The 144,179-nt window shown below is 45.2% G+C and overlaps 1 protein-coding gene across 6 annotated transcripts; it reads left to right on the forward strand.

Annotated features, from left to right (window-relative positions):
* Positions 1–17,926: 17,926 nt before the first annotated feature.
* Positions 17,927–79,729, forward strand: CDRT4 (CMT1A duplicated region transcript 4). 6 transcript variants are annotated; one of them, XM_047709265.1, is made up of 5 exons: positions 47,375–47,540; positions 53,100–53,167; positions 62,574–62,655; positions 75,376–75,450; positions 77,366–79,729. In XM_047709265.1, exons 3-5 carry the CDS (start codon positions 62,586–62,588, stop codon positions 77,821–77,823), a joined length of 603 nt encoding a protein of 200 aa, XP_047565221.1. In that variant the 5' UTR covers positions 47,375–47,540; positions 53,100–53,167; positions 62,574–62,585; the 3' UTR covers positions 77,824–79,729. The 6 variants fall into 6 exon arrangements, with proteins under 6 accessions (XP_047565222.1, XP_047565221.1, XP_047565220.1 ...); XM_047709264.1 differs by lacking the exon at positions 53,100–53,167 and adding an exon at positions 62,405–62,462; XM_047709266.1 differs by lacking the exons at positions 47,375–47,540; positions 53,100–53,167 and adding an exon at positions 17,927–18,238.
* The last annotated feature ends 64,450 nt before the right edge of the window (positions 79,730–144,179 follow it).

A 144,179-nucleotide genomic window follows, 5' to 3' on the forward strand; every position in this document is an offset into this window, starting at 1 on the left:
GACCAAGGGACTGAGCTAAATGACATCTGGGGCCCATTCTCAAGACTTTTTATGGCTTTTTTTTTTTTTTTTTTTTTTTTTTTTAGCTTGGACTCTATAAATAGAGGCAGGTGACACCAGCTGACTGTTTTGAAGAATGTTGAGAAAAGTTAAGAATCTCTGAAGACCCCCACCCCATAGAAAAAAACAACAAACTCAAAACAGACTATCAAGGGTTTAAAAAAAATTTTTTATTATCAAAAATTTTTTTATTTTTAATTTTTTAAAAAGATTTTATTTATTTATTTGACAGAGAGAGACACAGCGAGAGAGGGAACACAAACAGTGGGAGTGGGAGAGGGAGAAGCAGGCTTCCTGCTGAGCTGGGAGCCCGATGCAGGGCTTGATCCCAGGACCCTGAGATCATGACCTGAGCTGAAGAAGGCAGACTCTTAAGGCAGAACCACCCAGGTACCCCAAGACTGATTAGGGTTTTAAAACAGGCATTTCGGCACCTGGGTGGCTCAGTGGGTTAAGCCTCTGCCTTCGGCTCAGGTCATGATCCCGGGGTCCTGGGATCGAGCCCCACATTGGGCTCTCTGCTCAGCGGGGAGCCTGCTTCACCCTCTCTCTGTCTGCCTCTCTGCCTACTTGTGATCTCTTTCTCTCTGTCAAATAAATGAGTAAAATCTTAAAAAAAAAAAACCCAGGAATTTCCCCCACATATCAGTAGTATGTATATTTTTATTGGACTTCTCACCTTTTGTGTGCCTTTCCACACACGTGTCATGTCCATGTTATAATAAACTATATGGATCCTGGGTACCTCCTTCATACTTGCATGGACGTGGATGCTTTGGCTGAAGAGGGGTTTGCAAACGAGTGGCTGGTGTGTTCCGTCCCCTGCCGTGCACCCTGCAGACATCACTAGTCAACCACAGAGCTCTTGTCCACCAAGCTCAGCCTTGGCCATGGAAATTCTCCCAAAACACCAATTCTCGATGATGACTTCTCATTATTCAGAATTAGTACTGATAGTGTCTTGCTATTTGCTGTCCTGGGGCTGAAGGGGTGCTCATGATTCTCTGAGGCACAGTAACAACCTGTCCGGTCACCATCTGTGTTTTCCACCAGTTGCCAGGGAGCCCAGCTGTCATCTGTTTTCCCGATGTCAGAGCTAGGGGGGTATGGTGAGCATGCTGGAGGTTTGGCTGGGTGCCAAGGGGGACGTTTTAGGGGCCCTGAATACCAGGGATGCCTTCTGGATGTGGATGTGATGTTGATACAGTGTATAAGGTCGTAGCCATAGAGAATGGGAGTCGGGACACACACGCATCACTTCACTGATGTTCGTGACGGCTATATGAGGCAGCTGTGGTGAGTACCGCCTTCATCTGAGACGATGAGGGAACCGAGGCATGGAGCAGCTCATTCTCCTCAGGCTGACACAGCTTGCACTCGGCAGAAACAGAACTCACACTTAGGAAGTCTGACCCACAGGCCGAGCTCCTAAGGGCTATGGCAATCCAACCTCTGAGCATCCAGAATTGTCCCGGCTGTGTGACTGTCAACACGTGTTTACTGGCCCACTGCTGCCTGAAAGAAACTGTATTAGGTGCTGAGAAGGATATAAATATTAATAAGATACATTTACGGGGGCGCCTGGGTGGTTCAGTCAGTTGGGTGTCTGCCTTCAGCTCAGGTCATGATCTTGGGGTCCTGGGATCGAGTCCCGCATTGGGCTCCCTGCTCAGTGGGGACCCTGCTTCTCTCTCCCTCTGCAAGTTCCCCCATCCCCCATCCCCGCTTGTGCTCTCTCTGATAAATAAATAAAATCCTAAAAAAAAAAAAAAGGTACATTTAGGGATGAAGGGAAGGGGATGTGAAATTGAGTGGGGCCCAGTACTGGGGCCACAGAATGCTTCTCATCGGCGCAGGGTGATGGGGGCAGGGGCAAGAAATCCAAGGAGTCAGCGGGAAGGAGTGTCCCAGGGAGGTGACTGGACTCATTAGGCCTTCCAGGGATTTCTGCGGGTTAATTATTAAACAGGCCCTCTCACTTATGAAGCGGTCTCTTTCCAGTTTGCTGAGCTGGAACTGACTCACTTGGGTTTGGTCAGGGCTCGGTGGAACAGAGACGTGGCATTTCTGGACTCGCACTCTGGGTGAGAAGCCGTGCCTGTGTGCTGAGCTGGGTGGGCAAGCAACAACTTCTGGGTGTATATGCGACCTCAGCTTTATGCCCAGATCTGCAGTACAGCCTGCTGGATACTGGGGAGGTCTCAAACCTGGTCTTCCCGGAACCGAACCCGTTGTTCTAGTGCTAGCTTTTCTGGACCAAGTCGCATCCCTCCTAAATTCATATGTTGAAGTCCTAACCCCAGCCCCTCAGAACATGAGGGAGAAGGGCCCTTTATGGAGGTGATTAAGTAAGAGCGATGAGGGGCTTCATCCAGTAGGCCTGGTGTCCTCATAAGGACATTAGGGCACAGACTCACACGGGGGAAGGCGGCCGTCTATAAGCCATGAAGAGAGGCCTCCAGAGACGGGAGGGCTGCTTATCAGCCTTACCTTGATCTTGGACTTCTAGCCCCCAGAACTGAGACAATAATTTTCTGTTTTTTGAGCCCCCGGTCTGGGCTGCTTTGTTACTGGGGCATGCACACTCACGTCTGCAGTCACCCTGGACACACGGACAGATAGACCCCAGAGCAAGGGAGGTGCGTGACAAAAACTGGATTTTAGGATAGTTACCATCCCAACGCTTTGGCTGGGCGTTCGGAGACTTGCCCTCTATCATCTGGCTTTTCTAGATTCTGGTTCTCCACAAATAAAACCAAACAATACTCCGTTCCCACCCTTCTCCACATCTAAATTACTTTGACAGCCTTTCAGCATAAAATTCACGTCTGATGTAGCACAGGCATCCTTGCACATGTCTCTGCCTCTCAAGGAGTCCCATGAGCTTGCTGAGAGGAGGGAGGGCCTGCTCCGCAGGGCAGTGACCCTGCCTGTCATACTGGCATAGCAAGGACTGGTATGAGGTGGGCTAGCGAGCCGGCCAAGAATGGGCAGCCTGGGTTCAAGTCCACCACCTTCTTGCTACGTGGTCTCTTGCCAAGCTAGGGGAACACTGCCGGGGGAATGCGGGGGTCCAAGACCCAACAACAGTGAGGGGAGCCCGGTATCCCCAGCCCAGCCAAAGCAGAAGACTTTATCCAGGCATGCAATGACCTCCAGGAGAAATAAAATGTCAGGTGTACCCCCAGCTGGCTCAGACAGACTGATGGCTTGGGACAGAGCATCACGGACAACGGCAGCCTCCACATTTGGACTGTCTTATCACACAGGCTGCTCTGGGCAGAGCTCACACCCCAGCTGCCCCACGCCTTCCACTCCAGGTTAGCCATACCAGACCCACGGCGCTCGGTCACACCCGGACCAGACAGGTGCACCTGCCCAGTGCCTCCCTCGGCCACCCGCATGGGGAAGGGACTGGCTGGGCTGGCTTGCCGCCTCTGGATGGCAGTCTGCCACCTCATCCTATCCATACCAGATTGATGCATTTCCCGAGATTCCAGCTGGGCTGCATAAAACCGCCTCGTTAATTTGTAGGGCTGGCAGTGAAAGGCGCGAATTAAAAATTGTGTGCACTTCTGAGCCTGTCCGGCCGTCTGCTCTTGTGTCCCTAGATCTGTTGAGTTGAGGGCGGCCGTATGCTGCCCTGTCCAGCTTCTGACCCCCACACTCACCTGAGAGGAGTGAGCTTTCTAACTGAAATACACGTGAGTGAAAAATACAAGTAAGTAAAGAAAATGCATGGAGGCCTGAACTGCAAAGACCGGCTAGAAAGGCTCGCAGCTGCTCCAGGTGCAGCTGGTGAAAGGATGGTCTGGCCCACGTGTTTCCCTCTCGAGGAACCACTGAGATAGGGCTACCTGGGAAGACCAAGGAGCCGAGTGACGTGCACAGCACCAAACTGCATTTTTATTGCAGAATTTAAAGAACGTGTAAGACTCTTCCTTTATGTGCATGTTGATTTGTGGGAGCACAGCAAAAGGTGCACAAAGGCCTGTACCAGATTACCAAATTGTTAACCTTAATTAGATTAGAAGTGGGGACTGTGGGCAGCGTGAAAAAATACATTTTTCCCCCATAAATCTGTATATTATTCTACTTGTTGTATCTTGAGTCCGGTTATAACTTTTTTTTTTAAAACTTTATTTATTTGATACACAGTGAGAGAGGGAACACAAGCAGGGAGAGTGGGAGAGGGAGAAGCAGGGTCCCCGCTGAGCAGGGAGCCTGATGCGGGGCTTGATCCCAGGACCCTGAGATCGTGACCTGAGTGGAAGGCAGATGCTTAATGACTGAGCCACCCAGGCGCCCCGGTTACAACTGCTTTTAAAAACAGTTTTTTTTTTTATTTTAGAGGGAGAGCGTATGCATGAGTCGGGGGAGGGGCAGAGAGGGAGGGGGAGGGAGAGACTCTCAAGCAGACTCTGGGCTGAGCTTGGAGCCCGACGCGGGGCTGGATCTCACGACCCCGAGATCGTGCCCTAAGCTGAAATCAAGAATCGGATGCTGAGCAGACGGAGCCACCCAGGCACCCCCAGTTATAACTTTTATAATAAAAAGCCCAATAAAATAATGAATAAGGACTGTGCTTAGATGCCACATCCTCCAGGAAGCCTACTGTGATGCTCTTGGGCTCTTTCTTTGCTCCCATAGCACTCCTGTGTGCCTCTATGATTATAGCTCCTGCCTTGAATTGCAGTAGTGTGTCTACCCTTGTGCCACTACTGAGTGGGTGCTCCTTAAGGTCGGTATCCATGTCTTCTTATTCCATATCCCTGGCACGCAACACATGGTTGGCACATAGTAGGTGCTCAGTAAGTGGATGTTGAATGCACAGGCTCTGGACTGAATTACGTCTTCACTGAGTTCATACTCAAGTTCATTAGTCCACGATAAGGCACTGCACCCCATGAAAGGCAGAAGGAAATTTCTCTTGGCTGCATGTCGAGGCCCCTTCCCAGCGCTGGGGTTTTCCCATTAATGACAGACCTGGGGTCTCTGCACCCCCCTCCCCGTCTGTCCCTGCATTCAGAGCACACTTGGGAAAATCAGGGAAGGTCCTTTTTCCTTCCAGGTCCTTCTGCTTCATGCTGAGATTCAGACAGTGGTTTACCTGGCTCAGATTTTCAGGACCATGAACTTTTTCCTTTCATGAGACCAAGGGTATTTTAGTGTGAATTGGGGAAAGGGGATGTGGGTGGGGGGAAGGCGGCGAGGGTGGTGATATGCAGGTACTTGTTTCCCCTGCTTCAGACTGTGTACAAATCTCTCGTGCGTATCTTGCTTGGGGAAGGCACGTGATACCCAGATCCAAGCCAGGGACAGCTGCTAACAGCTGCTTAAAGATAACCCTTTGTCCTCCAAGCTGATGCTTGAAAGAGAATCCTCAAAATGTCTTGCTCTGAAAATGTAAATTGTTTGAGAGGTCAAAGGTCCCCTGGATACAGTCTTGGGACCAGATGACCCTCTGGGCCATAATGTTCCACGCCCCACCTGAGGCTTGAACCTCACCCCACCCCCCAAAATCCTTCTCATTTGCAGTCGCGAAAATCTCAATAAAGAAAAACACAGAGCTGTTTTAAAGAAGAGATGCCCAATTGTTTTCACATAGAAAGTTTTTTAAAGCATAGTTTAGAATCCAGTCCACTCTTGGGGATATTTTTAGTCTCTTGAGAATGTACCAGATTGCTGACTCAGTAAGCCCAGGCTCTTAAAAATGCGTGTTTTTAAACTCCACAATGTGACATTGTCTGAGCTCCTTGCCATTTGAGTCTGACCCTACAGTCTGAGTCTGCCTTGGTTTCCTAGGGGGGCTGTTCTCAGGCTTTCTGAGAACCCGAAACCTCCCCCCCCCTCAGATCTGATGATCGGGCAAGTTCCTCACATAGCACAGAGGAAAGGGGACCAGGAGTGGCATGTGAAGAACAGAAAGTCACTGTGTTCATGACAGTGAGCCCGAAAACACTCCTTCTCCAGTGGAGGTTTGCATCATCCTCGTTTTGCAGAAAGAGAAATGAGAGCCCAGGAGGGGAGGGCACGTGCCCAGGGTCTACCCCACCCTCCTTCAGCAACCCCAAGCAGGTCAGTCGGCTCAGCTGTCCTTGATGCAGGGTGGCTTCTAACCTGGGCACCTTCCTGTGGTCCAGTTTACTTTGGTCATGGTAGTAGGTTGGTTTGCTTGATACTCAGCGGATGTTTTAGGAGTTGGTAAGCAGGAGTGTCATGCAGGAGTTCCTAAGCTGAGGTATGCTGCTTTAATGAAAACATCTCTGTGATCTTCGATGGGCCATTTAGTAAATATATGTATTATACGTATGTTATATGCACACACATGTATAGACACGCACATGTATGCACACACATACACACACGACACACACGTACACACACGTGTGACTGTGCACACATGCACACAGCACACACATACACACATGAACATATATACACATGCATACGCAGGCACACATGTACACACATGCACACACCTACACATGACACACATATACAGACATGCACACACAATATACACATGTATCATAAACACAATGCACACACATGTACACACACACGCACACACACATACACATATATACACAGTCGACCCTTGACCAATGTGGGTTTGAACTGCATGGGTCCACTTCTAGGCAGATTTTTAAAAATCAGTACAGCACTGTAAATATATTTTCATTTTCCAATATGTTATGATTTTCAATATTTTATGATTTTCTTAATAACGTTTCTTTTCTTAAGTTTCCTTTTTTGTAAGAATACAGTATCCAGTACACAGAACATACCCAATATGTGTTAGTTGATCATTTACATTACTGCTAAGGCTTCTGGTCAGCAGTAGGTTATGAGTCGTTAAGTTTTGGGGAAGTCAGAAGTTATGCACGGATTGTCAGCTGCGTGGGGGTCCGTGCCTCTGGCCCCTGTGTTGTTCAAGGTTCAACTGTATTTTTAGGGGTATAGAATGTTTATCCAGTAATCGGTATGCAGAGCAGAGGGAATGCTCCCCAGTAGTTCCAGGTTAGAGGAACGCAGATCACTTCCCACTCCGGCTGGGAACCCCCAGATGCAAGGACATCATCTCCTCTTTTATGAACCCCTAAAGCATTGCAGGGGTGTGTGGGCACTATCGTAGTTATTGGTGTCAGCAGATTCTCCCCAGGGAGCCTAGGTCTCTTTGGGTCCTGAGAGGGAAAGTCCCTTTGGAACCCCAGGGAGACAGATTCTAGGCTTATTATTATTATTATTATTATTAAAGATTTATTTATTTGAGAGACAGAGAGAGAGAGAGACAGCAAGACAGTGTGAGCAGGGGAGGGGCAGAGGGAGAGGGAGAGAGAATCCTCAAACAGACTTCCTGTTGAGTGCAGAGCCCTCTGTGGGGCTCAATCCCAGGACCCTGAGATTATGACCTGAGCCCAAATCCAGAGTCGGATGCTTTACCCCCAGGAGCCCCCAGAGTCTGGCTTTAAAAGAAGACCACGATTCTCAAGGGAGAATGCCAGGGCAAGTAAACAGCCTGACTTAGAGAAACGTTGGCAAAGACTTTACAAAGGAGACCCATCACCTTGTCTTTCCATTCTCTAACCCTGGCGCCTTCACATCGTGACAGCCCACATCCCAAGAAAAACAGAAGAGAAGGCTTCAGTTCAGTGGTCTGTCTGTCCTGGCTCTTCCAGGAGCTACGAAGCCCATTGTCCTCAAAGAGGGGTCCCAAGAGCACCAGCATCACTGGGAAATTGCCAGAAAGGCAGATTCTGGTATCCTGCCCAAGTCTGGGTGAAGGAACAGCTCAGGGATGGAGGCCCGACAGTCCGTGTTTTAACAAGTGGTCCAGTACTTTGAGACCCAGTGGTCTGAATTACCACACATGAAACCATAATCCCGGATTCCTGGAGTCTTCCTCTTGCTTCTGTAATTTAAGTCTGATTTTACGCTTTAAAGATAGCAGATTGCCTACCTTTCACGTGCTAGACATTGCAAGTCAGTTACATTTTCCAGAGTCACAAAATACTGTCGAGTGGGAAAATGAAGAGTATAACGGTGTTCTCGAGCCACCCAGTGGGGTCAAGGGTTACTCTGATTTGGAGAAGCTTAGGGACTGGGCCAGTTTTCTGACCAGAACCAAGAGAAATGGGAAAATGGGACCCATTAGATAAAAACCTCTGTCTTCCAGTTTATTTTTTTTTTATTTTTTTTTTAAAGATTATTTATTTATTTGTCAGAGAGAGAGGGAGAGAGAGCAAGCACAGGCAGACAGAATGGCAGGCAGAGGCAGAGGGAGAAGCAGGCTCCCTGATGAGCAAGGAGCCCGATGTGGGACTCGATCCCAGGACGCTGGGATCATGACCTGAGCCGAAGGCAGCTGCTTAACCAACTGAGCCACCCAGGCGTCCCACTGTCTTCCAGTTTATTAACGGTGCCGAGAGCCAGAACTGTTGGATCACTGCAAACTCGATTGGGATTTTATGTATCTTAATGATTCCAACTCTTAAAGATTGAAAACCAGTTCCATTGGGCTCCTGAAAGCTGGGGAAAGTTTTACGACGCCTTGCTGTTAACGTTTTATGACTTTGACATTTTCTGAAGGCTTTGTACGCGGCAGATGTATGCTGAGAGCAGGGACTCTGTGTCTATTATGGGGATACGTTGGAGTGGAATAGGATCCTTGTTCTTGAGGGCAGTGAACACTTTCAAATCTGTAATGTCATTGTTTGCCCGTAACAATCTCTCACATTCGTCTGGCTCTGTGGTTTCCAAAGCTCTTTGACATCGAGTCCTGCAGTTTGTCTCCATAAAATACCTCTAGTAGACAGAGTACCTGTGATCAACTTTGTGATCCTGTTTCTTTAGCTATGAAAGGCAGAAAGTGACCCGTCTAAGGTCACGTGACCCACGCGGGTGTGTGGGGTGGGGTGGGGGTTGGGAGGTGGGATGGAGGTGGGAGGTGGGTTGGGAGCTGCCCCTCCTACTATCCTTAAAATCAAAAGGGCTAGGGACGCTGGTTTTCCATTTAAGAAATACATTTGTATTTTTTAATAAAACAGAGAAATACAAAACTGCTGGTGTGGTCATGAGCAGTCTGTACATATGAAATGTTACCAGCTTGTCATCCTTCAGTCCAGGGAATGTCAAAGGGATTAAGCAGCTCTCTGGGGATATCCAGGCTACCATAGAGCTGGAACTCTGCCTGGGATCTCGGGTCCCTTCGCCCTGAACTGCTTCCCCAAACCACACCTGACATGTGAGGAGGGCTCCATGAATTTCTTTCTTTCTTTCTTTTTTTTTTTTTTTTTAAGATTTTATTTATTTATTTGACAGACAGAGACCACAAGTAGGCAGAGAGGCAGGCAGAGAGGGGGAAGCAGGCTCCCTGCTGAGCAGAGAGCCTGATTCGGGGCTCGATCCCAGGACCCTGGGATCATGACCTGAGCTGAAGTCAGACACTTAACTGACTGAGCCACCCAGGTGTCCCCTGTTTTTTCTTTCCTTTCCTTTCTTTTCCTTTTCTCTTTTTTTTTAAGTAGACTCCACGCCCAGTGGAGCCCAATGCGGGGCTTGAACTCACAACCCTGAGATGAAGACTTGAACTAAGACCAAGAGTCAGATGCTTAACCAACCAACTGAGACACCCAGACACTCCTCCCATTTGTTTAAAAATTTTTTTTTAAAAAAGATTTTATTTATATATTTGATGCACATAGAGAGAGAGGGAGTGCAAGAGAGCACTAGCGGTGGTGGGGGGAAGCCCCAAAGGGAGAAGGATAAGCAGGCTCCCCACTGAGCAAGGAGCCTGATGCGGGATTCGATCCCAGGACCCCAGGATCACGCTCTGAACTGAAGGCAGACATTCAACCAACTGAGCCACCCAGGCGTCCCTCACATTTCATTCATTCATTCTAAGTCACACTTAAAAACAACGTCAGCATCTTGGAAATCAGGGTATGTCGTCTATTGGCAGGTTCTTTTCTTTCTTAGAGGGGTATAAAATAATGATGCATCTTAGGCTTGTGGAGACACGGTAGCTGCTCCTCTCCAGGAGCTTATAGGGTTTCCTCTGGGTACGAGCTGGGAAGAGAGGGCTGGGGAGAGAGAGCGCACGTGTGCAAGAGCCAGTGCCTACCAATCGCACACATTACCATAAGAGTTAAGTGCTAAATGTGAGGGTGTGCTGTGAGCAGGGGAAGGAGGGCTTGGTCCTAACTGGGTGCCCTGCAGGGTTTTCTCTGGGACAGGAGAATCCAAACTAGATCTTGAAGGGTAAGTGGCATTTTAACAGGCAGAGAGAAGGTGGAAAGGCTCTTGATTCTCAGGGAATGATGCAAAAGCAGGCAAGATTTGCAGAGTTTGAAGGGCTCCCTGGAAGGAAGGGTGTGGCTGCAGTGGGACTGGCCACTGAGCAGGGGTCGGGGGTGCACAGGGCTGCTGTTAACATTCTGAAATACTTCCAAGTCACCAAGGGCATGCCTGACCTTGGGTTGCCCCTCCATCCACCAGGAGCCTGACCATCTCTCCAGCCCAGCTACTGAAGGGTTAATGCAGGCTCAGCCCTGAGCCTCTGGTGTCCTTTCAAAGGCTGGTTGGTGCCTGGTCCTGCTTGACCTTAGGGACTGCAAATACCACCCTAGCCAGGAGGGGAACCGCTCTGGGGGCTCATGAAGCAGGAAAAAATCATCTAGAGCCAGATCAGAGAATGATGGACAGGAGATGTGGGCCAGGACAGAGGTCACCATACCGTTGACACTGTGTACCTCCACATTTGATACATGCAAACAGTCATCACCACTCTCCCATGTAAAATCTAAAACAGATGCAAAAATGGAAGATTAAAAAATAAGATAAAAACAATTAGAAAGCAAAGCTAGAACATCTTCCGACCACACCATGGTGCCTCATCTCGGACCCTTCCTTGGTTGAGCGCACCCCACTTGCCAGGGCGCTCGCTGTCTAGACAGTGGAGGAGTGGGGACTGGACGGTGAAAGTGCCCTTTTATTATAAGGAGGCAGGAGGAACTCAAGAGAGCAAACGGCCATAAAAGACATGATCAAGAAGTAGGTCTGGAAACACTGAAAGTATTTTGAAAGGTTGCGACAATGCCGTGTCCCGTATCCATTTGTAAGCTACTATGGGGTCTTTTTCCTGGTTGGGTATAGGTACTCTTCTCCCTAAGGTGGTGGAGTTTTGGATGCGGTGAGAAGCAGCAGGGAAGCCAGAGGGAGGGGACCTGGGTTTTGGGAGCCCCACGGAAGAGCAGACAGGAGGTGGGAGCCCCTCTCGAGAAATGATAGGGGACCTCGGCCAGGCTGGAGCAGAGCATGTGGGCAACTCTAGGGCCTGAGCAGAATCTGGCCTGCTGGGGCACCTACATGGGCTCTGAGTGGACATCAGTGGCTTGTGATGTCTTTCTGTTCTTTCCAAAAGCTTTGGGAAGGGGGCAAAGACCACAGTTGCCCAGAATAATTTGCCAATATTGTCTCTTCCCCAGGGGAAATGGGCGCCTGCTATAGGAGGTGGAAAAGAGTCAGAGTTACCGGGTTCAGGATGAGGACACAGAGCCAGACCCCTCATCACCCCCCAACTCAGACATTCCTTGGACCTAAGAGAAGAGCTCCCCTGTGGAGGGATGCAGTCAGCCAGCAAGATAAGCACAGATGGCCTCTGGGTTGATCTAAGTGAATAATCAGACCACAGACGTTCATGGAGGTCTGGAGCGTGCCCACTTCAGCTCGTGTGCCCACGAGCTGCTGACATTGAATGAACATTTATAAGATGGCAGCCACTGTGCTAACCACTTCACCATGTCACTCATTTACTCCTTAGGCTGACTCTTGACTTCAAGGGACTGGTTCTGTTTTTATCCCCACCTTACCAACAAAGAAGTCAAGGCACCAAGAGGAGACATGACTAGCTTGGGTCACATGGGGAAGAAGTCACCTTGCTGAGCTTTGGACCGGGGAAGAATTGATGGCCCTGTGCTTTGAACCACAACGTTCAACTGGCCCAGATTGGTAGAGCATTGCCACACATCCCATAGCCTCAAACCCCATTAATAAACTCCACCCCACACAGAGTCTCATCAACACTCATGCAACTCGGACCAAAGGTCTCCCTCCAGGCGTCTGGGGAAGACATCTTAGATCGAGAAACTGACTTGGCTATGGTTTTTTCTTCCTTTGGACATGTTTGCTTTAACTATGAAAGAAAGAAAAAAAGGTCTGAGATTACAGCTCTATTATTACCACTCTTTTTCAGGGCTGAGAACATATATACATTGGATATGTCATCACATTGGATATGAGAACATATATACATTGGATATGCAGGTGGGAGCCCCTGGGGCCCCATCTTCCATGATGCTGATTCAAAGAAACAGGGAACACTTGCTTCTCTCCCCCGTGAATAAAGGCAGCTCACAAGTAATTCTGATGTTTAGTCCTTTAAGAAACCACCTAAGGTGGGAATGGGGGAGGGAAATACATTCTAAATGTACAACAAATCACTTAAAAAAATAAATCTAGGGGCGCCTGGGTGGCTCAGTGGGTTGAAGCCTCTGCCTTCAGCTCGGGTTATGATCCTAAGGTCCTTAGATCGAGCCCCGAATCAGGCTCTCTGCTCAGCAGGGAGCCTGCTTCCTCCTCTCTCTCTGCCTGCTTCTCTGCCTAGTTGTGAGCTCTGTCTGTCAAATAAATAAATAAAATCTTTAGAAAAAAAAGTCTCTTCTCTCATTGAAACGTTCTCAGTATTTCCCACATTACTGGTCTCCAGACCTGCTGCAGACCTCCAGCCTTCCCATTCTCAACTATTCCACGCACACCCTGTTTAAAGGCTCCGCCCATCCGCTGCTTGTCTCCAAGCAACCCCTCCACTTCACATCATCACCCAAGTACAGGGTGGCTTGGCCAGAAACAGAAAGCCCGTGACCGCCGCTCCAGTTCTGCTTCTCTCGTTGCCCGTTCTGTCCACGTTCTCTGTTACCAAGGCGCAGGGACAAGCTGGCAAAGACAAAAGTCTCTCGACGGGAAGACAAGGCAGAAAGAGTACAAAAAACCCTCCCCGGTGGAAATTTTGTCCCTGATGCATGAATAAAGATGCATGAATAAAAGGGACGCTTCACTGTTTGGAAGGCTGGGCCTCCTGCTTCCCGGGCTGGTCTGGTGGTTTCAGGGTCCTGGGTCAGGCCTTATCTGATGGGGACAGGAACGACCATGTTCAGGAGAAACGCACGCATGGCCAAGGTTGCACTCTCGGAAGACTGAACTCTTTCTTCATCCTTTTCTCTGAGAAATTATGGTCTAGGCTTCTGCGCTACTCCACCCAGCTCCCGGAGGAACCTGACTCCTTGGCTGCGGGGGCTTTATTCTCGTGCTTTGGGGAATCCTAACCCCCCCAGTCGTTTCCACTCCTGGTAGGACAGGGCCATAATTCGCCATCTCGGAAATGTCTCCTCCCATTTCACTGGATCAGCAGTGGCCTAGAAGCTAGCTAGCCTGGGAAATCCTCACGGGGGCTTTGTCCCAACAATCCCAGGGCCATTTATTTCCACTTGCTTCGTTTATGTTAAATCTCCCTCCTCCTCTACCTACTGGATTTCACCGGGCCACAGACTTTCTGGTTCATTCGCGGAGTCTTCTTGTGGCTTATTTTGTTGAACACAAGATTGGATGCAAAAAATCTCCACCCTTCGAAGGATCTGACATTAGAAGTAACCCAGCTGGAATTCCAGAATGGAAAAAAGAAAAAAAAAAAGGAAAGAAAGAAATAGAACATAACAAAGTGGCAAAGTGAGACAAAGAGGGTTGTCCAGGCGCTCCACAAATCTTCAGTTCCGTTCATTGTTCATTTCTAAGGACCGAAGTGTCTAATTTATATAATCCTTTCCCTCAAGGACTTTTCATCAGATAAACCGGATTTTTCCACCCAGAACTTGTGAATTGAGCCGGTTACCGGAAACCTCCAGCCCCACCCTAAAATCCTCTTCCTCTTCTCTGCGCTTCGGGCTGCTGCCAGCAGGTGACGCCAGCCTGCCTGTTTTCTCCTCCATGCCCTTTAGGGTGCTGGAGTGGGGTGGGGGTGGGGTCGGGGTTGGGGGGAGGAGAGGCCCAATGGCAGAACTGCTGAGCTGGGGCCAGGATTGCTTCTGGCATCTGGAATGCATTAACAACAGCCCACAAATCTGAATCTCATCTCCTTGGAAGAGAGTGAAGGGGAGAGAGAGAGAGAGAGAGGAGGGAGCCTGGAATACTAGGGAGGGGAGGAGGGCAGAAAAGATGCCCCCCCAGCTCAGGCATCATTACTGGGAAAGGTGTGCCTCTGCCCCTCGCTAGGCCAGTGCAGCCCCCAGCAGCCCCCCGCATGCCCGCGGTGGTGGGGGAGGGGACCCCCCTCTCCCTGACCCCCAGGCCTGGAGGAAGGAAGCGGTGAACCAGAAAGCTGCAAACAAAGGATGACATGACAGGGTCCCCAGAACTCTGCCTGCCCGTCCTTCTTTTCCTGGCATCCCTGTCCCTTCCAGGCAGGGACAAAGAGGGAAGGGGTGGAGGCCTGCCTGCCACCTTCCTCCTCTGCATGTGATTTTGTCAGTTCACGGAATGGCATACCCTTGCTTCTGTGGGTGACTCATGGGTAAGGGTAACCGGGTCCAATTCCAGAAAAGATCTGTGTTTTATGATTCCTGCCCTGGATTTCATCCTTTATCTTTTTTTTTTGGGGGGGGGGGGCTTCATGATGATGGATTTGACTACTCAGTGCCTTGTAGGCTGCAACCAGCAAATGAGGTCTGACACCCCTCTGGGTGAGGAAGGAGGTCAGAGAGAGATGGGGGTTGGGGATGGGCCACTTGCACACCTTCTGGGGGGCCATGCCCTAAGCGGTGAGGGCTCCTGGGTTTGGGGAGGGAGGTCTGGTTCTCCTTCCTCCTGCAGCAGGAAACACCTTCATAGTTATAAGATGGAGAGGAGGGGGACCAGTCTGTGTGTAGCTCTGCCCAGCGAAGGGTTACACCTGTTCTCAGGTGAGTGGCCCCCCCAAATCCCGTCAGTTTCCCACCTCTCCACCTAAATCCCATTGTTTTCACCTCAGGCTTGCTACTGGCCGCCTCACTGTGGATAACTTCATCTTTCTGTTACTGTTCCTGGAGGCTATGTTTGGTAGGATTGTGTGGGAAGGAAGGGTGCAGGGCTGTGAGGCCGATCCACCAGGCCAGGCTAAGCTGACTTTTTGTAAGGCCCTCTTTTCTGTCCTACTTTCCCCGGGAGACTCCCTGAGCAAGGATTATTAGTAGCAGTCATGAGGCTTCCAGTTGGAGGCATGCTGCAGCCGGTTCCACATGTATGATGTTCCTGAACTCTCTCCCCAGGGACACATTGGATGAAATAGAAATTGTCAATAGTTTGCCAGGTCAGCTCAAGACTGAGAGGTGGGCATCGTGGATGTGGAACTAAATAATCTCCAAGTGGTCGGAATGAACCCCAAGAGGAATAAAGGGCAGAAGAAGAGGATCTAGTGATCATAGTGAATCCCAAGTTGAATGGGTCAATGGGGTGGGGCACTGACGGTTGAGTAGGGACAGACTCTGGGAAAACCCTGACAGAAATTCATCAGCTCTATCCTGCACTTTCCTACTGTTTCAGTTATAGGAAGAAAGTCTTGGTTAAGAAATTTAGGGGAATTACATACTATAGATTAAACAAGTTAAAAGCTCCAAAAGGGCACAAGTTGGGTCTTTTACATCTTCTCTCATGAGGCTTAACAATGAATAATTGCACGTATCCTCGAGAGCTTGCAAGATATTTTCACACACGATAATTTCCAACAGCTTCTCATTGATGCAATGAATGAATTGTAGAATGAAAAACAATTCTGCAAGTTCAAAGAGGTCAAATAATGAAGGGTCTACCTTAATAGCAGTTACACATTATCCGGCATGGACCATCAGACCTTCCATGGCTGTGTGCCCCTCACTTACCCTTTACCATGGCTTATGGGACCTTTCTTTCTTGCTGATGAGGCCAAATGAGGTATAACGTGGAGTCAAGTGATGATAAGGTTTGAACCCTGGCTCAGCCTGATGCTGCTGCCTCTGCGATCTTGACCACGTCACTCTCATTCTTTGTGCTATAGTTTTGTGATCCATGCAGTGGAGATGGGGACAGAGTTCCCCCAGGACTGCTGGGGCGTTAAGTGGGATTATGTGGGTGACAGAGTCTGGCAAAGTGTACTAGGGTGGGCTGATGGCATTCCAATGCACCGCAGGACTTAACACTTCCTACCCACTTGGGTCGTAGCCAACACAAATTGTTTAAAGCAAATGGTACCTGCTGGGTTGGTAGGTGGGACAATTAAAAAAATCAAAATAGAGGCCAAAAAGGCTTCTTTCTTAAAACTGAGGCCATAGTCCAGGTGGGATCCCTGAACAAGATGGCAGCTCCAACCAGCAGAGATTTTCCTTAGGGGGAGAGTTTATAGCCGTCAGAGCAAGGAAGCTCTGAGATGGCATTAGTGTGGCTTCTGTGATGTCTTCAGGCACACTGGCTTTGGCAGAGATGGATCTCTCTTCATTGGAGGCGGACCCCACGCATGTCTGTGTCTCAGTGGAAATTATGACCCGACATATCCTCAGAGGGAGATCCATTCATCTACTTGGAAAGGACTCAGTGATTTTGAGGTGAAGAGACACAGAGTTATTCAGGAATCTCCTTGGGGTATGAGTTATCACATTTCTAAGCTCATTTTGCCAAGGGTAACTGAGGCACAGATCCTCAAAGTGATTTGTCTGAGGTCGGATAGTCAGTTCCAGCAGAAGCAACACTCAAACGCTCACTAGTTTGGAGTCCAAAGCAAGGAGAGTCTGGTGGCAATGCTCTGTAGCCACCAACCCAGGGCTTCTCCACCTGGGAAGAGCAGGTCCCAGGGCGGGGTGGGCTCTTTAGAAGGCAGCTGAAGTACCACACCGTTGGGAGAGCCAGAGACCACTTCCTGCTGGCTGAGACTGAAGGATCCTGCCTCACACCCTGGGTTTCAAGACAGAGGAAAGACTGAGTTTGCCCTGGGGACTCAGTAAGTGTAGATTCTGGGAGCAGCTGGGCAGTCTGGGAAGCCCATGACCATCCCTGGGCAGCCACCTTACTCCCCGTGGTCGTCCTGAGCTTAATCAAGGAGAGGCACCAACATGAAAGGGGATCCAGCAGATAATGGGCATTACCCGGACGGCCAGAATCCTGGACTTAGAGGGCATGCTTCCTCTGTGAGCTGCAACAGCCTGACTTTGCAGGCTCATCCCTGCTCTCTTCATTCCCTATCTCGCTGGTGCCCACCATCTGGCCGCAGTCCCATCCTGGCTGCCTCCTCTCTCTGCATCACCCACCTCGTGGCAGCCCCAGCCTGCACCTCCCCACCCTCTCCCCACCTGGAGGGCTTGCAGAGCGTTGGGAATTAATGTCCCTTTTTCCCTCCGGCTCTGGAACCAGTGTGTGAGGTCAAGTCCCTTCCCTGCCACTGTGTGATTTGGGGGCAGGTTATTTAATCTCTCTGAGTTTTTTTTTTTTTTTTTTAATAGGAAAAATGGGGGTAATAATAGCACCAACCTCTTTGGGTCATCTGTTGGTGCTCAGTAATGCTAGCTATTATTTACGTTTTCTTATGTTACCCTAATCTGGCTCTCTTCTGGGAGTCCTGCTCTGTGGGAGAGGGAAGGGAGGTGACCGGGTCAGTCTTCACCCACACCTCTAGACTGATGAGGAAGTGGGGATGCATGTACCTCTCAGGGTGACCAGCCACTCTTTGGGCATAATGGGGGGTGGGGAGACTTGAACTTCTATGTCAGAGTTTGCTATGTGTTCACCAAACCCTATTGCCTTCTCCTCCCTGGCATGAGCTAGACTACATTTCCCAGCTCCCCTTGCGGTTAGCTGGAACCACGTGACTGCATTTGGACCCATGGAATGAGGACAGCTTTGCCGCTATAATGCTCCTCCTTCCGGATCTTATTCTTACCCCCAGCCTTCACCCCACCAAGTAGTCTTCAAGACTCCCTTTCTCTCCCCCCGTCTGCTGGTAGAAGAATGAAGAGAATCCCAGGGCCCTAGAGGAGGGAATATAGTAGCTCCAGCTGGTCTTAAGGGTTAACTTGCTTCAAGGTAACACAATTCTTGCTTGCTGACTTAAAGCCCTTGAAAGGTAAGAACTAATTAACTTTCTTTGAGGTTTGCAGACCACTGGCCTTGGGGAATGAAGGACCAGAACGTCCTCAAGCCACCGAGGTCAGCAAGTCTGTTTGAAGCCCTCTTAGCTTTCCGATTAGCCTAGCAATCTTTTACCTAAATGTTTTTCTTTTTTAAGGTCACGCAAATGACTTTACTGACCTCCCTTTATGTATCTGGAGAACTTGCCCTGCTTTGCAGGAAGAACAGAGTACTCTTGCACAAACTCCTGGGTGCCAAGGAACCAGACCTTCTTGAAACCCCCTCTCTGGGCACCGAGAAACTAGAACTTCTTGCACACCCTTGAGCACCAAGATAATTCTGTAGCTCACATCATCGACTCTGCATGGACTCAAGAAATGTCATCACTGCCCTCCCTTTTAAAGGACGAAAGCCCTTTAAAAAATCTCTGGGCCAGGCAGAAGCCTTGGAGTTGGCCTTTGGACGAGAGTCTGCCTTCTCCCCAGGTGGTCAGCTACCTGAATCACACTCACATTCCTTTCCAATAGAAACTTGTCTCTAGAGTATTGGCCCTTTGAGCCACGGGGCAGATGAACTTGGGTTTCGGTGACAAGAAGAGGCCCGAGATGAAAGGATCCTGAATTCTCAGGTGAACCCAAGGAGCAGAGCTCCCTTGACCACGTAACGAGGGACCATGACATGAGCAAGGACCAAACTTTGTGCCAAGCCAGTGAAATTGTGGGATATTTGTTATAATGTCAGACTTCACTAAGTCAACCTACATTCAAATTTGTTGTTTAGAAATATCAACTTAAAAAATTTTCTATCTTTTGGTGCACCTGCTTCAATATATATAATATATTGGTACCGTATATCTCTCTATAATTTGATGCTCAACCTTTTTTTTTAAAGAATTATTTATTTATTTGACACAGAGAGAGAGAGAGATATCACAAGTAGGCAGAGAGGCAGGCAGAGAGAGGGGGGAAGCAGGCTCCCCGCTGAGCAGAGAGCCCGATGCGGGGCTCCATCCCAGGACCCTGAGATCATGACCTGAGCTGAAGGCAGAGGCTTAACCCACTGATCCATACAGTAAAGTCATTTGCTCAAACTTTTAAATGATAGCTGATTGAAAACATTTAAAAACCAGTGCTTTAGCCTATCGGGACTAGGTCTCTTTCTCACTTGGGGCCAGTGCCCACCAGACTGGATCCCTTCGCCCCTTCCCCCACCTTCCAGATCACAGTGTTGTGTTTTCTTTCCTTGTCCTGCTGTCTGTCATCCTGGAGGAGGTCAGTACTGAAAACAAAAACAAAAACAAAAACAAAAAACCCTGTAAAAAACCAAAACAACAAAAAACAAATTTGACATTGGCTTTGTTTTGAAAAAGAGTTAGCAAAGAAGAAAAAGCAGTTCTGCACTAGGAATTAGAGGATGGGCGTTTTATTCCCAGTGTTATTCCCAATACCTCACTTGGTCACAAAGATTAGGGCATGTCGTCTCTGGGTCTCTGAGCTCTTATTTGCAGAATGAGGTCGCCAGACTGGATAATTTTGGAAGCACTTCTCGGCTCTCACATTTGATGAGCATTGTACTCTGTTGTTTTATGTGGGCGTGTGCTTAATTTTGGAGTAAGCTTTAAAGGATGGCTTTGGAAATATTGTGATTGTATCTTTACGCCTGTCCCTTCCTGCTCACCCAGAGGGAAGGAGCTGTGCTGCTTTCTGGGGATTTACGTGTGGATGGCACTTCCAGGATGGGATTTGGAGACTGCTTGTTTTTGACTGTTGAGAGGAACCCACAGGCTCCTTGGAATGACTCTTTTCCAGTTCCTGGTTCCTGTAAAGGAAATCCTAGCGTTTCTGAAGACCCCAACGCCCAAATAATTTGTTCCAAGGAAATGTTCTAAATTACAGATGTTTTTTTCTCAGTGCTTTCCAATTGTCTCCGGGGCCAGAGCACTCCTAGCCCAGGGTGTGGAGCATGTGGTCATGCGGTGGTTGAGAGGAGAGCCAAGGCAAGTAACAGCTGTCCCCAGGTTTAGATTTTTAACTGTTGGGCATGGCCAGTGCCTCAAGGGCAAGTATTCCTTCTCTTGAGCCTTCTTCTCCACACCCCACAGGAAAGAAATCCACACCTTCCTTCTACATTTCCACCAAGCTCGGGGGCTTAGGGGAACTCCCATTTTCAATCTTTGTCCTTAGCTTTGCAAGCAAGAGAGCTCTGTGTGTTGTAACCATTATACTAGTGTTCCTAGCATCGTTAAGTTCTGGAAACTGAGGTTCCATTGTACCTGAACATAGACAACACAACCTTTCTGAGTCAGTGTGCACTCAATCACGTCAGGAATTTTCTGGGCTTCTTTCTTTCTTTCTGAAGTTCAAATCTAGGGTTTGCCCACCTCCTTTGTCTTTCCGGAAAGGAGTCTGAGTGCCGTCATCCATTATCTAACATGGGCAGGGGGGCGGTGGGGAAAGGCGTCAGTCCTCGGGATGTTGAAATCTGCAGTGGTACCCACTGACGTCCTGTCTTTATCCCTAACCAGTTGCAAGTCATGCAGTACCTTGACCTGTGCTTTGGTGTCCTGGCCCTCACACCTCTGGCTGCTGGTCCTCAGTCCCCTGTCTGCTCCCGTGGAGGCATATGGCTGCTTCCCTGCCCCTGGGGTTTATAGGACTCTGAAGAGCTCAGCTGCCTGGGCACCCCATGCAGGAGTGATAATTCAACCCTCCTGGCGGCCACTCTCCCATTGGGGAATGGAAGTACTCTTACAGAAGGGGAGACTAGAAACTCTCTTTGGTATGGAGGAGAGAGGTGAGAGAGAAGATGGCCCCTGCCCTCTTCCACAAGATTAACTCCACAGCATGGGGTAGTGGGGAGTAAGAGAGCCCCCAGATGGGTTTGGAAATCCCACAGGAGAGAGCCCCCTTCCTGTGCTGGCCATCTGGGACCATGGCAGACAGCAAGCCCACTTCTAAACCCTATTTGCTCTGAGGGGGATGTAGCTTTTGCCCTGAAAATCCATCCTCGATCAAGTTTTAACTTAAACACTCCTTTCCAACCCTCAAGAAAGGAGTTCTTTCCGAGTGCCTGCGATTTTCAGGGTGGACAAGAATAATCTCGAACTCGGGCTCATCTCCTCACGAGAAAAGCTTAAAAGATGAACTTTCAGTGACCACAAGTTGACCATATTCACGGTTTTTGTGATTTTATTTCATCACTGAGTCACGATGGGAGGAGACCTGTTGACCTAGTCTGCCAATCAAGTAGGATGGTGTGCGGATGTCCAATTCTTCATCATATGGATGCCAAGACGCTTCAAGAACACTATGAATCAAAAATAATCCTTAACTACATATCTCCTTCCAAAGCATGGATTTTCAAGAAAAGACAGAACAAAAAGTCTTTACAGTCTTTATGGCCCTCCCTCCCCCTCCCTTTTTCTCTCTTTCTGTCCATATAGCTGACTCATATTCTGCACATTAGTGGTTTACAACAGAGTTTCTCAACTTCAGCCCTACTGACATTCAGGGCCAGATAATTCTTTGTTGTGGGGGACTGTCTTTGCTTTGTGAGGTGTCGGACAGCATCTTTGGCGTCTACACACAGACACTTGTAGCCCCCCCCCCTTTCCAGCCATAACAACCAAAAATATTTGTAGATATTTCCAAATGTTCCCTTGATGTGTGTGTGTGTGTGTGTGTGTGTGTGTGAGGGAGGGGGGCAAAACTGGCCCCAGTTGAGAACCACTGGTTTAGACAAATTACAAGTGAAAATGTCAGTTGCTCCTATGCACTGATATTATGGTGTCCAGCAGTATCATCCGATAAAGGAATTTACTAATACATTAAAATAAGAGTGTGCAATTTCATTCTAAGCCCAACATCTGTCATTATCCATAAGTCCTTCTCCACCCGCACCGGGATCCTGGAAATAGTGTGAACTGTTTTTGCTGCTCAAGTATAATTTAGAACAATGCCTCGACGTTCTTGGTTTCTTCTTTATCTTTAGTGACAAAATCTTTTTTTTTTTCCCCTTTGGAAAATATGATTTTGCACTTGCTTTACAAAATTCAGTTGATTGATCTGTGAGTGATTTGATAGTTTCTTAACTGACACTTCCCCTAGAGATTTGGGTAGATCCGTCAGTGTTCTAGTGAAATTCGATTTTAAGACACAAATTGCCATAATTCCTGTTCATGGGTTTCTTTTTCTGGCAAGATGAATGAATGAATTTGCAGATTTCCTAGTCACAGTCCTTCTCCATTCTCAGTCCGTATTCCCATGGAGGCTGTGCTTGCCGTTAGTGATTATGATGTTCTTTCGTGATGTCGTCTGTGTTTCCATCACGCCATTCTGACTATGCTCTATGTCACTCCTTCCATCATCGTTATTATTCCTTTATTCCACAGTGAATTTCTTTTAAACACTTGATCCGTTTTTGTGACTTGGGGCTATGTTGTGAGACAGTAGCGACAACAACAATGAACAAAACACACACACCTTATAAGAAGTAACCTGCAAATAGGGGCGCCCAAGTGGCTCGGTGGGTTAAGCCTCTGCCTTCCATTCAGCATGATCTCAGGGTCCTGGGATTGAGCCCCACATCAGGCTCCCTGCTCGGCGGGGATCTGCTTCCCCCCTCTCTCTCTGCCTGCCTCTCTGCCTACTTGTGATCTCTCTCTGGATCAAATAAATAATTTATTTAGTCTTTAAAAGTCTTTAAAAAAAAAGAAAAAGAAAAAACCTGCAAATAACGAGAAAACGTTAGCCGAGCTGAACCACACCTTATCGAATAAAAATTAGCCAAGATGAAGAACCTAAGGCAGTCTGTGTAACTTATACACAGACTTTGGGTTTAGCCATTTCGGTTGTAACAATGACTAGGAATATACCCTTCATTCTACCTTTTAAATGTGTGGGAGGTAGCGGATGATCAGTTCCATTACATTTTTCCCGGATAGCACCAGTAGCTTGACAGTCTTCTGGTTCCTGGAGGCTGGCCTGCAGGGGGATCTCTGGTTTTCAATGCCCATTTTAGGAAATGCTGAGCGAGTGTAATGTTACCAGCTACGAGAATGGTAGAGCTCAGGAGAGACAGTGACTTATCCTTGTTACTTTAGATGCTGTGAGTTCCTTCTCCAGGCTAGACAGCAAGCTGTCTGCGGGCAGGGGCTGGTCTTCTGATTCCTATGGATCTCTCCACTGTCTCCAGTGCAGGGCTCTGGCCTGACCCATACAAAACTCTTGGCATGAAAGGGCGAGGCTGCATATTGCTCAGCTTCCGCTATGGATGCCTGTGTGACCAGAGGATCCCTTTCAGCAGAGGGTGAAGCCCGGCGTTGAAATGCAGACAGACAGGTCCACAATGCCCAAGCCCTGTGGGGTCTGAGCTGCACAAATCCATTCCTTTGACAAAGACTAGTGCTCTCAGTCGGACAGCTCAGCAGTGGAAGCTGGCCCCCAGCATTGTCTGTGGCAGCCACCCAGCGGCAGTCCCCGGACCCCATGCCCTGCTCTCTGGTGCCTGGGAGGGCACAGGCTGTCCACCCCAGTCAGCTGCTGTCTTTCTTTTATTTATTTATTTATTTATTTATTTATTAATATTTTATTTATTTGATAGAGAGAAACTAGGCAGAGAGGCAGGAAGAGAGAGGTTAGGAAGCAGGCTCCCTGAAGAGCAGAGAGCCCGATATGGGGCTCGATCCCAGGACTCCAGGATCATGTCCTGAGCCAAAGGCAGAGGCTTTAACCCACTGAGCCACCCAGGCGCCCCATCAGCTGCTGTCTTTCTTCCAGCTGATTCACTTCTAAGCCAGAACCAGGCTTGGGTAGGGGTGGTCTGCTCCCTCCTGGAGAGGTCTTCAAGAACCCTTGTGTCCATTCCCTTTATCCCCTTTCCTGTCTGATCACACTGCCTCGCCCATTTCTCTCTTGGAAGTTGAGAGTCCATTTGTCGGGGGCTCCAACATTGCTGTTCCTCTGAATGACCCCCACGATAACCCCCACAGAGGGGGCAGGATCCTGCCTGATGGTTTCCCATCTTTACCACAGGTGAATCTGAGGAAACAGGTGTGTGAAAAGTTGAGGTTAGGTTCATTTAAGAATGGTTTTGTATTCTTCCGGAATGGAATGTTTGAAACATTTTCCAAAAGGGTATATGGAGTGTTGGTTAGGAGGATGGTTTAGTAGTGGTTCTGGGAGGAGGAGCTGTTGGGACATCTGGGTGGCGTTATTATTACTGTTATTGTTCTTATTTTGATGCTACCATTTATTGCAGGCTTACAGTTGTCAGACATGGTGGGGTGCCTGGATGGCTCTGTTGGTTAAGTGTCTGACATGTGATTTTGGCTCAGGTCATGATCTCAGGGTTGTGACACTGAGCCCCGCTTTGGGCTCCACACTCAGTGCAGAGCCTGCTTGGGATTCTCTCCCCCTCTCCCTCTGCCCCTTCCCCAGTTTCTCTCTAAATTAAATAAATAAATAAAATCTTATGAAAACCCAATGAAACAATTGCCAGACATGGCATGTATGGTCTCCTTTATTCCCCATCAACCTTCTGTCATCCCCATTTGACAGCTGAGGAAACTGAGACTCAGGGGGTTGGCTTGCCCAGTGTCGTGAGCTGTTAACTGGAGATGCCAGACAACACTCCTGGCTTTTGAAATTTTGGTAAGACTCTGAAGTCATGGTCTTGCAAGATCAAGGGTGGAAAACCAAGGGTGCCTTCACTGGCTTCCAACGACTGTTCTGCTCTAACACGTGTTTCTGGATGTCAAAATCTCCAAAAGTCCCTTCAGTGAGGCCATATCCTAAGAAACATGTGAACTGAGATCTTCTCTCTGTGCCTCTTCCCTTCCCTAGTCTTCCTGGGGCTTCCTCCGTCCCCCAGAGGGAACCAGTGTCTTTGTGTACTTTACTGTTGGGTCTGCTTTCATCAGAAATCTCCTTGGATCCTACGCTTACACTAAAGAGTATGGGAATGATAACAGCTTAAAGTATTTCTTTTCCAAATGATGATGGAACGGCAGGCATCAGCCAGCAAATCCTCGCAGGAATTATAAAGGTCCTAATATCATTCCAGTCCTAAAAGTCTGTTTCCCCCAAACTATTCCATCTTACTCCTCATCCCCAATTAGGCATATGAGGAAATCAAGGTTCAGAGAGTGGCCTTGACCCTGACGATCAGTAGTTTGTAGGCCTGGACCAGAATTCAGGACTCTGTATCCTCCATTGGGAAATCACATGAAGGAATGAGTAACTTGAAGCCTCACCCACCCTGGAATGTTCAGATTCCGGGCACAGGGTGATACGAGGGGCTCGGAACATTCCAGAGGAAACGAATGCAAGATGAGCAGAGAGACAAAGACCCGTTAACACCAGGCTCACACAGTCCATGATGAGGGTGGCCGGAAACGTCCCAGGGGTGGTGGCCGCCCAGGTCAAAGGACACCAACAGGAAATGCTGACTCCCAGGGCCCCCGGGCTGGGAGGAAGCATTGGCTCTGCCTCCAGGCTGCGGGGCTGTGAGGTCTCCAGGCTTTGAGAGTCAGCCCAAGGTGACTCAGACTTCCTGAGAAGCCTCTTATCTCAGCCAGCACAGACATATGTGCTTTCCCTTCCTGGAGATGTCACCCATCCAGAGCCACTCCCTCCCCCCAACCAGATCAATGGCCCTTCACTGCTCTATAGGGAGGGTCTTATGAAAGGCCCCATGACAAATGCTCTGTGATTGTCTCTCTAGGATTTCTGTTTGTTGCCATTCCCTGTCCTCCTCCTTCTGCCCAGAGGCTCCTGAAAGTCCAGGAAGAATCGACTCATTGTTCCCATGAGCTTATTGACTACAGGAGGAGCAGAGACATCATTCTAGCAACAAATTTTTTTCCAAACTCAATCGGGACAAGATACCTGGATGGAGAGAGTGTCCTGGTTGGTGGCACATGAAGACCACATGCTTTAAGTTGGCCTTATGAATGGGTTCTCTGGGTAGGGTTTGAACACAGGGATGCCATGTAGGGTGGGTGTGAGTCACAGTCAAGCTCTCTCCAACCTGATCACCAATGTGATACCAGCTAGAAGATGCACATGTCCTCAAAGACCATCTTGAAGGGGCTAGAAAGGGGGGATGACAATCTTGTCACTCTTCTTGCTGATGGTGGTGGAGACCATGGAGCTTTACTACATGAGACACTACTATATGGTCATTAGACAGTTTTAAAGTTCTCAGCAAATACATACCCTGATGGCCATTCCTTTTAATTTGATCTTTAGTCTTAGAGCTGGTAAGGATCTCAGAGACCCTTTCATTTTGGAACTGAAGAAATAGAGTCTCAGAAGAGTTAAAAGATTGACACAAACCCTTACAATATTAGAGATGTTCAGACATAAACAGAAGCTTCCCGACTCCCAGTTCAGTGCTTTTCCCAGCAGATTAAGCCTCCTCCCACAGAGCAGGCAGTTTTAAATTTTCTAAACAGCTCCTTTGTTCACTAATACCTTGGTAGAAGATGTCAGGCTCGATGTGACATGATCCTAGCCAGACCAGGTTAATTCCAGAATCCAGATCCTCTGATTTAAAAATAACCCTTTTATACGAATGGACAACAGGCACAGGAAAAAGTGCATCCCTCATCATCAGGGAAATTCAAATCAAAACCACAATGAGAGATCACCTCATACCTCTAAGGATGGCTATTATCAAAAAGAACAAGAGACAAGTGTTGGCGAGGATGTGGGGAAAAGAGATTCCTTGTGCACTGTATGTTGGAATGTAAACTGGTGCAGCCACTATGGAAACTAGTGTGGAGGTTCCTCAAAAAGTAAAAAATGAAACTACCATACGATCCAGCAATCCCACAGGTATATCCCAGAGGGTATATACCTGAAGGAAATAAACACTAACTCAGAAAGAGATCTGCATGCCCATGTTCATTGTAGCATTATTTACAATAACCAAGATATGGAAACAACCTAAGTGTCCATCAATGGATGAATGGATAAAGAAGTTGTGAGATATATATATGTATATATACATATATATATCTCCATACACACACACACATATTTCTGTTATATGGAATATTATTCAGCCAGGAAAAAGAAGGGAGTCCTGCCATTTGTGACAACACGAATGGACATTTAGGATATGACACTAAGTGAAATAAGGCAGACATAGATAAATACTGTATGATTGCCTATGTGGAATCTGAAAAAAAAAATGAACTCATGAATACAGAGAACAGATTGGCATTTGCCAGAGGCTGGGGGTGGGGAGTGGGAGAAGGAGGTGAAGGGGTCAAAGTTACAAAGTTCCATTTATACGATAATTAAGTCCTGGGGCTGTCATGACAGTGTGGTGACTATAGCTACCAATAATGTATTGTATATTCAAAAGTCGCTAAGAGAGTAGATCTTAAAAGTCCTCATCAAAAGAAAAAAAATTGTAATTATGTGAGGTGATGGGTGTTACCTAGGCTTGTAGTGATCATTCCACAACATGATTGAATCAACAATCATTATGTTGTACACCTAAAATGAATACAATGTTATGCATCAATTATATCTCAATAAAACTGGGCCCAACCCCCAGCCTTTTTAAGAAATTCCAAAGACAAAGACAATAGCTAAAAAAAAGATTTCTGGGACATTCAGGAGGGACAACCCAGGAGGGAGGGTTGAAAGGAGAGACATGCAGTGTTCTACAGCTTGCTTCCTGCGGCTCTGCTCACCCCACGGGAGGTCCACCTGACTCTAGAAACCCAGTTCCAGGAGTGCAGACACTCCCAGAGCCCAGTGTCATCCTGGGCCCTTGGGAATCCCAGGCGGGGGAGGTGTCACTGCTGCCTTCCAGGGGCTCACGGTCTTGGTGTTGGAGATGGACACTTGAACAGTTGCTTGGAGCTCAAGCAAGGACTATGACATGAGCTTTCATTGTCTAAACAAAATTCTATAGAAACACAGGGCAGTGAGACTTTAACTTAGAGCAGGAGATGGGGGAAGACTTCATAGGTAGGGCGTTGTGCCACTGGGTTCTGAAGCAGCAGTAGGGTCTCTGCTGCTAGAGATGGGTTGAGGATTCCAACAGTGTCATCTGGAGAGAGCATGGGATGCTTTCAGGGTTGCCACGAGTCCTGTTTGACTAGGGCGGTGTTCCTAAGACTTGTTCCAGAGAACTGAGTCCTTAGAGATGAGCCACCGGAAAAGGGGCCGGTAGGTCATCTGTGTCACGGAGTCTTGCTACTCTATGGTCTTGTTAGAGTTCTATGTTCAGAAGGATATTGAAGGCCCTTAGCTAAACAACACAAAATCAAACAAGCCACAACCTGCTTAACCATTTTTAAGCAAAGGAAACCTTCTCTTTTTTTCAGAAAACATTTGTTTTCATTTTGGGGAACCAGAGCCACAAAGGACTCATTCTGGCTTAGGGCAAAGGGGATGGGGAGTTTGACATTTAGAAGAGACGGGATCTGCTAAGGACTTTAGGATTTCATCCCGTGAGCAGTAGAAAGCAGTGGCAGGATTTTTTTTTCATTATTAAGGAAAAAAAAGGCTTTTTATTTCCTTATTCCGCCCCCCACCCCCTGCTCACCCTCCTGCCCTGACTATGTAAGTAATGCTTATCCATTATAGAAAACTTGCAGGGAGAAAAACACCCCAGAAAAGAAATCTGAAGGCAGCACACAGAGATCATCATTTCTTCATGGCAGATATATTGGCTTATTGACTGCCTTCTGGATACCAGGCTCTGTTCTAAGTCCGGTGCGTTCAGCAGTGAACAAAACCAATGCTAATCCTCACCCTCATGGAAACTCACTTTCCAGCTGGGACATAGGCAGTAGAAAAATGGGTAAGGACATAGGGGGCTCGATGATAAGGACAGTGAACAAAAAGGAAGCAAGCAAGATCAATGGTAAAGGCAGCGGAGTTCCCTGCCACCACAGGAAGGTGTCAGGTGCCAAGGAGGGCTCTGGTGGCAAGCTGACAAGGTGATGTCTGAATGGGGACTTGTGTGGGGTGGGGCAGTAAAATATGCAGATGAGCAGAGGAAGAAGAGATAGCAGGTGCAAAGAACTGATGTGTGTATATACGAGGGACAGCAAGAAGGCTGGGGCAGGAGGTTCAAGGGCAGGGTGAGAGGTGCAGCGATCAGAAAGTAGACCGTTGGGCTGGATTGGGGGGCCTTGAACAACTAGGCTTCTGTCTGCATGAGATAGGCAGTCGTAGCAGGGTTTCTAAATGGTCATGGAAGCTATAATTTATGTACCATACAATCACCCATTTAAAATTTACCATTCAATGGTTTTTAGTGCATTCAGAATTATGCAACCATCACCACTATGTGATTTCTGAAACCCCTTCCCTGTTAGCAATCACTGCCCATTCCTCCCTCCATCCAAACCTCGGCAACCAGCAGTCCACTTTCTGTCCTTGTGGATTTGTCTATTCTGGCCACATTATACCCAAGGGACATAGGATATGGGATCTGTGGTGATGGGCTTTCTTTCACTCGCACTGTGTTTTCAAGGTTCATCCATGTGATAGCACGTATTCACACTTGGGTCTTTTTTATTTCTGAAAAATCTTCCATTGCATCGATATGCCACATTTTGTTTATCCATTTGTCCAGTGATGGTCATCTTGGTTGTTCTCCATGGCAGTATTTTTGAGCAGAGGAACAAGGACCTGACTTCACTGGGACCACCTTCGTCACCGTGTGGAGAACCAGCTGAAGGTGGGCAGGAGTGGGACCTGGGAGGCTGGCTGGGGGCAGCTGAAATGCCGATGATGGTTTTGGACCCGGATATAACAGAGGAGATAGTAAAGGGTGGTGGTTGGAGAACCCCTGGGCTACATCCAGGTTCTCTTCTCCATCTACACTTGCTAGGCGATCTTGCTTAGCCTCATGACTTTGAGTATCTTCTGTTTACTAAGACACCCAACGATATCTCCAGCCCAGACCCTTCCAGCTGCTTACTTGACATTTCTGTTCATTTGCTCTCTAGTGGGCATTTCCAACTCAACATCTCTCACACTGAACTCCGGATCTACGTCACACTGGACCATACCCTTTGCATCCTTCTATGCAACATGGAGTTTAAACTCAAGACCCTGAGATCAAGACTTGAGCTGAGATCAAGAGTCGGATGCTTAACCAACTGAGCTATCCAGGCGTCCCACATCCTTCTGTATTTCAGCTGATTATAAGTCCATACTTCTAAGTGCTTAGGTAAAAAACCTTGAAGTCATCTTTTATTCTTCCTCTCTTTCGCTCACCATGGCCAATCTGTCAACAGGAAAAACTGCTGATTCCATCTCCAGAATGTATCTAGAATGATGCTGCTGTCACAGTTTGCTTGAATCACTACAGTCATTAGATAAATCTCTCTCTTTCCAGCTTTCTCAACAGATTAGGGGGATTCTTTCAAAATGCAAGGTAGATCATGTCACTCCTTCACTCAAAACTTGCAACAGTTCCCTATTCCATTCAAGAAAAGTCTAAGTCCACACCTGAGTTGAAAGGGCCTTATGGGATCTGCCCTTCTGTCACCTAGGACCTCATATCTTCCTCCTTTCTCCCTTGCTCTCTCTCTGTTCCACCTGCGTGGCCTCTTTGTTGTTTTTCAAACTTTCCAGGAACTTTCCTACCTCAGGGCCTTTGCATTGGCTGTTCCCTCTCTCTGGGTTGCTCTTCCCCCTGCTATCCACATGGCTATTCCCTCCTGCACTTCAATCTTTGTTTAAATATCACTGACCAAAGAAGCATGCCGCAGCCTTCAATTTAACATCACAAATTGGACACTTCGCTCACCTTGCTTCACATTTTCTTTTCTCCCACACCTTGGCAATCCTTTTAGTATACAATGTAATTTACTTGTTATGTTTAAATTTTATTCATTATTTCCTCTTCCCAGGATATAAGATCCAAGGAGCAGTAATCTTAGTTTGTTTTGTTTATAGCAACAACTACAGTCCCTGGCACATAATTGTAAATCATGAAATATATTTTGAATCAAACAATGAATTTTTCATGTGGCTTTTTATATAAATGCCACCACATAGCTTATTAGTCATTTAATTCATTTACTCAACAAATATTGATTAAACACATATCTAACCCCAGGAGCTGGATTAAACCCTGAGATCCGACTTGCTCGAGACAAAGGAATGTTCCTCAGTGATAAGAAAAAATTGAACAGAAAGACATGTAGGAAACTTCCACACACACTGCTAAGTGAAGGAAGTTAGTTTGAGAAGACTAGCTTGATTGGCATGATTCCAGTTATATTATATTCCAGAAAAGGCAAAACTATGGAGACATTAAAGAGATCAGGGTTTGGCAGGGGTTCAGAAGGAGAGAAGGAGGATGAGTAGTTGAAACCCAGGATACCTTTAGGGCAGTAGAACTATTCTGTATGGCACTGCAAGTGGTGAATACATGACATTACACATTTGTCAAAGCCCCTAGAAATACATACAACTCCAAGAGTGAGCCCTAATGCAGACTCAGGTAATAATAATGATAGATCTCAGTTAATAATAATGTTTCAGTATTGGTCCATCAATTGCGACAAATATCACTCGTGCATGGTGTTAATACTGGGAAACTGTGGGAAAGGGATTCTTTTGGAGCTTGCTGTACTTCCTTGTTGGCTTTTCTATAAAACTAACATTGCTGCAAAAAAAAAATGTCCATTAATTAAAACAACAGCATCAACACTCACCAGCTAACTTCTCCTTAAAACCTGCTGTTTTCCCAGTATGCCCTGTCTTACTAGTTTCATTGAGCATCTAGTTATGCCAGGGACCCAGGAGTTGACCTTGATACCTTCTCACACTTGATTCTGTCTGTCATGAACCAGCAAGATGCGCTGCTTTGACCTCCTGAGCAGTTCTGAATTCCCTGACTTCATCTCCACCAGCATTCCAGGTCATCAGCCGTCACAGGGACTACTCTAGCAGCCTCTTCCATGATCTACCTGCTACCATCTTGACCCTTTCAACCTTCTTTGTGTTGTATCTACCATGACTTCAAAACACAAATCTGAGAGTGTCAGCCCTTGCTTCAAACCTTGATACCTTCCTATTCCTCTTAGGATGAAGACAAAGCTTCTTCATGTGGCTTCTTTCCAGTGTCAGTCCCTGGCAACTCTTTCATGCTCATTTCCCACTGCACACCCCCCCCCTTGTTGAGGGTCATTCCATTTCATGACTAATCATTCTATCCCTTCCCCTGGAATGATTCCTTCTCTTTTCTCTTCACTGTATGGCTTCTACTCAACACTGTCAATTTTAGTTGGATTATCACTTGTTCTGAGAAGTCTTCTCTAACCTTGGATTAACTCTCCACCTTGGTGCTCCAAGCAACGTGAGATTGTATGTTTATTTGTGATTGATTAATGCCAGTTTGTAGGCTGTACGAACCATACCTACACTCCCTGAGGGTCGAGCAGAGCCTGTTTTTGCTGATCATTGTTTCTCATGCTGGACCACAGTGCTCAAATGGTATTTGTTGATGAATGAATAAATAAGTGAACAAGACGTCAAAACATCACTGGTGATTTTGAAGATGGTGAATATCCACTCAAGCTTTCATCCTGGGTCACCATCTTTGCCTTTGGCTTAAGGCAAACAGAGAGCCTGTGTCCTTCACTCAGGGAACAGGGACCTGTGTGGATGATTCAGAATTTCAGAGGGAGCTACATGTGTTGAATCTGTTATTTTCGAATCCTGCTTTTTCGGAAGGCTTACCGACTCAGCTGCAAGTACTCACTCCGTCCGTGATCTCATTCAGGGAGGGAGCGTTTTGGATTTAAACACATTTGGCTGTTGAAGAATACTGATTGCAAAATAGGGTGACTTCATGCTCATTCCACCCCCCTTAGAAGAAGCACCGTTTTCTTTACACTGGGCCAGCCTGGTGAGAAGTTCTCTGAAGGAACAGAAAAACAGCATTTAAGAGACATCCAGTTTTAGCTTCATAAAAGGACCATTGTAATAGGGGGTTTTACATGTCCATTTGTAATGAAATTTCCATGTGTCTGTGAGAGAATGTCACAGCCTCAGGCATTAGGTTTTTCAGTGTGGATGAGGTTGTTTATTTTCCCCTTCCTGGGATTCGGAGATCCACCTGCCTCTTTCCCTACTGAAGTCCTGTATTGCATAGCATTTGGGAACCCCACGATCCCCTCTATGTACTTTCAGAGGTAGCTGGAGTTCAGTTGGCAAATCCATTTGTTCCTATTTCCATTCATTTATCATTCAACAAATGTTCAGCGCCCACACAATGGCATAGGCGCTGTATTTGCCACAGAGATTTCCTTGGCTTTCAATGGCTTACTCTTCCTCCTACTAGGGTATAAGCTCCAGGAGGGCAGGGATCTGTATTTTGCTCGCTGTTTCTCTCTCAAGTACCTTAAATAATGCCTGGTGCTCAGTGAACATTTGTTGATTGAACGGGTGCATGACCCTCTTATGTCAAAATGTATTCCAGATTCTTTCCTATGTTTTGCCTGCCTAGCATTCAGCATCCAGTTCTTCCTCCTGGAGAGACTGAAACCCTTGTTTTCCATGGGGAAAAATCCTCATCCTACTCTCAGACCCTGGGGTGGGGGTAGAGGCCAACCCGATGCCCAAGATTCAAGTCACTGAGACTGGCTTCTAGGTCTTCTGTTGGGATTCCCGAGAAGAGAACCTCTTTCAGAGGACTTGAAACAGGAAAGTTGTATGTCTGTCGTGTCTGAGGGCCACCGTAGAGCAATAGCTTGCCTGGGAGTGGAGCCCAGACTGAGGAAAGCAGAGCTTAGAGATACCGAGAAAAAGTGAGTTCTGATGACACTGCTTTTTCTGCTTTAGCTAGTGTCTATCTGTATTAGTTCCTAGAGCTGTTGTGACAAAGTGGGTGGCTTAAAAATTCAGTCATTGGGGATTGAGGCCCACCCTAATGACCTAATTTTAACTTGATTATCTCTGTAAAGACTCTGTTTGCGAATAAGGTCACATACACAGGTACCGGGGAGTTAGGGTTTCCAACATTTCTTCTTTATCTGGAGGACAGTTCAGCCCATACCACATCTCTTGTAGCTGAGACAGTTCCATAAAGCGAATCCTGTATTTTGCGGGAAGCCATACAAATAAAGAACAGATATTTCCATTTATTTTCATGTAATTATTCTGTGTAGTTGGGGGGAAGGAGGCTGGAGACAAAATAACCAAACAACAGACTAGATTTGGGGGGGAAGAAGGCAGCGTTGTATATTTCTTGATAAATATATATATATACACACACAGACATAGAAACATACATATATGTATATTTATATGAATTCTATGTAATTCTATCATCTATCTACCTTTGTATCTATGTATCTATGTGTCTATCATCAATCATACTTATGGCACAGAATGTTTCAGAGTGCCTATGTTCTCTTTCTCATGTGTTAATCCCAGGGAAAAAACAACAGAACGACATCTAACCCAACCTGATTACACGCCCCCCCCCCCCCAAAAAAAGGGATTCTCCTTAATTCCCTGAATGCTACTAAAGTCTCCCTCTGAGCCTGCTGGTCACCAGGGCCAGCAGCTTGATATCTGGGAAGAAGGGCAGAAGCTGGAGCTGGGGGCTACCCCAGCATGGGGGAGTTGATGTCACAGATTGGATCTCCTTTGTAGCAGATGCACCAGGGGCTGAACCAATGCACGGTGGGTGCATTTCTCTCTTAGGCTTGTTTCTTAGGCAAGCCCACAGCAGAATAGCAAAACTCTCATGCCAGGCACTGTTCTAGGTGCCAAGGATGCAAAAGTAAACAAGAGAAACACGGACTTGGATGTTAAGGAGCTTACATTCTGGTGGGGTTAGGGGAGTCTCCATTCTGGGAAGCTGGCCCCATACCATAAGCCCCTGGTCCACATTTTAGTGAGCCCACAAGGCGGAGAAAGGTCTTATTTTCATGTTACACTTGCAGACTGTGCCCACGTGCCTGGCATCTCTCCCCAACTTTCCTCAGGACTTTAGGTCACTTATTCCCTCTTCCAAAAGGACACCACGTTCAGCAATGAGTCTGATTTTTAGTTGTAGTTTTTGGCTGCCATTGTTCTTATAATAATCTATCTACAGCACTTTCTACACCTTGAACTGGTATATACCACAAAAGCCTCTATCCTTCTAAGTTTAGCAGCTTTAAGCTCCATTGTGAAGGAAAAAATTTCAATCATTAAATGTACTACATCAGACATGTCACACATGGGGTGCTTTGAATTTTTTTTTTTTTTGGAAAAGTCTTTCAAGCTTTCAGGCTGGGCTGTCAGGAAAATGGAATGACCTCTGCTCTGTCCCAAGAAATGAGAGTTCAGAGTGTCTTCTCACGGAGGGTTGAACAAGTGCATGGATGGCCCCGGGAATCTCAAAGGTTCTCTCCGGGATGTGGGCAAAGTAAGGCAGGAAAGACGGTGGGACAGCTGGGTATGGGTCTCAGTCTGGCTGCTTCACAGCTGTATTGTTCAGGATCAAGCCCATTGGACTCAGTTTCCCATCTAAGAAGACTGAAAAAAACAAAAACAAAAACAAAAACCAAACCCACACAGTTTTATGGGATTGTTTAGATGTGACACAGAAGGACTCTATGGGGTTTGGAGTGGGTACCAGCAGGGGGCGTCTGAGAATCAATGCCCCCAGAGTGGGTATTCTATGGGGACTTGCTGCCTTATCCAGTGCCTGGGGTGGGCTTTGTATTTCAGAACTTTGATCTACAGATGCTCTGAAAGATTAATCCATTGTTGAATGAAAACCACACTGAACTTGATCAATGATCAGTGCTGTGTTAAGGGGTTGGTTAAACCTGTCAGAATTTAGCGACTCAGAGTGTGGCCCTGCCAGTCTCTAGTTGCGTGTCTGGAAGCAAACTGTCTACCCTTTCTGTGCCTCAGTCTCCTCCTCTATAAAATGGAGCACATACCTTATAAAGTTGTTGTTAGTTGCTGAGTTAGCCCTTGTAAAATGTTTATATCAGGGCCTGGCACACAATAAGTTTTTAATAAATTTTAGCTATTATTATAAATCCCCAATTTGGAAAGAGCTCATAACCCCAAGAGTGGCTTTCAGCTGGAGAGGGTGGGTAGGGGGTCATACTGGAATCGTGATATTTAATTTCTGGTATTTATTTATTTGAAACTTCAAATAACATGAAGGATTTCTCTTTTCATTTTTCAAAAGAAACATTAGATTAACAAAAGGTTGCCCTGCTACACAATAAGATTAGGCTTGCCTATCACTGTGTGCAATATTCAGCTCTTGCTCCATATGATAGAGAATAAATTCTATGTCAGACGTTTTCTGCATGTAAATGGAACTATTCTCCATACCAAACCTGGCTAATCCACTCGCGAAGAAGAAGCTGAGAGCAAAACTTTTACATTTGCATGGTCCTTGAACAGTTTATGGACATTTCCAAATCAATTCTTTAATTTAAGATCAGAGCATCCTTGCAAAATGAAGAGCGCAGGTATTACTGCAATCTTTCTTTTGTAATGAAAAGATTGTGCCCTCTGAGAAGGAGAGGAACATTCCTAAGGCTCCTAGGTTCGTAGGAAGTACCTGGAACAGAAATACTTTCTCCCTGGGGCTTCCAGGGGACCAGTGGCCAGGGAAGAAATATGCTAGGAAGAGACCACTGTTGGACTGGGTCAGTAGGCAGAGACATGCCTTAGAGAATTATTATAGGTACACACCATCCTATAATCTAGGGTGGGAAAGGAAATGGAAAGATATCAAGTTTTGTCTCCTACAGAAAAGGCACCATCTTTTGGCATTTATCCATCTTAAAGGAATTTGGCAACAAAGCGGGAATTTATCAGCAGTCATTTCCCGAATGCTTTTTGTGTAGGACTTTGATGTATGCATGGGAGCTGTTGGAGGTCAAGAGAGCCACAGACCACTGCAGGGTTCCTAGAGCAGTAAAATGTAGAAATGACAGGTTTCCAAACTCTCTGTGATGTCTTTGATGTTCACAATGAAAGTGCAACGCTTTTGATCTCCACATTATGGGTCATCAGGGGAACTGCAAATTCAAGCAATGAGATACCTATCACTGCAGACCTATTGGAAGGCCAAACCCTGGAAGACTGATGACACCAAATGTTGGTGAGAATATAGAACAAGAGGAAAGCTCATGCATTGCTGGTGGGAGTGCAAAATGGTACAGCCACTTTGGAAGACAGTCTGGCGGTTTCTTACAAAATGGAACACACTCTTACTATTTGACCCAGCAATTGTGTTCCTTGGTATTGATCCAGATGAACTGAAACCTGTGTCCACACAAAGAGCTGTACACAGATGTTTCTAGCAGCTTTATTTATTATTACCAAAACTTGGAAGCAACCAAGATGTCCTTCAGTAGATGAACAGATAAATTGTGGTGCATCCAGACAATGGAATATTATTAGCATTAAAAAGGAATGAGCTATCAAGCCAGGAAAAGACATGTAGGGACCATCAATGCGTATTGATTATGAGTGAAATAATCTGAAAAAGCTGCATGCTGTGTGATTCCAACTTTATGATATTATGGAAAAAGTAAAACTATGGAGACAATAAAAAAATCAGTGGTTGACAGGGGATGGGGAAAGGAGATAACTGTGGAGCATAATGGATTTGTAAGGCAATGAAAACATTCTGGATAATATTATACTTGATCTTAGCCAAGAGGCTGAGAAGTGATCTGGATAATATTATAATGACAGAAATATGTCATACACTTGTCCAAACCCATAGAATATACAATACCAGGAGTGAACCCTAAGATAAATGATGGACTTTTGCTGCTGCTGATGTGTCAGTGCAGGCTCATCAATGCTAGCAAATGTACCACCCTGCTGGGGGGATGCAGATGTGGGGGCAGGCACTATATGGGAAATCTCTTTACCACCCTCTCAATTTTGTTTAAACTGGAAACTGCTCTTAAAAAAAGCCTTAATTAAAAGTAATGCTTTTCAATATTCTAAGAGTGTCGTGCAATATAACTGCACTATTTTAATTAACTATGGGGTTTCTAAAAAATAATTGCTCAATAATGCAGAGCAGGAAGTGGGGCATGCACATTGTCAACACTTTATGTCTTGGATAGAGCAGTAACTAAAACACAGTTGCTATCCTCAAGAAGCCATTGAACCACTAGAGTATACAGAAGTGAAGAGCCAACAATATTACAATGAGATAAGTATGAATGGTATGTTAGTGGAGGTCCAAAGACAGAGTGGTAAGCTTTGCCTGGTGGAATCAGAGAAGGCCTCCCAGAGGTGAGACGCTAGCATGAGTTTGGAAACTTGGGTAGGACTTTGCAAAGTGGAGGAGGAGACAGCATTCTAGATGGAGGGAGCAGCATGCATGTCCCTGATGTAGCTGTAAATGGTGAGCATTATGGATCGTCACACTGATACCACCTACTTGGGTCATAGGGAAATTCTGTGATGCAGTTTTAGTTCCCATGGGGCAAGATTTTACTTTTACTTTCATGCCTCCAACCCCTTGTGAGGCACTTGAATCCTTCCTCCTCCTGCTTGGTTCTGGGGAGTGATGCATGAAATAGTAGATGTTCCGAGTTGATGGGTCAGTGAGGGTTCCCAGCGGACGCCATCTCGATGCAGGTTCTCTTCCTCTTGGTGCTCTAGGACTCTTGATTCAAAGAATCTGTTCTTTCTCCTGCCTAGCCTCCCATTCTCTCTGCCAGCACCCTGGGTAACTCCCGAGTTTCTTCTGAGAATGAGAACTTATATTAACACTTGCCAGTGAAAAATGGAATTAAGTATATGGATCTCTTGCAAAATAAATTACGTAAAGCATTCCAAAGATAAAAGAAATCCGGATGGGCTTGCCTGCTATTCTGGATAACTATATTATAAGATTCTTTCTTGAGTTGAAAGCTGAAGGTTGACTAGGTGATATATGTCTTGGGCTCCAATTTGATAACACGATCCAGAGCTGGGGGTTTTGATGCATATCTAAGGGAAGAAACCAGGCAGCCTGGACAACTGGGAATACCAGAACTGGTAAGAAAGTGCTGGAGGAACTGGTGGAAGAAGATTTGAGTCTATGTGGCTTGGTGTGTATTACTGCCTTTGCTGTTTGGCAAACAGCCATGATTTGTTGAGAGATCTGCTCTCTTGAGTTGCTGGCCTCAGAAGGGAGAACATGGAGGAAAAAAAAGAGGAAGCATATCTCAATCTATCTACGTATTTGTCTTCTGTCTATCTAGATCTCTCTCTAGTTGGCCAGCTGTCCGATCTATCATTATTGGTTATTTATTACGTGTATGGTTCATCTCTTCCTCTTCTCATCTAATCTTTGGGATATATTTGGAAAGATAATTCAGCAGGTTTCCTTTTAAGAAAAAACAGTTTTTACCCTACGACCCAGCAATTGCACTAAAAGCTGGGTATTTACTGTCCTGCCTAAATACTGGATATTTACCCTAAAGATACAAATGTAGTGATCAGAAGGGGCACGTGCACCCGAATGTTTATAGCAGCAATGTCCACAATAGCCAAACAATGGAAAGAACCTAGATGTCCATCAACAGATGAATGGATAAAGAAGATGTGGTATATATACATAATGGAATACTATGCAGCCATCAAAAGAAATGAATTCTCTGATTTGTGACAACATGGATGAAACTAGAGGGTATTATGCTGAGCCAAATAAGTCAGTCAGAGAAAGACAATTATCATATGATCTCCCTGATATGAGGAATTTGAGAGGCAGGGTGGGGGGTGTGGGGGGTAGGGAAGGAAGGAATGAAACAAGATAGGATCAGGAGGGAGACAAACCATAAGAGACTCTTAATCTCACAAAGCAAACTGAGGGTTGCTGGGGGGAGGGGGGTAGGGAGAGGGTGGTTGGGTTATGGACAACGGGGAGGGTATGTGCTATGGTAAGTGACGTGAAGTGTGTAAGCCTGATGATTCACAGACCTGTACCCCTGGGGCTAATAATACATTATATGTTAATAAAAATAATTAATAAAAAATAAAAAGAAAAAACAGCTTTATTGAGCTGTAACTCACATTCTATACAATTCACCAACCTAAATTGTACAATTCAACGGTTGTTTTGTGTATTAACAGAACTGTGAACACATCCCCACAGCTTTAGGGAATTGTCATCACCCCAACAAGAAGCTCAATACCCTTTAGCTGTCACCTCCTCGGTTGTCCCATTCTCCCCCACCCCCCTGCTCCGTCCTTGGCAACTACTACTCCATCTTCTGTCTCTGTGGATTTGCCTATTCTGGACATTCATATGAGATGGTGTCTTTTGTGATGGGCTTCTTTCACTTAGCCTAATATTGTCAAGGTTTATCCATAATAGTAGCTATTTTTCTTAAGAAGCCCTTATGAGTCAGGTGAGACATAATAAAATGTTCTCCCTGTTGTTGTGTTTATGGATGTAGGGAAGCAAACTCTGCATGCCCTATTGCCCAATGAAGTATTATTGAATTAATTTTGTCTTATTTAAGCTAAGGTGTTAGCACTGAATCTCCCACTAGGATTGGGACATGAGTCCCGTCTTCCAAAATGAAGTACCAGTAAAGAAGGTACGTTCTGGAGCCAAATTGCCTGGATTCAAATTCTAGCTCTGCCCACCCACCTCATTGCTACTTGTGTGACCTTGAGCAGGTCACAACCTTCCTGAGACTCAGTTTCCTCCTCTGAAAAATGGGGATTAAAAATTGTACCTAATTTCTAGGGTGGCTATGAGGACCAAGTGAGATAATCAATGTGAAGCTCTTGGCATATTTTGGCTGGCTTCTGATATGCCCTCAAGAAAGGCTGACAACCATTGTCATTAATTTTTCAATGAGCGACAGCCCGTTAGGCACATGACAACTATACTGCAATATAAGTTCATCGAAAGACCTATGATCAAAGAGCTCTGGGGCACAGTGAAGGGCCAATTTTGTGCAAGGTGGGGACCAGAGGGAGGGGAGGATTTTTTTTTTCAGGACTGCAGCCAAGGTCCAGACTTACTGTTGTATTTTAAAGATTTTCAAATTCAATGGCTTTTGAGCAGGCATTCACCCCTACCACTCCTTAATGAAGTAGGCTCATTTGTTTGGTATATTTATGTTCCTAGCCTGCTCTTCGAGGCCATAGAGTTCTGTGTCCCAGCGTGGAAGATGACCTTTGACCCGAAACTTAAAGGCTGGCTCTGAATTAGTTAGAGAGGAAGCAGAAGCAGGCAGGATGAGGGTGTGGGTATTTCTTACGGACCTACTTGAAAGTATGCAATCCTACCATATGATTAGTGACACTCTTTTCCATACATCCTTTTAGTTTTAGTTTAGTTTTTCTATAATGAACAACTCATGCATGCACGTGATACAACAAACTACAGAATGAAAAGCACATCTCCCGTCTTTGGCCTGTGGTCTTCCTTTCCTTCCTTGGTTGCTGTTGGAATTTTAGAATTTTGCAGCTCTCCAGAGGCCAATCACCGATACATGTCCAAACGTCTAAACATGCATCTATCCCCTCTCATCCCTTTGGTTTTTTTCTTCCCCACAAGAGCAGCACTTTGAAAATATTTTTAAAATAAAAAGTGAAGAAAACCCACAAAAAATGAAAACAGAGCCCAGAACCCTGTGGTTTTGTTTTTTTGTTTTCACTTTTATTACAGAATTTTCCCCAGGGTACACATGAACAGAGACACAAGTACAATGAACCCTCTCATACCCATTGACCAGCTTCTGCAGTTACCTACTTTTGCCCATATTTTCCATGTATAACATGCTTCCTTTGATTTTGCTTGCTTTCCCTTGGGGTTATAGTATATTAAAGACCTTGCATTTTTACCCAAGTATTTATTGTGATCATTGTATATAGAGATTTGCCTCGTTCACTTAAATAGAGCCATAAAATTTCCATTACACAGATATTCCATATTTTAATCAGCCCACCTCCCCCTCTTTGAGCAACATTGAGTTCTTTTGCAGGCTCTTGACATCATAAACAATGTCACCAGATGCATTTAGTTTAGGCCATTGTGTTATTATTTGACCTTTGACCATTCTCCTGCCTAGGAAATAGAATTATATTGTAGAATTAGTATTCCCCATCAAGAGCTGCAAGTTCTGTACATAGTTCAGTAGAAAAGACATTGCATTTTATTTTGCCACCCCACTCTCTTGATGTGAGTTTTATCAGCTAGGATTAAGTTCAACTGGGAGTGGCAGGAAATCCTAAACAGTGGCTTAAGCCACATAGAAGTTCATTATAGAAGTTCATTTCTGTGTCATGTGAAAACCTTGATGTACTGGGTCCAGAGTGGGAGGGGCCCTCCACAGTGTCAAGAACTTGAGCTCTTTAACTCGTTGTTCTGCCGTAAGTGGCTTTCATTCCCAAAGTCATCGTATGATACAAAATGGCTGCTCTAGCTCCAGCTATCATGTCTGTATTCCTGGCAGCAAGAAAGACGAAAGGAAAGGACAAAGGTACACTCCTTCTTTAGGGACCTTTCCTGAAAGTTGCACATACCACTTTCACTTACATTTCATGGGCCAGAACTTAGTCTCATGGCCATCTAGTCGGTAAATACAGTCTTTATTTGGGGGTGGATGATAATTCAACTACAAATCAGATATAAGCATTGCACAGCTAGTGTGTGAACAAGGTGCTGTGGGAGCTATCAATATGCCCAAAGGGAGATCAGGAAAGGCTTCCTAGAGATGATACTGGAGCTTGCCTAAGACAGGCAAAGTTTGCTTTTTATGAGATTAAATAAAAATAAGATGGGAATTAATGAGAAATTCAACTTAAAAAAATTGAAGTTGTTTCCAAACCTTTCTCATTTTCTAAGAAATTCCGCCTTCAGTCCTCAGCAAGAGTTACTAGCCCAATTCATGAATTGTTTGTTGAGTGGATGAATGAACGAATCAAGGGAAAGTGCTGTTGGGAATGGACTCCCGAGGCTGAGACTAGGCGTAGTTACTGTGGGAGACTTTATTTTCTGAAGATAGCCATGACAATCACATGCTCTTCTGCAGTTTGTCCTTGTCATTGCTCCAGAAGGTGTGATCTATTGCACCACCCTTGTGAATCTGGGCAAATGATGTGATTCCTTTGTCCAATAGAACAGGGCAGAGGTGATGCTGTGCTAGTTCTAGGGAAGTCCTTAACTGGCCTTGTGGTTTCTATCTCCTGCCTCTTGTGACTACCATGCTGGAGAGGAGCCCAAGCCACGTGGACAAGTCTGGAGAATGAGACACCATGGGGAGAGAGAAAGGAAGGGAGAGATTAGGGAGCATCAAGATGCCAGACAAATTATAAAGAAGTCATCTTGGAAATAGACCTTCTAGTTCTGCTGCCCTGGCTGATGCCATGTGGACTGGAGAACTGTTCAGCTGAGCCCTTCTTGAATTCTGGACCCACAAGTGTTTAAGTGAAATAAATGTAGCTTGTAGTGCAACCATGGATCTCTGGAAATCTGCCTTGAGACACAATGTTATGGTGTATGTTGGGTTGTTCCTGGCAGGGTCCTGCAGGAAGGGCCTATGGAGAACATCTGGGGAGGGCTTCAGATGTGGCCAAACATAGCTATGAGAGTGAGTTTCATGTGGCATCCAACAACCTTCTGCACCAAAAGGAAGAGGACTCCTTACAGAAATTGTCTTACATTTTAGATACACCCAGAACAGCCTGTCATAAAAACAGGAAGGGAGCTATCAAGCACATCTAGGCTCATGTCAAAAGGACTCAGGAACCAGCTTGAAAAGGTTCTGGCTGGCTAGAAAAGGGACAGTTTGAGGATTTGTAAGAATAAGGACTGCAATGGATTGAAACACTTCAAGTGTAAGTTCATCAAAAAACCCAAAAACTTCAGTCACTTTTGGAGCATGCAAATATCCAGTTTATTATTTTGAAGACTGATAAATAAGAGAAAAGAAATCCATGACTTATTTGTTCCACTTTTCCCATGTACTGAGCCTCAGTGTAAGCAGTGTTGATGAGAAATGTCTTCTTATAGATTTAGTCTGCATAAAAAACAGAGAAGGAATGGTAAAATTAAGATAACATCAATTTGAAACTCCTGATGAAATAACTTTTCTTATCAGCAATCATTAGCAGCTGCTAACATCACAAAAACAGAGGCAACTTGGCATTATGTCACTCCTATTTGCCATACTGTCTATGGAAAAGTGAAACTGGACCCACTCCAGGCTTTAGATCTTATGGCCAACTCATAGGGGACAGAGGAACCAGTTAAAGGACACCATGGAGATGTCATCTGCATACTCTAGACTGTAGGAAACTCATTCTTTAGCAAATAAGGACACAATAGGAGAGAGGGAAGGGGAACCTGTGCAATAAAAGGGTTATCAGCTGATTGAAATGCAATTGTGATTCCACAACCCCTCATGGCCATTAGGCCATTCAGGACATGCTTTAAGCTTTAGCACTGTTGCCAAGTACCAATTCTTTCTTAACATGCTATCTCTGTTCTTGTGAGAACTAGATTGTTCCAGGCCATGTCACAGGCCAGAGGCTAGGCAGTGGATTGCCTGGTTTGATTTGTCCACTTTTGGCTTATTCAACTTGAGAAACAGGTCTGTAGGGGACCTTACTAGGAGAGGTTGATGTGTGCTGCTGTTTAACACTGGATGCAAGCTGGGGACCCACAGGGAGAACTGATAAACTTCTGACCCAAAGTACTGTTTTCTCCGAGATTTTCTTTTCAGTTTTCACAGAAAATCCAAGTGTGTGGGTTAAAGAGATACATCTGAGTCCACTTAGTTAGTGATTTGGGGAGTAGTGAGGAGAAAGAGTAAGAGAATGTAAGAGCATGTAGGAGAGGTGGGAGCTGGGGGTCTGAGCAAGCCCACTTTGGTTCTGAGTGGGTTCTTACATTGAGCTGATGCAGAGAGCTAGTTGGTTTCCCCTTCTGTATTTTTTTTTTTTTTTTAAGAGAGAGCGAGAGAGCATGAGTGAGGGCAGGGGGAGGGGCAGAGGGAGAGGGAGAGAATCCCAAGTTGAGGATAGGCATGTTCTCGCTGCACTGAGTATGCAGTCCAATGTGGGACTCAATCTCAAAACCCTGAGATCATGACCTGAGACAAAACCGAGAGTCAGATGCTGAACTGACTGAGCCATCTGGGCGCCTCTATTTTCCTCTTCTTAATGGCATATACTGTGGAGTTGGCACATCTGATTCTTCTATTGAGGAACTGTGTATCTATGGGCTGCTCACTTGACTTCTCTGTGCCTCAGTTTCTTCATTTGTGAAATGGGGATTAAAAGAGTAGAACCTATGTGTTAGGTCCATGTTGAAGATTTTGAACCCTGGATCAGTTAATTCATGAAAAATTGAGAACAGTACTTGGCACAGGGTGCATGCACAGGTGACTGAGAGCTAGCTCTTAGGCCCCCTGTGTACCTTAACTCATTCTGCACTGAATGAAGGGAAGGAACCATACTCAGCATCTGCCTGTTGGGAGGTGACAAGGAGGGCCAGTGACCAGGCTGGCGAGGTACACTGAGGGACTTTGGCAGCCTATGAGTATCTCCAGACTGGTGAGCACCAGGGCTTACATTGCACACTTGCTTGGCTTGTCCCTCTCACAGCCAATAGAAGCCAGTGGGTGAGCCCAGATGCACATCGTGCTGACTCGTGGGGAATTTGCTGCCCACAGAGGAGGGGAAAAATGCACCTCCCTAAAGCCAACAAAGGCCAGGCCAGCCCTGTGGGAGGAAAATAACTCAGGCTATAGATTTTCTTTCCAAGACTTGGAGTTTCGCCATGAACAACATAGACACGGATGTGATTAGCATCATGGCCTCTTGAAGCACCATCTGTGTGCTGTCAGGTGGCAGGACTGATGTCACTTCTCAATGCCACTCTGGTTCTTTAACTGATTTGTTCAGGGACTGGCTCCCAGCTGGGTCCCAGCTCCTGTTACCTGCAGTACTAGACCTATAAGTACCTCAAACAACTCCTTCAAGCTGCCTAAGACTTTAAAAGTTTCATCTTTGGAGGTTCTTGTGAAACCATGGGATATGGTAGGTCACCTGCCATCCCTACCCCCCAACTCTAAACTAGCCCTGCCCTTGATCTTTGGATGCAATGATGTCCAAGTCTTCCCTAGATTTGCCAGGAGAGAGAATGAAACGTTCTTAAGACCTCGTTTCCTTTCTTGCTCATGCATGCCCTAGAGCATCTCCAAACAGCCAGGCCAGGGATTCTGCATCCTTATTTGGAGTATCCTCCATGATGTCTGAGGAGAGGTTGGAGCCGTTGTCCCACTGGCGTGGGAGTTACGGGGTGGGAATGGGCGCAAAGACCTGATGTCAGGACAGAGCAAGGTGACAAGGGTCTGAGTGGGGGTTTGGGTCATGGGCAGTCAGGAAAGGTAGGCTTATGTAATGGGCAGGGAGAAAACATGTTGGAGGTATTACCAGAAGGGCCAGATAGCTCTGTACCAGACAAGTCCAGTCTGGCTCTGGAGCTCCATCCCAAGTTGATATGTGCAATGACACCTCCATGTTTCCCAGCCGGCTCTGTGCCTGTCCTCCTTGAATCTCGGAGGATATCTCAGAGTTGGGGTCACAGGTGGGGTTAGAAACTGCACACCCCATTGCAAATATGGACAGGTCACTGGAGTGGAGGGGAGGGGGCTGTTTCCGAACAGCTTCCTGGTGACAGCAATTCTATCTCCTGGTCATCCAAAGAGCATTTTGTTTCAGAGGAATGTAAGGAGCTTGCTGGAAAGGTAAATTCTTGGGCTCCACCCTTCAGGTACTGAATCAGAAACTCCAGGCTGGGACCGATAATCCGTGTCTTCATAAGCTCTCTAGATGATGCTGGCACCAAGGAACTTGACCACCAGTCTCATCCATCTCTGTACCTGGCCAGGTATTGTGCAGAATATGTGTGTGTTAACATGAAGAAAATCCATGTCTCATTGGCTCTCCGGCCATCAGAGACCCCAAATGAGAGATCATGCCCGGCACATAGTAGGCATTTCACTAAGGGGGACAGGAAAGATTGTTCAGGCACCAGGGTTTGAGGTCTGTGTGGCTCACCGAGGAGGAAGAGAACAAGACAGAAGATTCATGGGTGGGGAACATGGTGACTGCTGATGTCACAATGCCCCTGTTTACCCTGACGTCAGGACCACCTGAGAGGGTGGCAGAGAGAGGATGGCTGGCTGCAGTGAGAAGACCAACAGGGAGGTGGGATCGAGGACTAGACTATTTGCAGACAAAATATAAGCACCAGGCAGGAGAACCACCAGGGAACTGGAGGAAGCATGGGGAATCACCGAGACCTCTCAGGTAGGCGTCTGGGTAGAGCAGCAGGTGTCTCTGATGGGGACAGTCCAGGGTGACAGTGAAAAGGCACACACCCAGCTACCAACGGGAAGGCAGGTCTTTCACGGGAGCCTTTGGTTTGTTTGAGGATTCCGAGGATGTCAGGCAGTCTTTTCCCTGAGTGGCTGCCACTTCTGGTCGCACACCCCCCGGGACTCTGTCACACATACTGATGTCCAAACTCCACCACCCAGATCCTGATTAACTTTGTTTGCTGAGGGCTCCTGCGTGGGTACGTTTAAAAGAGCCTGTCAGGTGATTCTACTCCGTCGTCAGGGTGACAATTCTGCTTAAACAGGAAAACAACACTCACACACACACACCACACAATACACCCATGTTTTCTCCTGGGCAGTGGGCGGCAAGGGATCGCGTGTCCAGAGATGCCTCGCCTCTGGACAGAGCTCAGCACCAAGAGAATACTAAGCTAGGACTGGTAAATGCCTTCACTGTTAAGAACCTATAGGAACCTATACGGAAAAAGATCAACAGCCTTCTTAAAAAAAATAATAAATATTCAAGTGGCTTATTTAAAAAAAAAAGAACAGGGTATAAAAGGTGACATTAAATAAAAATAACACTCGGGGGTACCTGGGTGGCTCAGTCATTGAGCATCTACCTTCTGCTCAGGTCATGATCCCGGGGTCCTGGGATCGAGCCCTGCATCAGGCTCCCTGCTTCTCCCTCTTTCTCTGCCCCTCTCATGTGCTCTCTCACTCTCTCACTCAAATAAATCTTAAAAAACAAATAACACTCAGTAAACCTTAGGATCAATGCAGGTACTGCGGTGTAGACGGGGTAGCAAGAACAGGTACCTCTTCGGGGGCCCTGTGGTGGTGTTTCTGGTGGCCACAGCCACAGAGACCACTCTATGTTGGCTGCTGGGGTTTTGAACCTGCTTGAACTACACTGAGTCAGTATGAGAGCTGCAGAGAGGCAAGACTACAGGAAACCAGAGTTCTTGGGTTCAAATTCAGACTTTGGAGCACTTCTTCCCTCCACTTTAGTGGACATTATTTCAGGGATGTCTTCCAAGGGCTTGCAGCTGGGACTCGTGCAGGGCACACGGAGGCTTCCTCCCCAGGCTGTGCAGTGTTCCAGCCCTGCAAAGCCCTGGTCTGCTCTGGATGTAGGATTCTAGCAGCTTTTATTTCTTTTTTAGAAACTAGATTTTCTTTTTTTTTAATATATATTTTTAAATTTTATTTATTTATTTGACAGAGAGATCACAAGTAGGCAGAGAGGCAGGCAGAGAGAGAGGAGGAAGCAGGCTCCCTGCTGAGCAGAGAGCCCGATGTGGGGCTCAATCCCAGGACTCTGGGATCATGACCTGAGCTGAAGGCAGAGGCTTTAACCCACTGAGCCACCCAGGTGCCCCGGATTCTAGCAGCTTTGCTTTGTTCTCTTGAGTCCGCAGGCTGAGCCACGACTGGCCCTGGGCTTCCCTCCTCATTCCCTCTAGTCAGACTGAGAGCCACTTGGGTGCCATATTGGAACCGGTTTGTCAGTGTGTGTGTGCATCTGTGTGTGTGTCTCTGTGTGCCTATATGACTGTATGTTGGTGTGTGTGTGTAAGTGCATGTGTGTGTCTGTATATGTGTGCCTCTGTGTGCATGTGTGTATTTGTGTGTATATATGTGTGTGCCTGTGTGTATGTCTCTGTGTGTGTATGTGTATGCTTGCATGTGTACACGTGTGTGTGTCTTTGTGAATGCCTGCCCAACCCTCACTTTTTGGAGTCCCCGATCGCTGTGACTCATGAGTCACCCCACTAGCTCCTTCCTGACCAGTGGCTGTCATGGAGCTGTGAGGATGGACCTTGGGGAGTGAGGAAAGAGCAGCAGCTGGTATGGGCCATTCCCTGGGGAATTTTGACTGAGAAAAGGAGAAAAATAGAAGTCAGGGAAACTTGGGGTCAAGAGAAGAATTTTCTAGAGGCGGGGACTTGTGGCGTTGTTTGAATGCAGAAGGGGAGGAGCAGAGGAGAGGGACACTTGGAAAAAGCTGGTGGGGAGGCAGGGCAGGGAGCAAGGCTGGATGGGAGAGGCTGAGGAGGATGGGACCAGAGGCAGGAGGAGAGACGGATGTCCGCACCCACTGCTCTGCTCCCAGGACTTGTTACCATGCTCGGAGATGGCAGGGTGCTGTCACTGCCAGGAATGAGTTCCAACCCGCAAAGGAGTGGACAAAGCAAGCTTTGAAAAGGCAGCAAATGCCCAATGAGGTTGACATTTTGCTCATGTACACGTGCAAGCTCTTTTCCTCATCTCATTCCTGCCAGGGCCAACCATCTCCAACTCTGTGCCCCTTCCCATTCCTTTACCCTTCCCAATCTCACCCCCATGCTCATCCTTATCTCTGTCTCCAACTCTATGCCCATCCCTATCCCTTCATGCTTCCCAAGCCCATCTCCATGCTCACTCCCATCTCCATCCCTAACCCCAAACCCATGTCCATCCCTACCCCATCCTTATGTCAATGCAATTCCCACTTTGCCAGAGAAATAGGGCGAAAGAGGTCAGTAACCAGCCCAAATTTATACTGCTGGCTAGCCAGGTCCAGCACTAGAACCTAACACCACCTGACACCGATGGTTCAAGCTCTGAACTCCCATGCCATACTCCCACATGACTTTGGGTCCCTGGTCCCTGGACCCTATATGATGTCCAATCCTATTGCCTGCTCGACCTCCTACCATCACTTTTCTGGCTCCTGAAGTGGTCCTTTGCTGTTCAAACTTCAGACAGTCTGTGCATCTCAGCTCAGACTTCTCTACCAGCTACTGACCCCTGGCTGGCCCCTAGCCCTGTTTCTTCCCCAGGACCTCATGGGACTTCCCCAGTCCTAGTTTCCCCCAGGCCACCATATTGCTGATGACAGGACAGACAGGCAGGTAGGACAGGCTCTGAGGAGGGTGTCTAGGAGGAGGTATTTTTTTTTTTTAAAGATTTTATTTATTTGTCAGAGAGAGAGGAGAGCGAGCGAGCACAGGCAGACAGAATGGCAGGCAGAGGCAGAAGCAGGCTCCCCGCCAAGCAAGGAGCCCGATGCGGGACTCGATCCCAGGACACTGGGATCATGACCTGAGCCGAAGGCAGCTGCTGAACCAACTGAGCCACCCAGGCGTCCCTAGGAGGAGGTATTTTAAGTTGGGATGGACCACCTTCATGTCCATGGTCTACAGCAAATGGTGGGGACTCCACTGCAGAGAGAGAAGACGGGGCTCCACAGGGGGCAGGGCTTGAGGAATCCACCATCCAAGTGACAGTGAGTGCCCAGTTGGGGCCAGATGCCAGGAAAGTGCAGCAGGTCAGGCCTGCTCCCTGCGAAATACTCGGCCTACTTTGATTTTCAATTTTCATTGTTTATCTCTAAAATAAATATTTATTTTACCTTTATATTTTTTAAGGTTTTTAGGAACACGGGAAAGAATGATTTTGTTTTTAGTTTTAGATGCTTACTTTTGGTCTTAAGGAGACAAGGGCCAATTTGCTAATTATAGCCTTGAAGTCACTGGCTGATGGCCAGGCCTTCTTTGATCGGTGCAAGCCACCTGCGCTGCTTTTCCAGGCCCTGTGCTCTTTTGCTAATGGGTTCTCTGGCCAAATGATCCATTATTTTACTCATAGTCAGGAAGACCCAATCCTCCCCCACCCTCTGCCCCCTTGTTTCTGCATTACACCAGATCTTCTGTATCCTCTCCTATCCCCATCTTCCAGTATAAGTCTCCCCACTGATGCCGAAGAGAATCATTCACAGGTGTGTACACACAGCCCCCCATACCCACCCCCACCTCACCCCTCCTTTTAGCAACTTTTGCCCCATTTCTACCTGTCCCTTCCACTCCCTTCCCCTGCTATCCTTATATCTTAATTATGAAGAAAATTTGAAATATACATCAAGTGCCCAAAGACATCCAGCCTACCTCTTTGTGACTTTCCGGAAGTGGACACCTGGTATCAACACCCTTGTCAGGAGGTAGGATGCTGCCAGGCCCCAGGACCTCCCCATCCCCTTCCCCTAGCCCATCCACTCCTGTTACTTATCTCTTCTCTAATCCTCAGAGGTAACTATTATCCTGAATTTGTGCTCATCACACCCGTCCTTTACACTGAGTAAATGTATTTCTAGACACTGCATTTTGCTAGACTTCTTTCGTTCAGTATTATGTTTGTGAGATTCATTCAGGATGAATGCACTCAGGAGTCCCCTGTTTCTTTCTGGTGCTACCTGCCATTGCAGTCAATGGATATACCACTTTTTAAAATCCTTTTTTTTTTTTTTTTTAATTTTTTTTATTTTTTTTTCAGCATAACAGTATTCATTATTTTTGCACCACACCCAGTGCTCCATGCAATCCGTGCCCTCTACAATACCCACCACCTGGTGCCCCCAACCTCCCACCCCCCACCCCTTCAAAATTCTCAGATCGTTTTTCAGAGTCCATAGTCTCTCATGGTTCACCTCCCCTTCCAATTTCCCTCATCTCCCTTCTCCTCTCCATCTCCCCTTGTCCTCCATGCTATTTGTTATGTAAAATCCTTTTTATTCTAGGTGGCTATTTGGGTTCTTTTCAATTTTTGGATATCACAAGCATCACAGTTAGAAACATTTTCGAGGGGCGCCTGGGTGGCTCAGTGGATTAAAGCCTCTGCCTTCGGCTCAGGTCGTGATCCCCGGGGTCCTGGGATCAAGCCCTGCTTCAGGCTCTCTGCTCAGTGGGGAGTCTGCTTCCTCTGCTCTCTCTCTGCCTGCCTCTCTGCCTACTTGTGATTTCTGTCTGTCAAATAAATAAATAAAATCTTAAAAAAAAAAAAAAAGGAAACATTTTCGACCATGCATTTTCCTGTTATGCATTTCTGATCCTGGGCGTGCAATTGTTAAGTCTAAGAGTGATCCTATGTCTGTCTTTAGCAGATGATGTCAAATTGTGCTCAGTTTACATTCCACCTGGCAGCGTTACGGGTGGTCTCATTACTCTCCTCTTTTTCCACTTGGCATTGTCCGTTTAAAAAATTGTAGACATTCTTGGGCATATAGTGGTATCTCTCTGAGGTTTTAATACACATTCCCCGTGGGATGAGTACCTTCTCATTTGTTTATAGTGCCAATTTCATATTGTCTTTTGTGATGAAACTATTCAAGTTTCTCTGCTAATTTTCTCACTTTGCCCCCCGTCTTTTTCTTATTGATTAGTAGGGTTTAAAATTTATTTTTATATTTATCTTTTTAAGATTTTATTTTTAAGTAATCTCTCCACCCGCTGTGGTGCTCAAACTCACAACCCCGAGACCAAGAGTCGCATGCCCCACCTGAGCCAGCCAGGTGCCCCTAAACATTTAAAAAAATATATATTCTAAATACAAGCCCGTTTTGGTTATATGGAAGACCACAATCTTCTCAGACAGAAGCTTGTCTTTTCATTCTCTTCATGGCGTCTTCCAGTTGAACAGAAATTCTTAACTCTAAGAACTCTTTTTCTACCTTGAGGGCATGAAGATATTTTCCTCTGTTATCTTCTAGAAGCTTCACTGTTCTAGTTCTAACAAGTACAACCCACCTGGACTTGAGTTTTTGGGTATTACGAGAAGGTAATTATTTTTCCAGATGGACATCAAGTGATCTAGCACCATTTAATGAAAATACTGTCCTTCACTCGCTGCTGCAGAGAGCCATTGGGTAGGTCTTATCTGAGCTTTCTTTCTTTTTTTTTTTAAAGATTTTATTTATTTATTTGACAGACAGAGATCACAAGTAGGCAGAGAGGCAGGCAGAGAGAGAGGAAGGGAAGCAGGCTCCCCGCTGAGCAGAGAGCCTGATGCGGGGCTCAATCCCAGGATCCTGGGATCATGACCTGAGCCAAAGGCAGAGGCTTTAACCCACTGAGCCACCCAGGCGCCCCTTGTCTGAGCTTTCTATTCCAAGCAATTGTCTATTGATCCCACGCTGCACCTTGTAGACAATGCCCTTCTATAGTGTCTTAATTATTCGGGCTTTTGAAATCCAGCATAACACGTTCCTCAAGTTTATTAGTCTTCAAGATTACCATCTCTATTCTTAGCTCCTTTTATATTTAAATAAACTTTAGAAATCAGCTTGTCAGTTTCTATAAACACTCCTGTTGGGATTCTCTTTGAGATCACATTAGATCTATGGCCCAATTTTAGGAGAATTGGCATTCTTGACAATGAACAAATCCTTTGATTTATAGGGATGTTTAAACATGTCTTTTCAGTTTTCCATAAAGAGGACTTACACATCTTTTGTTAGGTTTAGTCCTAATTTTGAGGCCTTCAAAACAATTGTACACAGTATCTTTCTAGACATTTTATTTTATGTTTATGGCAGATGTTTAGAAATGCAAATGATTTTGATACACTCTCTTTGTATCCAAAAACCTCGCTAAACTCACTCATGCTAACCATTTATTTGTAGATTTGTTTGGGTTTCTAGATAGGCAATCATGGCATACTAGTTGGGAACACTAGTTTTAGAATCCGACTGAGTTGGTTTTGAATTCTTTTTTTAAAAAATTAACTAATTTATTTAAAGTAGGCTCTATATCCAATGCTGGGCTTGAACCCACAACCCTGAGTTCAAGAGTCTAATGTTTTACCAACTCAGCCAGCCAGGCGCTCCATTGGTTTTAAATTCTAACTTCATTATGCCCTCGATGTAGGACTTTGAGAAAATGGCTTGATTTTTCTGAGGCTGTTTCTCTGTACAAAGTGGTGATACTTTCTCGTAGGTTTACCACAAGGAATAAGTGAAATGAAGGATAATATGTCACCCTGAGGCAATGCTAGCCTACATGAGTCTCCATTTTTGATTTGTCATTACTTTCCTTATCCTCAATTTCCTCTTTCCCATTTAATTCCATAGCTCTCCAAATTCTGGCTTTTACCCTGTCATTTTACAGAGTTGCTCTCATAGGTGTGTTCCTAGTGCCGACTTTAATGGACGGTCCCATTGCCGATGCCAGTTTCAAGTCCCAGAGATCACCTGTACGTCGGGCTAACTGGCCATACATTTGGGATTTCCTACAACTCCTTCATCGGGTTGGATAATTTGCCAGGATGATTCATGAAACTCAAGAAAATGCTTTACTTATGTTTCCCTTATTAAATAGGATGTAGTCAGGAACAGCCACATGGAAGAGATGGAGTGGGAGTGGCACAGAGCTTCCACACTTTTTCCAGGTCCCCCACCTTCCCAGAAAGTTGATGTATTCACAATCCTGGAGGCTCCCTGAACCCCATCACTTAGGGATTTTCATAGAGATTTCATTTCATAGCCACGATTGGTTAAGTCAATTGCCATTGGTGATTGAACTCAATGGCCAGCCCTTCTTCCATTCATGGAGGTTGGGGTGGAGCTGAAAGTTCTAACCATCTAATTACCTGCTTGGTCTTTCTGGCCATCAGCCACCATCCTGAAGCTATGTAAAGCTCCCCCCTGAGCCATCTCATGAGCACACAAGAGACAATAATTTCCAAAGGTTTTAGGAGTTTTGAGCCAGGAGTAAGGGACAAAGACCAATTAAAAAAAATTATACCATAGACTCCTTGTAGATACCTTCTCTTGGCTTTTTGAGTCTACTGCCTTGGTTCTTCTTCCTCCTCTCTGGGTCTCTTCCCAGTGTTCTCATGGGCTCTTCTTTCTTCCCATTCCTTAAATATTGATTTTTTCCCCCCATGGTTCAGTTCTCATTCCTGTTCTCCATTCAATCTTTGACCTCATCTTTTTACCAAATCTGTATGTGCAGGGGGGACCATTGCAGGTGGAGAGAATGGCTGCAATTTGGTGAGTTCAAGGACAGAGAGAAGGGCAATGTGATTGGAGTGGGAAGGGAGAGAGAGAGAGAGAGAGAGGCAACTTTGATAGGAGTTTGGATTTCATTCCAGGGTTATGTGGAAACCTTCCAGGAAGGATGTGAATGTGGGTGCATGTTTAGAAAGACCACTCTGGATGTTGTGTGTATAAAATAAACAGTATGGCATTAGGAAAAGAAGCAGGGAGTCCAGTTTGGAGGCTGTGTGAGTGTATTGGTGGTTATGGAGGCAGCACTGCAAATATTTAATCACGTGGATCCTGGTACCCACCTCCAAATCCTGGATCCTCCACAAGAGGTACGGCTTTGAGCAAGTCACTGAGTCTCTCTGTGCTGCCATTTTATCCTCTGTAAGAGGCCATAATAGTAACACTTAACTCCTAGTTTTGAAGGCTCAATGAGTTAATATATGTAAAACATGGAACCATGCTATGAGTTATTATTATTATTATTATTAGTCATCATGATAACATGGAGACAAAACAATGGATTCAGGATATTTCTACAGGTTGAATTGACATGACTTGATGATACATTGGATCTTAAGGATGAAGGGGAGAGGAAAAAGACTCCCTAGTTTTTTTGGCAAAAGGTTTGTTTGGAGTGCTGTTTAGTAAAATGGGGAAGACCAGGGGAGGAGCAGGTCTTGGTGTGTGTGTGTGTATGTGTGTATGTTCAACCTCAGTGTTGAACAGGGTAGTTCTGACCCATCCATTAAACATCCAAGAATTGATGTCTGGCAGGGTGTTTGATATATGAACCTGGAGTTGAGTGTTCATAGAGGCTCTGAGAAGAGCTCAGGGAAGCCTGGAGACACACGTGTGGGAGTTGTGGCACAGCGATGGTGTTAGACTAGGAGGGTGTGCAGACAGATGGAGAGAAGGGCACCTAGGACAGAGCATGGGGCTCTCTCGCATTAAAGCTAGAGCAGAGAAGCAGGATCTGGCAAGGATCCTTGGAATAGTGGGCTGTGAGGCGGCAAAACTAGGAGAGAGAAGAAATCTGAGAGCGGCCATTGGGATCCATTGCTGCCAACAAGTCAGACAAGCTTGTACTAAATGCCAAGTAGATAATTGAGTCTGGCAACATGGAAGCGATTTGCTGAATGGACAAACAAAATTTAACTTCATCAGTTGGCCAGTTTATTTAAAAATCAATTCAGTTAGGAAGTCTGGTTGTATCCCCTCCTTGATGGCCAACAAGGATTAACGGAGGGGGGAATTCCAAAGACAAAAGAGCAGACAGCCTTCCACAAAGCAGGGTCGTTGTTGCCTCGTAAAAGATCCCACCTGCTTCATCGCTCATGAGTAGAGAAGCAGCTCTCACCTCTCCTTCAAAATAAAATTTTAGGAACCCACCAGGGACCCAACTGACGTGAAAAAGTGTTTCTGAAACTGGAATCAAAAATTTCCAGGGACACCACAGTTTGGCACAACTGTTCTGAATCTAGGAGCATGTTAAGACACTATGTCTAAGCCTTTCCCAAAGCAGACCATTAACCTTTTAAATTAATCTTTTCCCTATTATCCAGTAAAATGTTGGCTGTCAGATCAGTGATTCTCATACCTTGGTGCCCGTCAGCATTGGCTGAGGTCTCATTAGGGCGCAGGTGGCGGGACATCATGCCACAGTTTCTGATGCAGTTGACTGGGGTAGGGCCAGAGAAATTGCATTGCTGACAAGCTCCCAGGTGATACCACCACCACCACAGCTGCTCTGGTCCCAGGAGCACCCTTCCCAACCCCTGGTCTGGTTTATATGCTCCCTGGCTTATATGGGGTCCCTCTTTTCACCCGGTTCAGTAGGAGGAGCTCAATCCGTATTAAGTGAGGGGATTAAATACCCTTTCTGTGGATCCCTTGGAGTTGAGGAGCAGGGTGAGTGTCGTGGTCAGGGTCAAGGACACAAGCTGTTATGTGATTTGCTGTTCCCCTAAATTCCCCAGCAGTCCCGCCATGATGTCTCTTCTCAGACCTTCCGGGGGCAAAGTTGCCATCTAGGGCTTTCTGCTTTGTTCTCCTTGAACCGTTCCTAACTTGCAGTTTCTGTCCTACACATTGTCAGAAAAGTTTTGGCAACTTGTTTCAAAACTGGATCTACGTGGGTGGAGTTTAGACAGAATTTGAGACAGAGGGACACAGTGACACAAGTGATTTAACGTGTAACGTCTTTCTTGGATCCATTATGCAGCCCCTGGGTGAAGCCAGTCCTTCCTCTCCACTCTCCGGAGCCAGAGGAGATGGGGTGGGGACTTGGCACAAGGCTTTGGGGAGATGGAATTAGTTAAGTCTCAGTCCAAGTGGGGTGAACACTGGTGGCCACATCCCATGGAGCACACACGTCTTCTGGTTAGTGGCGCTGCACCCACACCGGGCAACAGAGCCTTCTTTCTTCCTCGAGGAAAAGTGCCCCTTTCACAGCCCGCCACAGGCAAAGGAAATGGAAAATCCCGGAGCATCCCAAGCCCCTCTTGTTTCCAAGGGCTCTTTGCCTCCTGAGCCTCTCCCAAGTTCAGGGACAGGACAGAGCCTTTGCAAGCAGCCTGGGTCCGACAGGGAAGCAGTGAGTTCTGTAGCTGGAGGTGGTGGGCGGCACTGCCCCTGTTTGCCCCAGAGGGGAGAGGCCCCGCGTGCTGGCCTCCCAGCCTTGACCATGTCTCAATCAGAACAGAGCTCCGGAGCCCCTCCAGGCCCTCCTGGGCCGTAGCCCCAAACAGAGAAGCATAGCGATGGCTTTTCTGAGAAGCTGCTGATCTCAACCCAGTCTCTACATTCCTGGATGATGAGGGAGGGATTCCAGTGTTTGCTTTGAACAATGTTTTCCTGTGTCTGAACCGACTGGGTGCTAAATTCTTCCAGATTTCTGGCTCCATGTTGCAACTCCAACGGGACAGAAACAGGTTTACGGCGGTTGGCAGGGGAGCAAAAGCAGGGTCCGTCTGGGCACCTTCTGCGTCTAGAATTTCCACTCGGTGGATGGAAAGACTGTCAGCGCCAGGTCTGTGGGCTTTGTGCCTGGAGGGGTTTGTTGTGGTCCCAACTCAGAGCCCCGGGGTTGTGCCTTTCACATTTCTCACCCTAGAGGGCAAAAGTTAGCTTTTCTTTCTCAAAACACAGCAGGGAGTGAGAACAAGCTGAGTTTTGAAGGTCAGGCCTTGCAGTGTTTTCTCTGTTAGTATAAACCCAGAAGTTGTGCGTATAAGGAATTCATTTGGTGGGATATTGGGAAACCAGAGTGCATTCCAGTTCCTGGGGCCTGCAGTATGAGGCTTCAGAGATACGCAGGAGGACATAGCTGGACGGGAGACAGGAGACCCAAATCCTTAATTTTACACAAGGAAACTGAGTCAGAAAGACGCCTAGAGACATGAGGGCTAGAAAGTTGGACTGGAAGGAACTGTCCCCAACAGAGCTGAATGGATCTCTCAGAACCGCAGGGGTTGGGGATTGTGGCAACTTGTAACTACTGGTATTATTTATTGCTTAGGAAGATGACCACAGGACCGCATGGGAACATGGGAGACATTCTTCATTAAGTGTTGATAAGTCAATAGTTTTAAAGATAGAGCACTTCAGGAAACTAACTGGATCCATTTCAGGATAAAGGTGTTCTTCATTTCCACCAGCCACAATAAACAATGTTTTCATTCTTGTGTTCTGAGCTGATGAGCAATGCAGGGGGAACCCTCATGGGATCCCACAAGGACTTGATCTCTGTAGAGTTCTTGGTGAAGCTTCAGCCTCTGGGCAGGTGCCTTTCAGCCTGTTGAACCGGAACAGCTCAAATCCAAGTAGGGTGTGAGGCAGACGGTGACCTTGAAATTCACATTATTTTAGACCTTGTGCTTTTGGACCCAGGAAATATGGGTCCTGGATATTTTGTGTGTGTGTGCGTGTGCATACGCGTGTGTGTACATGTGTGTGCCTGTGCATGCACAAGCAGGAAAGAAAGATTGGTAGCAATCCTCCTGTCTTTAGGACAGAGGAGAAGCCCAAAGAGTATGTGTTGGGGTTGGATAAAATCGTTCCATGATAGAACCTGACATTTTGATCTGGCTGCTCTCACAAAGCCATTTTTATGCCAAAGACCCTTTTACCTGGTCTTAAAAAGAACGCTCTACAATTTCAACTTCCTATATCTCTCAAGTACTATGCAAGGCAAGTGCCCCACTACCATCTCTGAGCCCCCCTTCACACCTTGCTCCATGCCTTACTCCATCCCTGACCCTCTGGCCACATCAGTATGTCTGCTGTGTCATAAATGGCCTGGACAAAATTGGCTTTTACAGGATGGCTTTATTTCTATGGTACTTTATAACTATATATTCTACTTAGATAAATTGCCTCCTTCCAGTAGAAATTGCCTAGTTCCCTAGAGAAGGGAGTGGGATGATGTAGTCATATCACTCCCACTGCTGGCAGGGTAGGAAGCTCTCTTCCCTCTTAGTTTCAGGGGCTCTGTCTGGTAGGGGCCTTGTATCTCTTGCTGTGCAACAAATTACCCCAAATCACCCCAAGGCTCAGTTGTAACAAACATCTATTAGCTCACAATTTCTGCTGGTCAAGAATCTGAGTGTAATGTAACTGTGTCACGGTCTCTCCATGAGGGTGCAGTCATGGCTTTGGTGGGGCTGTGGTCCCATCTGAAAGCTTAACTGGGGGAGGATCTGCTTCCAATCTCACTCACATGGTTATTGGCTGTTGGCCACTAGGCTTCTCCATAGGGCAGCTCATAATGTGGCAGCTGGCTTCTCTCAGAATGAACGAGAGCGAGCACAAGAGAGAGAGAGCATGTTCGAGATAGAAGCCACGGTTTTTTGTAAGTTAACCTCTGAAGTGACATTCCGCCATTTTTCCATATTCTATTTGTTGGAAGGGAGTCTCTAGATGTAGCCCATACTCAAGGAGAGGGGATTTCATTAGGATGTGAATACCAGGAGGGGCTCATTGGGGGCCATCTTGGAGGCTGCCTACCACAGGCCTTTGGGTCCAGTTGCTGCTGAGTCTGTTCAGCCTGTGGGCCTTGTCACCCCACTAGTTCTGATAAGTCAGTGGCTGTGAGGGGTGAGGGGCAAGGAGCTTTGTGTTCATTCTTACTGCTCCTGAGAGGTCAGTACCCTCTCGTAATAGCCTTATTGAAGACTTCTCAGGGGCAAATGATTCTAAACTCCTAAACCAGATACACTTAGACTCCACTCTTCCATTTGATCCCACCTTCTCTCCAAGGAAAGCAGACAAGTCCAAGACAGCCCTCTCTCTGTGGTCTTGGTCGCTTATGAATAGAGCTCCACAACCCAGCAGCTTTCTCTGGAGTACATCTAGTGCTCACCTTGGATGCCAGTGTTACTCGGTATTCTTGTTACCAAAATGAGCCCTGGTCATAAACCAGAGAATGAAATTTATACCATTAGTTCAGGGTTCATTGTCTTCAACAGGAAAGCAGACTCAGAAAGATCCTTTTGGGTCATGAAATGCTTTTGCCTGAATTAATTGCATCACCCTAAACATGAACGTGACAGGACGTTTCTCATCCTGGATGCAGGAAAACCGAGGTTCAGAAAGATTAAGTAACTTGCTCAAGACTGGACATACAGAAATGAAGCTGGGTTTTTCAAACCAGTTCTCCCGACTCCAATTCTGTGCTCCACCCTGTGTCCCTTTTAAAGTTGTTTGCATACCTGAGTCTCCAGGTTATTCCTACTGGGAATCTGGCGAGACAACTTGGCCCAGTTTGCTCATTAAGTCATTCTAGACCAGGGCTGCAGTGACCTGAGAAGAGAAATAGAACCCATCTGGGACAGGGGATGTCAAAGCTGAAGTTTGCACGGTAGATATGGCTGGTGATATTGGAGAGTTAACACAGTGTTTGTGTAGGCATGTGTGTACGTGTGTGTATGTGTGTGTGTACTCTACGGGTGTTCTACTCGGGGTTATGTGTGTATGAGTGCATGTGAACACAGATGTCTCAGACCTGCCTGGGCTCAGAGATGATCTCTAGAGGGTGTCATTTTGGGGAGCAGAAGGTGTAAGAAGGGCTGTTGGGACCTGAAAGTTGGGATGGGATGGGTGACATGCGGGGACAGCAGGATGGCAACAGTTGTATTGGTGGGTGTCCTGAGCCCATCCTCTGACCTCTCACTGCTCCAGTCTCTTCCCTGATCTTCAGCTTGGTTGTCCATTTTGAAGGAGACACATTTGGTTAATTTCTCCAGCCTGAAAATTGAACCACATTGCTTTGGCACTACAGAAAATATCTCAGTCCTGCCATCATTATGATGACCACAACCCAACCCAACCAGTGGGATCTTACCAATTGGACTAGGTCCTGTGCCAAGGGATTTATCTGAATTATCTTATGACAAAAAGCCTCATGGCCATCCAAGCGTAGTTCTTGTTACTGCCCCTCTTGTAGAGATGAGCACGCAGAGATCAGGAGGTTGAAGTATCTTATTTCTGGTCACACAGCTAAGCAGCTGTGTGGACTGCCCTAAGCTCATGTTCTTCATTCTATGTCATACTTCGCTGGGAACAGTTGTTTAATACAGAGCTTTGCCTTTTTAGGAACTGTGGCTAATTCTCTTATCAGTTGCCCTCTTGAGATGTTGACATACACTATGATATCACAGAAACACAACAAGAACAACAATGAGAGAGCATGTCCTGTGGTGCTGCACGTGGGTGGACCTCAAAGGCCAGGCCTTCATTGGGCAGAGGATGTCCACACAACACACTCCATGAGGGGTCTGTTCCCGGATCTTAAAAGCATTCGACGCATCCCTCCTCCATGCCAAGGAGACACATTACAGCCCCCATTGTTTAATTGAGTTTCTGACTCAACAGAAACTCCTTTTGTCAGAACTTCAAAATTTCCTGGCATGTTACCCACACATATTTTCGGTGTGGACAGCAATGATGTGTCATTGTATACTACTTGTGTATATTTGTGCCTAGAAAGATTCATTTGAGACTAGTAACTAAATATTTCTCCCCAATTTCAGGAGACCCCTCCCTCCTTGACCTCTGGGGGATTGGCAGTTGCTATTTTCTCTTTCAACTGTAGGTAACGGTTTTCTATACATTCAACTGCCCACTTCCCCCAAAACTGTGCATATTAGTTATAATATATTATGTTTTACAAGTTTACCTTTCTCATTCTATTTTTCTTAGAAACCTAGTTAAATGAATTGCACCAGAGACTTGCAAGAACTTCCAGGTGGGAGAAGGAAGGACAAGAAGAGATTAGAAAAAGGTAGGCAAGCCTGGCCTTAGAACCTGACCATAGTTAGTCTTCAAAGCAGGCGACGTGTGGTCTGGCAGTTGACTAGAAATTAAAGATCTTACTTCTGTGCTTTAAGAAACACAATGTAGGAAGGGAGAAAGATCCAGCTAAGTAACAGACAGTGAAACAAATGGCCCTGGTAGTTGAGATACAAGAGAGTGCAGGGCTGACCAGCCTCCCAAGGGAAATGTCGCTGGACCAGTCCCTGGAAGGGAGACCAGTGGGGTGGGGGAGGTATTGGGAGGAGCATGCATCTAATTTATAATCATTCTGAGGAAAGAAAACATGTCCGTGAAAAGGCAGTTACATCCGGCATCACAGATGGAAGATACCCCAGGTATGGCATCGGGTACAGGTGAGACCTGACCATGTCTGGTGGGAGCAGAGGAGACGGAACACGTGCTGGACCGGATAGGAATGCACAGGCACGTTGAGAGGGAAAGCAGAGTAGGGCTTGAGTTGGAATTGGGTACATTTAGGTCCTGTGAACTTTTTATATTAGTAAGGTTTCACTTAGCTTCTTCAGGAGACCGGAATCCTGGATGGTTGTGGCTCCAAGCGTTGCTCCTTCTGGGCGCTTCCCATACAGTTTCTCATTTAATCTTTATCAAAATCCTGCAAGGGAAGTGTATCATTCCCATTTTATAGATGGGGAAACCCTAAGGCTCAGAGAGAGGGGACATGATTGCCCACTTGGAAGCAGTAAATGACGGTGCTAGGACTTGAACCCAGCTCTTCCCATGAACCATTTTCTGTTTGTCATATTTATCAGGGTGATGTCCCACCTTGGCCAATCAACCTTCTTTAGTAGTAGCTCTTGTCAGGTTATTTAGTCCGTGGTTCCCTTCGTGCCCCCCTGCATGGGTGGGTAGCTGCCTGATGTTTGGATTTCCAAAAATTCTTAGAAATTCCAGGGGCAATTTTTGTGGCAATTGCAGGAACATTCATTTATCTAACGACTTTGATCCAAGTGCCTGGGGACAGAGAAATGTGATGAATGAGATCCCTGCTCTTATGGAACCAATCTGCTAGCTGGTTAAGAGAAAGTAAACAGATGAATAAATCATAGGATATATATCAGGGATGGTGTCATTCACAGAATTAAAATAGGAGATTTGGTAGTGATTGGTGGCTACTCTAGGTTGTCAAGGAAGGCCTTGAAGAATTCACACTTAGTCTGGATCCTGACTCGTAAGAAGGAAAGACCCACGAGGAACTCAGAAAAAAGTGTATCCCAGGCAGAGGCTGGAGAAGGACGCTAATATTGGAACAAGCTTGGTGGGCTTGAGAAGAGGAGGAAGGGCCAGTGTGGCTCTGCAGGGAGTGGTAGGGGAGTGTAACTGGCTAAGGCCAGAAGGGTAGGTGGGGGCTAGATCAAGGAGAGCTTTGTAGACCAAGGTAAGGTATTTGCATTATATCTCAGATGGCAGGGGGAGCCATTGGGGTATTGGAAGTGGAATGATTTAATCTGACTTACATTTAAAAATGATCACTCTGGGTCTTTGAAGAGGGAATTTTAAGAGCATAAGAGTGGAAGCAGGGAGACCAGTGAGCAGGTGTCCAGTGGTCCAGTGAATAGATGTTGATGTCTTGGACTAGGGTGGAGATGTAAAGAAGTTACATAATGGCAGAGTGAACGGGGAGAAGATAATGAATTGGATGTACTAAGTGAAGAAGCAAAAGGAATCAAAGACAACCTTGACATTTTTGAATTGAATGATTTGGCAAAAGATAAGACTAGAGAGGGACATTTTAGGGAATAAGGTGGAGAGTTGGGCTTGAACCACGACGAGTTTGAGGTCCTATTAGACATACAAATGACGATGTAGAGTTGGCAGTTAGATATATATGTTTGGTCTTTGGGGAAGCGGTCAGGTTAGTGGTAAGATTTGGCAAATTGATGAGCTTTGAGGCCACAGAACTCATTGATGTCATCCTGGGGACAAGTGGAGATACAAAAAGAGAAGTGAGCCCAGAAAACATCAGTGGAATCCGAAAATGAGGGTGACAAGTGAAATGGGAGGAAATCAGGTTTGTATGATGTCACCGAAGCCAAGTAGGAAGATGTTTCAAGGACACAAGGACACAAGAGAGTGGTCAACTATTACCCATAACCATTGTGTTTTGGAAGATAAGAGGGGGAGGAGTCTGGAGTGCAGTGGAGAGATGTTTTTTGATAAGAATGTGGACACTTTATCCATAGAAGTTGGAGGGAAGACAGTGTGCATGCATCATTCGTGAGATGATGAAGAGGCCACTATTGATAATGGGGTGATGATGATACAAAGAAGCCAGTGTGCCAGAAATTGAAGTTGCCAGCAGCTGAAGGACAGAGGCTGGCAACAACCAGGTGGTATGGGGTGGTATGATCTGATAGGATGAGCTTCAAAGGAGAAGGGAGGAAAATGGTTTGAGAATGGCAGTGGGGAGTAAGGAAGATGAATACCATCCTCCAGGTCCAGAAACTTGTGGGTCCACAGGGGAAAAACAGCTCTCCCTCGAGAGAAGAGAGGATATGTCCTTTGGTGATGATCCAACAAAGCATTTGATGCAGAAAAGTCCCAGGGATGTATAGGGGTGGGGGTATCTCCACATTTCAGCTTCTTATCCTCAGCTTTTCAGATTTTGAGCACAGTTTTATCAGTTTACTTAAGGCTCAAAATGAATCCAACACCTTTTGATTCCTGACAATTTTCTTCATGTAATGTTGTAAATGCTATTTATAACAGGGTCATGTTTGCCTTCTGCCAAGAACACAGGGTTTAAGGACAGATGTTTTACCTGGGATGGTTAGAAAAGATTTCTCTGAGTGGTTGCGTTATGCTCTGGTTTTTGGGGGACATGCAGCTCCCCAAAGTGGGGAGTGAGAAGAAGGCTCAGGACAAAGGCAGTGGTACATGTCTAGGGCTTGGCCAGTGTGGGGGAATAGGGAGGAGTTGAGTGCACATGTGTCTCTATGTTTGTGTGCAGGGGAGAATCATAGTGATAGGAACCTGGATTGGAGGTTTTTCTGGGACTGAATTTTAAGGAAGGGGCATTCTTGGAAATAGGTAGTGAATATTTTTTGAACAGAAGTGTGACACCATCGGAACCTCCTCAGTTGTTTTTCTCTCATTAGAATGTCATGCCTGGAGTAGTGCTTGAATAATCCCTCAGTAAATATTTGTGGAATGGATGAATGAATATATTTATAAATGATAATTCTTGTGGCCACCATATGGAGGATAAGCAAGAGGGAAAAAGAATAGGGGTGGGAAGACATTTAGAGAACAGAGCCTGAATTCAGGGTGCGAGAGGGTAGAAGGAATTGCGTTTCTACGTTGAGTCTCAGGAAGGATGGTGATGTCATTGGCAGATACCAGACATGGAGATGGAGGAGATGTTTGTGGAAGTATGGATGTAATAGCAGATACTGACTTAGTTTCAAACAGATGAAAGACAAAACACTTAGAGAAACTTGTTTAATATGCTGTTAGAAATAAGAATCTATTCTCAGAAGAGAGATGGGTTCTTGGAACATGTTTTGGTTAACTATCAAGGTCCTAGTGGTACCAAAGTGGTAGAGTGATACGGTTTTGGGGAAGTGATTTTGACCACACTCAATGGAAAATGATTAATAATTCAGGATGCCAATATAATAATTTATAATGGGACATATACCTGAGTAATTTGATATGTCAATTTTCAGAAGATTGCTGAGTCAACAAGAGCAAAAGGGACCACTTTCATCAACCTATATAACCAGTGAAACCCCCCCTTTCTATTCAGTCACTTTTGGAGAACAAATATGGATGTTTCCAAGTTCCTGGCACCCTCCCCTTTTGTACATTGCTGGAAGAAACTTGTAAACTTTGGAAAGATCTTTTTCATACTTCCTTGCTTTCTCACTAGAAAATATGGCACACAATTTGACAATTTCTTGATGACTCAGGGACCTTATCAAGAATATATATGATCTCAGTTGGGAACGATATTGCTGGGATGGTCTCATTACCGCTGGAGGGTGGAATGGGGATTTGGAAATGGTGGCCCTTCACTAAAAGGTTCATGCTCTTTGTCCTTTTATGGGGAATTGGTATGCTTTTTGAGGTTTTTTGGTTCCTTCCACAGTCACCCAGGGTCTTGACAGTTGGCTGGGATATTTTGTACCTTCTTTGTTTGGAGACAGTTGTTGACTGGCTTTCAGTTGGCTCCTACACTTTGAGCTCTAGGCACAATACCTGGAAAATTTAGAGTATTTTTCATTGATCTCATTGCTAGCTCCTAGATAACACATACAGTCTGAAAGCATTGCAGCTTGTGGGCGGCTTTTGGGGAACAACTTCCTGTGCACAGCTGGTCTTGTCCCCAAGGGAGCTGATTCTTTTTAACTTCTCTCCTGACCCTTCCAGATGGGGTGGCGGGATGGAGGGAGGAGTTTAGCTACAGTTCTTCTGCCTGAAGTCTGCCTCATTTTGGCACTGGGAGCCGTCGCTCACAGATTTTGTATTACTTTCTGACCTCATCATGATGGGTTGTGCTCCAGTGAACGACAGACCTAGGAGATGGTAGGACCCCTAGGGACTATGGCCACAAATAGCCCAATTGCTCTTTGTCCATGAAGACAGGGGAGCAGGGAGGACACAAATCACCTCTCAGCATTGAGAGGAGAGTGGTTTTGGCAGTACTGAGATCTTTGGGAGACTAAAAACTAGCAGCCAACATTTCCTGAGCACCTTGCTATATACAGGTTTATAAACAACAGAAGGGCACCAATGAATTCTCCATTTTAAAAGACACTGCCATCACTTACAGCAGCTAAAATTGGAATACCTTAAAATCCCCAAATGCAGGCATGATTCATAATAGGTCATTCACTTGATGGATCACCAAGCAGCCTCTAAAATAACCATGAGGACTTTAAGAACATGAGAAAATACAATCTTTTAAAATTTTTTTTTAATTTTTTATTAACATATAATGTATTATTAGCCCCAGGGGTACAGGTCTGTGAATCGCCAGGTTTACACACTTCACAGCACTCACCATAGCACAAACCCTCCCCAATATCCATAATCCAACAGCCCTCTCCATACCCCCCTCCCCCCAGCAACCCTGTTTGTTTTGTGAGATTAAGAGTGTCTTATGGTCAATCAGAGAAAGACAACTATTGTATGCTCTCCCTGATATGAGGAAGTTGAGAGGCAACGTGGGGAGTTTGGGGGATAAGAAAAGAATAACTGAAACAAGATGGGATCAGGAGGGAGACAAACCATAAGAGACTCTTAATCTCACAAAACAAACTGAGGGCTGGGGGGGGTGGGGGTGGGGGGTGGGGGGGTGGGTAGGGAGAGGGGGGTGGTGCTACGGACATTGGGGAAGGTATGTGCTATGGTGAGTGCTGTGAAGTGTGTAAACCTGGTGATTCACAGACCTGTACCCCTGGGGCTAATAATACATTATACGTTAATTAAAAAAAGTAAAATAAATAAAAAAGATTAAAAAATTAAAAAAAAAGTATTATGGTTTGTCTCCCTCCCAATCCCATCTTGTTTCATTTGAAAAAATACAAACTTCATGTTAGGACAAAAATGATGGATTTAGAAGGATGTGTACATCCTGTGGCCATCACTATGTAAGCCAAGAATGAGAGCACTCAGAAAAATGTTGTGTATTGGCAAACAGGATCGTGAAATTAAAAAAAGAATATTTTCCAAACTTTCTACAGTGCTGGTGTATGATTTCTGTTACGAGGCCACATGTAAATAAAATCAGCAAGATCAACTGGCCATCACTGACAGGACACATGCCTTGAATTGCTCTTCTAAGAAAGGTGATGATTTGTTCTGATTCCTCCCCACAATCTGCCAGTGCACGAGGGGGCTGGCCGCATTCAGGAAGGAGTATGGGACTATGCTAATCAGATAGAACTATTTTAGCACAGTATTGAAATTAACCTCCTTAACCCCAGGGTCCACCAGTAATAGCGCTGAGTACCCATCTTCAAAGCTCTCCTTCCTTGGCCTCGGTCCCAAACATCACCTCTTCCTTTTGCTTCATTTCCATTTTGTGTGTTGTGTTAGGACCGAGTTTGTCGCTGAGTATGAACGAGGGGATCTGGTACGAAGCACAGTCAGTCTCTCAGTTTTCAGGAGGACGATTTGTTGGGATTGTGGTTCAGGTAGGGACAACTCAACCCCCAGGCGTTCGAGAATTTTGATTTAATTATAATTCAGAGTTGTCTGTGACCCAAGGGCTGGGTGCAAGCCACGGGCGATGAGTGGATTTTCTCACATGTTGGCACGAACTGGGGTAATTATGTGATGCTACGGACATACTGTCAATAGGCTGATGGAACAAGTGAATCCTATAGAAGGCAGCTACTTTAGTGTTTTGCTTCAAGGCCACGTCTCAAATGCAACTCACCTTCTTCAAAACAAACGCTGGCCTGGGTTCCTGGTGCTCTGAGCATTTCAAAAGGGGGTGGCCTGGCCCATTGAGGAGGCCAGTCCTGGGAAATGCCTGCCTATTTCCCCCATGTGTTAAGTAGGTTCACAATGCTCCATTGTTCCCGTGAAGCAGGACTTCCTTTCTCTGATTGATTAAACATCACGGGGCCCACATTTTCATAGTCCCATGGCTCATGAGGCAGCTGCCAGGCAGAGGGAGGGTCTCTACGCACAAACTGCTGACGGCCTTTCATATTTGGTTTCCTAAATAGGAAATTATAAGACTATTTCTTGCTGCCTGTTTTTCCACATCTGTCCTACCTGTCTAGCTTATCCAGAACAGGTGTCCCCAGAATGTTCATGAAAGGAAAGGTTGAAAAGCTCTCCTCAGATAATGCCTGTTTGGCTTGTTCTGGAAATTTGATGTTAAGATTAGGAACTTGAGGGACACCTGGGTGGCTCAGTGGGTTAAAGCCTCTGCCTTCAGCTCAGGTCATGATCTCAGGGTCCTGGGATCGAGCCCCACATCGGCCTCTCTGCTCAGCAGGGAGCCTGCTTCCCCCTCTCTCTCTGCCTGCTTCTCTACTTGTGATCTCTGTCTCTGTTAAATAAATAAATAAAATCTTAAAAAAAAAAAGATTAGGAACTTGAGCTACAGATAACATGCCTGCATGTGCTTTGTGCCTAATGGGTCTTCATATTACATCTTAAGATGGATATTTTAATATTTATGACTGAGTAGACCTTGGGTTAAATATAAAATTCAGATTCGTAGCTCTGCTGGATAGGTATACAATGGCCTGTGATTCTTCCTGTAGTGAATTTGTAAAGTGTTCCTTCAGCCAGCTCAGCACTGTGGTTCATATGCAGAAAGGATACCATTTGGAAATACCCTCTATGATCTGCAAACTGGAAGAAGAATGTGGACCCTGAACACACCACTCAACATTTGACAACACTGAGGCTGGCATTTAAACCATGCCCTTTGGCCATCATTTCCCTTGTCTTCCAAGACTCAGCACAAACACATCTTCTCTTCTCCAATCTGTTGTTTGACATCTCTCCCCACCCAGGCTGAGCTAGGAAGCTTGTGGTCTGTCGTCCTCAAGAGGCTGCGAGTTCCTTGAACCAAGGCTATGCCCGATTCTGCTTTGTGTCTCCAGCCCTGACTGCGGTACCTGGTATGTGGGGATGCTCAGTAACCCTCTGCAGAGTGCCTCTTGGGGCTTGCCTTGACCTCTGCACAGAGACTTCTCTGTTTTTGTTTTTGTTTTTTTTCTTGAGGATGAAGAAGACTGATGAGGATTATTCTTGTTTGATTTGTTATTGGCAGAGAAAACAGATCTGCCTTGTAAGCCTTTGACATTGAGGAGAAATGACCCCAAAGCAAGGGGTGAACGTGAAGAATTCATAAGGTGTTTTGGGTAAGCACAACCTGCACATATTAAAGGTGTAGTGCTTGGAACTCGGTGTTGAATGAATGCCTGTGTGAATGAACTGATATCGCTTGGCCATAGGTACTTGGACTTTATTTCCACTCTGTCTCTCTCAAGGCACATGCATAATCATTAGAGAAAATGTGTAGAGGACAGATGCATTTTCCAGAAGCAGTGTATCCCCCTCCCACCCACCATAAATGGTGATTCAGTAATGCCAGGTCTGTGTTTTAGATGTTGGGCAATTCTGATTAGGCTCCCACCTCCCCATCCTAGATGTAGTTAGAGACAATTGCTTCACCCAGAGAGAGGCATGGTCTATATCAGAACACGCTGACAACTACCAATTAGGCTGTCCATCAGGTATAACTTAACAGAGTGCAGTAATGGGCTTGTTTCTTTGGAGTTTGGAGTGTATGTGTTCAGGGAGGGGTAGAGATGAGGATAGCAAGCGGGCCAGCATATTGTTATATATAGAGAGGGGGAGACTAGCTTGCCTTTCCCCACTCTCACTCTCCTCTCTTAACAGTTCTAGGTTTCCATATGTACCCCATCATCAGTGTCCTTAAAGACACATCGAACCATTACAATGTGTGTATCCCCCTAGAACTGAACAGGTAGAGGTAAGACTATGACAAGGGTTTCCATAACATCCATGGGATGGAGCAGGGTAGTGAGACGGAGAGAGTCATGATGAGGCAGGGTTAATGGGAAGCTTGTTGGATGTGCACTGTATTTCCCTGGAATGCAGGAGGTCAGAGCATGCATTTGGCCTATAAGAGGGGGGCTGTCTGTGTCTCCTGGGCAGGCCACTTGGGATGGACACAACACATCAACCGCACATTGTACCAAGTTGATTTCTGCCCAGGAACATTTCTGCTGATCTTAGAGATAAACCTTCCAAGATGCTAATAACCTAAGTGGCAGCTTCCTCTTCAGCCAAAATAAATGAAGAGTACCCAGAGGGCAGAAAAGGAAACAGAGGGCAGGGGAGGATGTGTGAGGTGTGGGGGTAGGTAGCAGGCAGAGGTGAAACAACACCTCACATCAGTTTCCTGTTTGGGAATTTGTTCTCCTTCTGGGGCCAGACACGACTGTTAGGTGTGGCTCAAGGGAAGAGTGGAAGATGAGAGGTAAGCAAGATGAGATGCCTGCAGTGTGGAGCAGGGGAGAGAGGAGATAGTCTGAAAAGAGGAAAATAGGTCTAGTTTCCAATGGAGCACAAGGCCCTCATGTTGGCTTGTTTTTGGTGTGGACTCCTTTGCAGGACTGAGTTTCTGAGGCTGATTTCAGAGGAAGTGAGTCATTGAAGATCTGGCTATACCTTGAGCAAGTTCATCCTTTCATCCTCTTATGTTATCACTGTGTCTGATGCTCAGAGTTCCAAAACAAGGATGCAGAAGGACATTGCTTTAGAATCCACACAAATGTTTACTGGTTACTAGTTCCATGATATGCTCTATCCAGTGTTTGGATGGATGGGTGGATGGATGAGGTTCTGGTCAAATGAGATGAGGGAATACTGCATAGCGATGTCCCTTTTGGAAGGTAAAAGAGCAAGGTAGCATATTACAGGCTCTTGAGAAGTCCTGCACTAAAGGAATTTATTGAACAGATCATTCTTCAAACTTCCCTGACTGAGGCATGCCTGCTCTGTCCCCTGGATTAAACAATCTACGTAGCCTTACAGGGTGGCTCTATTTCCCCATTCTTTAAGTAACACCAATTAATGTCTTGAGAGATCCTTGCATTCTATGGGACATGGTTTAGGAAACACTGGATTAAGATAATGTTTTGCCCATCATGAGCATGCAAATAGCATTACTTCCACAGCATTAGTGGGCTAGAAAGTGAGTGGGGTTGACTTGTGTCAACGCACTCATCCATCAGTCCTGCCTGGAATCCACAAAATCCCTTTGCAAGATGGTTTCCTGAGATAAGGATGCAGCTTGTGGCCACAGACAGAGGGTGAGATTAGCTTTGGATGAGAATGCTATCCACAGCCAGTTTTCTTAGCTCAGTACTTAAAGGCTCTGGCTGTCCTTTGATCCAAGTAAATTCTGGTATTGGCAGGTAGTAGTGGAAATGCACTTTTAAATGTTTAAAGGCCGCTGATATTTAGTACCATGTATATTTATACATATATATCCAAGGATCCTTCAATGAAAGTATGTCTTAAAATTGCAAAAGGACTAAATGATCCCCAAAACCTGTTTCTTATTTCTAAGTAATGAATACCCTACAAATCGTCAGTGTTTCTTGATTTGGTTCCTAGAACAGTGGTTCCCGACTTTGCTGCACACTAGAACCAAGCTTTTAAATTCTGATGGCTGTATTCCATTCCATTCCATTCTATTCCATTCCATTCCATTCCATTCCAACTAAATCACAGTGCTGCAGGTGGGAACCAGACATATGAATTTTTAAAAGATCCCCGGTAATTCCAATATGCATTAAAGTTGGAGGACTGCTGGTTTAGAAGCACTTTAGTTTCTGGACAGTTTATTATAACAACCATAACCTCTGTGAAAGGAACAGAGCAGAGAGATAACAGAGGTCCTAAGACATTAAGGAACATGATCAGGGTCACAAATCTGTGACAGATTCTAGGTGTCACTCCTTTGAATTTATTTAAGCCAAGTGCAGCATATCAGATGAGGTTCTGGAAATGGTGGGACAAGAGATGGGTTGGGGTGGGAAGGGCTGGGCTTGAAAACCCAATGGATTGAACATAAGCCTTTGTGCCTGTAGGAGAAACAAGAAACCCACTTCAATGTTATGCCTCCTGCCCCTCCCATCAATGCTGTTTCTGTCTGTAGACTGCTGGTTTGCATTTCATTTATAGGGAGACAAAAATGGAACCTTTGTGCCAGAGTTGAAGGAAATTATAAAAGCCCACAGCTTGTCTTCAGACTTAATGTCAACTATTTTCCTCCTTTATTTTCAAACAAACAAGTCCTCCCCATGAGTTCTGAGGCCATCTTAAACATTCCCTGTCTTGGGTTTGTAGTTTCCTGGTTCCTGCATCAGCAGGTATAGCAAAAACCTACTATTCTGTAGGATTGTTTATGAGCCATAGAAGACTATTGTAGGGGGTCCCGTGAGATATGGTGAGAGGCTTTGGGCAAGATGTTGGGTTATATGAATGCACGTGGGCATTGAAACAAATGGTTTGCTAAGAACTGAGCCTCTTTGAGGTTTTGGGGTTTATTAGCTAGAAACTTAGATGCAAGGATAAAAGTCCTTATCCAAACCCCCCAAATATCATGAATTCAAAACATTTCCCCATCATCTGGTACGATGGATGAATCCTATCATACATTTCCAAAAGTTCTGCTGCATGGCAGATAAGTCAAGAAATCTCTTCCTTTGGAGGTGAACAGGCGTGCTGGGTGAGCCCTGGGGTGACAATCTCTTCATTACTGGGGACTTGGGATGAGTGGTCTGCAATCCTGAGATCCATGGTGGGTCTTCGAAGGAGATATAGAACTTTCTTTTTTTGTTGTTCATTATTACCTGAAGTTGTAGGCTAGAGGTCCATGTGAATATTATTCTTCTCTAACCTCAGAAAAATGATACTGTGCATTCTCCTAAAAATGTATTGTCATGAAAGATTGCCACTAAGACAGAACAGTAGGGACTTCATAAGGCCTGGATCTGAGCAGGTTTGACAAAAAGTAACTTTTTTTAAAAAAAGAGTATGAATAAATGTTTAGGATGTGCTATCCTTTGTTAAGTGTGTTATAATAAAATGTTGACATTGGGAATAACTTACTTTAGAAATATAGTGGGATTTAAGGTTGGCCATGTAAGTAACATAATTCCTTGGTTAGGAGGAAAAAATAGGTGGAAAACCTGGGAATTTGCTTATCTCAGGGGAATGTTTCACACACCAGCAGGTCAACCCCTGCAGATGCTGCAGTGGAAAGAAACGCGTGGGATCATTATTCAGTTAAAGCAGCGTTACTCAGTGTGTGGTTCTCAGACCAGCAGCCTCCCCTGGGAGCTTCTTGGAAATGCACATTCCCAGGTCTCCCAAGCAGATCTGCTGAGTCAGAGTTGCAGGGTGGGCGGGCCCAGGTATCTGCTTGAACAAGGTCTCCAGGCAATGTTAGTGTTCACTAAAGTTTGAGAAGCACTGCTCTAGACTGGAGGTTCTCCAAGTGTGATCTCCTGACCCATAGCACCAGCATCACCTGGGAACTTAGGAAAAACCATCTGAGACTTTCTTCAGTGGACATTCACAGATGTTGATAGAAATGTTCCATGGCATTTCAAATGTTCAAGGTCCACAGAGATGGCCAGACAGAACTTACAAAATAACGAATTCTTGGCTAAAAATTCCCAGATGCACACTTTCCAGTCTTAGAACTGGAAAGGACCTACAGAGACCTTCTGGACCTGTTTCCTGTCACTAGGGGTTAATAATAAAACCTCAAAGATGGTCAGCATTTCCCTCCCCACTAATGATTTAGAACGTTGATGGTCGAATCAGGAACTCTGGAGGTGGGGCTCTGCACCCTGGGTTTTAACAAGCCCTCTAGACAGGTGCATCCTACAGTTTGAGAACCACTAGACCACACTTCCCATCAAACTGCCCACAGGTGTGATCACCTTCCCTGAAATGCTGGCTGAGAAGTGCAGCCAGGAGACAGAAACTTGGCCCAGTAACATGACCATGCGTGGATGCTGGTAGAGAAAATGATGTTTACTTTGACCTCTTGTGTTGAGCCCACGTAGCCCCTCCCCAGCTCCGTGGAAAGTGCGTCCTCTTCTCTCAGTTCACTCTGTGCTAGCACTGGCTAACAAGTGTTATTTTTCCCAAGGTCTTTGGGCCTTCGATGTGAAGAACTCTTTAGTGATGGAGGTGATCGATGCACGAAAGATAAAGACAGAAGAAGGTAGGGCTTCGGACCTTAGCAATGGGAGCTCCTGCTGCGAGCTGTGAGCTAAAGCTGAGAGATCTGGGGTGGGGAGACATAGAGGTGGGGCTCAGGGCGGCACTCTTGTTATGCAGGTAGAAAGTATACAGCATGCCGGGGGCATGAAGGAGGACTTGTTGCTCATTTTGTTCCAGACAAATATAGTTTCACCTCTGCCAGATACAAGAAAATGCCTCAACCTGCAAGATACTTTGTATTTTTTAAAAAACTTTATTTATTTATTTTTTAAAGATTTTATTTATTTATTTGACAGACAGAAATCACAAGTAGGCAGAGAGGCAGGCAGAGAGAGAGGGGGAAGCAGGCTCCCTGCTGACCAGAGAGCCTGATGCGGGGCTTGATCCCAGGACCCTGAGATCATGACCTGAGCTGAAGGCAGAGGCTTTAACCCACTGAGCCACCCAGGCGCCCTTAAACTTTATTTTTAAGTAATCTCCATGGACCCAACGTGGGGCTTGAACTCACAACCCCTAGACCAAGAGTCACGTGCATACTCTACTGACTGAGCTATCCAGGCACCCTGAGATCTTGGCATTTTGGGTTTGCTTGGAGGAGACGAAGAAGAACCATCGAGTCTGCATTTGGAAGCTTCAATGTGCTTTTTTTTTTTTTTTTTTTTTTAGTGAGAGGTGATGTCACACATCTTGCCTTAGGCAGAATAATATACAACTTTTGCAGGGAAATGAAGCCTTTCACAACACATTCTTTACTGACAGATCTGTCCCTAGATGAGCTCCAGCTCCCGAACATCCACAAGGCAGCCTGGGAATAACTGTATGATCTGTATTTTCTCTGATTATGCCCAATGATAGTGTTTTTCATGGAATTTACATTGAAGATGGCAAGATCAACCTTTTAACTTCCTTGCCTCCCAAACCCCTACTGAAATGACCAAAGTATGCACCATTTAAGAAAACAAGGAATGTAGCACCATCAGGAGAGAAATCATGAGGCATTTCTGCTAGACAGAGTGAAGTTGTGGAGGGAAGAGGGAGGGAATGATCTTCCCATGATTTGGTATCTACAAAGGAAGAAGCTTGTTAAACTCATAAATAGAATTTTCTAAGAAAGCCTCCCTACCCCGAATACTCAAAACTTCTGGCCAGCACTATAGTGAAAAGCTTATAGATTTCTGAGCACATTAGATTTGAGTTCAAACCCACCGTTCACTAGTTATGCAAGCTAGTTGGCCTCGAGCTCATCCTCAGTTAACTGGGGGATTAAACAAAATAGTACAGGAGAGGAGACATAGCCAAATGTTCATAGTTATCATTTACTGATTATTATGTGCCAGGTACTGTGCGAAAAGCTTTACATTTCCTTTAATCCACAAAAGGCTCTATGAAATTGATTATATTCTAACCATGATTTTGCACCGAAAGCAACTAAGGTTTAAAAAGGCTAAGGGGTTCCTCAGGTTCACAGGGATTACATGGGTATAGAAGGAATTTGGGCTCAACCAGTCTAATCGCAGAGCCCATGTTTTCAGGCCCTAAGCTGAACCATTCCAAGCCCTTAAAATATATTGCTTTATTTAATCCTTACAGTGGTCTCTTGGTAACAACTTTTGTTGGTGGAAAAGAAATAGAAGGTCTGAAGCCTTATACAAAGGTCTGAAGCCCAGCCTGCTGGACTCCCAAGTTCCCCACCCTTTACCACCATGCTGTTTTTTAATTGATATACTCCATGGAATGTCATTCAATCTCCCATCTTTGGCTTTGATTTTATTCTCACTGAATACAAGGGTTGTAAGACCAATTATGCATGACGGGGAAAAGTTCAAAACGTGGTCCCAATACCCTCCAGTTCTTCAAAGAACTGGATTATTGTAGACAAGCTCCTGTAAATCACCTGTCTTTCTCTTTGCTGGTAGAACTCACAGAGAACATCGGGCTTCCCCTGTGTGTGCTTGAGAAACACAATCCTTGGCCAGCCTATGTGACATATATGTCCCCGATGGTGAAGAGACTCATTGAGAAAAGCAAAGCTAGAGATCTGGAATGTATGCAGGCACTCGAGGAAAGCCAACGGACATTGAGGCAGAACAAGCTGGCCAGCATCACTCAGCTGAAAAGGAAAAAGTCATCTAAGGGTCCTGGAAACTTGATGTTGAAGGACATGAGGTCAGAGACCATGTTATCAGTGTGGAGCTCCTACTCCGTACCGGCCACAGGTCCCACCGCTATGCCAGAGCCAAGGCACTTCCATACGGATTCCAGAGAAAATCCCACTGCAAACTATAACAAGATCATCTTCTCTCGAAAACCCATGATGAGGCTGCTTCCGTACAGCTCTCTTCTAGTCAGCAAAGAGAAACATTCAAGTGTTTAGCAGGGAGCCCCTGCAGTCATCTCCACCCCTCCACCAAGATCGTACAGTAATTAAGCTCCATGTGCTGCAAATTTCCCTATGTCCTTTAAATGTGAACTTGTCCCTGCTTGTGCAGAGGTTGGCTGAGATAAACCAGATCTGAATGTAGGCCGTGGGTGGGCAGGTATACCCCCTCCAGCATGACAGTCAGATGGGGTTGGGAAACCCCACGCCCCAGTTCCTGCCATATATGCTTAGAACCTAACTGAGGATGAATGAGTTCCAGTCCAGGCAGGACACAGAAACCACACCGGTTACTATACCAGAGGTAATCCAATAGAAAGAATTACTAACCAGGTAACTGGAAAGGTGGGACAAGAACCCAATGGTATTAGTGGAGGCAGCCACCTGCAAGGAAGCTGTTTTCCCAAGGCTGGGGGAGCAAAGGCAAGATATTGGACTTATTAAAAGTTAGGCATTTGGAGAGTGGGCATGTGGGCTCAATTTCAGATTTTTGAGACTGGGCAGGGTGGGGGATACTCCTCAGTGGGTTCTGGTGTCCTTGAGCTTGGAGGAAATTTCCAGCGGGGAGGGTATCTCAGTCTCTGTGGAGGGGAAGCTCGTTGGCTGAGGTTGATTCTGGGATGGTTGAGAAAACCAAAAACTGGACTCAAATGCTTCTGGAAGGAATTGACCCTGCCTGAGAGAACAAGAAGCGTTGCCAGTGGAAACAGACAGGGACAGGAAGCCAGCAGAGGGGTAAACAGGAAGCAAACCAGGAGAGAATTCCTTCCTCCCCTTCCAGCCTCGCTGCCCCATACCCCCTATGGGCAGAAGGTATCAGGGAGGAAAGCAGGAATGTGGTTTGCAGAATCCTGAATGCCAACATCTCAGCATTGGATGAAAGGATAGACTTGAAGCCAGGAATACATTAGCTTCAAAACTAGCACGCTGGTGTTCTGAGTGAGCCCACCTTGCTCCACCAGGCACCTGAACTTGGAATTGAGATGTTTACTCCTTGGTGGGTTTACAAAGCGGCAGTGGGGGCGTGAGTGTCCCCTGCTGAGAAATGGAGGATTTCCTCCCCTGTACTACTTTAAGGTTTGCCTTGTGGAGTCAAGTTGGCAGGGGAGAAGTTCCTGGCTGGACACCAGCTGTAATTTGTCAGACCACACTTAGCACTGGTCCATCCGTGCTCTGGGCAGTTCCCAATTGGCCCCAAAGCAAGTGATGTTAAACTTAGTCTCAAAGCAGACAGACTTTGTCTTTAGATGCAAGGGGAATCTGGTTATGATAGGGAGACCTAGCTGATGTCACGACTGGGGTTTATCTATTGACTATAGCATGCCTCCATTGGTAGCTTCACCTGAATTTCTGTATTTATATTCGTGAAGCAGTTGATACGCATCTTGCTTCCCTAACAGACATGTAGAGGCAAGTTGCTATAAATGCCATTTGAAGAAGTCAAGTTTGCCCTACACATGCATACTCTCCATACAGGAATCTTGCAGAAATTTTGGCACTCACCTCTGGCTGCTGTGAGTAGCGTTGGGACAGCTTCACACATTAGGAGCCCTGGACCCATTCCTGGGTTGCCAGGTTTTGGCCAGAATGAATTCTTGCAAAAATATAGGTGGTTTCCAGTGAATGTGAATGACTGTATTTCGTGTCCGTGGATCATTTATAGACATGGAAGCAGGTGGTAAATTCCTCCCAATGAGAATTTTTCTCTCTTCTCTCCTTTCATGGGAGTTTAAAGCCAGAGTATATTTTGGGTAGATTTGGGAGTAGATTTGCCTTTCTGGGAGCACAGGGATGTCTCTCAGGTTCTCATGAGCAAAGCTAGTTTCAGCAAATGTCTAACATTGAGTGTTAGAGTTTATCGAGATTTGGGATTATTTCTTCCAATCCCTCTTTGAGGGCAAAGCAGTTACTTTTTTTTTTTAAGTTTTTTTTTTAGGTGTTTAATAGTTTTTACAAAAGTATCTGTATATTCTCTAAATTAAAATGATGGTTTTACAGGTAACAGTGTTTAGATTGAGTTAATTCTCAACCTATTATAACAACAGAAGCACGAGTGGAAGGACATTATTAACACCTTACGTTGTGATGAAAATTGCTTGTATCTGGGACTCTAGTCCAGCCACAGTGCCTCCTAAGACAGTTTTAAGAAAGAAAAAGCCTAATTCCTTTTGAAATGGGGGACTCTGTTCGAGCCCAAGCTGGGGTTCACAGGCCCAGCCACCACACAGGGATTTGACCAGCTGTGACTACATTTGCATGAGCACTGCAGGAAAGACCCAGTTCAACAAGACCAGCTGGACCCAGTCATGAAGCCTCCACATTGGGGGAGGGAGGGTTATCCTCAGTAATCCCTGTTGCTTAGATTGTCTTCTGCTCCAGACCTCCCTGAGCATGATGGAGGTGGGGAGCAGTGAGTCAAAATCCTCCTAAAAGGCTCTTTTGCTAAAACCCTAGAAAGCCCTGAGTATGCACAGAAAGGGAGGGGGGAGAGTTTCTTGATTTCACAACACCCCAGCACCCTGGGCCTGCCAGAGGCCAGTGGATGCTTGGCGGCACCAGCTTTGTTCATGAGAACCTGAGAGAGATTCCCAGTTCTCCCAGAACAGGTGTGCAGCCCTGTTGAAATCTGAAATCTGACCCGAGCAGGTGGGGCATGGAACAGAATGGGGATTCTCCTCACGGAAGCTCATGGGCCTGTCCAAGCTGGAGGGGCCTGGGCTATCTCCAGTTCCTCTGAACATATTAAACTTCCATCTCTAAGAGGGGACAAGAGAGCTAGAGACTAGAGACTAGCTCTCTCTGATGTTCCATAGACGGCAGCCTCTAATTTATCCCCGTGGCATCTGGAATTATTCTATTTGGCAGGAGAGCCGTTTCCCTTAGTCTCCCTGCCATGGTCGGTTTACAAAACACCAGAATCCGTATTTTGTTGCCCTTTCTCCGTTGCTCTGTAACCAAGGCCTCCTCCTGACACATACTGAGTAGCTGTTTTAGAACAAATTCTTTGGCTCCTGCGCACAAAATGGTATTTACCCACTTGTAAATTCCACCGTTGGTGTTTAAACAGTAATGCTTGACCTCGGCTGCTGGCCGTTTTCACTCTGGTGGGTCTGTAAGGACATCAGATAGTCCCACATGCTGCAATGTCTCAGCCGTGGCCCAGGAGCATGTCTTGAAGATTAGGCTGCTTGGCAAATAGGATGCTGCCGGAAAGCTCTCCAGGAGCTTAACTACAAAAATCTGCCGGCACAGGTGTGTCCGAGCCAGATATCTGAGGGTGGTCTGGCTGGCTAGCTGAAATGGGATGCCCGGTGGGACCAAAATGGAGGGGATTTCAAGAGTGGTGGACTTTATTAACAGCCCATGTGGCCAGCACAGCATGAGAAGCTAATCCTCCTTTTCTTGACCCAAGGTCCCCAGGTAGGACCCACAAAGACCTCACATTGGTCCCCCTTAAGTCATTTTGTCAGGACATGGAGAACAAAACATGGGGACCCTGAAGTAGGGATTTTGACCCTTGGGCTTTGATGAGGGTCCTTGGAGATAGCTGAGAAGTCTCATGGAGGAGGAGATACAGCATAGGAATCCCAACCAGGGATGGACAGCGTGTGTGTGGAGACAGAAAACCAGAAGCAGCAGGAATCCCAAGCCTGCAGCCTCGCTCCATGGGTCAACAGAGGTGGTAAAATGGTCATAAAAGTGCTTTCTTTGTGAGATGTGTGTGAGCAAAGGGACGCATCTAGACAATGTGGCTCTTTTCAGCCTTGGCTGAGTCATTCATTCCTAGAAGCTTTTTGGTAGCCCCAGCCTTCACGACTGACCGCACATTTTTAGAGCCCGCACTTTATCGGTGCCAGATAAGAGAGGACAGGAAGAGAGAGGCGTGGGGGAGATGGTGGGAGTAAACAGGGACCTGAGATCTGCTGTGATCCTGCGTCCTAAGAACAGGGACCGAAGCTCAGGCCTGGGTTTATGTTTGTCAAGTAATCCGGAAATCCTTCCTCTTCCTCCCTCACCATCCCCTCCCCCATCCCAATCTTTTGCTTGGGACCCAGAGCCTCAGCCAGCTCCTTACTGTGTCCCAAAACTGTCAGGCATGGCTGGGCTGGGCATGTTCCCGGAGTGAGCAGGCATATGCAATTTCTCTGGGGCTTTGGGGGTGGGGTGCCGTCAAGGCCAGCAGGAATGCAGGAACACCTCAGTTTTAGCTGGAATCCACTGCCACCCCCATACGGCATGACCCAACCATGACCCGATTTCCATATGGGACAGGGCAGAATAAACAGTGCCATGAAAAAGATACTGGACTTCATGTCGAGACCCCCATCTCTTCTCCCAGGCTTTCTATTCCAGGGCAATAAAAATTCCCACCCTACCAGAAGCCCTTCTAGGAAGTGTATCTGGGGCCCTTCAAGACTCCTGGAATCAACTTGCTTCCTGTCTAGATTCAGTTGTTCAGCCACCCAGAATGTTGCATTATTTGGAGTAGACAAGAGTTGTGGGAAGACACAACATTTCAGGCAACCCACCTAGGTGGAATCATTTCTGTGTGCCTGCCAGCTGGGAAGACTCTTGTGGAGAGTGAACATAGTACCAGACAGACAGCTGGAAAGAAGTTTGCCTCGAGTGTGCCCTGAGTGTGCTCACACTTTTGGGTGCTACAGCCTGTCCTTGTCCATTTTATTCTCCATAGGATTACATCCTTGCTTGCCTAGCTGGCTAGCTAACCTTCGGCTAAGTGAACTCTTTTGGGATGGGAACCTGGGCTCCCAACTCCAAGTCGGGGTTGCTCCCCTGTCCTCACATCCTCTCCTCTATTCGGGTTTCCTTGAGGCTGTCCTGCTGCTGTACCCTCAAGCTGGGCAGATGTGTTTGGCTGTTGGTTGCTGACCCATGGATTCAGCTATGTCACCCTCTCTTGTGAAGCAGCCTTTACTGGAATCGCCTCCACATGGGGCATACTTCCTCAGAGCCCATATGCTGTGTGCTGCTGGAGCAGCAGAGCCTGTGTGGAGAGTCTGAGAGTGCCGTGAGATCTGGACAAGGTCAGTCCCACTGTCGTACTCCCGGAGCCTGGCACATAGTAGGTGCTCAACTATTTCTTGAGCAGATGATTTACAACAGCAAATCCTAACACCCAAAACAAAAAGGTCCTGAGAAGAAGTGGTTTCTTTCATAATGTCCAGAGGCTGGAAAAACCACTTGACCTGGTTTTGTGCAAAGCTTGCATTGAGTAGGCAGCTTTGCTCTAAAGTTCCTTCTAGTCCTGGTCCTACGATTCAGGAAAAGAATGCAGCACATACCTCTCACGTGCCCTTCCTGATAGGATACTGGAGGGTCAAGAGGCAATTTCTTAAAACTGAATGTCTGCTGGTTCTGTTTAATGACTAGCCCATGTCTATAAGATGGAATTCCAAGTTGGCCATATTTTTTCTCTAACCTTTGTTAGAAGGGACACAATTTCACAGATCTACTCCCCCCTTCCCATTCTCATGCTTGCAGCCACGCCGATGGGCACCAAGTGCTTGCTTGTGCCAGGTGCCGTGCCGGGGGCCCAGCTGTGAACATGGCACACTCAGGCTTACATCTGGCCGTGGAGACAGAGGACAATCGCGATTGAACCCTGGGCTTCAGTGACCGCATATTTGCTTTAGGCTCCTGACATGTTCCCTCCAGTCTCATGAAAAGAGATTATGGAAAGACGCAGGATTAGTATCAGGACAGCTGTTCATTTAAAAAAAAAAAAAGTGAGGTCATAGCAAATTTTTGGCCAAGTTGGATTTTTTTTTTTTTTTTAGTGGACTGGTGAGTTTTTCAAACTTTGCAAAGCTGCCTCCAGTTGATGCTTGGCCCCTAACTTTCATGTTTGTTTCTGTTGCACTGTGGAACTCTTTTCCAGCTCACATGTGTTTCGGGGTCAGGTGTCTCCCTTTGGAGCCCTTGCAGCAACCCAGAGGCAGTTCACACTGCAAACACACCTTTGCACACTGCTTGTCCCAACACACTCACTTCCTGCCTGCCTTTCTGTCCTGGAGGACTGGGCTGGGCAGCTTCAAAGGAGACCTCAGGGGTCCCTTACTGTCCCCATCAGACCCCAGGCCAGGGGCCAAGCCCAGGCCTCCAGCATTGACCCTTAGCCTACTGGGCCTGAATGCAACTTCCCCAGGTCTCCACAGCTAAAGGATCAAGTCGACCTTTCCTCTTCTCTATGACAGACAGCCCTGCTTCCTACCAGCTTTTCCAGGTTTTTGTAGGCCTCTCTGTGGACTTGGGGCAAGGGGTGTGTTTTGACCCAGGGAGAAAGCAATGTGCTGTCTCATGTCTCCCCCTGCTTGTCTTTGCTCTTGCTCCAACTCCTTCCTCTCTCTGGTCGTACCTATGGAGCTCCTGTACTGCTCCTATCTCTTCCTCCCCACATTTTCTTCCCTTCCATGTGATCTTCATATTTATTTATTTAGTCTTTTTTTTTTTTAAAGATTTTATTTATTTATTTGACAGAGAGAGATCACAAGCAGGCAGAGAGGCAGGCAGAGAGAGAGGAGGAAGCAGGCTCCCTGCTGAGCAGAGAGCCCGATGCGGGGCTTGATCCCAGGACCCTGAGATCATGACCTGAGCCGAAGGCAGCGGCTTAACCCACTGAGCCACCCAGGCGCCCCTATTTATTTAGTCTTAAAAAATAAAAACAATTTTTTTTTATTTTTTAAAGATTTTTATTTATTTAACACACACAGAGAGATCACAAGTGGGCAGAGAGGCAGTCAGAGAGAGAGAGGGAGGGGGAAGCAGGCTCCCTGTGGAGCAGAGAGCCTGATGCGGGGCTCAATCCCACGACCCTGACATCATGACCTGAGCTGAAGGCAGAGGCTTAGTCCTCTGAGCCACCCAGGTGCCCCTATTTAGTCATGCTGAAGTTAAATGATACTTCTTTTAAGTGACTCAGTCTCCACAAAGCATAAGTGACCAAGATGACCTTGAACTCACAAACTTTGGGAGAAGCATAACATTAGTTCAGATACTGGAAGTCTGAGCCTCCAACCTGAAGACAACAGGAAGTCCCCAGGTACTTTGTGGGGGGCTCTGATGAGTGCTTGGATATTCCAAAAACCTTCCTCATGGGCACCTGTCAGTCTGGCCACCCATCTCACCCTGAAGCATTGCCTCAAGGTTCTAGGTCAGTGCCATCTGGCTTCTTCCCAACCTAGCCTTTGGCGGGGGGGTCCCCAAAGCCTCCTAAAGCACAGCTCTGCCCAGATGGTAACAGTCAACAAGTCTGCTCTGAAGACTTGGGATCACAGAAGCATGATAGAATAAATAGCAATTGCTACCAGAAGCATCTATTTTGGAAGGCCTACAAGTCTCAGTCTGACTTCTGTTCCCTGGTGAGGGCCAGTTCGGCCTCCAATATGGATTTCAGTGCATCTTCATTAACTCACAATCCAGGTCCAATTCCACCTTATTCCTGGAGATATAAGAGCCACCTCTACCCTACTTCCCACCTGTCAATAACATCCCTCTGTTTTTGATAGCAAACAAAATTGTCACGGGGAATACCAACTGCCTCATTCATAAGATTTGGTTTAGTTTCCCTGGCCTGGAAAAGACAATCACAATATTCAATAGAACATAGCGCATTTGGGGCTTCAGAACTCTTCAGCAGAACAGAAGGCTTTTGTCTCACCCTCTTTATGGTCCTGCTTCCAGAGTGTGGGGAAGTTATACATTTTGATGTCCATGAGTGAGTAGCTCTTGGACAGAACACATACAATAGCAGCCTCTCCACTCCCATGACCATCACCTTCACCACCATTACTACCACTACCACCATCACCACTGCAACCATCACCATCACTACCACCACCACCACCACCACCACCATGACCATTGCCATCGCTATCATCACCACCATGACCATCACCTTCACCACTGCCACCATCCCATCATCACCACCACCACCATGACCATCACCTTTGCTATCACCACAACCATCACCATCATGACCATTATCATTATTACCATCACCACCATGACCATTACCATCACCACCATCACCACAATAGCCATCACCTTCACCACCACCACCATTGTCATCATCAACAGCACCACCATCACCACTATGACCATTACCATCACTAATCAATACTATCACCTCCACCTCCATGACCATCACCACCATGACCATCACCTTTACCACCATCACCACAGTTACCACCTTCACCATCATCCCCACCACCATCACTAACCAGGGAAGGCACAGTCTCACAGACCTATTTTATAAATCAGAGAGAGACAAATAGTGTAGGATATCACTTATATGTGGAATCTAAAAAAGCTGAACTCTGAGAAATAGAAGTAGAGTGGTTACCAGGAGCCCAGGGGCAGGAAGTGGAGAGATGTTGATCAAAGGGTACAAATTGCCAGTTATGAGATTAATGAGTTCTAGGGATCTAATGTACAGCATGGTGATTATAACTAATGGTATTGTATTATTATTGAAAGTTACTAAGAGAGAAGATTTAAAAATTTCTCAGTACAATAAAAAAGTAATTATGTGACAGAGGGAGGTGTTAACTAATGCTATGGTAGAATAATTTTGTAATATATGAATGTATCAAATCAATACACTGTGTACCTTAAATATCAATTATATCTCAAGAAAGTGGGGGGGGGAAAGACCATGAGAAGTATATGAATTTGAGTTATTTCACTGACACTGGACACCTCAAGAACATCCCCTATATCTGCATGGATCAAATTCTCCAAGGTGGTCCCTTGAGAAGAGAAGGAAGAATTGACCAAGATACAAGTGCTGATGTTCTAGATGGCAGAAACAATCAGAGTTCTTTAGTTGAGGTCCGCAAATAGAATTCAGGAGTCCATGAACTTGAACAGCAAAAAAATTATATCTTTATTTTCACTGATCTCTCAGTGAGTTTTGGCACATTGGGGTTCATAGTACCTGTGACTTTGTCACCAGCAGGAAGCACAGACATTTTCATACCACATGATGGTCATAGACATCTTGAGGTATTGTGTATGGTCCTTGCCTTTTTGAAATGGTAGTAGGCATTAGACTTGCTGCTACATCTTGCTGCTACATCTATTAATGCATTACATTACATTATGTAGTGCATTAATAAAACCCACAGTCTAATTCAAAAAGATCTGTTTTTTAAAGATTTTATTTATTTGACAGAGGTCACAAGTAGGCAGAGAGACAGGCAGAGAGAGAGAGGGAGGGGGGAAGCAGTTTCCCCACTGAGCAGAGAGCCTGATGCGGGGCTCGATCCCAGGACCTTGACATCATGACCTGAGCCGAAGGGCAGAGGCTTAACCCACTGAGCCACCCAGGAGCCCCCAAAAGCTCTGTTTTTAAAAAATACTTTATTTAGTTTTAAAATAACTATTTTCATCCTATACATTTTATTTAAAAGATGTTAAGAACCCCTGACATAAGTTCAGAGTTTGCTTTTATTGAGCGTCTAACATAAATAGTAGAAGTCTGTCTCCCTCCTTGTCTACGCCAGCAAGTAACCATTATTTACAGCTGGCAATAGCTTGAAGACTTGAAGACTCTTTTTTCAAAGCAGATACAATTAGTATATGCATATACATAATATATGCGTATCGTAATTCATAAGCTATTTTTAATGAAATCACTATACGTATTCTGCTTTTTTCACTTGACATCTCTCCTTGTTGTGGCGCATAAATTGCCTCCATCCTTTCGGATCACTTTGAGGTGCCAGCGTTCTTTATCCATTCCTGATGGATAAGAAGGTTGATTCCAGGTTTTCCTCTATTCTAGAAACCTGGTATTGGTGCAGTTGGTCTTGATGTCTTTCCTGAGGGAATCCCCTCCCCTCATCTTCTCATGTCCATGTCCTTGAGTGTCTCAGTCATTTTTGAGGACCTGTTCCTGAGGAAATTGAGAGGAGTGGGCTATCATGTATGGGAGCCCCATATTTGAACTTCTTCTCCAGTAGAATTTCAAGATACTTACTTGCCTATGGGCGGAATAGTTCTGGCCTCTGAAATGCTCGAACAGGATGATCAGAGATCCTGGTGCTCAAGTGATCTCAAAGCAGGATAACTGTGAAGCAGAGCAGGGTAGTGACTACTTTATCCTTCTTTTTTATGTCCTCTAGGTCCCTGCATAGTGTCTCATTCAGGATTCCTTGCACAGTTGCACAGGCTGAGAACGGCACTAATGATGGGGGTAGGGACACAGTTTCACATAGACTCTCATGAGAATGAAACTCCCTGAGTAGCATAACACGACAATGCTGGCCTTATGGGTAGAAATGGCTAAATTAATGTTTCCTTTAAAAAAAATCATTGTTTTTACAAAGATGGGATCTTACAAAATACATTTCTTCCCCCCCCAATATTTTATTTTTAAGTAATCTCTACACCCCAGGTGGGGTTTGAATTTATAACCCTGAGATCAAGAGTCCATGCTCTACCAACCAAACCAGCCATGTGCCCCATGAAAGCATTTCTTCAGCTTTTCTCACTTAACAATACCTCCCGGATGTCCTTGAAGTCAACAGGTAGAGATTTAACTCACTCTTCTCAATAGCTGGATGACACTTTGTGGTAATCAGTGCCTCCTGATTTGATTTGCTTGTTTGATTTCCACAAAATCTTAGAGCTCTAGGGTTCCTTTCTCCCCAGTCTGCCCTCAGATTTGGCTTGGTGGAGTAATGCCTTATGTTTGTATGAAACATACAGATTTTCAGGGGGTTCTTGCACCTTACTTAATGCTTCAACCACCCTAAGATGGGGAAGACCCAGGTTAAGAGAAGGTCCTAGGCTCACACAAGCAGAGAAATTATATCTGACTCCCAGAACACTTTTCCTCACAAGATAGCATGGCCACTCCACATAGGCATCTATCAGCCCTTCCTGATTCACTTTGAGGTGTTCCAGTTGGGAAGGGTGGTGGCTGAGTGACCCACATTGAGGCTGGGGGGTAGTTACAGGGTGAAGGTGGGTCACCTTGAAAAATGAGAACCAGAAGACAAACCTATTCCCTATGAGCGATGGACAGCCATAGCAGGGTTTGAGGCAAAGCAACAGCTCAATCTATAAGCAGAGGCCAAAACCAGTTTGGCTTTCCTCTCTCACTGACCTGGCTCATCAATAACTCAATGCTGAACACTTGAAGATGGAGCAGATGAGGGAAAGTAGGATATGAGGCTTGCCTTTGAGGAACTCATAAATAATTTTAAAAAGTACATATGAGAACTTTCATACCAAATCAGAGCTGTCGCCTTCAAAGTCATTGATGTGAAAGGCTGTGTCCTTATTAACAAGAAAGCTGGGACTGCTCAGAGACTTTGAGCTCCATTTTCAGCAACTCATTTTCTGAGTTGGGTCATGGGCTATCCCAACAAACAGTTGCTTTAGAAGCATAGAATGAATGATTGAGTAGATTTGTTCGAGATCATTTTATAGAGATCCTTTAATCTCATGCAATTACTCTAAAGATGAGACAGAGGGTCATAGAGACCCACTGATTTGATCAAGTATTTGACTTCAGTACAACCAAGTCTTCCAGGTCTGCTGCTGACATTTGCCATGGACCAGGTAAGTGGGGGCCTGGTGGCTTGAGTGCCAAGGAGCTCCTGGTAGACTGGATGAGGGTAGGTGGAATTCCTTGGAGAGAGCTTTCTGGAAGAGGTGAAGATTTTAGAGCCAGGCTTGAGGAGAGAGAATGATATGAATGGGTTTGGAGGACAAGGTGGGGCATCCCAGGTATATTCAAAAGTGGATTGCTGTTTACAACTCCTTTCCTTTTTTCTTTCTCTCTCTTTCTTTCTTTTCTTTGATTTGTTTACTTATTTTAGAGTGAGCACAAGCAGGGGGAGAGGGAGAGAGAGAATCTCAAGCAGACTCTCTGCTGAGCATGGACACACCCCCGCCCTCAACTTGGGGCTTGATCTCACAACCCCAAGATCATGACCTGAGCCAAAATCAAGAGTTGGATGCTTAATCAACCGAACCACTCAGGTGCCCCTTTATAATTCCTTTCCTAAACAAAAACCAAAAAACAAATTGGTGAACCATAGATTTTCCTAAAAAAATTTTTTTTAATTAAAAATAAAATTTTTATCTCCTCCCCCCAGAACACACTAGGTAGATGGTGTTTGCATCTATGTCCTCCTGCCAGGATGTTCTTGGTTTTGTGTGGACACCAAGAGAGGTCAGACTTGGGTTTTGTGCAACTTCCTGAGCTCATCTCTTAGCCCAACCTGTTTCCATCTATTTACTCTATTTTTGTGCACAGTGCTTTGAAGGACAGCTCATAACTCCTCCAATTCCTGGCATCCCACCCCAGGCACCTGCTAACTCTCCACCTGGAAGCTTTTTCCCCATGTGGGAGAGTGGAACCTAACCTGAGCCATCACCCAGGCAACCTGTAGATTATTGAGCCGTCCAGGAATAAAGGGGCCCCTTTCTGGGGGATGATCTTCTATTTTGCATTTTACACAGGGCAAAGGAGCTCTTAATGGAAAAAGCAGTTTGTGTGCAGTAAAACTAAGAAACGAAACAGGTCACAGAATATAATGCAAAGTAATTCTCTCCCACACTTCCCTGCCTTGCCCCATACTCTTCTTCCCCTTCCTGGAAGCCACCACCATTATGGGTTGGTGTGCATCTGTTTGCAAATTTTCTCTGTATTTTCTTAAAACCCGGGGTCAGATCATGTCACATCTCTGGGTGTTAAGCCAGAGTCCCTCAAACATCCGATGCTCTTCAATGCCCCCTCTCCTCTGGAATGCCTCCCTCCTGCTCTCTTTGGCACCCACTGCTTCAGCCTCCCTGGCTCCTGGCTCTTCCTCTATCCTACCACCAGGCTTGCTTCTGGGGCCTTTGCACTTGCTGCCTCTTCTGGGAAGACCGCTCTTCCCCATCCAGGTGTGAAGCCTCTCTCCCTCATCATCCCCAAACCTTGGCTTTTCTCAGCTTTCCTCTGAGAACCTGATTGACGGTGACATCTCTGTCCTTGTACCCCTCATCTCTTCATTGTCTACAGGACTTTCCACCCTGTCCACTTACTCTTCTCCCCGTTGATATAAAAAGCTAAAATACGATATAATAAGGCTGTGAGCTCCACAGAGGTTATATATGTGAAAAGAGGATTTTGTCTATTTTGTTCACTGTGTAGAAAAGCTTCCTGCATGTGGAGGATGCTCAGTAAAACTTTGTTGCACAAATGCGCAACCGTGTACCCAAACGCGCATGCGCAGGCACACACGTTCGGCCCCCCCCCCCCCTGGTTTTCACGTGGCAACCTTGGAGCTTGTTTCTCTTCTAACACACAGAACCACGCCTTCATTTACACGGCTGCAGAGTTTACTGTTGTGTGAATGTCCATAGTGCATGCAACCAACATTTAACCAATTTAATCTCTCGGCGAACGTCTAGGTGGGCTCAGTTCTCTTGCTCTGACAGACAAAGGTGAGGAGTGTGGGCAAAGACCTCCAGGATGAGTTCCTGCAAGTGCGGTTGCTGGGTGTGTGCATTCTTTCTTGGACTGATATTCAGAAAAGGTCGCACCTGTCTATGCTTCCCTCCACAGTCCAGGAGAATGCTGGTTTCCGCACATCTTAGGCAACACTGCGAATTATCAAAGCTTTGATCTTTGTCACCCTAATTGGTAACAAAAAAATTGTTTTTGACAGAGTAGTAACAAATTTTATAGATTATAACCGGCCTTTTTAAATATGCCGTTTCTCTTTCCCTCTGTGTGTGAAGTTCTTGTTTATATGTTTTGCTTGTTAAAAAACTTGAGTTGTTGGCCTTTGGCTTGGTTCAGGAGTCCTGTTTTCATATTAAACTCTTGATATATCTGTCCTTTAACCATAACCTATCTTCCAAATATTTCATCCATCTTTTCATTTGTATTCTGACGTCATTTTAGTGTTTTTGGTATGAACGAAACTTTAAATATTTATACAATCAACCTCATCGATATTTGTACTTACGGCTTCTGAGTTTGTCTTAAGAGAAAGACTGTCTCCTCTTCCAAGATGACATAAAAAATGATCTTGTGTTCTTTTCTGGTATTTTCGTGACTTATCTCTTTTTTAAGCGCACTGTATGAGGGCATTTTTTATAAGGACATGAAAGAAGACCATTTGTGGAATAATCCATTTTTCCCTCAATGATTGGACGTTTGCCCTTTTTTTTTACACATTAAATTATCCTGTTTTCCAGTATCTTTTGGGACTCTTCATTTTGGCTCATTGATCTGTCTGCCTGTCTATGCGCCAGAATCAAATTATTTTCACTAATGCAGCTTTAAAATCTGTCTTTCCTTCTGATAAGAGTAAGCTCAGAGGACCTTTCTGTAATTTTTTCCTGATGGTCACTGAGCCTTTGGGTAAGACTGAAAGTGATTTTTAGATTGTGAAACTGCCCTCTTTTCTCTTAGGTGACCAGAATGGTGCATGGAATGTGAACTTCTTGATCCTGTCAGCTGATGAGCCCTTCTTCCTTCTGAAAGGTTAAATCTCATAACAAGGTGATTGTAAGATAAAAGCTGTATTCCTTCACCTCCCTTGAAGCCATAACCCTGCTTGCAACCAAACTTGTTGAAGTCAGGCCATGGCTTAGGTGATCCTTAGCAGGTGTGATAGGGAGGGTCAAAATGTAAATTTACCAGTTCATGGAGCCAGCTGAAGTTATGCCCTTTTCACCTAAGAAAGAAAAATAATCTCAAAAATAGGAGAAGAATGCAAATCAGAAAAAAAAAATAATCCCACCCTTGTCACCCTTGGAATATAGCTGTGGCAAATAATTTCATCAAAAACTAAAACAAAAAAACAAAAAACAAAGCAGAGAAAGGAACCTCCCCCACAACCCCCTAACATCTCCCCCCACCCAAAAAAAACCCCCTGAAAGCATGAAGCATGGGCTTCAGCTGTGGGGCTGACATTCACCAGAACTAGTATAGAAATGGCTGACTTTCCTCAGCTCCTTCCTGACCTGCCTGAGGGCTGCCTGAAATCCCTGGACACCGATTCAGTGGGAGCTTGGTATGAAGTTAATGTTTGGAGTGGGTGAGGTGTAGGACGCACAAACAGATATTTAGACATTTTTTTCCTTTTGCTTTCTTCTCATAGAATATTCCTGGCTTCCACAGGAACAGGCCCCCATTGTGCACCCCTGCCCTGGGCAACTTGGCAAGGGTGCTGTCCGCGGCCTTCAGGAGAGACCATCTTTGAGAGTGTATGAGGACCTCGGGGAGCAGAACTCAGCTCCTTGGAGAAGCAGCCACAAGACAGCCCCAGACTCACCCCCACCCAGCCCCACTCTGACTGAGCAGTCACGAGTCAGCAGCTGGCTGCCTTCTGCTCCCCTCCCCCAAGCATCTAGTGCCACAGAACCATCCAAACCTCATGATCAGGGAATAAAGGTGCCCAGAGCTGACACTAATAAGCCAAGATGAGCCCACCTCATTTACACACACATGCCAGTGAACACCATTCAGCGCCGGGCACTCTTACCTCTCTTTTTCAAAGACCACGTTGAGGTGTGTTTGAAATGGACAAAGGCAGATGAGGAGTGACTGGGCTGTGAATACTGCTTGGGGGATAAGGAAGTTGCCTGCGTTCAACCCAGGGAAACCTCAGAGCCCTCCCCAGCAGCTCAGTGTCAGGCTCAACTGACAGGTGTTGGGTAGGGGGGGTGGCAAGAGGGGCCGATGCACCTGTAAGTGGGCAGGCCTGTGGGACCTCCTCCTGGGTGCTGATGCTGAAATGCCCCAGGGCTCCAACTGACCACCTACTTGATTCTCAGGGGTCTCCCCATTCTCGAACCTTCACAGGCTGAATTATACCTGATTTTTCAGCTTGCAGGGGGCAGATGATGGGATTTCTCAGGCTTCATAAGCACATAAGCCAATTCCTATAATAAATGTCCTCTTGTACACCTCTCTATATGTCCTACTGGTCCTGCTCCTCTCGAGAACACTGATTAATTCTCCTGGGGAGATCGATGATGTAAGTCCTGGTCTGAGTCTGAAAGCCAGAGAACCGAGGGCGCCAATTGGTCTCAGCTCAAGCAGAGGGTGAGAATTCCCCCTCTCTTCACTGTTGTGTTCTCTTCAGGCGTCCCCGTGCATTGAGGAGGTCCACCTGCGTTGGTGAGGATGGACCTCCCCTCCGTCCACCCATTCAAATAGTAATCTCTTCTGGAGACACACTCAGAAATCACATTTTATAAACTATTCAGGCATCCTTTCGCCTAGTGAAACACAAGAAGGGAACCATCACAGCCATCCTCAGGAGGTCTGGGGAGTTGCGGTGCTGGCGTCAAGAGATGACTGTGTAGCCTTGCTTTCCCCAGCGGAGCAGTAGACACTACCCAATATTCTTAGCTCTACCTACACACCTGCTCACCAAGGAGAGGCTCCTGCCAGCTGTCTGATGGGCATTGGCTTCCTATGGCTGTTGAAGAGATCACATGAGATCACGTGTGCTGCAATGGTGGTAATTACGGTTGTGTTTGTCTCTCGAGTGCTTCCTGTGGGCCAGGTACTGCTGTGAATCAACTTTGTGTGTATTCATTCAGTCCTCCCAAAACCGGTCAGGAAGGTCTTTTCCTTGCTCCAGTGTTTTTTAGAGATAGATCACAGTGAGGTGAGCTTAAAAAGGCACTGGCTCATAGAAAAAAAAAAATCTCAGGAAATGTGGTGGCTGGAGCAAGCAGAGCTGATAAGAGCCAACTGTGTACATCTCTTTCCAGCAGCTCTTAAATGACATGTTAGCAGCTTGAAATTAACCATGGTGGGAGTATCCACACCCCAGAAATAAGCAAACACTACAAATCAGGGTGTTTTTTTTCTTCTTCCTTTTTTTCATTAAGAAACCCACTTTACGGGATGCCTGGGTGGCTCAGTGGGTTAAGCCGCTGCCTTCGGCTCAGGTCATGATCTCAGGGTCCTGGGATTGCTCAGCGAGGAGCCTGCCTCTCTCTCCGCCTCTGCCTGCTTCTCTGCCTGCTTGTGTGCTTTCTCTCTCTCTCTTTCTGACAAATAAATAAATAAAATCTTAAAAAAAAAAAAAGAAACCCACTTTACCTCCATGGCCACTAATATTACATTTCTATTTGCATAGAAATCATCTTAGAATTGGTTCTTACTAAAATTAATATGATCCAAGAAGGCACCCTCCCACATTTCTTTTTGTTTTTTTAAAGATTTTATTCATTTATTTGACAGACAGAGATCTACAAGTAGGCAGAGAGGCAGGGAGAGAGAGAGAGGAGGAAGCAGGCTCCCCGCTGAGCAGAGAGCCTGATGCGGGGCTCGATCCCAGGACCCTGGGATCATGACCCAAGCCGAAGGCAGAGGCTTTAACCCACTGAGCCACCCAGGCACCCCGACCCTCCCACATTTCTTAAATGGAGGCTAGATCTTCATCAGACAATCCCACCAGGGAAGAGCTCCACTTCTGCGGGCTTCCACTGTGGGAGCAGGAGAAAGCTGTACCAGCACCTATGATCAGGAGCAAATGGTTTGGAGAAACTCCAGGTACAGGTTGGAAAGCCACAGATGGTTTGTCATTGTCACGTATCTTTTCTGAATAAGCCCCGGAAAGAAAAAGTGTTGTTCAGAAGATCCCTGGAGGGGAGCTGTAAAAAGAGGGAGTCTTTCCTGGAGAGGCTGGAGGAGAGGCAGCTGGCTGGGCAGAGCAGATTGAACGTGGGATAATGGGGTAACCTGTAGCTCCAGCCCCGTGTCCACCTCCCTGCAGGAACTCGGGGAAGTCACTTGGAATCTCTGCTCTTTTCCATAAAACAAGGGGATTGATCTAGAAAAAGCTCCAGAAGCCATCTAGTCTATCACTGGCACACACAATGGCTTTGTTCACAGAATTCCCTGAAGATTATACATCGCTGCACAAATGCAATGGCCACGGTTTTCATTTCTCCTTATTTAAGCCCAGACAAACCAAGACGTGTGTTCTAACAAAGGCAGCTGACTCCATGTTTGGATGGCATGGCTAAGGAGCAGAGAAAGAAGAAATGCATCGCGTGTCTACATCTTGTTTATCAAGCAATCAAATGTTTAGGGAGGACTCATGGTTATGGGCTCTGAGCCTCCAACCCTTGCAAATACTCCTCCTGCTTGTTTGCAATGATGTGTTGTCATTTCCCTGTCCCTGGATAATTGTGAGATTTAGTGGGGAGAGCAGGGTTCACATTGTATTCACGTCTTCATTTGACAAACGCCTGTTGAAACCTACTATGTGCTTCATAGGCTATCGGAGACGATGGAACAAAATTCTTCTCTGTTGAGGGTCCGTGCGGGGAGGATGGCCGAGAGGGATGCCAAGAAAGGAAGGGGTCGGAAGAGAGGGCAGGGCACTGAAAAACACAGAGGGTCTGACTGGGGACTGGGGGTGGGATTGATGAGGATAATTTGACTTTACCGGGAGTAGCTCAGTAGGGACCCAGCCCCTCTGCTCTCATGACCTGGAATATTCGATGCACTCGGAAGAGTGACTAGGGACCCTGGGGCCACGGCAGATATAAAACGATGTGAGATGAGAATGTTGCAAGCAAGGTGAACGGCAGGTCTAATTTGGGTGAGCCGAGCTACCAGGCGAGGGAGGCCCCACCACGGCTGTGGTTACCCTGGGCCCCAGGGCAGAGGAGGGGCACAGCCTGGGGAGGGCCTGGGTGCCTGGCTGGGCTGCTTTTCCTGAAGGGCACATGCCATGCCCTGAATTGCTGCGTGCGTTCAGAGTGACTGCGGGCAGCTGGCCGCTCCATTCCAACACCCGAGATGCAACCTCAGAGCCCGGAATCCCTGTGCTTGGGGCCCCGGGCAGGTGGAACAAGCCAGACACACGGGGAACATTCCTCAGCCTTCAGACTCCCCGAAGCTGGAAGCAGGCTCTGCAAACTCTGGCCTCTACATGAATGCCCTGGGGTGGTTCAAACTCCCCAGGTGGTAGTGAGCACCCTGTCTTGAGAGTAAACACACACACACACACACAAAACAACCCACGATTCCGTGCATGTATCCTAGAAGGGCTTCAAGCATCAGACCAGCCGTGGGGTTAATGAACATGAAGGTTCCTTCTAATGCTGAAATTCTATCCTTTTGTGGAAGTGCATTTGTGTTGGCCGGAGGTATTTATAAACCAAGACTCAATAAAGCAAGTCCTGCAAGGCAATGCACATGAACTTGCTCCAGAAAGCCTCCCAGGGCTTCCAGACTGGGCCCTGCCTCACCTTGGTGCTCCCTGGGCTAGAAGAGTGCAACTTCCGGCTAGTACCTTGCACAGGATTTGATCGTCTGTGCATAAAGCTCCATCCCTCCAATGACACCGGAAGCCCCCTAAGGGCAAGGACTGCCCCTTTCTCCCCTTTCAACTTCAATACTTTGCACATTGCTGAGCACAGGAGGCACCCCGCGAAAGGCTGGGGAGCAGAATTAACGTGGGCCGTAGAGCAGGCCAGCTCCTGGTGTCTCTCCTTCGAGCCACTCTGCTTAGAGCACCTTATCCCCAGATGTAAGAACTTAGTGACCCAGGACCGGGTGTCAGGAAAATCCCCCCCTCCCCATGCTCTTCCTTCCTTAGGAGGCATAGCCTTTGAAGCAAGAGCTTGCAACTTCGCAGAAGGTGTGCAGCCCTGCCACGTCGGATCTTCTTTTCCCAGAAGGGGGTGTCCCACGGAGGCAGTCAGATCAGTGCGCTTAATTTTGAAAAGCTGATTTGGTGCACGTAGGACCCACCAGAAGCATCCGAGGCCAAGGTTGATCCGCCTCCGAATATTTCTTGTTTTTGACGGCTGGAGCATCTCCCCTGGAGACAGTGGTCCTTTCAAGTTAGTCCGCTCCCCAGGATGTGGAAGAGGATCTTTCTCATCAGGAATGAATTACAGCCTTCCACGCTGACGTCATGTAGCGATCCTGAGATGAAATCACAAGTAAGTCGAATAGTTTATGTATTGAATGATTTTATATGCATGGAGATCTCATTAGGTAAATAATTGATGCATATATATGTATATTTTTATATACATGTAAAACAATGTATATTTATATATAAAGTCATAACATATAATTAATATATACTTATTACCTAAAATATAATAATATAATATCTATTTTTATTACATATATGGTTTTTACTTTTTTTTTTTTTTTTTTTTGCTATGAAATCCCTTGGGGGAGCGGGGTCTATCAGGCAGGTGAGGGCAGGGCATCTGCTAGGAGCCAGGGAGGAGGCTGGGGTGGAGGGAGGGCGGTGGAGCCCCTTCATCTGTCTCTCTCCCCCGTCCCTGGAGAAGGCCACAGGACCGCACAGGAAGCCTTAGCATGCCCTGGGACCTCCATGGGAAAACCACTTGTCTTAAGAAGCCCTACGATTACGAATCCCCTAAGACACAATTGAAGACATTTTCAAATGTAAGTTCTTTCTCTTGTGAGCTGTGTTCTCCCCGGTATTGCATGCTGGAAATTTGGGTTTTGATGCAAACCTTTTGCTACACCTGGTGACCAGCAAGCCCCTCCTCCAACTTTCGTCAGTTGTCAGGTTGTCCATCCCCCTCCTGGCCTTTACTCCAGGGACTTTGCCCGGCCTGGATGTGTGCTCCGCTCACCAGTCTCTCCAGTTGCAGATCCTCCCAGGCATCTAGGGTGAAGATGCCGGGCTGTGGGGAGCGGACTCATCCCCACAAGGACCAGGGAGTCCTCTGAGAGATGAGGCCAAGGCCCAGGTCTATCCCAGAGCAGCGAATGGGATAGGAGTAGGGAGCCTCCTGTCCATTCCACTGGAGCCCTCCCAGCCCCCCGGAGATGAAGCTGGAATCAGGGGCATCAAAACAAAGAATAGCTTCAGCTTCAACGGGATCTGAGCCCACCTGGGAGAGTCTCCTCTCTTCTCAATCCCTACAGAATTTCCCAGAGAAATGGAAGCATCCAATAAAACCCCATGTCCTGGCTAAAAATGGGGAAGGGCTAGGTCACCAAGCCAGAATTCAGAGGAGTTTGTGCAATACCTTATGAGGACAAGGAGGCCTGGACTTGGCGATGAGCACCTGTGAAGGAAAAGGGGAGGGACTCCCCTGTGTGACCTCCAAGGTAGAAGCTGCAGTGAGAGGCCAAGGGTTTGCCAGTGGGTGTTGGAGGTTTAATTGTGTCTCTCCCACCCCCAAATTTATGCTTTGAAGTCCTAAGCCCTGGTACCTCAGAATGTGACCTTATTTGGAAATAGGGTCATTGAAAGAGGTAATCAGTTAAAATCAGGTCGCTAGGGTGGGCCCTAATCCAGTGTGACTTATGTCTTTATAAAAAGGGGGAAATTTGGACACAGAGATACCCACTGAGGAAGAAACCATGGGGAGGCCAATAGGGCCATCTCCGGGCCAAGGAGAGGAGCATAAGCGGCTCCTAGCCTCACAGCCCTCTGCAGAAATCAACCATCGTGACACCTTGACCTTGGACTTCTAGTCTCCAAAATTGCGAGACAGAAGATCTCTGTTGTTGGAGGCCCCCAGTCTGTGGTACTTGGTTCCAGCTGGCCTCCATGCAGCCACGTGGAAAGGGTGATGCCATGGCTCATGCTGGGGGTGGTGGCACCATGGGGGCAGGGCCACTCAGCGAAGGCAGAGCCTGATGCTTCCCAGGGGATCTCCCCCGACCTTCTCTACCCCTTCAATTCCCCATCTAGCAAAACAAAATGATTCCTGATCTGACAACTAATACATGCCAAAGAGAAATGAACTTTGAGGAGTAATGCAAATTTGCTGAAGGTTTTCTTGGGTGGGAGGGGGGAAGCCAAATGTGTCACATTGTACCGTTCTTATAACTCATGCTGTCTTCTCTCTTGTCCTCTCCTCTCTCTCCTCCCACCCAGAGTCCCCAGGGAGCGCCAGCTGCTCAAGCCCCTTTTCTCTCCTCCCACTTTTTTTTTTTTTTTAGAAGAATTCCAGCTGCACTGGATCTTCCCTGCTTTCCCCTCCCTCCCCTCTTCAAGCTCTTTCCACTTCCTTCCTCATTCTGTGCCTTTCCACCCTTTCCTTCCTGTTTTGCTCTTTCTTATGTAGATCAATTTCAATTCCTGCAGCTTCTCCCTAAGTCTCCTCGGGGCTCCCGCCCAAGCAGAACAACAGGGGCAGGGCAAGAAAGACTCTTTCCTCATTTTCCAAGGAAGTTGCAAAGATACCATATAATTGCAAGGATATCATTTGCTATGTGGATTATTAAAAGGATTGATAATAGACTAATTGCTGAAAAGACTTCATAAGGGCACCAGTCAAGACTCTTTTTGCGTTGGAAGCCCATCCTGGTCAGGGAAACACCTAAGCTTCACATGGTGAATAGAAATAACACACAGAAATTTGTTGATTAGTGGGTCTGGTGTGGGTAATAGAGTTCCTATTGTCAAGACCAGTTAGTATAGTGGATAAGATTGGTCCAGGCATTGGTGATGTTAATGGTTGTCAAGGTTCTTTGATAACTAAATATAGTGATATAATGTACAGGTACACATATATAATTTTAATCCCAGTCACACAGGAAAAACAACAAAATTTACTTTTCCCTAAAATGTGCAGAGTGTCTATGATCTCAGCCAGAACTCAGAACACCCCCCCAAACTATACACACACATAAACCTCTTTCAGTGGTTATCACACCGACTTACCATCTCCTCTCATGCTAGTGTTTCCTTGAAAACCCACTTGTATTTTTGGATTTCACATGCAATATGTGTTTACTCTAGAAAAAATACGAGAAGAAGCTACAAGAAAAGAAAATAAATGCTTTCGGGTAACGCGGTGGCCAGTTTTGATACCTGCTTTCGGATTTATTGTGTTGAAATATATACATGAATATCTGTCTATCTACTTATTTATCCATCTCTAAATATATACTTACAAAGGTGGGGTTAAACACACACTGTTTGTGTATTTACAGAAACCAATTAAGACCAATTTTGCTGAATAAAGCTCTCCCTCTTTCCATCTCAGTACGTGGGAGCTTCTATTTGAATGCTCTTCAATGGTCACTTGGTCATGGAAGAAGGCCACGGGAGAAACTCCCTGAGGAGGGGGCAGAGGGTTGGGAGAAGGGAGGAGAAGTCAGGGGCCTTGTCACACTCCGATACACAGGTGCTCATGAAATACTTTTTGATGGATTGAATAAGACATCAAAGACAGAGTGAATAAAAAACCCGAAGACGGATTTCTCAAAGAGAACAGTTAACTCAATTTACTTACTTACTTACTACAATGACTTTATTAGAGGGATTTTGGATCATGGGAGGGTCATTCTTAACGGAGTCAAAACATCATATTCTCCAGCCACTCTGCTGACTTGGGCTTTGTAGGCTCACTTTGATTGCGAGTTTGAAAGTCCTCCATGTAACAGTCAGCTGTCCAAACTCCGTAATGGGGGAGCCCATGTTTCCAAAGGGTCTCTTGGGGGTGGATGTTCGGGTGAAGCCTTCAGTCCTGTTTTATGGTCACACAAGGACCATTTACTGTGATATTCAGTAAATCTGGACAAACTTGAGGAACCACCCACACTTTAGAGGACTTTTTAAACCAAACTTTCTGGGATTTATGCATCACTGCACAAAAATTTCCCATGACTTAGATGACCAAGAGGGAATACAATACTGTTTTTCATAAACAGTTGAATCTCTTGGCTCGGGGTAAAGTGGCCAAGGAGACATCGTAAACGGAACAGAATCTTATAGATGTCCACATGTTTTTGTCCAGGTCAGATGCAGAACCACTGATACTGCTTTCTGGCGCAGGTTCTGGGTGACAGCCATGGTGGAGGTCAAGACCAGAGGGGATGAGGAACTTTGGGTCTAAATACATGTGCTTGTGGCTGAAATTTATGGCCAAGCTGTCTCGCATTCTTAATACACAGTCTGGGCAGTCTAGGGGCTCTGGCCAGCCTAATGTGAATTTAAGGGGAAAGAAATCATTATTTTCTGGATTGACCCCATTACCAAAATTGGACCCTTGTTATCTTGTGCTCTCTTATGATGGGATAAGAGAGACACTCCCAGCCTGGCAGCTCCCTCCTCCCTGCTGACTGGTGTCTCCTGGTGACTCAGCAGCAGATCTCTGGGTGGCCTATTTCTTGGGGTACAGATAGACTCCCTGCCCTTCTCTTTTCATTGTTGTTGTTGTTGTTAAAGATTTTATTTAATTATTTATTTGAGAGAGAGAGAGAGAGAGAGAGAGTATGTGAGGTGGGGAAGGGACAGAGGGAGAAGCAGTCTCTCTGCTGTACAAGGTGCCCACTTGGGGCTCAATTCCAGGACCTCGGGATCATGACCTGAGCCGAAGGCAGACTCTTACCTGACTGAGCCCCCCAGGTGCCCCTCAGTGGGCTCTTTTACATGTTTCCTGTGAACGAGGAAACTCGGGGCTGCTTTGACTATAATTATTGGGTTGGTCCCATGAAGTCAAGCCCCCTTAGTTTATGTAAGAAAAACCTTGCAACTTGAGTGAGGTGATATTGAGAAATACCTCCCCAAATGTCAATCCCACCTCACATGGTAAAGCAGATTCGATTTACTCTACCAGGAATAATCCTTGGCTTCCCAGTGCCTTTGGAGCTCTAGGCACTGATCCTTCCACCTAGACTTTTGGCTCTCTGACACCCACAATGATGAGCATTTTTGATCAAGGCTACCTCTGTACTAATAGGTTGGGGGTCCACCTGTGGGTGGCATAAAGGACCCATCTGGGTATGGAACATGTTTGAGGAGAGGCCTGGGCACTGGACCACCAGGGCGGTCCATACCTTCTCCCAACAGGTTTGCCAGGGACACACCCTTTTTCTGCTTCTCTTAAGGTCAATCACCCAGAAGCTGGGACCCGAGGTCTTGCTAACATGCTTTATGGCTTATTGGTTCTACCTTCTTGAACAGGGTAAATCAGGAAGGAAAGTCATTGATCTTTAGATCTTTAGGGCAAAGTCCCTGACTTTGAAAAAATTGTGGGAAAAAACACTTAACAAAATTTACCATCTTCACCACTTTTAAGTGTACAATGCAGTGACATTTAGTACACTCACACGGTTGTGCCACCCTCATCACCACACGCCCACGGAACTCTTTCCATCCTTGCATAGCTTTGTGCATTTACCACCAAAAGCAAGATACAGATCAGTTCCATCATTATAAGGATCCTTTGTGTCAACAAGGTTCAGCACTAGATTTCATGTTCCAATTCCAAAGGGTGAGAAGCAATCACGTAACTCAGCTCTTATCTGGAGATGTTCTGCTGCAGGTTTCCAACAGAGAGACCTGCGTCCAGGTGATGGTGCCTCACCTGAATTTAAGCCATGGCCTCCAGGGCCATGAATCAGGGGAGGGAGTGCAGAAGGGGGCCCCTGTTGCTCCAGTGCTTTCAACCAGCCCTCCCATTTCACATCCTTGTCCTGGTCACCAGCCACCAAGCTTATGCCATCAATCCCCACACCGCTAGTCAAATCCCATCCAGTGTCACTGGAATTAAATCCCAGGAAGTGGCCTTTCAGAGCAAATGCCTCTACTAGAACATTGCTATCCAGTAGGAATACAATGTGAGCCACATGTCTCATTTAAAAAAAAATGAAATTAATTTTAATAATACATATCCAATATATGCAAGATGGAATAATTGCAACATGGAATCAATATAAACATTTTTGATGAGGTATTTGACATCTTTTTTTTTTTTTTTTTCATTTGAAGCCCTTGCTATCTGGTATATATTTTGCACTTAGAGGGCCTCTCAGTTTGGACCAGCCACATTTCAAGGACTTGATGACCATGTGTGTGTATTAACTCTAGAAACAAATTCTGCAACCACCCTCTGAGACCAGTATTAACTCTAGAAGCAAACTCTGCAACCACCCTCTGAGACCGGTATTAACTCTAGAAGCAAACTCTGCAACCACACTCTGAGACCACCGATTGTCCGAGGAGCTTGTGAATTCCATTGACCTGAGCATTGGCCTTGATGGTGGTCAGGTAAGCCATGCCTTGGGCCAGCTGGTCGTGGAGAGTATACCAGCCTTGCTCTTAGAGTTCTGTTCCTTTGGGAATCTGTTATTTATCATCAGCCCTGGTTGGTCTATCTGTTCAGTGGCCCTAAGAAAAGAACTCATCTAGAGGGGCAGAGAAGCCCTTGGCCCTGAGATGCACATTGACGCCTTTGGACAAGATGAAGGCCAAGCCGGTTGGCAACTGCTTTTTAAAGGAATTGAAATGAAATTCCAGACTGTTGGAAATGAGTGGAGCTCTGACATTGGCTACAGTTTCAGATAGAACTCTGGAAGCTCTGCGAGTTGGTATAGTTCCCTGCACCCAAAAAGTGAGGGAATGCCACGTTAGTCATCTGGGCTGACCTAACATGGGCTCTAGTATGAGATGCAGTCCCTTTCTCTCCCCAAGCCCTTCTGTTCCAACATTCTTCCCAGAAGTTGGCACTGCCACCCACTTCCAGCCACCTCAGGAGATAACTGGAATGCCAGCAGCCCACAGGAGTCCTTTGTCAGCTAAAAGCACACTGGAAATGGGTGCCTGGATGAAAAGTCCTCTGTGTGTTGTAGGCTGGGACAATGTTGACCACGGCCTACACATTCATTACGAGGATATTTCTCTATATGCTTAATGCTCCTAAGAGAAGTGCAGACTTTCTGCTAAATGTATGGTGTAGTGGGCTTGCACATTGATTGCTTTTCTTGGAAAGGCTGCTATTCAGTCTGACCCCCCTCTCTTTGCCCTCCTCCCTGCCAAGCCCAAGCAGGCTCACAGTGTGCTTCGAGATTGTGGAATGAGAGGTGTGGACTGAGGGAGTCTGTGCATTTTGCACACATCGGCTGATACATGACGGAGGTGAATTTCACCTGTTTCTTTTCACTTTTTAAATGTGGCGACTTGAAAGGTTGAAACGACATCTCTGGCTTGCATTATGTTTCTGTGGGTCAACGCTTCTCTGGTGGGCACTGGACAGGACAAACCCCTGGGCTGGGAGTCATGGTGTCTGAATTCCAATGTCATCTGTGGGCACTGATGGACTGAAACACTGAGCAGATCCCTTCTCTGGGCCTCAGTTTCTTCATCTGCAAAATGGGAGCATTGAACTAGATCATACTCTAGCCACCTACAACTTTCAACCTCTCTGCTACCCAAATAACACAGGGTAGACAGGAAAGAAGGGATAGTGGGCACAGCCAGGCTCCATTCATGCTGAGAGGTGGCAGGGCTCATGCTTGAATCATTCTGATAGAGGGTTAAAGGGCAGAGTATTGGTGAATGGACGGGACCCTGGGAGCACCCATTTATTTATTCATCGGGCACCTCCCTGCCGAATTCTCTAGGGACTGTTCTCTCTCTGGAAACCCAAGCTCCCAGAGTTTCATCACATCCCCACCCAGAAGGTGTGAGGGGCCCAAGGAACCCCACTCACAGCCGGCTCGCAAGTGCAGGGCCCCACTGCTCAGAAATCAATTTCAGGGCAAAGGAGCAAAGGCATTAACTGCCTCTTCCAGGAACACTTTTGCAGAAATCTTTTAAGAGCTGGAGGGAGTGACTGCGTCTGGGCTCTTTGCATTGTTTATGCATGCAAACATTAAAATAAATATTTAAGGTCAACGAGTAGAAGGGCCACCGTTACTCACTGGGCTCTCCTTTGCATCAGAGAAACCTGCATCTGGTCTGCCTGGGTTTTTGCCTTTCTCTCAGATTCCTCTTCTACTAGCTGGTCAGCATTCCCTGCCCTACTTCTGACTTGCTTTAGGAACCCTGAACAGTTCTTTTTTCTCTACTGGAGAAAAAGTCTGGCAGGGAAATCCAGCATTCCCTGGCTTTCCTGCCTGCCCTGCATTCCACCGTCCTATCTTCCTTCTCCTGGCTCTCACAGGTGACTCACCTTTCCCCTTCTCAGGCCCTGGCTTCTTTTTCTTGTGTTCTCTGCTTATGTGAGGAACGATTCCCCTACAATAATTAATAAAACAATACCTACTCTTTCCTGTGGGCTTACTCTACGGACCCGTTCATCTCAGTTGATCCTCTCCATGACCATACCTGGTGGGGACAGTCGTGGAGGGGACTGGCAGGTCAGGGGTGTCCGAGCCCAGCCAGTCTATCCTGGAACCCCCACAAATAACCCCTCCATTGACTTCCTTCTTTGTAAGCCTCGATTTCTGTCTCCTTTGCATGCTGGTAGCACTTTTGGTTTTCCTCTATTATGGCACTTCTGTGAGTTTGCTCAGGTGACCTTAAGAAAGTACCACCGAGTTGGGGGCTAGAAGAACAGAGATTTATTGTCTCCCACTTCTGGAGGCTGCATGTCCCAGCAAGGGTTGGTTTCTCCCAAGGCCTCTCTCCTTGGGTTGTAGATGGCGGTCTTCACCCTGTGTCCTCCTGGGGTCTTCCCTCTGTGCCCTCTGTGTGTGTCAGTAACCTAATCTCTTCTTAGAAGGATCCCAGTCATACTTGTGGCCTGCCCTTGTGATCTTATTGACTTAATTACTTTTTAAAAACCTTATCTTGAAATGGACTCACCTTCTTAGGTGCTGGGGGGTTAGGGCTTCAATATGTGAATTCTGTGAGACACAATTCAGCCCATAGCAGCACCAATCATGGACAGCTTCTGTAGTGACTTAGGTGAGTGCCCGTTGTCCCTCCTGGCTAATGGAGACTGTGTCCTTGTCAGCCCTGTGTGCTTCTCCATGCTAAACCCAGCTCAGCACTTTTAGAGGAATGCTCCCATTTCTGGGCAAGTCCAGACCTTAAAGCCAAGGTAACCAAGTGGTCATCTGTGTGTGGGAGGATGCATGCCATCTCTTTGCTCACCCTAATAGTTCCTTTTTCTGTCATGAAACGGAAGCGCAGTCTCTGGCTCTGCCTCAAACAAAGAAGGATCTCAGGAGGCCCGAGGAGCTGGGGGGCTTTGAGTGAGGTCTGGCGTCAGGGAGAGGGCTGGGGGCTGAGCTCCAGGTGGGGGTGACATCATGCACCAGGTCTCAGAAGCCAAGGGGCCATGATGCCTGGGATACGCTCATGAACACATACAGGGCAGCATGTGGGGCCGAGGAGTGACATCTGAAGTCATCACATCTAGCTGGGGCTGGCTTTGGGATGCCACGACATCTGCCTGAGGAGCTGGGTTTTCTTGGTGCTTTATTGCACATGAAGTACAATTACAGGGTTAAGAAGAAGAGCTGGGCAGCAAATGGCTATGTCTGACCCCTTCCTCAGGTTCATGGCGTGGTATTTCCAGGAAGGGGCATCTTCTGTTCTTATTGTTGCTTTTTTAAGTAAGAAAGATACAGCCAATTCTGTTGAACTGTCCCCAAGTGTCCCTATCTTGGCAAATGTCACCAGTCTGGAAACATGACAGTCACCCAGACGTCTCCATCAGCCTCACCCCCTGAGTCTCCATCAGCCTTACCCCCATCTCTAAATCCACCTCCTGATTCCACCTCCTGAAGACCTCAGGAGTCCTGTTCCTCTGCACTACCTCATGCAGGGCACCACTCTGTTGCCAAGACCCTACTGGGCTCTGGGCTTCTTGCCACACTGTGTAGACCCCCGCCCTCACCCCTCCATGGACCCCAATTTGTTTTGCCCTTGGCCATCAGAGACATTTTTCCAAAATGTGAGTCACTGCCCCAGCTTGGAACTTGCTCGTGGCTCTTGGTTGTGCTTTGGGTTAAATGTCGCCCCGTGTAAGGTCCTGGTCCCTCTGACCTGTACCCAAACCCGCCAGCTGTTGGCCACATGGGATGTAGTGAGAGCTCCGAGCTCAGCTCGACCCCTTCCTGCTTCTTGCACCTAACTCGTCATTTGGCTCAGATGCCGCCTTGCATGGAAACCATCCTTGATGCCTAGTCTGGGATCCTGCATGACTCTCTTACCACTCCTGGTGGAACACTCGCCATGAGGAAGGCACCACACATGCCTGTTGTGTCTTCCACGGGTTCTAAGCTCTCTCAGGACAGGGCAATATCTACTTGCCATCCTTGTATCCCCAGGTCCTAACACAGGTTTTGCATAGAGAAGGGACTCAATCCATAATGTATTATTTGGGTGAACAGGTAGTTCATTCCTTGATGTAACCACAGTCACCTCATTCCTTGGTGTAACCACAGTCACCTTTTTTTCTGCTTAAGTAGATCCAAGCTTCTAGGACCTCATTAAAGTTAGAGTGTTCAGTTCTGGTTATTTGAATTAAGGCACAAACTCTCCACCCATATAAGTAACTCCACCAACACAGGTAGGAAGGAAGAAATAACCTGCCAACTTGGGTTGGCTCTTCCTTGTCTCTCTCTGGGGCCCCTGGCCGGTTAGAAGCCTGTCTAGGATGTGAGTGTGTGGGATGGAGGGAGCCCAGAGCAGGGGTGGAGCTTGGCAGCTCCTCTGTTGTTCAGAAATAGCTCCTGTACTGGGATGTCATCTGTCAGGGTGTTCCAGAGGTATGGGGGTTCTTTTTTTATTGTGCTTCTGCTGTAAGCCTGGGGCATCTTCTGTTTTCCTTCTGGGAAATGAGAAGAAGCAGACTGAAGGCTGCATGTGCATTAACTTTCTGTCTCTGTCGCTAAGCAGGGGCCTTCAGACCCCCTTGGGACACCTATGACACACGACAGAGGATGTAGCTCAAACGAACCTGTAGCTTGCCCAACAGGCCAATGATGAAGGAGCTTTGTGTCCTCCCCAGGGCTTCAGCTGGCATGACTGCCCAGAATAAGATGCTCTAGGAAGCTCAGTGATTCACAGGGCACAGGGTCAGCTCATGTGTAATCAGTCCCACCCTCCAAAGTCAAAAAAGCCTGCTCAGGTCATCAACTAAACACCATTTCTGTGTCTTCCCGGAGAAGCACGCTGCTATTTAGGCAACGACAGTGACCAGAGGTCTGTCATGTACCTGGAGAGAACACTCAGCCAGAAAGAAGTTAGCAACAAAAGGTAAATAGTCACGCGAGGCTTCCGGTTAAACAAGGCAGTTTGCACCCATGTTCATGAAACTCCATCAGCATTACGGGAGAGGGCTTGGGAAAGAAAAACAGAAGACCATAAGGGTAGAGAAAAGGAGGAAGGAGTCAGTTGTAGCTATATGTTGGAAGATGGCACATGGACAAGTAGGAACTGACTGAGCAGCTATGGGAAGCTCATTGCTAACCCTGAGCCAGGAAAGATGAGAAGCAGCCCAGAAGCTTCCAAAGGCTCAGGAATGGCAGCACCATGTGCCTTTAAAAGTGGAGGTCAGCGAGATCATCGTTGGAAGAGCTGTCAAAGAAGAAGTTAGGTCTCCCTCCCTCCCCGGCCTCTCCCTCCCCCCTGGCCTGTCCCTACCCTCATAATTTCCTGCTTTCACCTTGCACCACATGCTGATAGAAAACCAGGGACATGGTTAAATGGAAGGTCTCTGGACAGGGGGACACAGGGCACAGTGAACCAATACTCAAATGGCTGTTTTGGAACGCGTCCTAAAGGCAGTGAGCTGGGCACTGCAGGAGGTGATGGCCCTGAATTAATGAGGCGGGAGGCAGTTTTATGATGGGAGGGATGACTCATGACAAAGCACAGAGGCCAGAAAGGGTTGGTTGTTAAGGAGATGGGTTTGGCGGGAGCCCACGGGGGCTGGTACAGGGTGGACAGGGCTGGGAAAGGAGGTGCAGTGAGCTCTGAGGGACGTGATGATGCCAATATGGGGGCTCACATTCAGGAAGAAAGGGTCGTCAACTAGAATGTGAAATGATGGAAAAGGGATTTCAGGAGGACTTTTCTGCAAATGAATGTCTAGCTTGAAGTCTGGAGAACCTGGTACAGGGAGCCCAGGAAAATGCTTTTGACGATAACCAATGGGTAGGAAGGTATGGGTATAGGATAGGGTGGGACAGGGGTGGGAGAAAAACGCAAACTCTTCCCCTGGTCAAGACAAATGCTGTCTGTTCCTGCAATTGTTCCTCTGCCTCTCTGGGTCACTGCCCCTCTTCATAAATGCAATTTTTGGCAGGTAAGAACACTAGATTTATGAGAACAAAGTCCCAGTTCTTTGACTCATTTGAAGGAATCCAAGCCAGAAAAATGAACTTGACTTTAGATTAAAAAAATATATATATTCTCTGAAGAGATTTCTTGGTCTATGATCAACCATTAATCACCCACAGGGCCCTGGATGTGTTCTCTTATAGACACCATGCAGGAAGGGGGTGAAATCATGCCCACTAATTGTCACTCCTGAAGCCTCCCCTTCCCTCCCCAGGGTCTCTCTACCTTCCGTTTCCCACCCTACTTGCAGGGTCCAAATCACCTGAACTCTTGCAGCCCATGCAAGGTAAGGATGAAACACCTTGAAGATAGGAATCTGTTGATTTTAATAATTATGACTAAACCTCAGTGGGTCAATGGGTCAATCTTGACCTACAGAGGAAGAGGGACTCTGAGTGGCCTGCCATTGCAGAGCTGGTACCATCACCACAGTGCGTGAGCAAAGAATGCTATTGACTCCTTTTGGGTCTTCCTTCTCTAGTCAGATCCCAAGGCATGTCCAGTCATGTAGCAAATATGCTTTTTTTTTTTGGCCTGGAGTCTAAGGGGTGAAACCAAATGTCCTTCAGTCTGATAACATTGGATGTTTCCTGAGTTTGGGTGTGTTGTTGGTCTACCCATAGATCTATCTTTTTTTTTTTCTTCTTCTACTTTGTGTGTGTGTGTGCAAAATACACACAACATAAAATTTACCATTTTAGCCATTTTCAAGTGTACAATTCATTGCCATTAACTGCATTCACATTGTTGTGCAACCTGCTTCTCCTGGGACACTAAGCATGATCTGCCACCTGCATTCTTCAGGAAAAGACTGCTGTCTCCTGCTCCTCTCGTCCTAATTGCAGTCTTGGAATCAGTGGGGCCTTAAAGATGGTGTTGTTCTAACCTCCAACTGGATGCAATCCTCTCTGTAAGCGCCTGACTTCTGCTCAGGCCTGTCCCCAAGCACCACTCAGTGAGCTAGATCATTTCCCTCATGGGACACACTATGCCACCAAGCCCACTGGCCTCTATACTCTTGCCCACTGGATCCTGCTCAGCCTGCTGGAGCACATTCCAGAAGGCTCTTACTTGTGCCGCAGGAAAGTTCGTCAAATATCCAAAAGGTCGTGCTGTAGCAGAAACCGAACTGGCTCTGTAATCAGACAGATCTGAGTTCAAATCCAAACATCTGTCGATGTGCCCCAGGGCAGATCTGTTCTTTGAGCCTCTGTTTCCTCTTCTGTAAAGTGGAGATCCTATGCTCAAGTTGCAATGAAGCTGGGAAATAAGGCATAACAAACACCCCCACATCATCTGTGAAACTCAAGAGACTCTGGAAATCATTTTTGTTTAAAGACAGAAAAGACTTCTCTGTCGGCACATCACTGGTACCCCTCACTTTTCTTCATGCGACAAGGTTTCTATCCGTCTATAACGGATCCCTTCACTGTCAATAGATATACATTCAATCGAAGAGTCAATAGTATCTATTCACATCTGTGCAAGCCACAAGTTTGCACTTATGCCTGATGAAAATGATCCAGAGTTGGCAAACTGAAGGCAATAATCATTCACCCATCCAATGTTTATAACACTGTGTATTTGCACAGAAGAGCTAGAGGCTTTGGGCATTGTTTATATAACAGTCTATGATTATTTATCTAACAGCTTATGATTATGTAATGGCTTATGAGCCTGAGATGGAATCCAGACATGTCTGTGGAAGAGGGAAGGGTTGGACTCTGGCAGGAGTATTTTCACAAGAGGCTGAGGGCATCGTGGGAGGTGCCCACCCTAAGCCGCGAAGAGCCAGGTATGATAAACCTCTTTCCAATCATTGCAGGGGAAGAGTGATTCTGTGTGGGTGTCGCTCAAATCCATCCACAGTACAGCATATAGACATACATCTGGATCCAAGAAAAGAGGATTTGAAAGTAAAAATGGAACTGTGTTACTCAGAATGCTCATAGGCAGCTCATGGGTCAAAATGAGGAGGTTGGCCAAGAGCCAGGGGACTTCTGGTTATTGTGGTAAATGTTGCCCCATCTGTACCCACTGGTAGTAAGGATAGGAGACATTCAAGAGAATTCAACACAGAATACTGCCTAATGAATGACCAAAATTCATCAGGGGATTAAAAAAACCTCACAACATAAGTGGTCATAAGAGGGTAGGAAGTGTCATGTGCTAGGAGGAAGGATCAGATAAAGTACTCTAGCCATTGAGGAAATGGAAAGATGACTGATTGATAGAGGAGGTGTGGGTGGGAGCAAAAGTTGGGTAGCAGAAGTAGCCCTGAACAATGGGGTAGCTGACCGTGGTATCTGTCCTCTAGTAGTTCTCCACATCTTCCACAGTAACACAACTCCCAATTTTTAATTGGGGCTATGGCCACTCACAAATAAAGACATTTCCCAGATGCCCCTGCAGCTAGATGTGACCACATGACTGAGTTCAAAGAATGTCAATGAACTGTTATGTGGCAGTTTCCAGGAAGATTTCCTAAAAGATAGCTAATATACATCCTTTGCTCTCTGTTTCTTTGCTCCTTCCTGTGCCCCAATTCATGGAATATGGATACAATGAAGAAGCTGTTGGTCCTACATCGGACCATGTGGCTGACAGAGCAATGAGCAGGAAAGAGCCGGGGTCTCTGAACTTCTATATGAAGGGGGAAAAAAAATTGGATCTTGTTTAAGCCTGTTATTTTTGGTATCTGTTGTTCTTAACAACAATCCTAACTGATACAGATGGGCAAGATTTAGGCAAATGGAAGTTGGGTTCAGGGAATGAATATTCCAGGCAGAGTGATGACAAAAAGACAATATGAGGGGCACGTGAGGAAGAATGGGAAGAACTGTGAGGATCTCCTGGGCAGTTAAGGGCAGTGAAGGGGAGGAAAAGGAAGTAAGGTTAGAAAAATATCACTGGGTCCGGGTAATACAAGACTTTGAATGATGAATGAAGGAGTCTGGACTTTATTCTGAGCCACTGAATATTTTGGGGTGAAGAAGTGTCCTGATAGGAATAGAGCTTTGGGAAAATGAATCAGAGAGCAGTGAAGGCAGTGACACCAACTGTAGGGCTATTGTAATATCTGGGAGAAAGAGTGGGTCTTAATAATGGCAGGGACAGAGGGAATAGAAAGGAAAGGTAGGTTCCTCGGATGTTGTTCCCCAAATGTTCTCCAGGAAATTCTTTCTGAGAGGGGTTTTATTTGCTAAGGGAGACTAAGAAAACATATGGAACCTTGAGCACAGGAAGAAGTGAAGGGGATGTCACTTGGGAGAAGCTAGGGCACAGAATGGGGCATTGGGGACATCTGAAGATTACCTACTGTATTCACCTACTGTATAAACAACAGGATGTGATTATGAGATGACTTGTGTATGATCAGCCTTTGCATTTAAGGTCCATGAGACATAAATACATACTCCGTACTTCAAAAAATTGGAGACAGCTCTAACCATAATCACCTAACCTTTACTAGGGGAGGGAAGTTATCTGCTGCTTGTTGTCAAGAAGTAGCAGAGTAAGAAGATAAAACTGGCTTCTCCTGGTAGAGCCTTCCTACAGAAGGATGAAAACAGGGGTCATCCCACCTTGGGAAAAGTGATGTTTATCCAAGTGACAAGGGTCTGATGTGCCAACAAATATGAGGTTATAATGGGAGACCTACCTCTGGGTATTCATATTTTCTTCCAAGGAACTTCTGTTCTAATCTCAAGGAAGCTTGGGATCTATTGGAAAAGAGTGTTTTGGGAACATGAACTCAGAGCAATGAGAATTAGTTTTAGAGAGTGCCCAGCATAGACTGTGGGCTATGCTATTCCGCAGTCTACACTGGTATAGGGCTTGGGATGCTTGGACTTTAGGACATTTATCGTGTGCATTTCCTCCCTGCTTCCTTCCACAGTACAGGGATGGAGAAACACAGACACACTTTCTTGACTGTTCAGATCTCCCATTTTTGATGGCAACGTTACTTGGCCAAGGCATAGTTCTTAGTTCATAGGATGAGTCACATCACTTCTCTGGGCTATAGATTCCTCCTCCATAAAATAGAAGGACTGATCACATCATGATGAAGTCAGTTCCAGCCCCAACACTCCAGGATGCTGTGAACACATCTTACTACCTTGGGGGCATCAGGGTAAAGAGTGTGATGCCCAGTCCTAAATCCAAGGGAGTGCCCAAGGGAAATCAAAGACTGAGTCAGGAACTGGAGTCACAGAGTTAAGCCATCCTTCTTGTTGGAGCTCTAGGACACTGCATCCAAAGGATACCCTTGGCAACAGTTGCTGTGACAGTTTTCTTGGAATCATGACAGTGTTTTACCCATAGAGGCCCCCTATACTCTAATTCAGCTTGACTCTGGGTAATCAGACCAGTCTGCTGAATTTGGAGAGTCCCATTGGTTCCTGATCAGGCTTCTTCACGGTTATTATGCTTGAACTGGAACTTTCCAGAAATGGATGGATAGAAGAGGCTGAAAGATGCCTAGAATGTTGTATGCCTAGACCCCCTATCATGTCTTCATGGAATGTCCAAGTTGTATTAGTATGCAAATGTGTCCTTTCTGTTTTTGATGCCTGAGAGGGACTCATCATGTCCTCACATTCTCTTTTCTTTCCCAGGGAGTACAACAATGTCCTCTCAGTAGGAGGACCTGTGAAAGAAGACTGTGAAGAGACTGGTCTAACTGAAGCATGGGTCTGGCTCAGATAGCTCTTTTGTGGCCCATTCCCCAATCCATAATTCCCAAGGCCCATGGTTGCCCATATGGCACATATTCCCCCACCCCCAGTTTGTCTCTGGCCAACCCTTCTGGCCTTCCTCCAGCTCCTCAGTGTGATACATATCTCACATCTCTTTCTCTTGCACAGGTGTTCAAGCCAGCTATGGCCTTCTCTGGTATTCAAAGAGTGCTGGCCACCATGTGTCAGGCCATCTGCCAGTAAAGAAGTGAAGAGCCAGTCCTCCTGCTTCCCAGGTGCTTAGGTGATGGAGCCAGGGCATCATCTACTATGTGTTCTCTGAAAATGAGAGCTACTAGAAATGAGGGATTAGGAGGGCATGGGCAATAAGACCAAAGTCAAAGCAGGTGGAAATCCATGTGGGTTAGAGCAAAATTGGGAGGGTCTGTGTAGATAAAACACCTGCATCTGCCCTGTGTTCAACCTCTGCTGAGTGGTGCCTGTGCCTGGGGAGCACCCTTCCTCTACCCATAACCTCTTCTCCTAGATGAAGTAATATCAAAGACAAGAGGAAATAATGGGGTCTTTCCCATCTTCAATTTATCAGCCATGCATGCTGTCACAAAGTCAGAACTCTCACACCCCACATTTAGTGGGTGCCAAGTCCCATTGTCTCCAAGAACTTAACATCTATCAAATCCACTTATCCCCCAAAGCCCACCCACTCCCCTCTCTCATTTGAAGTATCACAGTGGCAGCCTACTCTGGCCATACCCCTGTGCCTCCTCTGCACCCCTTCCAGACAGATCTGTCTAAAGTAAGGCTGATTATGGGCATGACTCTACTGCACAAATCCCTTCCATTTCTTTCCACTGTCTACAGGTGGTGGTACAAACTGGGAGACAGTGCTTTCAGGGTCCTGCTTAGCCTGCCCTTACCCATCAGTGCAGGCTTTTGTCTAATCACCTGCCATGGTACGATCTACCTCATTTATCACAGGTCCCAGGCTTCCTAGGATATTTCTCACTTGACTCATATTTGCACAAAAATATTTGCCCTCTCTCCTCTTCTTGTGCATGAGTACTGCTTGTCCTTCAAGGGTCTGCCCAGTCACTACTGTCTCATGACGCCTCTCCCAATAGTCTTAGAGAAACTTAGGTGGTCCTTGGTCAAGGCCACCACTGTGTTCTGTACATATCTCCACCAGAACAGCTGCCAAACTACATTTCATTTGTTTACACCTAATGGAGAAACCCAAACTGTAATCACATTTTTAACTTCACTGTCCCAGCACCTTACATAGTGCTCAACATTTATTGGGTGTCCATAAAATCTTATATAAAATTAATCGATGTACAGAAAAAAAGGAGAGTAGTAAATAAAGAGGTGGAGAGGTTGGCCATGCCTCTGGTCAAAGGGTAGATGGAAGATTCAATGACTTGGGTAGAAATCTGAGAGAGAGAGAAAAACATACTAAAACAGTAGTGTTTGGATGTTTTAAATAAAGGTTGGCTTGGATATGTAAGGAGTAATGGTAAAATGAGGACTTTTTCTTTTTTTTTCTCCATTCCTGGAGTTTTGGGGTCTGAGAGGTCAGAAATGTAACACTGCACTTTTCCTAAACAAAGCCTCAGTTTGTCATCTGCTAGTGAGGGGGAAGATCCTGGGTGAGGGGGAGGAGAGCCAACAATGGCTTTTTTACACCATATTTCTGGCCCTGGCTGGTTTGGTTTGCCAGCAAGGGAAGCCCTGGGGCCGGACATCATGAGTCATCTGTAGAGGAGGAAGAGTTACCCTGGGGGTGAATAGGATAGGGCATTCCAACTGCAAACAGTTTTTTGAAATTTACCTTGGAAATTTGTGCTTTCAATATTGAAAGATATTCAACAGGTACCTGCTGTGTGCTAGGCAGGAGGGTACTAGGCATCTAAAGACTGAAAATTCACAGTCTAGTGGAGAAATGGGAATCTAGAGAGACAACTCCCAAAGCGTTAGGGAAACAAAGAACGAGAACTAACTGCATTAGTTAAGATCGGGAGCACATGCATATGACAGAAACCTCAAAATATTAGTGGTTCACATAAGATAGTTTATTTCTCTTACACAGGTTTTTATGTAGACATATGCTTCCATCGCTCCAGGATAAATACCTAGAAATAGAATGGTTGGATCATATGGTTAAGTATATATTTTAAATTTGTTAAGCAAGTTAACCTTTTAATTTTGAGAAAACTGTAGATTCATATGCAGTTGTAAGAAGTAATGTCTTTACTCAATTTCCTCCAATGGTGACATTTTGCAAAACTGTAGCACAAAAAAAAGTGAAACAAAACAAAACAAAACAAGAATCACAACCACCACCACCACAACAACAAAATTCTAGCACATATCACAACTAGGATATTCACCTGCTATAATTCACTGATCTTCTTCAGTTGTGTTTGTGCTCATTTGTGTATGTGTGCATATAGTTCTATGCAACCTTACCCCATGTGTGTGTTCATGTATCCGCCACCTCAGTCAGGATACAAACTAGTTCCACCCCGACAAGGATCCCTGTGGTCCCATTTATTTACACTTACCTCCTTTCTTCCCCATTCCATCCCTGTCCTTACTTCCTGGCAACCACTAATCTGTTCTCTATCTCTGTATTTTTGTACTCCAAGGATGTTGTATAACTGGAATTATACAGTATGTAGATTTTAAGGTTGACCTTTTTCGATCAGTACAATTTCCTTGAGATTCACCCAAGATGTGCATTATTTTTATTGCTGCACAACATTCCAAGGTATGAATATATGCTGTTTATTTAACCACTCATCTTTTGAGGGACATTTTGGTTGTTTCCAGTTTTTGCCTGTTATGAATTAAACTATTACATACATTTTGGTAAAAACTTTTGTATATACCCAAAAGGGCAATGATTAGGTTGTCCTGTACTTGTATGTCTAGTTTTATAAGAAAGTGCCACATTGAATAGCATGGAGGACAAGGGGAGTTGGAGAGGAGAAGGGAGTTGAGGGAAATTGGAAGGGGAGGTGAACCATGAGAGACTATGGACTCTGAAAAACGATCTGAGAATTTTGAAGGGGTGGGGGGTGGGAGGTTGGGGGCACCAGGTGGTGGGTATTGTAGAGGGCACGGATTGCATGGAGCACTGGGTGTGGTGCAAAAATAATGAATACTGTTATGCTGAAAAAAATAAAAAAAAATTAAAAAAAAAAAAAAAAAAAAAGAAAGTGCCACATTGTTTCCAAGAAGAGCTGTACCATTTTCTATCCTCCCAGCAATGTGTAAGTAACCCATTTTTCTCCACATTATTACCAGCTTTGGGGGAATTATTTTTTATTTTTGCTCTTCTGATCCATGTGTGGTAGTATTTCATTGTTTTAATTTGCATTTTTCTGATGGTTGATGCTTTTGAGCATCTTTCTTTTGCTATTTGCTATTTGTGTGTCCCCTTCAGTGAAAAAAAAGTCTGTTCATGTCTTTTGCCCATTCTCTAAATGGATTGTCTTCTTAATTTTGAATTTTGAAAGATTTTTAAAAATTATATATTCTCGATAGCAGTCCTTTGTCAGATGCATGGTTTGTGAAATTTTTCCCAGTCTCTAGCTTGTCTTTTTAAAGATTTATTTATTTATTTATTTGACACACACAGAGAGAGAGAGAGAGAGAGAGATATCACAGGCAGATCACAGATCTGCTTCTCCCAGGCAAAGAGGCAGGCAGAGGGAGAGGGGGAAGCAGGTGCCCCACTGAGCAGAGAGCCTGATGCAGGGCTCGATCTCAGGACCCTGAGACCATGACCTTAGATGAAGGCAGAGGCTTAAACCCCTGATCCACCCAGGTGCCCTTAGCTTGTCTTTTTTTTTTCTTTAAAAATTTTATTTATTTATTTGACAGAGAGAGAGCGAGAGAGAGAGCAGGCAGCAGAGGGAGAGGGAGCAGGGAATCCGATGTGGGAATTGATCCCAGGACCCTGGGATCATGACCTGAGCAGAAGGCAGACACTTAACTGACTGAGCCACCCAGGCATCCCTCTAGCTTGTCTTTTTATCCTCTTAATAGGTATTTAATTTTGTAAGAAATAGCCAAACTCGGTATGGTGCATAAACAATGAATGTTAGAATCTTGGAACATTGAAAAAAAAAAAAGAAATAACCAAACTATTTTCCAAAGTGGTGGGACAATTTAGCATTCCTACTGACAATGTATGAGAGGTCTAGTTCCCCTATATCCTCACCAACACTTAGTATAGTCAGTCTTTTGAATTGCAGTTATTGTGTTGAACAGATAGTGACATCGCAGCATAGTTTTCCCTCATGGCTAACGATGTCTTCTCATGCATTTATTCACCATGCATCTTCTTTGGTTAAGTGTTCGCCTGGGAATTTTGCCCATTTTTATTGGGTTATTTGTCTTCTTCTTAAGTTGTGAGAGTCCTTTATATATTTTGGTATAAATCATTTGTTGGATATATTTTACAAATACCATCTCCTAGTCTGTGACTAGGCAGGCTGTGTCTAAGGAACATTTTTTCCCTATAAGACCTGGATTTCATCTTATATCTCAAGAGAAAAATGAAATATTCTATTCATTTGGCTGGAATTAAATGGATTAAATGGATTAAAATGTTCTATTAATATGGTAAATAGTGGAAGGTATTTCGTTCCATGTTACTGGAATGACAGGGAAAGGAAGCAAGGACAAGCCAAAGATGGATGAATGTTTTTGAAATAGTCCCTAATTTTAGTTAATTAGTTATTTAGTATTTAGCTAATTTGTTATTTTTCATGTTTTTTGCTATTTTGTTATTGCATAATTGCTGTTACTCTGATTTAGCTTTAATTATGAGTGAGATCTGGGGCACCTGGGTGGCTCAGTTGGTTAAGCGACCGCCTTCGGCTCAGGTCATGATCCTGGAGTCCCAGGATCAAGTCCCACATCGGGCTCCTTGCTTGACAGGGAGGCTTCTCCCATTGACCTCTCTCCTCTCATGCTCTCTCTCTCGCTCTCAAATAATAGATAAATAAAATCTTTAAAACAAATTATGTATGATTTTATTTTTTTGGTGGATTGGTTATTTGTGAGTTTTTTTTTTTTTTTGTCTGAAATGCCTATTCATCTCATTCACATTTTTTCTGTGGGATTTGTTTGTCTTTTGCCATTGTGGATGCTGATTCATAAGACCTGTTTATTAATATTTGTACATATGTTTCCATAAGACTTGTGAATATTTTTTGGGTGTCAGTTTGATGTTTTGTGGGTTTTTTTTGTGGTTTTTCATGTAGGAAAATTAAACATGTTTTTAAAGATTTTATTTATTTATTTGACAGACAGAGATCACAGGTAGGCAGAGAGGCAGGCAGAGAGAGAGAGGAAGAAGCAGGCTCCCCACTGAGCAGAGAGCCCAATGTGGGGCTCGATCACAGGACCCTGGGATCATGACCCAAGCCGAAGGCAGAGGCTTTAACCCACTGAGCCACCCAGGCAACCCAAATTAAACATTTTATAAGCAGGATTGTAAAGGTGAGAAATGGAGGTAAAAGTCCAAATGCTTCACAGGAGCAGCACCTTTCCTTTGGTATTGGTGGCTGGCTGGGATGAGATGAGGCTCTGGATACCAGGGGAAAGGATTGAGAACCATCTGGGCTTGTTCAGAACAGATTTATAGAAAGAAAGCAGACCTGCTGGTTTCAGAGCCCTGGGTTCTAATCCCCATGCTGCTAACACCCAGCAACCTAACATTGGACAAGGCAACCATTGCCTCAGATTCAGATTTAGTCCAGAGGATTTCTAGTGTCTCTTCCGGTTTCAATATTATCTGCAACTGGGATGTACTGCCATCACATTGACATGAATCTGCCGCTGGGTTTCCTCAGACAGAATCAGCATATCCACAACATGTGGGTCAGTCTCAAAGCTCAGGAACTATCACGCCATTTGCAACTTTCTCTCTAGTCAGCTCTTCTGCTCATTTCCCTTTAATGGCCTTGGCTCAAAATATGCAGCTTGTGGGGAAGGGACAGGAAATTGCACAAACCCTGAGATGATCCTGGGTGTCTGGGGTTGGCAGAGTGGCAGAAAGGCAAGAACATGGCTTTTAGAGCCTGATGGGCTTGGCTCTGATCCTAGATCTATCCCTCACCAGATGCATGACTTTGGATGGGCTCCTGAAACTCACTGGGTGTCTGTCTCCTCTTCTGCGGAATCTATCTGCCTTTCTCCTGGACTGTTTTGACCATCAATACTAAACAAATATATTCTCTTATACTCATTATAATAATATAATCCAGTGAGTATAAATATGCAATGCTAAATCAAAGCCTTGCATCTAGGAAGTGCTACAGAAGTATTTGTTGATTGAAGGGGTATGCAATGTGGGAGAGAGAAAGGAACACTCCTGTATATTGTTTGTGAGGTTTTTGTTTTAAATACTACAACACTTTTGGAGGCCAACCTAGCACTATTTTTCAAGAGCTTTAAAATTTGCAAGTCTTTTAAGCTGGCAATTCTAGTTGTAAGATTTTTTTTTCCCCCTAAGAAAATAACAAGGGGGCGCCTGGGTGGCTCAGTTGGTTGAGCATCTGACTCTTGGTTTCAGATCATGATCTTAGGGTTGTGGAATGGAGACCCTGTTCAGGATGGAGTCTGCTTGGGATTCTCTCCCTCTCTCTGCCCATCCTCCCCCACCAATAAACAAGTAAATCCAAATTAAAAAGAAAAGAAAGGAACCAGGCAAAGAATATATAAGGACATTTGATGCCATAGTGTTTATAATAGTGAAAAAACTGACAACATTCTGAATGCACACTAATGGGGGATTGTGCAATCGAAGTATGGTTCACCCCCAGTGGATACATGTAGCTACAGCACATGCTGGAAGAACTTTTGGTTTAGAGAATAGGCCTTGATGCCTGTGATGAATTGAAGACTGGCCAGACGCTTGGTGGGTATGTGGACTTTGGCAAGTTTACTCAAAGTTCTCAAAACATTAATTTTTCCATTTGTAAAGTAATTATAATGGTGCCGATCTCCTTGGGCCAGAGAAAAATTGACAAATGCTTAGGACAGCTGCTGGCAGGCCACCAGGGCCCCAAAATGGCAAGAATGAGCAATTGACACAAACAGATGAAATGCATGAAGTGAAATAATGCAAGCTAAAAAACCCATATGATCACGTTGTTGAGAAAAATACACCTATACGTAGAATGTATGGAAAAGGTTTGGAAAGATATATGCAGACATGTTGATGGCGGTTATCTCAGTGAAGGTGTTGTGGATGGGTTTTGATTTCTTTTTGTTCGTGTGCATTTTCTGTTCGCTACTGTGTAATAGGATCATTCCTGCAGTAAAATCATATTCAGATTATGGGTGTGTGTATGGTGTAATATCTAGAGTATTTGGGAAAGGATTTTTGTATTGTTTTATATAGTTTGATGATCTTTCCTTTTTTTTAAATTTTCAGATTTTTAATAAATTAATTCCATCAGTGAGAAGCTTAGAGAACTCATGCCATTGGCAATCAGATTCTTTCTTTTCTGGGAACTATAAATATTAGGGAAGGAAGATAGATGTACTACTCTAGCAGAACTCCCTCCACGTGGAATTAGTTTGACGGTTTTTCAAAAAGAGAGATGACCTGATGGACAGATTTAATTAGTCTAATCAAGATTTATCAGAAAAGGGACGCCTGGGTGGCTCAGTTGGTTAAGCCGCTGCCTTCGGCTCAGGTCATGATCCCAGCGTCCTGGGATTGAGTCCCACATCGGGCTCCTTGCTCGGCGGGGAGCCTGCTTCTCCCTCTGCCTCTGCTGCCATTCTGTCTGCCTGTGCTCGCTCTCTCTCTCTCTCTCTCTGGCAAATAAATAAAATCTTAAAAAAAAAAGATTTATCAGAAAAGATGGGTGCCTGGGTGGTTCAGTGGGTTAAGCCTCTGCCTTAGGCTCAGGTCATGATCTCATGGTCCTGGGATCAAGCCCCGCATCGGTCTCTCTGCTTCGCGGGGAGCCTGCATCCCCTCCTCTCTCTCTGCCTGCCTCTCTGCCTACTTGTGATCTCTGTCAAATAAATAAATACAATCTTTAAAAAAAAGGTTTATCAGAAAAGAGTCAACTCTGTCCCTTTTGGATGAGCTTGCATTATATTCCCATTAAGGGACTTTGTATACTGACTCCTTGGGTGTGGCTAGGAATGCAGGATTGAAGTCATGACCTACAGTACCCTTTGGGACATCACCAATGGTAAAACCAGTAACCAACATTTATGGAGCACTGACTGTTTACAGGCATGGTGCTAAGCACTTTCCATGAACTGTCCAATCATGACAAGCCTGTATTATGAAGTTTTTTTTTTTTTTTACCATTATTATGTGGCTTAGGACATGGAACCATGGATTATCTTACCATAGGCTAAAATGTGTTTAACACAGTGTTTTAACCTAGGTTTAAAAAAATGCCCAAAGTTTCGTGGCCACTAAGTGCTATGACCAGGAGCTGTAATATTCAAATATACTGTCTCCCAGCTAGAGAATTCGGACCAATGAGACACCTTGACAATACCCAAGGACACTTTTTAGTGACCAGCCTCATTGGTCGATGAGATCATGTGAAGTTTCTTTGTCAATAAAATGGCGACATTAATGGTGCTCATTGTGAGGAATCCATGAGCGAGTGCATTACTCAGATGGAGTAATATTTGTGTACTGTATATTTTGGCACTGTTACCCACTGAGTTCCTTAGCAGAATCCTTCCCAGCAAGGGTCCAAGGGACCACCCCAATAAACCAGCACTGAAATGTCAGGTTCCCTGATTTGCTATCTCCGTGCTCTCTTTTCCCAGATGTCATGATGACATCATTTCAAACAATGAAAATGCAAACTCTGGTTGTATGTGGCCCTTCTTTTGCTTTCCTGTGATGCAGCTAACCACTACCATCATCCTTGTGTTATCCTTCAAGCAGGCTTGCCCTTTCCTTTCTTCAGGGACAGCTCAGATGTTAATAAGGATGATGATAATGACCATCTTCAATATTTTGGTAATTTCAATAACCCCCTTTTCTGTAGTTAGGTACACTTAGTCGTTAGTGCTTGAAAGTGTCTATTAATTATGTTATTTATCATTTTTCTTATTTTATCTTCCTCAACTATTATCTTGTCATACATTTCAGAGTGACAAACTTTCTTGTGATGAGATACAGCATTATTAACCATAGTCCCTATGAACCACACACAGTAACAATTTTTTTCTGCATACATTTTAGTTTGCAAATTCAACCTTAAAACAAGTTTATTCCTCTCTAACAAGACAGAATTGTGATGTGGCTGAGCTGCCACCTGACAGTAGCTCTCTGACTCTACAATCCAGACTGTAAGGCAGGTGTGTTATTTAAGATTTATCTAGAGATTAAGCAGCCATGTAAGACACAGTGAATCATATCTTCCGGCTCTGGGTCACACGGGTGTTGCCACATGCTATGTAAACATTAGCCTTATTCCAGTCTCCTAGGGGAAGAATGTTAAGCTTCATAACAAGAAAACTCTATGTTAAAATCCAGTAGAAATAAATTATTGCAAAAGCGAAAAGGCAATATGCTCAGAAACATCTAGAAACTCTCAGATATCTGGATTTATTATCCTAATGAATACTAGCAGTGTTTTCAAGGTTTCATCCAATTTTTTTTTTCTTCTCAGTTGGAAAAGTGGTGGAATTGCTTCTACCCCAGAATAGGGTCCTCTCAGTTTGGGGGTGAATCTCCTTTTTTCCCACTTCCCTCCTAGAAGGTGGGATAGTGGGGCAAAGGTTGAGAAGGATTAGCCAGCAGTTATCAACCACTTCTTACATGTGAGGTACTGGTTCTGAGTCTGAGAACTTTAATATGTTTTAACTCATTGGTAGTCAGCGTTTTTATTAGTCGGATGTCACAGATGACAAAGCTAAGACATAAAGGAGAATTTGCCCACATCATGGCGGAGCCAGGATTTAAACATATGTGATCAGACTCTAAAACCTGCACATTATTCTGTTCCTCATTTGCAACCCTACTGCTCTAAACTGCAATTTCTCCTCATTACTTGTGGACCCCCCATTTGTGAATAGATGTCTGCCAGCTCAAATGTATGTATGCATGTGTGTATGTATTTACTTATTTATTTAAAGATTTTATTTATTTATTTGGCAGAGAGCGATCACAAGTAGGCAGAGAGAGGCAGGCAGAGAAAGGAGGAAGCAGGCTCCCTGCCAAGCAGAAAGCCCGATGCGGGGCTCGATCCCAGGACCCCAAGATCATGACCTGAGCCGAGGGCAGAGGCTTAACCCACTGAGCCACCCTCAAATGTATTTATAACACCTCCATCAATACTCATCGCTGTCCCGGTCCTTCTCAGACATGCAGTTGCACAAAGTGGCAAAAACACCTGCGGTGTCTAAAGGGAGCCAAGATCACATCCTCCTTCTCGCTGTGGATCTCTGTAGTGCAAGCAGGTGTCCTCCCCGTGGTATAGTTAGTGCCGCATTTTCCGCATTTTCGTTGTTGCTGCTGTTGGTGGTGATTTTGCTGTTTGAGGTGGCTTCCAGGAGCACCGTTAAAATGCTGTTTGGTGTTCCCAAGGGCAAGAAAGCTGTGATGTACCTTCTGGAGTAAGTAGGTGTTTGGGTGAGCTCTGTGGGGGCATAGGTTACAGCAGTGCTGGCCGAGAATTCAGCATGAGCGAATCAACAATATATATTAAATAAACTGGCTTTAAACAGGAACACACATAAAACAGGGCTATGTCTTGATCGTCTGATGAAAATGTTATGATCAGAGACTTGCAAGAAACCAGTCTTGTATTTCCCCAAGGAGCAATGGTTCAGTATTTACTGATTCAGGGTTCTCAGTGACTTTATAGACTACAACTACCGTGAATAATGAGAACCAACTGTATTTATACTGATTGTCCACGTATCTATCAAACTCAATGAAACTTCAACAATATTAAGATGTTTCATTGTGGTGAAAGCTCTCCAGGAGGGTGGGAAAACAATTCTTCAATTGAAACTGTCTCCCTTGCAGAGTTGGGTATCGTGGGGGGCTATCATAAACCCCTGGAACACAATGACCAGTGAAGGACAGCTATTATGAAGATGAAAACATACTGAATCATTTCAGGTAGGCTGGGACAGACCAGCGAAGTGATTTCTAGTGCAGGCATGAAACCCACATGCTGTTCCCACCCTTCCAACAATAAAAAATCCAGACTTCATAAAAATTAAATTATATGCCAAAGTCCAGTGGAAATGAATCATTAAAGGAGGAACATTCAAAACATGTCCTGTACAAGGGAGGAAGGTGAATTCACCACCCAGTTAGGGCCCAAGTATGTCTTATATTTATTTTGCAAAAGGTTTGCTCCTGCTGTTTCAAGTTTGACTGCTCAGAGTTGGTTCACTACGATTGAAATTACTGTGTATCATTCAAAGATTTAGACTTGCTCATCTTTGTGGTGATTGGCTAGAGTCTGACCTTGAGAGAAACCAGGGTTAATTTTCACAAAGAAATAAACCTGCAGAATTATGTATTTTTAGAGTGATAAATAAAACTCAGACACGAATTAGTTTTTTCTTCTTTGTGAAGATGAAGAAATTAAGGCCCTGTCACCCACTGGGCCCCACCAGCTGGTGCATGAGGAAATCTCAGGTCTAGATCCCATGACTTCCATTCAGGATTCCCATTAGCATACTGTCTCCCTAGAGCTGATGGAACAAATCCTACCTTCTTGGAAAAAAAGAAAGCTAGGGTGTCCTAGCTAGGGCAGACGTGAAAACAGTAGGTTGTCCCCCATCCATCTTCTCTACTCTCTCCAGAGGTGGTCAGCATTTAAGACATCTGAGCTTGGTGAATGCCTGAGTGGCCAAACAATGCACCATTAATCTAGCCAGCCACCTTCTGAATGCTTGAGATTAGTACCAAATGAGACTAAAAATGTATGCCTCAGTGCAAATCCTTCCAAGCTGGAAGAATCTTTCAAAGCATATCTCCCTGATCCGGGATAGGTTCTTACTCTGTGGCCCTTGAAGTAATTAAAATACGTCCATTTACTGATTACTAAGTACCAGGTACTGTGCTAAGTATGCCACATTTCCCATCATTTAGTGCTACTGAAGTTCTATGATTGCAACACTATCAGCAGCCTGCCGTACAGTTGAGGGAAGTAAAGCACAGGGATGCGTTCATCTTGTAGCTGATGGGTGACTAAAGAGGGCAAATTTGGAGACAGGTGACACACTGCTGTGCCAGTATTTCCTTTCAGCAGCATGGTGTTCTGGATCTGGTATCCAGGAATGTAGGTAGATGAATCTGGCCTTGTAGTTAAACCTCATCTAGCTACTTAACCTCTTGGCTCTTCAGTATTCTCTTGGGGATAATAATACCTACCCAGAGAGCAAGCTGTGCCAGGTATGTCTGTAATTAGAACCGTGTAACACAGTTTTAGGATTACCTAGTGGTGAATCAAAATGGTCCAACACTTATTTCTATGTGTGCATGAGGGAACTGGAGGTGGGCATGGGGCGGAGGGAAGAGAGGAAAGATGTCTTTGGGTGGCTGCATGTATATGCTATTAATGAAATAACCCTCCCAGCTTTCTAGAGATCGAGTGCTCATAAGTCCTTGATCATAAAGTCAACTCTTCTGAAAGTGGCTCCTTTTCTTGAGAGGGTGTTTGCTTTCCTCCTCCTTAGATAGACCACGCTCCATGAATTCCCAGAATAGTTTCACTATAAAAGCCAAGATCTGGGACATCTACAATCGACTCTCTGGACTGTGCCTGCGTCCACTCCCACTGGCTGGAATTTTTTTTTTTTTTTTTTCCTGGCTGGAATTTTTTATGGGAGTTGGGACAAAGGCCATTTTGTGGCAAATCCCTCTGCCCCCTGCCCAGAACTGGCTCTCCCGGAATGTACTAATTGCTGCTGAACAAAAGGACGCCTATGTCCCTCTCTACTCGGCGGCAGTGCATTGATTCTTTATGGTGTTGGTATCAAAACAGCCAGTGTTTCCACTCCAGGGGCTTTTCGCAGCGGCAGAACACAGCACCTTGGTATCCTGCGCTCCCAGGAAAGTGAGTGTGAGGCTGTTGTGGGCAAGAAACGACAGGCTCCGTTTACCTACCAGCCGGTGGAGAAAAACACCTTTGGCTGGTCACAAGGGTCTCTTTTGTCTCTATGGGCATGGGTAGCTGTGACAGACTCTGCGGCCCAACCCTGGTGTGGAAAATCAGTCAAATGTACTATTCAAACATATCAAATCCGCCAGATGGATGTGGACCTATGAAAGAAACATGGGCCTCCCCAGAGAGGCTTTTAAAAAGAAGAGCAAATGAAGGGCATGGAAACGGGGTAGACTGAACTCCTTCGTGAAAGTTTCTTGAAGTCGTAAATCCGTAACAGCATGCAAAAAAGAAGATTGCGTTCCATTAGTCAGTAAGGATGGAGGGCTGTTCTTGAAGACGGAGGGCAAGACGAAACAGCAGAAAAGCCACTCAGAGGATATTCTGGTGAAAGGCTGCAGATGTACCAAAGGGTGGAAACCCTGTGCCCGGTCTTCTATTAAAAACTCAGGCACAGATAGGACTCCTGGGCTCTCTTTGGGGGCATAACTTGAGAGCTGCCTTTGGAGGGCGAGGCAGCCCCTTCCCCCAACTCCTACTTCCAGAAGCAATGACTCTTGCATCCTGACTCAGATAGTGAGAGTGAGCACTGGGTGCTAAGAGAGAAGGAGGTGCCCCCAGAGGCTATTGAAACTGAAAAAGAGGGGCGCCTGGGTGGCTCAGTGGGTTAAAGCCTCTGCCTTCGGCTCAGGTCACGATCCCAGGGTCCTGGGATTGGCCAGCATCGGGCTCTCTGCTCAGCAGGGAGCCTGCTTCCCTTCCTCTCTCTGCCTACCTCTCTGCCTGCTTGTGATCTCTGTCAAATAAATAAAATCTTAAAAAAAAAAAGAAACTGAAAAAGAATGGAGACCTGCCCACAGCAGAAAACCCTACCTTATAATCACCAAGAGCAAAGTGAAGTGAAAGTAAGCCCCATCCACAGACAGACACGGAGGGAATCCTCAGTATGAAAAGAAGCATAAGAATGACCATTCCAGACAGACAAACTTCAGAAGGAGAACCACTGAGCATAACAGGATGTGTGTGTGTGGGAAATCATCCTCCAAGGAAATTGTGAAAACAGAAAAATACTTTAAGATGAAGATTAATTAATTAATTAATGTCTGATGATGGGTTAATTGGATGATCAGTAGAATAGCTGATATAAAAAAAGACCTGAGTAGAAATTCTATAAATTTGAAAGATGATTTTTAAAACTTTTATACTTAGAATAAATATGTGAAAAATAAATCCATGATTCAAACGGTTGAACCAAGAAATTCTCCTGATTTAAAAGAATTTGGGGGACACCAGGGTGGCTCAGTTGGTTAAGCATCTGACTCCTGGTTTCAGCTCAGGTCTTCATCTCAGGGTGGTGAAATTGAGCCTTGCATCAGCCTCTGTAGTCAGCACAGAGCATGCTTGAAATTCTCTCTCTCCTTCTCCTTTCCCCCCTCTCATGCACGTGCTCTCACTCTCTGAAATAAAATAAATAAAATCTTAAAAAAATAATTAAATTAAAAAAATATGGTAAAAACATATTCAGCGGGGTTGGGAAATGTTTCCTGGGGTCAGAACACCTTAGTTCCCGTCCAGGTTCTTCCAGCAGTATGACTTTGGCCAACTCACTGAAACTCCCTGGGCTTCATTTTGATTTCCTTGTTTGTGAAGAAATGAGACCGAACTGTATAATTTTTGAGTTTCCTTAGATTTCTAATATTCTTTGCAGAGCGAGAGGAAGAGGTCAGTGATGAACTTTTTCCAGAAGAAAAGTACAAGTATATATACTTTTCACTTCCTGTGGAACAAAATGTTGGTTCCAGAATAAGATAGAAAGAAAAATAGAGCCACTTGACATTTCTTCTAGTCCTAAATTCTACTATTTCTTTATTTGTGTAACCGTCGAAGTTAAATTTGGGGTAGTCTATATGTGTGGCTACTGTGAAACTGAAGTAAGCCAAGTAAAAATGCACTAATTGTCACCTTTCTTGAGGTCTTCTGTTGGCCTGAGCCCCTTCTGGTGGACCTAGGAGAGCCTGAGGCATCTCTAACAAACATACCACTCATTAAATATTAGCTTATATTTTAGTTTATATTTAAACCCAAGAACACATTCTTAAATCTCACAGTTATTTTTAATTAAACAAACATCTGAGTGGAAAACAGGTAAAGCCTCCCCTTTGACCCAGTAGCTTCAAGCTCTGGGTTGTGTGATATTTCATAATATACCCTAGTCCTTTTTGACTGGTGTCATCACTTGAAGTCCCATGTAAAGAGTCCACAATAATCCATATTGGCTGTTCTGGTTTCCAGACAGAGGATGATGGCGTGCTTTCTCTTGCCACACCTGATGTCATGCCTGATGGATTGCACCAAGATTTAAGAGCCAAGCATCCCCAGACAGCTAACACTAAGTAAAAACCAGGTTTCTTATCCAGATGGCTAACAGACACATGAAAAAGTGCTCCATATCACTCGGCATCAGGGAAATACAAATCAAAACCACCATGAGATATCACCTCACACCAGTCAGAATGGCTAAAATTAACAAGTCAGGAAATGACAGATGCTGGCGAGGATGCGGAGAAAGGGGAACCCTCCTACACTGTTGGTGGGAATGCAAGCTGGTGCAACCACTCTGGAAAACAGCATGGAGGTTCCTCAAAATGTTGAAAATAGAACTACCCTATGACCCTGCAATTGCACTGCTGGGTATTTACCCTAAAGATACAAACATAGTGATCCGAAGGGGTACATGCACCCGAATGTTTATAGCAGCAATGTCTACAATAGCCAAACTATGGAAAGAACCTAGATGTCCATCTACAGACGAATGGATAAAGAAGATGTGGTATATATACACAATGGAATACTATGCAGCCATCAAAAGAAATGAAATCTTGCCATTTGCGACGACGTGGATGGAACTAGAGGGTATCATGCTTAGCGAAATAAGTCAATCGGAGAAAGACAACTATCATATGATCTCCCTGATATGAGGGAGAGGAGATGAAACATGGGGGGTTGAGGGGGTAGGAGAAGAGTAAATGAAACAAGATGGGATTGGGAGGGAGACAAACCATAAGTGACTCTTAATCTCACAAAACAAACTGAGGGTTGATGGGGGGAGGGGGTTGGGAGAGGGCGTGGGGTTATGGATATTGGGGAGGGTATGTGCTATGGTTGTGAAGTGTGTAAACCTGGCGATTCGCATACCTGTACCCCTGGGGATAAAAATATATGTTTATAAAGCTGTAAAAAAAAAAAAAAAAAAAAAAAAAAGAAAGAAAGAAAGAAAGGATGAATACCCAAGTTTTGTAGCAACATGGACGGGACTGGAAGAGATTATGCTGAGTGAAATAAGTCAAGCAGAGAGAGTCAATTATCATATGGTTTCACTTATTTGTGGAGCATAACAAATAGCATGGAGGACAAGGGGAGATGGAGAGGGGAGTTGAGGGAAATTGGAAGGGGAGGTGAACCATGAGAGACTATGGACTCTGAAAAACGATCTGGGAATTTTGAAGGGGTGGGGGGTGGGAGGTTGGGGCACCAGGTGGTGGGTATTGTGGAGGGCACAGATTGCATGGAGCACTGGGTGCTGTTATGCTGAAAAAATAAAAAAATTATAAAAAAAAAAATATAAAAAAAAAAAAAAAAAAAAAAAAAAAAAACAAAAAACCAGGTTTCTTATGAAGAAGCAAACTGGTAAGTATCCGAGAAGGATAGAATCAAATTCTAGCATCATCATATAGTAACTGCTTTACTCTGTACAGACTAATTTAGCTCTAAAATATCATTTTTTCCCTCCTCTTTAAAATGGGGTTAATAATACTGCCCCTTTGTACAGGGTTTTTGAATTTCAGTGACATAATAGAGGTGAAGTACACCGTCCTGTGTGGGACATAGGACCACTCAATATATACTTGCTATTTTGTAGCATTTGTCTTAAGCAAATTCAAGTTTCTTAAGGGACTCAGCAAAATTTTATAGATGGAAAATTTTGCAGTCAGTGTGCAAACAAAGTAATTCTCTCATCCATTGCCAAATCCAAGGTTGTAAAAATTTACTACTATGCTTTCTTCTAAGAGGCTTATGGTTTTGCTTTTGTATTTAGGTCGTTGGACCATTTTGGTTAATTTTCGTATAGGAAATGAGGTAGGTGTCCAACTTCATTCGTTTGCCTGTAGATACCCAGTGGACCCAGGACAGTTTGTGGAGGAGACTGTTTTCTTTCCCATCAAATGATCTTGGCACACCTGTTGAAAATCCACTGCCCATAGATATCTGAGATTATTTCTGGACTCCCAGTTCTATTTCATAGAGTGTATTTTTCCTTATGCCAGTATAACACTGTCTTGATTACTGTTGCTATGCAGTAAGTTTTGAAATCGAGGTGTGAGTCTTCTAAAGTTCTGCATTTTTACTTTTTTGGGGCTATTTTGGGCTCCTGGGAATTCCACATAAATTTGAGGACTGGCTTTTGCATTTCTGCAAAAAAGACCATTGGAATTTTGAAAGGGATTGCATTGACTCTGTAAATCACTTTGGATAGTGCTGCCATCTTAACAATAACCAGTCCAGGAATGTGTTTGATTTCTATTCATTTAGGTCTTGTTTCATTTCTTTCAGTAATACTTAGCGGCTTTCAACTCACAGCTCTTCCACCTCCTTGGTTAAAATTATGCCTATGTATTTTATATTTTTGGGTGCTGTTGTCAATGGAATTGTTTTATTAATTATCTTTTCAGTTGTTCATTGTTGGTGTATGAAATCACAAATGATTTTTGGGTGTTGATCTTGTGCCCTACAACTTTGCTGACTTCATTTGTTGCTCTAGAAGTTTTTCTTTGGGTTCTTTGGGATTTTCTGAATATAGGGTCATGTCACTTGTGAATAGAGGTAGTTTTACTTCTTCCTCTCCTATCTGGACACATTTTATCTCTTTTTATTGCCTACCTGCTCTGGTTAGAACTTCTAGTACAATGTTGTGTAGCAGGAGTGAAAGTGGACATCCTTGTCTTGTACTCTATATTAAGAGGAAAACATGCAGTCTTTCACCATTGAGTGTGATGTTAGTTACAGTAAATGCTCTTTATCCTGTTGAGAAAGTTACTTTCTACTACCAGTTTTCTCAGTGTTTTTTTTTTTTTTCTTTTTAACCAGGGCAGGGTGTTAGATTTTGTCAAATATTTTTATGCATCAATGGAGATGATCATTTGTTCTATTAATGTAGTGATTTACATCAGTTGCTTCTTAAATATTGAATCACACTTGAATTTCAGGGATGAATCTCTCGATCATGCCGTATAGTATTTTTGATAAGCTGTCACATTTGGATTGCTAGCATTTTGTTGAGGAATCTTGCATCTATATTCATAAGGGATATTGGTGTGTGGTTTCCTTTTCTTGTGTTGTGCCCATGCATCATACTCTTACAGTTTACCAAAAATCCAAGCTGTCCAGACACTAGAAACAAAATTTTTGTCCAATTGGTATATTATTATGCAAAACCCCAGGAAAGATGACAGCCAAGATCTGGTTTCCCTGATCACTGTTGTTTCTCAGTGATGATTCTCAAGAAAGATACTGGTTTGTGCAGTGAACATCAAGCATTCAACCCTCATCTCATCTATTGAGTTATGTTGAGAATAGCTGTACCATGTTGTCAAGTGCTTCTCAAACTTTAGTGCACATACAGCTCACCTAGATGTTCCGTAAAACTTCGGATTCTGTCCATCTGTCATAAAGGCATACTCTTAGGCTCTGCATTTCTTATAACCTCTCAGGGGATACTGTGGCTGGTGGTCTACAGACCACACTTGGAGCAGCAAGTCTGCGGCCATGGGTTAGGTGGGGGTGAGCCCATGCTTGCTTTGATTACTAATTACCTGTGAACAAAATCCTCCCATCATGAAGGCAGCCATGCTAAAGCAAAAATTCTTCAGAGGGTGCTCCAGGACTATGCCTGTGTAAGAAGAGCAAGGATTTTGTAATGTGGTATACTTGTGACATTCACATGATCTAAGCCATTGGTCTGTACAGTTCTATTTGTTTCTTCTAGCCCATTGACAACAAACAAAATCAGGCCATAGCAGCACTGTGCAGCTGATGAAGCCTTCCTACAGCATGTTTAGCTTCTGCTTCTGGTGGTCTATTTTGGAAAATCAAGGCCCCTCCCTGATCTCATGGGGCTCAGTGCCTCCTGCTGCTACTTCCTGCTCATGTCTCAACATTGGGATGAATCTGTTACAAGTCAGTTGCATTCACTCCAATGTCCACTTTTGGTAGGAGCTAATCAGGTTGACTCATGGTGACACGGGTAAGGGGCAGGCTCATCTGCAAGTCCTGAGAACCCTGAGCATGGGTAGGGGAGGGATTTGTGCTTAGCAGCTGTCCTGGCATGTTTCCCTTCATATCCTTTCTCTGCTCTCTCTCTTCTAGTTCTTGCCCAAGCACAGGCGGGGGCCACCATGCCTCCCCCCTCTTCCAGAGTAATCTTTCCTTCCATCCCAGTTGTAGTTTGTATTTATCAGGAGCTGCTCTTACTGTAGCTAGTTTTGGATAACACTTTTGTCACTTCCTTTATCTCAAGGTTAGGTCCTGAAAAGGGTACCACAACCTTTCATATTATTTCTACGTTTTGTAGAAAAATATCGACTAAAAAGTAGAATACCAGAATGTGTCTTCTTCATGAACAGATCATTACAAGCCTATCCCTGGGTGACAGGACAGTGATGAGCAACTTTGGGTTTGAATGCTAAAATGTGGGCAGGAATTCCTTGGGAGGAAGGGATAGGAGAAGACAAATCAACACCATCTGGGCACATTAGAGCCACAGTCTTCAAAATATGGAGCTCATGTAAACTTAAACATTTTTTGGAAAAATTTTGTACTCTCTTGCACTTTTTAAAGTTGATGTGCAAAAAACCCCTATAAGTTTAAGTAGTTTCAAAGAAATAATTTTTACATACTGTCAGTATTGATAAAGTTGTTATATCATTGTTTTTATTTTTTTTATTTATTTTTTAAAAGATTTTATTTATTTATTTGACAGAGAGAGATCACAAGTAGACGGAGGCAGGCAGAGAGAGAGAGAGAGGGAAGCAGGCACCCTGCTGAGCAGAGAGCCCGATGCAGGACTCGATCCCAGAACCCTGAGATCATGACCTGAGCTGAAGGCAGCGGCTTAATCCACTGAGCCACCCAGGTGCCCCTATATCACTGTTTTTAATATATCCTTAAATACATAATGAATGATATCCACCATCACCCATTTAAAAATAAACAAACAAGATTATCTTTTTTTAAAAAAGATTTAATTTGAGAACAAGTTTATCTTAATGGTCAGAAATTTTACATCAATTCTTTGAGCTCATGTTCCTATTCCACTTCCTTCACAAAAATGGATTTTAATGTAATGTGTATTTAGGCTTGAAAAATCTCCCATTGACCACCCTCTGTGTGTCTCTCCCAAAATTTGTATATAAATGAAACAAAAAGAAAATATAAACAAAATAGAAATATGTATATAAGTGAAATTTAATGATTTTTAAATCTTTATAACTCCATTAAATAAGGCTCCAAATAGAAAAATGTCAAACTTTTAATTATTGGTGTACTATTCACCTAAAAAACAGAAATTTATCCCATTATTAGACTCTCAAAGCAACATTTACTGGAAATGCACACTTCCATGAGATGGATGGGACATGATTTACTTATTTTACTATTAGCACACATAGCACAGCTAAACTGAGCTGAATTTCACTGTTATTTCTGTGCTAATGTCTCATTTTTAATGGATGCGGATATTGAGAAATTTTATTCACACAAATTAGATGGGACTATAAGGAGAATGCTTATATCAGTGTTACTCAATTTAAAATATAACTCCTTCTGAGTGATATGTCCCAATTAACAAGGTCATCAATCATCAAAAATTATTTGATGGATAGACAACTGTTTAGTTCTTCCTTCAATTTTGTAGGAAATGAACTAAAAACCACTAGATTGGCAAAATTATTCATTATCTAATTATTACAGTGATATGTTTTCTGAACCACTGCCAAGTCTTTGGGATTTACCTTCATTTGGTACCCTGGATTGTTTCACACCTGAGGCCAATACACTATTGAAAGTAAGAAGGGTCTTAGTGAAAGGGTGAGGGAACCAGGAGGACCCCTTGACCCTGCTCCCCTCAAGGCAATCAGTTGTAGGAATTAGTTGTAGGAAGCCAAAGACTGGAAATTGATGCTTAGTGCTGACATGCCCCCTTGGAAAGTATCCCAATGCCTCCAGTAGGCTTGTCTACTAGTCTAGAAGTCTCCACTTGGCTAGAGAAAACTGCTGTGTTGCACCTCAGCTGGTGACCCAGACCCAGCAGACACTCCTGTCCTTCTCAATTCTCTGCGTTTTCTGAGAATGACCCTCACACTCACTGTGACCCCGTCCTCTGCAGTTTCTTGGCTCTCTTAGATAACCTCCCCAAAAGAGTGCAGCACCCAATGAGTTATTTAAACTTCCTGGAAGTGTGCTTCAGTTATATATTTCCATTGTTATTTCTAAGTTGTGTGCTTGGAAGTGCACAAGAACTCCAGGGATAGAGAACCAGGGGAAGAAAGATCAGCTCTAGCACTCATAAGAAACCCTGATCTAAATTAGGCCTTGGGCCAATCTGCCTTAAACTGAGAGGAGAGAGAAAACATTTTTTTAAGAAAGTCTAGTTATTTAAAAATAGTTGTCACCTTTCAAGAAGCCTTGGTCATTTTCTGTAAGAACTGATGACTTCATCCAATGTTGTGGCTAACTTGCAGCCACATATAATTAAATTCTGTCTTGCCATGTTTCTGCTGCAAGATAATGTGATGCTTCTTTTCCTGCTAAGCTGCTGTGGGAGGGGGAGGCCAGGAGAAAATAGCCACCATGTGTGGCTGTGGAGGTTCAGGAATCTTCCACTGTCACACTTCCCTTTTTCTGCAGGAACAGTGATATACTCCTCTGAGGAAAAGGGGAGCTTTTATTTCACCTGTGTTCCCATTTAATTTGCATAACATCTGTGAAGGTGGTGTTAGGCTCCCCACTTAATAGATAAGGAAACCAGGTCTCAGAGAGGTTATGACTTGGTCATTGTCATGCACCAGTGGAGGGCAAAACCAAGACTGCTGGTTGGGTCTGTCTTATTACCGGGGCTGTGTTCTTACCAAGAGGGATGGGGCCACCTTAGGTAGAAAACATCTCCCTAACTATAGTCACTGCCCTGGATGGGGGTGTGGGAAGCCACTATGGTAGATGACTGTGGTCTTCAGAAATGCCTAGCAGATGTATGTCTAGAGCAGTGTTTCCCAACCATTTCTGCACCACAGCCTGTAGAGAAGAGGAAAGCAGGCATTTGGGTTACACAGAAGCATTCCAAGCTAGAGGCAAAAGGCCAAACATCCTCCCAGCTGCTGAAGGCAGCACATTTCTGACCCATCTAGAGCATGGCTGTCTGACCCACAGTGCACAAGTGCAACTCAAACACTGTCCATGAGGACCAGCCACCATGGCAGTCGGGTCTCTGCGGAGCTGCATTCCTTCATAGGATAAGCAATAGATGATCCCTTTTTGAATTAATGGTCACAGCCTTGTGTTCTCAGAGCATTGGTGATTTTGAATAGTAGGGTGGAAGAAAACAGGAGGACACGTGTTTCTTGGGCCACTGTAATACCTCTTGTCCCTGAGGGGGGACAGGTGGCCTGAGACAGGTGGCCCGAGACCTCTCACAGATCATAAAGTTGCTCACTGTCTTTCTCCTTTTCTTTTAACTGATTGGCAATTCAATCAATTGAAAGAAAAGGAGAATGTTGTTCTGAATGAAGTGAGAAGAAATAATACAGTGTAGAGTTGATGATTCTCACTTTAGACTCAAATGATTCCTAACGGAGTAGAGAATACATAGGTGTATGTATGTATATGTGTAGGTATGTGCGCACACACACATACAATAGAGAGAGAGACAGAGATAGAGAGATAAAAGAGAATATACAGGTGTATATTCTCAGCATATGTGTGTAAGCAGGCTCCAGGTATTTATGCAAATGAGAATACATCAGAGTATCTTGAGGCATGATGAAATTTGTTTTTTGGTTCTAACTATTATCTTGAAAATTCTTTTGTAGGGAAACCTTAAAGCAGTGAGGGATGGATGCTTTGTAGCCAGGGTCTGATCAAGCAGAGGGAAAATGGAACAACCTAGGTAGGCTTTGTTCAGAGAGAATATGTCCATTCCTGCTCAGTTTGCCTGAGTTTCCATTCTAGTCAGTTTCCATTCTAGTCAGATCCCTTCATCACTGAACCAAAGGCATCCAAAGGCTCAAGAGTTGCCTCTAAACCAAAGGGCTCCACATTCATGGTTTATATGGTTCCCTCCACACTCCTCATTGGTAGAATTTTGACTCTTTCTTTCCCCTGCAGAAGACTAGAAATAAAACTCCAGGGAGAATGCTCATACCAGGCCTCTTGGGCATAGGGGAGACATTCAAGGACGTCGGTGATGGTTCTCCCAAATCTGGGGAGGGAGAAACAGAAGAGACATAAAAATTCTTCCTGTGGTGGGAATGCAAGCTGGTGCAGCCACTCTGGAAAACAGCATGGAGTTTCCTCAAAAAGTTGAAAATAGAGTTACCCTACAACCCAGCAATCACACTACTGGGTGTTTACCCCAAAGATAAAAATGTAGTCATCTGAAGGGGCACATGCACCCAAATGTTTATAGCAGCAATGTCCACAATAGCCAAACTATGGAAAGAAGCCAGATATCCATTAACAGATGAGTAGATAAATAAGATGTGGTATATATACACAATGGAATACTATGCAGCCATCAAAAGAAATGAAATCTTGCCATTTGCAATGACATGGATGGAACTAAAGGGTGTTATGTTGAGCAAAGTAAGTCAATCATAGAAAGACAATTATCATATGATCTCCCTGATATGAGGAATTTGAGAGGCAAGGTGGGGGACTTAGGAGGTAGGGAAGGAAGAAATGAAACATGATAGGATTAGGAGGGAGACAAGCCATGAGAGACTCCTAATCTTGCAAAACAAACTGAGGGCTGCTGGGGGGAGGGTGTATGAAGAGGGTGGTTGGGTTATGGACATTGGGGAGGGTATGTGATATGGTGAGTGCTGTGAAATGCATAAGCCTGATGATTCACAGATCTGTACCCTGGGGCAAATAATACATTATATGTTAATAAAAATAATAAAAAAATTCCTCCTGGATACTTAAGAGAAAATTAAACTTACTTTGAATTAGAAATATAAGTAGGGACGCCTGGGTGGCTCAGTTGGTTAAGCAGCTGCCTTCGGCTCAGGTCATGATCCCAGCGTCCTGGGATCGAGTCCCGCATCGGGCTCCTTGCTTGGCGGGGAGCCTGCTTCTCCCTCTGCCTCTGCCTGCCATTCTGTCCGCCTGTGCTCGCTCTCTCTCCCTCTCTCTCTGACAAAAAAAAAAAAAAAAGAAATATAAGTAAATATTTTTAAAAATCCCATTCACAAGCAGGAAAAGCAATAACTTATTTACCATGTAGGTTAAGTTTAGAAATACCTATGTCAAACAAAGGAAATCAAAAGACAGAATGTGTTCTTTGCCTTTAAAAATCCCCTGATTATACCGTACACCTGAAACTAATAAAACACTATACGTTAGTTGTACTTTAATTAAAAAAGATCCCCAAGATTAAAATAAGGGTCATTTAAACAAAATTTTCTTATTGCTCAAATCCAGGCAAACTCCTTTGCAGTAAAGTTTGTATGGATTCCCAGACCCCACCCAGTCCCCCACCTTGCCTCTCAAATTCCTCATATCAGGGAGATCATATGATAATTGTCTTTCTATGATTGACTTACTTTGCTCAACATAACACCCTTTAGTTCCATCCATGTCATTGCAAATGGCAAGATTTCATTTCTTTTGATGGCTGCATAGTATTCCATTGTGTATATATACCACATCTTATTTATCTACTCATCTGTTAATGGATATCTGGCTTCTTTCCATAGTTTGGCTATTGTGGACATTGCTGCTATAAACATTTGGGTGCATGTGCCCCTTCAGATCCTCTTGGGATGAGACCCTGAAATCTGCATTTTAAAAGCTCTCCGGACAATTCTGATGTGTCATGCTCAGTACTTGGGAATGTTCTAGTAGAGGAAAGACGTCTATGCATTGTGACTCAGATGAGCTAATTATCGGCTTATGAAGAGCATTGGTATTTTTATGAGCACTCTAGAGAAGTGTGGGGTGGGGGAGGAGAGAGAATGTTGATTCCAGGCAAGCTTGAATTCTGTTGGTTTGCATTTGGTTGCATCTGTAAAATTCTGGCCTTCCATTCTGACATGAAAGGCTGTAGTGTAGGTACCACTCATCTCCATGTCCTACCTGGCCTGACACCTCAAAGGTCATTCAACTTCCATTTCTGAACAAAGATGTCTGCCCAGTTCATCTCCATGTCCTACCTGGCCTGACACCTCAAAGGTCATTCAACTTCCATTTCTGAACAAAGATGTCTGCCCAGTTCATCTCCATGTCCTACCTGGCCTGACACCTCAAAGGTCATTCAACTTCCATTTCTGAACAAAGATGTCTTCCCTGTGCTCCTGTTTCTTTTTTGGGCCCTGGTGAGCTGGGCTGGATCAGAAGCTCCTTTCTAATCCAGTTATACAGCAAACATGGAGCAAGTCCCAGAGAACACACCTCAGTTTCCATTCTAGTCAGATCCCTTCATCACTGAACCAAAGGCATCCAAAGGCTCAAGAGTTGCCTCTAAACCAAAGGGCTCCACATTCATGTTTATATGGTTCCCTCCACACTCCTCGTTGGTAGACTTTTGACTCTTTCTTTCCCCTCTCTGTCTCCTCCCGAGATTGGGAACTTCATCTTGGCTGCTGCAAAGGACAGAAAGAGTTATGCAAGTCTGAAAGGGGTACAAATGCTTTTCTACCTCAAGCATGAGCGCTCGTCTGCCTCCTTTCGGCTTTTCAATATCTCAAACAGATTTCCTTCCATCTTCGTTATTCAACTTATTTGCATACTAATTTGGCTTGTTTCTATTCAAATCATCATAGCCTTCTAGATAATTCTCAGGAAACTTTCCCTGAAGAATTTGGCAGTGAGTGGCCAAAAAATTGGGGCCATCCATGAGGTGATTCCTAGCCTGTGTTTTAGGCTCTTTGGAAAACAGAGATACCCAATTAACTTGAATAATGAGGGCTATGGGAAGGAGAATGTACAAATAAGAAATCTCATGGAAATGGGAAAATATTTTCAAACTGGAGAGTCACTGAGGATGCAATAGGACCTCGATGACAAGGTCTTATTGCTCCCTGGCAGTCCAAATCTATGAATCTAGAATTTTGCACCATCAAATATGCTGACTCAGCTACTCTCGATATGACACAAAATCAAACATTCCGAGAGAGGATCTAGTTAGGTTGACTTTTGTGCTAGGTCCCCTCAGTCTGCTGCCAGACTACAGACTGGCTACTTTTGAGCTAAGTGCCCACCTGTGGTCTAATCAGCTATAGCTGGGGAGTGCTGGATGGGGGTGAATAGGATATCACAGGAAGTGTGGCCACCGTTATAGGATGGGTTCCCAAGAAACCACCCCTGAGGATTAGTGTGAAAATTATTGATCAGAAAGTGTTCCCCTGGAAAAACTAGTAGGGAAATGAGGAAGTGAGATCTGGATATCTAGATGGGAAGTCAGGGGAAGCAGGAGTATTAAGTATTGGTATCAAGCCAAATCCCAGGAGGGTAGGTTTGGTTTAACCCCAGAGGGGGAGCTCTGGAGACAGGGTGGGTCACTTCTCAGTGTTGTCCCAATGAGGGCAAGGGAACTGGGGTATTTATAACCCTGAACTCATTTATCTTTGGGCAAGCGTTGGCTCAAGGCACAAATTCCTAGACACTTCCAGCTTTTCTTAAGTTGGCAAAGTAGATGCTGTTAGCCAAAGGCAGTCCTTCTTCAAGGAGACGTACAGTCCACTGTTATAGGGGAAAGCACACTAACAGGCTGTGCTTAAGAAATGGTCAAAGCAGGAGTGCCTGGGTGACTCAGTCAGTTAAGCATCCACTTTCCACTCAGGTCATGATCTCAGGGTCCTGGGATCGAGTCCCACATTGGGCTCTCTGCTCAGGGGGGAGTCTGCTTCTCCCTCTGCCCCTCCCCACTGCTCATGCTTTCTTTCATGTGCTCTTTTTCTCAAATAAATAAATAAAATCTTAAAAAAAAAGAAATGGTCAAAGCATGTGAGGGAATGTGGACTGTAGCACTAACAGCATCTGCTACAGCCAGCTCCATTTTTATTTTCACAACCTCTCCTCAGTTTAAAGAGCTACATGATATTCCATGTTACCTATACACTAACCTTTTAGGAATCTCTGGCTGGAAGTCCTCTTTTGGGGACTCTCACCACACTGGAGCCTGCCCCATGGGGCTTTCCCATGTCATAGACAGTAATTTCTTTAAAGATGGGAACAGCGACCCACTTACAGCCATACAAACATTTAACCACTTGCTCTCTAGGAAAAAGGTATTCATATATACATACACAACTTTATGTTTTAATGATATAAAGGATGTAGAGCACACAATTTGTAAATAATAATAAGATATACAATACTCTGTGTTGTAAGTTCCACATAGCCAACTGATTTTCACAGAGTGCTTTTATTGTTGATTTTTGCTAAACTCTTCTATCTCTGGTCAACCTATAGTTGTAGTTGATGAACAAGGGGAGTTCCAACCTGAGTGCTGGCTGATACATCCCTTTATGTTAACAGGTAAGACAAAAATGAAGATGTGTGTTGGAACTTCACTTAACAGCATGAATGACTTCCAAAATGATTCTTGTGCCTAAGGTTGGGGAGACATTGTTCCTGTCCTCATAGGACTCATAGTCTCATGGGAGAGAAGACATATAAAGACCTATGACAATGGGATAATGACTCTGATGGAAACACAAGGAAAGGGAGCCCTGTGGGAGCCTATCGTTTCCCAGTTGATCAGGAGGGCACAGCAAAAATGTAATGCTGGGCATGTCATTTAACCTCTAGAATCACAGTTCTTCATCTGCTAAACAAGGGAGCTAGAAGATGGTATTTAAACTTGGCTGAGTCTATGTACCTTTGGATCTCTGGAGGTACTCCCAACAAGACATACCCTGCAATATCATGCTATGAGAAAGTCTATTCAGTTAAAAAAGCTGACGGTGATACACACCCTACAAATAGCTTAGTAACAAAAGCAAAACATAACAGTGACAGCTGATATCACCTTACTAGGGTTGTAAATGATAAAATTCTCAACGGATGCATCACACGCTCAATCAAGTTTCCCAATCAGTCCTCTGTGAAGCACTCTTCTGTAAATATGAGTGTTGTATTCTGTACATTAAGTCAACATGGATCCCATTTCTAGTTCATAGGTTAACATTGCTGCTTCCAAAAGTACTGATAATCAGACAGCACTCAAGGAAAATACAGCCATTGACATGGATGGCACGAATTTGAACGAAATGATGTGCATTTGTTTCTAAGTAATTTCTGAGAACCAATGATAAAGAATACATTTTAAGAATTTACATTATTCTCTAATTTTAGACTGCAATTTAGAGCTTACATTATTCTATAATTTAGAGTCTCACATTTTTACAATGCAATATTTCCAGTTTCCCCATATAAATTGCCATGAAACAGAATTATGGAATTAAAAGGCCTTAGAAAGAGTGGGCAGATTAGAGACAGCTGACTATAAAGGCAATGCTTTCTATTTTATTTTCCTAAACATTTTTCCTCTACTCCCCCTACACTCATACTCCCGTATCCCTATTTTACCTCTCCTCCTCCGTCCTTCTTTCATCAGTTTTCCAAGAGCTACCCTTTGACTCCTCCTTCCCATTCCCCACACTCCTAGCAGGATACTTAGATGGGAAGCTGTCATTCTCCCTTCTAGGTGGTATCAAAATTATTTTGCCAGCCTTATTAAAGGTGTGATCCTAGAAAAGCTGACTTTAATGCCTCCCAACAGGGAACCTGTGCCCCAGGTAATCCTTCAAAGCTACTTCTTAGTGGTTGGTCTTGTGTTTCTGATACATGACTTACTTTAAGCTTATTTGTTTATCATATAGAGGCGAAGAGCATAGAAATTAAAACCAGACAGACACGGATTCCGAGTGTGGCTCTTCCTCTTGCTGTCTGTGTGGCCTCGGGCAAGCCACCCAACATCTCCAAACCTACATTGCTCCCTCTAGAAAACAGAAATGAAAATAATCTATTCCTTACTGCTAGGAAGAGAAATGAATGAGTTTATGCATGTAAAGCCCTACCTAGCATAAGATAAGGTATATGGCACAGAGTGAGAGGTCATTAAATATTAACTATGATTATTACTGCAGCCTCATAGTGGTGTGTGTGTGTGTGTGTGTGTGTGTGTGTGCACGTGTGTGTGTGCAGATACAAGGCATACC

The sequence above is a fragment of the Lutra lutra genome, chromosome 16 (genome assembly GCF_902655055.1).
Source record: "Lutra lutra chromosome 16, mLutLut1.2, whole genome shotgun sequence".
In the NCBI taxonomy this organism is placed as follows: domain Eukaryota; kingdom Metazoa; phylum Chordata; class Mammalia; order Carnivora; family Mustelidae; genus Lutra; species Lutra lutra.

Excerpts from the sequence above, each read along its gene's own strand:
- CDRT4 (XM_047709266.1), top strand. The coding sequence starts at position 62,586 with ATGAATTGCACCAGAGACTTGCAAGAACTTCCAGGTGGGAGAAGGAAG. Across the intron at positions 62,656-75,375 it reads CAAGAAGAGATTAGAAAAAG|GTCTTTGGGCCTTCGATGTG; the intron begins GTAGGCAAGCCT and ends ATTTTTCCCAAG. Across the intron at positions 75,451-77,365 it reads AAAGATAAAGACAGAAGAAG|AACTCACAGAGAACATCGGG; the intron begins GTAGGGCTTCGG and ends CTTTGCTGGTAG.